Here is a 144,179-nt window from a genome sequence, read left to right as displayed (position 1 = left end):
TTTTTTTTTTTACTACTAATGGCGGCGATCAGCGATTTTTTTCATGTCTGCGACATTATGGCAGACACGTCGGACAATTTTGACACATTTTTGGGACCATTGTCATTTTCACAGCAAAAAAAGCATTTAAATTGCATTGTTTACTGTGAAAAGGACAATTGCAGTTTTGGAGTTAACCACAAGGGGGCGCTGAAGGGGTTATGTGTGACCTCATTTGTGTTTCTAACTGTAGGGGTGTGTGGCTGTAGGTGTGACGTCATTGATTGTGTTTCCCTTTAAAAGGGAACACGTGATCAATGACGGCGCCACAGTGAAGAACAGGGAAGCTGTGTTTACAGCGGCGATCAGGTCCTGTGGTCACGGAGCTTCGGACCGGGTCGCGGGCGCACGCCGCGACCCACGGCTGGGCACTTAAAGAGGACGTACAGGTACGTGCTTGTGCCCAGCCGTGCCATTCTGCCGACGTATATGTGCAGGAGGCGGTCCTTAAGTTGTTAACAGTGGCGGCCTAGGGGCGCCGCCCCCCTAATCCATGCGACGGCCCCTAATAACATGCACCACGTGGATTCCTTTTTATAGAAGCACATGATTAGACCCGGAGGCTCTAATTGGCTTAAAAACGGGTGGGCTTGTGTGACAATAGCGAATTGATATTCTTTCTGATTCTCCTGGCCAATCCTGGCTCAGGAAGCAGGTCCTGAGACCCGATTTGGCTGAGATGAGAAGCGATTCTATTGGCTGCCGAGGAGGAGGAGGAGGAAGGCGATGCAGGGGAATTCCGCGGCGCTGTGAAGCCAAGGAAGGAGGGGATGCAGGGTGAAACCACCGCCCGGGGGAAAGCCTGTGTTTGAGCTATAAACAAAAAATTTGGAAAAGAAAACAATATTTCTTCATCAGTTTAAGCCAATATGTAATCTTCTACATATTTTTGGTAAAACAAAAAAAAATCGCAATAGGCGTATATTGATTGGTTTGTGCAAAGTTATAGTGTCAAAATAGGGGTTAGATTTCTGGCATTTTTGTTAATAATTTTTTTTTGATCAGAAATTTCTAGCGACATTGCGGCGGACAGATCGGACACTTTTGATACTTTTTTGGGACTAGTGACATTTATACACTGAACAGAGCTTAAAGCGGGAGTTCACCCGAAAAAAATAATTTTAACATTAGATTGAGGCTAATTTTACTAAGCAGAATCGGGTGTTTTTTTTTTTTTAAATGAATGCAGTACTTACCGTTTTAGAGATCGATGTTCTCCGTGGCTTCCGGGTATGATCTTCGGGACTGGGCTATTCGTTCCTATTTGATTGACAGCCTTCCGACGGTCGCATACAGCGCGTACCAATGTTAAGTATGGACGTCGTTCCCACGTCGAATTTTTAAAATTTTATGTCGTTTGCGTAAGTCGTTTGCGAATAGGGCTGGGCGTCATTTACATTCACGTCGAAAGCATTGGCTTCTTGCGGGTTAATTTGGAGCATGCGCACTGGGATACTTTCACGGACGGCGCATGCGCCGTTCGTAAAAAGCGTCATTTACGTGGGGTCACATAAAATTTACATAACACACGCCCACATCTACCACATTTGAATTAGGCGGGCTTACGCCGGCCTATTTAGGCTACGCCCCCGAAACGTTACGCCCGCACAAAGATACGCCATTCTACGTGAATCCGGGCCATTATGGGGAATTATTTGTGACAGATGTGTAAATGGCGAGACAATCGCACAGCCTTTTTTTTTTTTTTTTTTTTTTATAAACAAACCCCCAAAATAAGTCGCACTGTTTAAAAATAGAACACGAAGATTATGGGGCAGATCCACAGAGCGAGTACGCCGGCGTATCTACTGATACACCGGCGTATACTTTCATATTTCCTGCGTCGTATCTTTAGTTTGAATCCTCAAACCAAGATACGACGGCATCTGGGTTAGATCCGACAGGCGTATGGCTTCGTACGCCGTCGGATCTTAGATGCAATACTTCGTCGTCCGCTGGGTGGAGTTCTCGTCGTTTTACGTGTCGAGTATGCAAATTAGCTATTTCCGATGATCCACGAACGTACGTGCAGCCGTCGCATTCTCTTACGTCGTCTCTAGTCGGCTTTTTCCGGCGTATAGTTAAAGCTGCTGTTTTGCGGCGTATAGTTAGACTTGCCATGTTAAGTATGGCCGTCGTTGCCGCGTTTATTTTGAAATTCTTTTTTTTTTTTGCGTAAGTCGTCTGTGAATCGGGATGGACGTAATTCACGTCTATGTTAAAAAATATGACGTCCTTGCGACGTCATTTAGCGCAATGCACGGCGGGAAATTTAGGGACGGCGCATGCGCAGTTCATTTGGGCGGGGACGCGCTTCATTTAAATGAAACACACCCCCTAATCACAGATTTGAATTCCGCGCCGTTACGCCGCTTGAGATACACTACGCCGCCGTAACTTACGGCGCGAATTCTTTATGGATTCGATTTAAAGCCAGGTAAGGTACGGCGGCGTAGCGTATCTCGGATACGACCCCCGGGGCAGATCTTTGTGGATCTGCCCCTTAATATTTTGTGCAGTTTCTACAAAAGAAAAAAAGCTGGGATGTGATAGGCTGCTGTAGACCGCGCACCTTGCTGTCTTTTTTTTTCGATGTTCAGCCTCCTGTAACAACTGTCAACCTTTCTATAAAGCGGCAGCAGAAGCGTGGATTGTAAGCGGCTCTCATTTTCAGAGATTATAGACGGGCGATGCCGAGAAGCACCTCCGTATGCACAGTTATCACACTTTGTCATTAATACTTGTAACGTATATTTTAATTTTCACCTTGCCACGGTTTCTGTTTGCTAAGCTGCTAGAAATTAAATAGGAGAATTTAATTAATGATATCCGGTTTGCAAGGAGACTTAAGTCGCTAGTAAGATGCCCCAAAGCAGACACGTCGCCTTATTCGGCTGCGGAATCTTCCAGGTTGGAAAACGAGAAAGGAAATGAAGGGGGTTTTATCACTCGGTTTATGTACTTTCATCGTTTAATGTGCTCTGTGCAGAAATATAGGAAAAAGAGGCTGTATTGAGTCTGCGGCCTCCACTGGACTCGAGGTCTTGCTTGGTGACCGTGGAAGGTGTTATGACCTGAGTCTAAGTACCAGGCCATGAAATTGCAGCCTGTATCTTCTAGACGCCCATAAACTGGCTGACTGCTCTATTATTATACGAGTTCCTCCTGTACATGGACATGTGGAAACCTTCTGGTCTACATACAGTTAGAATTACAGCAAATCTTAACTCGTATTTAGAGTAGGGTTTCCGGGGAGGTCCCCGGGTTGTCCCCGGATTGCAGTGGCACGGGAAGGGCATCTGGTACTCTCGCCCCGGGTGCAACATTTGGGGGGGGGGCGCAAAATAATTACGGTGCCTCCCCCAAGTGTGCACCCCCCCGGGTCCTGCCTGTCCCCCATGATCCCTCTGGTGCGGGTGGCCCATGTGTGTGTGAGAACAGCAGAGGTGAGGGGTGGTGCTAGGGTGCCCACGTGTCCCGGATTGCCCGGGACTGTCCCGCAATTGACATGTCTGTCCCTGGTCCCGGGCACCTTCATTCTGGGACAATACAATGTCCCGGAATGAAAAAGAGGACACAGCCACCCCCTACTAACTAATAACTACAATTCTGGAACTGGTTGCTAGGTCCAGCGCTGCCTGGCATCTTGCAACCAGTAACAATTAACTCTCAGACAGTGAGACCGAGAGCGAGGCCTGCGCCTAGGGCAGCACTGCTGTCCCCATCCGCCTCGGCACCTCCTCTTCTCCGGCACCCAGCGGCAAGCAGCAGGGACTGGTGTGATCGTCACTCTCCAAATAGTGACGCCACTCTTTTCTTTCTACGCACGTGGCTCATGCAGAGGGAGTGACAGCAGCACTGTATCTCGTGGCAGGCTATGGGTGGCAAGCGGCACTGCATTTGGTGGCAAGGGGCACATTCACCTGACAAATAACCCTGCCGCCAAATTCCCCATCAACCCCGAGACTACATTTCCACCCGTCCCCCTCCCTCATCTTTTTTGGGGAAGGTGAGAGAGGGCGTGTGTCCCTGAATGGCAGTTTGAAAATGTGGTCACCCTAGGCGGTGCAGAGTGGCTACTGGAGAAGCTCTTGGCAGGGGATACCGAGGAGCAGCTGGGTGTCGGGAACAGTACCTGGTGCTGGGGTGCCCTGCCCCGATGGATTATCTTGGAGGCCATTAAAATCAACCGATCTACACTGTACATATAGGGGGGAGGGGGGTGTGAGTAGTGCAGGAATCAGGTAGGTCAGTGTAGGAATCAGGTAGGTTAGTGTAGTGGTCAGTGTAGGAATCAGGCAGGTCAGTGTAGGAATCAGGTAGGTCAGTGTAGTGGTCAGTGTAGGAATCAGGTAGGTCAGTGTAGTGGTCAGTGTAGGAATCAGGTAGGTCAGTGTAGTGGTCAGTGTAGGAATCAGGTAGGTCAGTGTAGTGGTCAGTGTAGGAATCAGGTAGGTCAGTGTAGGAATCAGGTAGGTCAGTTTAGTGGTCAGTGTAGGAATCCGGTAGGTCAGTGTAGGAATCAGGTAGATCAGTGTAGTGGTCAGTGTAGGAATCAGGTAGGTCAGTGTATTGGTCAGTGTAGGAATGAGGTAGGTCAGTGTAGTGGTCAGTGTAGGAATAAGGTAGGTCAGTGTAGTGGTCAGTGTAAGAATCAGGTAGGTCAGTGTAGTGGTCAGTGTAGGAATCAGGTAGGTCAGTGTAGGAATCAGGTAGTTTAGTGTAGTGGTCAGTGTAGGAATCAGATTGTTTAGTGTAGTGGTCAGTGTAGGAATCAGGTAGGTCAGTGTAGGAATCAGGTAGTTTAGTGCAGTGGTCAGTGTAGGAATCAGGTAGGTCAGTGTAGGAATCAGGTAGGTCAGTGTAGTGGTCTGCGTAGGAATCAGGTAGGTCAGTGTAGTGGTCAGCGTAGGAATCAGGTAGGTCAGTGTAGGAATCAGGTAGGTCAGTGTAGTGGTCAGTGTAGGAATAAGGTAGGTCAGTGTAGGAATCAGGTAGGTCAGTGTAGTGGTCAGTGTAGGAATCAGGTAGGTCAGTGTAGTGGTCAGCGTAGGAATCAGGTAGGTCAGTGTAGGAATCAGGTAGGTCAGTGTAGTGGTCAGTGAAGTTGTCAGGTAGGTTAGTGTAGGAATCTGGTAGGTCAGTGTAGTGGTCAGCGTAGGAAGCAGGTAGGTCAGTGTAGTGGTCAGCGTAGGAATCAGGTAGGTCAGTGTAGGAATCATGTTTTACCCCATATTAGGAGATTGGTCAAATTCAGGATAGGCGTGGGGTTCATCATGCATTTCAATTTAATTTCTATGTCAGGGGACCCCCAACTTGAAGTGACCGCCCCCCCCCCCCCCCCCCCCCCATGGTCCAAATCCCAGCACTGGGAGCATTAGGAGGGCGCTGTTTAGTGGAGGAGGCAGTTTTGTGTACAGAACACCTCCAGGTAGCCATTTTTTGGTTTCATTAATTAAAAAATAACAAAACAGTAAAGTTAGCCCAATCTTTTTGTATAATGTGAAAGATGATGTTACGCCGAGTAAGTAGATACCCAACATGTCACACTTTAAAATTGTGCACACTCATGAAATGGCGGGAGTCTTTTGTTAATTGTAGGAATCTACTATTGAGGGAGAGGTCTATTGTTGCTGTATTCTGGAGGGCCTATTGATGCTGGCTGCTGGAAGATTTGTTGTTGCTGCTGGGGGTTCTAATATTGCTGGGGTGAATCTTTTGTTGCTGGGGTGGTATTTTGTTGTGGGTGGTCCAATGTTGCTATGTGTGTCTATTATTGTGTGGGGGAACTATTGTTGGGGTGGGGTCTATTATTGCTGGGGTGGGGTCTATTGTTGCTTGAGGGGCCTATTGTTGCTGGGGTGGGGTCTATTGTTGCTGAAGGAGTCTATTGTTGTGTAAGGGATCTATTGTTGTTGGGGTGAGGTCATAGGCGTGTGCACACAAATACCCTAATCACCCTGTATGGTGCCAATTCCCCCTGCTTCCTTGCACCCCCTATCACCCCCTGCAGTGCTGCCAGCTTACCTCCTCTCCTCTCCCACCCGCTGCAGCGGGGGATGATTCAGGATGGATGAATGAATGAACACAGTAGGTGATCTCTACCAGTTGATCCTGTGTTCATTCTAAATTGAAGCATAGTAAACTATGTTCACTATGCTTTAGTTTGTGAGTGAACAGGAAGCCGCTAAGCACAGAGCACTTCCCATTCACTCACTGCCCAGTGCAGCTGAGGCCAAAGCACCCCAACAAGGCTCCTAACATTTTTTAAAAAAAAAATAAAATATTAAATTGTAAAAAATTATTAAAAAATAATAAAAATAAAAACTACTGACACCGTCCACTGCCCTACTGACACCAATCTCTGCTCTACTGACACCGTCCACTGCTCTGCTGATATACACACATGTGTTATTGTGCTCTGGGGTTCACACCCTAATACAATAGGCTATGAACACCAGTGGGTGAGGTCTATTGTTGCTGGGGTGGGGTCTATTGTTGCTGGGGTGGGGTCTAATGTTGCTGGGATGTGGTCTAATATTGCTGGGGGGGCCTATTGTTGCTATGGGACCTATTGTTGCTGGGGTGGGGCCCATTGTTGCTGGGGAAGTGTATTGTGTGCCGGATCTATTGTTTCTGGGGTGGGGGTCTATTGTTGCTGGGGGGGGTCTATTTTACTGCTTTTCTTGTTATTAGACAAGAATAAATTACATACAAATTATTTAGCACCACAAAATGATACTTGAGGCAGTACTGGGAGGTGGGTAGGGATGGAACCTAGGGATGGTGCTCAAAGATGGGTAGGGGGTAGAACCAAGGGACAGTGCTCAGAGGTGGGTAGGGGGTGAAACCAAGGGACGGTGCTCAGAGGTGGGTAGGGGGTAGAACCAAGGGACGGTGCTCAGAGGTGGGTAGGGGGTTAAACCAAGGGACGTTGCTCAGTGGTGGGTACGGGGTTGAATGAAGGGACGTGCTCAGAGGTGGGTAGGGGGTTGAGCCAAGGGACGGTGCTCAGAGGTGGGTAGGGGTGGAACCAAGGGATGGTGCTCAGAGGTGGATAGGGAGAGGAACCAAGGGATGTGCTCACAGGTGGATAGGGGGAGGAACCAAGAGACGGTGCTCAGAGGTGGGTAGGGAGTGGAACCAAAGGACGTGCTCAGAGGTGGGCAGGGGGTGGAACCAAGGGATGTGCTCAGAGGTGGATAGGGGGAGGAACCAAGAGACGGTGCTCAGAGGTGGGTAGGAGGTTGAACCAAGGGACGGTGCTCAGAGGTGGGCAGGGGGTGGAACCAAGGGACGTGCTCAGAGGTGGGCAGGGGGTGGAACCAAGGGACGGTGCTCAGAGGTGGGCAGGGGGTGGAACCAAGGGACGGTACTCAGAGGTGGGTAGGGAGTGGAACCAAGGGACAGTGTTCAGAGGTTGGTAGGGGGTTGAACCAAGGAACGGTGCTCAGAGGTGGATAGAGGGAGGAACCAAGGGATGTGCTCAGAGGTGGATAGGGGGAGGAACCAAGGAACGGTGCTCAGAGGTGGGTAGGGGGTTGACCCATGGGACGGTGCTCAGAGGTGGGTAGGGGGTTGAACCAAAGGATGGTGCTCAGAGGTGGGTAGGGGGTTGAACCAAGGGACGGTGCTCAGAGATGGGTAGGGAGTGGAACCAAGGGATGGTGCTCAGAGGTGGGTAGGGGGTTGAACCAAGGGACGGTGCTCAGAGGTGGGTACGGTGTAAAACCAAGGGACGGTGCTCAGAGGTGGGTAGGGGGTTGAACCAAGGGATGGTGCTCAGAGGTGGGTAGGGGGTTGAACCAAGGGACGAAGAGGTGGGTAGGACGCAGAGAGAAGGAGTGACTCAGAAGGGGGGAGTTCCTGCTCCTATTCTCTGAGAAAAAAAACCTGTGTATAATAATAATACTGTTGCTAGGACTTTGCTAAGTGAGGCCTAGTCATTACTGCTCACCTCCACCATTACAGGAGGGAGCCTTTCCTCTGATTCACCCCCCTCACATGCTCTTTCTCTCCCCAGATGCAGTAGCTCTCCTGTGATGGTGGAGGTGAACAATGACGACTAGGCCTCACTTAGCAACCTCGTGGGAGTATTCCAGTCAGGCCTCATGAGTCACGTAAATGGCCTACAACTATGGCAAGGGCATTATTCAACTTTAGTCAGAGCTGCACAGCTTGTTTTCACCCCTTACCTGCATTGACAGTTTTTTTTGGTAAAGGTGAACTAACCCTTCAGATACAAAAGCAAAAAATATCAATATTAATCCTCTTCAAACAAAAAAATAAATAATCCCAAGTTGTCACCTCTGCCACTTATGACATAACCCGGGAATCCTGCGGATCAGCTAAACGCCTTTTATCCGGAGACGCTTCCTGCGCTCGCCAGGATTATCTGCCGACGATTTGACACAATGCGCTCACATTTCATCACAGGGCGAGCACAGACCATTCCTGTGTGATCACATAGACCGCTTTCCCTCACATCACTCCTGCCATTGCTAAGGAAACCACAATGCTATTGTGAGGCGGGGGGAATCGGGAAGGGTGGTCGTCATGGCGACGCTTGCAGCCTTTTTAAGCCTGACTTCCTGAGAAGAAAGGGCAGCTTATAAGATAAGTCTGTCTGTGACCAGGGACACCGATTAAACCGGCAGGATACAGGACCGCGTGTTCCATGAGGCGTCCTCCCAGCTCCCCGATTGAAGGTCCGGAGCAGCAGCAACGCATCACCCCGTGCTTGTACCACCAAACACGGGGCTCTAAGGACTAACCTGCTCTGTTACAAAGAGCTAATCAGGTTCAGTTCCGGAATCAGGGGAGATCATAAGGGCCCGTTGACACCAGCGCGCCAAGCTGAACGCACTCCGTGACGCAGCGCACATTGCATATTTCCACAGAACTTTATTGAAATGTCAGGAGTGATATTTCATAATGGTTCTAAGCACCAAGGCAACGCTGTCGAGTGTAGAAATAAAGGTAAAAAACAGTGAGGGGCCAAAAAGTCCCTCCGTAGTGGAAAAATACACTTTAAATAATGCCGCCTCTAGCGGTCAAATCTCCAACTCACCAGTATGGTGGGGTACCTCAACAACTGGACATGTATCGTGAAAAAAACGGAGAGTCGTGAAGCGACCACCCAACAAGTAGTTGTAAAGAAGAACCAACCGCGGTATCGTTGATTAGAAAAAACTTTATTAAAATACAATATGTAGCAAAAAAGTTGGCCAAACACCAATATTAAAATCAAAGTGGACACTGTTGTCAAATCAATCTCTATAAAACACACAATAGGGTCCAGACTCATTCACATGCATACCAGCAATGGCTCACTCAGCAAATTGCCTCTTCCCAGTGCCCCAAGTCTCATGAGAGCCCTCAGCCTTCACTGTGTCCCCCAACTTCCCACAGTGTCACCTAGCTCCCATAGTGTTCCTGAACCTCCAATAGCGATCCACAGTGCCCCAAGTCCAATGAGAGCCCTTACCCTCTATAGTGTCTCCCAACCTCCCATAGTGTCCCGCAGTGCCCCCCCCCCCCATTCTCCCACAGTCCCCCAAGTCTCATGAGAGCCCTCAGCCTTCACTGTGTCCCCCAACTTCCCACAGTGTCACCCAGCCCCCATAGTGTCCCTGAACCTCCAATAGTGATCCACAGTGCCCCAAGTCCCATGAAAGCCCTCCACAGTGTCTCCCAACCTCCCATAGTGTCCCACAGTGCCCCCCCCCCATTCTTCCATAGTGCCCCAAGTCTCCTGAGAGCCCTCAGCCTTCACTGTGTCCCCCAACTTCCCTCAGTGCATACCTCCCAACCGACCCGGATTTCGCGGGACAGTCCCGCGATTCGCGTTAAATCCCGCGGTCCCGCGATCAGTGCTAGAGTCCCGCGATTGGCGATAAACCCCCCGCTCAACAACTCCGATCCCCGGAAACCTCCCCCCCCCGCTCAACACCTATGATCCACGGAACCCCCCCCGCTCAACAACTCTGATTGATCCGCGCCCCCCCCCCCGCTCAACAACTCCGATCCACGGAATTCCCCCCCCCCCCACTCAACAACTTAGTTGGGAGGTATGCTCATTTGTCCCTCATTCTGAAGTTGAAAAGTTGGGAGGTATGACAGTGTCACCCATCTCCCATAGTGTCCCTGAACCTCCAATAGTGATCCACAGTGCCCTAAGTCCCATGAGAGCCCTCAGCCTCCACAGTGTCTCCCAACCTCTCATAGTGTCCCGCAGTGCCCCCCCCCCATTCTCCCATAGTGCCCCAAGTCTCATGAGAGCCCTCAGCCTTCACTGTGTCCCCCAACTTCCCACAGTGTCACCCAGCTCCCATAGTGTCCCTGAACCTCCAATAGTTATCCTTTGTTCCCCAAGTCCCATGAAAACCCTCACCCTCCACAGTGTCTCCCAACCTCCCATAGTGTCCCGCAGTACCCCCCATTCTCCCACAGTGCCCCCCAGCCCCCTCAAAATCCTTATTCCCGACAGGGTCATCATGTCTGTTGCAGAGTCCCCCAAACTCCTTCAGAACCTCATCCCCCCTACAGTGACACCCAACCCAATTCAGAGCCTTTCAGCATTTTAGTACATGTTTTGTATTCTCGTAGTTTTTTTGTGTGTATTTACATTTTATTTTCAACTGTTGGCGTATGGAAGGTTTTGGAAGAATTTAACATGCCCTGACCTCTATAAGATTGAGAACCCCTGGATTAGAACACTTGTCAGGTTTTTATTGCTGTCTGTGCTCTCGTAAAAGTGAAAGAAAATACCATATTTTGGGTTGTCACCAGAACAAAGGGGAAGTCTTCCAATGGGGACACTAGTTCTGGTAACAACCAGGAATTTCCTCACTTTGGAGGGATTAAACACGATTGTCCGATGAAAAAGTGAAAAAGTTTGTCCGATGGAGTGTACACACGGTTGGATTGTCTGCAAAAACAGGTCCGTTCAAGGTTTGTTGTCAAAAAGTCTGATCGTGTGTATGGGCCTTAAGTGTCACCCATGTCAGCCATTGGTTTACTCCTCCCTTGACTATAGGCCCGTACACAAGATCGGCGTTTGGACAACAAACCTCCGACGGACCTGTTTTTGCAGACAATCCGACCACTAGACAAATGTTCGCTGTGAGAACAGACAAACTTTCCGGCAACAAATGCCCTACGTCGCCTAATCCGATCATGTGTACACAAGTCCATCGGACTAAAGTCCAAAGTACAAACACGCATGCTCAGAACCAATGCTAAAGATCAGACAACAGCAGAAGTTGCCCAAAGGGTGGCGGTAAAGAGCAGAAAAACCACGTAGTATGTCTATTACGTCACTACGTTCCTGTTTGTTGGCTGCCGTGTGTATGCATACCAAGTTCACGGACAACGCTCTTCAGAGAAAAATCCACAGAAAAGTCTGTTGGAAGTCCGATCGTGTGTATGAGGCTTAGTGCATCAAGATCAGTAGCACAACCATCAGTCCCTCCCCTCATACCAGGGTGTTGTAGTCATTCTTGACTAGGACCTCTCCTTGGGGTCCCAAATCCAATCACTGATCAGATCACATTCTCATCCATGACATTTCCAAAACGTGTCCCTTCTTAACCAAAGACATCATCAAGCTACTCATTCATTCCCTTATTAATTCTCACCTCAAAAATTGCAAAGCCCTCTTCGTTGGCCTACCTCTACACAGACTATCCCACTCTTCAGTCCATCATGAATGCTACCGCCATACCAACTGCTGCCAAGACCTCCTGCTCTCCAGCCCTCTCATCACCTCCTCCTATCCTCAGGACTTCTCTAGAGCCTCTCCCATCGTCTGGAACCCCCTACCCCAATCTGTCCAGCTATCTCTTACCACCTTTAGTAGATCCCTAAAAACTCATCTCTACGGGGGAAGCCTATCTTGGCACCACCAAAAAAATGAACTTTTATCTTCTCTATCAACTCATCCCCACACCTTTTGTACCACTTGACCTTCCATTTAGATTGTAAGCTCTCACAAGCATAGTCCTCCTAACTCTCTTGTATTGGATTGTGTTGTAACTGTCTCTCCTTAGGCTTCATTTCCATGGACGTTTTTACAGCCACTTTTTTTAGCCTTTTTTACAGCTTAAAAACGCCTGTCCATGTTTATTTATTTAATTTATTTATTTATTTATTTATTTTGAGCTGGAGCTCAAAAACGCAGCGGTAGCGTTTTTTGCGCGTTTTTGAGCGTTTTTTGGCGTTTTTGAGCGTTTTTACAGCTCTAACGTTGGAGCTTCAGAACGCACTGGTCCTGGTTTGTTTTTTGCAGCTTAAAAACGGCTCAGCCATCTACAGCTCAAAAACGTCATGGTGGGCGTGAGGCCATAGACTAACATGTAGAGCCGTTTTTTAAGCTGCAAAAAACGCTCAAAAAAGTGGCTGTAAAAACGTCCATGGAAATGAAGCCTTATATTGTAAACCACTGCGCAAACTGTTGGCACTTTATCAATACTGAATAATAATAATAATAATAATAATAAAAATAATAACACAGATGCAGCCTAAAAATATAAATATATAATTATTACATTTGTATACAGCTATTAGTGTATGTTCCTCCAAAAACACTCTAATTGCTGACTCAGTCGTGTGTATGCCTGTGTCCCTATGACTGGGGCATTAGATTGTAAGCTTCTGAGAGGCAGAAAATTATTTGAATTATTTTTTTTATGCATTCTGTACAGTGCTGCTGAATAAATTAAAGGACAATGTGAAAACATTAGGTGCCTCTAATTAATAGGTTTTAAAAGACTTAGTTTATTATGGAGCTAAACACTATACCTAAGAAATCATTGTTTGCGCCTGTCTCTGTAGGTCAATCTGGAACTGACCTCTCTGCTTGATGGGGAAGATAAAAAATCTAAAAACAAGCGTGGAGTTCTCCCGAAACATGCAACCAACATCATGCGTTCATGGCTCTTCCAACACCTGATGGTAAGAAAGAGAGGACCTGTCTTATCTTGACTGTAACATCCTATTGGGCACACACTGTATATTTTTTCCTATCATGTCAGGGTGGTCACTGGGACTGAATGTTTAGCTCCAGGTTATTAACCAGCAGGGGGGTACAGGCATTACACCTGTAAGGGGCCCCCTCCCCCCTTTTTTTTGCATTACACCTGTAAGGGGCACAATGGTCCCCAGGGCCCCTTACAGGCCCGGCTGGCCCCCCTCCCGTTTTTTTATTTTATTTATTTATTTATATTTTGCATTACACCTGTAAGGGGCACGATGGTCCCCAGGGCCCCTTACAGGCTCGGCTGGCCCCCCTCCCATTTTTTTAAATTTTTAATTCATTTATTTATGTTTTGCATTACACCTGTATGGGGCCGATGGTCCCCAGGGCCCCTTACAGGCCCGGCTGGCCCCCCTCCCATTTTTTTTTTATTATTTATTTATTTATGTTTTGCATTACACCTGTATGGGGCCGATGGTCCCCAGAGCCCCTTACAGGCCTGGCTGGCCCCCCTCCCTTTTTTTTATTTATTTATGTTTTGCATTACACCTGTATGGGACCGATGGTCCCCAGGGCCCCTTACAGGCCTGGCTGGCCCCCCTCCCATTTTTTTTTTTTTTATTATTTATTTATTTATGTTTTGCATTACACCTGTATGGGGCCGATGGTCCCCAGGGCCCCTTGCAGGCCCGGCTGGCCCCCCTCACGTTTAAAAAATATATATATCGTTTTTACCTTTTGCATTACACCTGTAAGGGGCCGATGTCCGCCGGTGTCTGCGATCATATCACAGAGCTGAAGAACGGGGAGATGTCAACACCATATCTCCCCGTTCTTCCTAGTGACATGTCACTGATCGTCTCCTCCCTGTCATCAGGAGCAGCGATCAGGGACGTGTCACTCTTAACCACGCCCCCTAACAGTTAGAATCACTCCCTAGGACACACTTAACCCCTTCCTAGTTCCCTAGTGGTTAACCCCTTCACTGCCAGTCACATTTACACCGTAATCAGTGCATTTTTATAGCACTGATCGCTGTATTGATGTGAATGGTCCCAAAATAGCGCCAAAAGTGTCCAATGTGTACGCCATAATGTCGCAGTCACGATAAACATTGCTGATCACTGCCATTACTCGTAAAAAAAAAAAAATATTAATAAAAATGCCATAAAACTATCCCCTATTTTGTAGATGCTATGAGCCAGATTCTCGTAGACTGGCGTATATTCGCAGCGGCGTAACGTATCTGATTTACGTTACGCCGCCGCAACTTACATGGGCAAGTGCTGTATTCTCAAAGCACTTGCTCCGTAAGCTGCAGCGGCGTAGCGTAAATCGGCCGGCATAAGCCCGCCTAATTCAAATGTGGAAGGGGGGGCGTGTTTTATGTTAATCAACTGTGACCCGACGTGATTGACGTTTTTCACGAACGGCGCATGCGCCGTCCGTGGAAATCTCCCAGTGTGCATTGCTCCTAATACGCCGCAAGGACGTATTGGTTTTGACGTGGACGTAAATGACATCCAGCCCCATTCACGGATGACTTACGCAAACAACGTAATTTTTTTAATTTTCGATACGGGAATGACGGCCATACTTAACATTGGCTGCGCCTCATAAACCCAGGGGCAACTTTACGCCGGGAAAAGCCTAATGTAAACGTCGTAACTTTACTGCGTCGGCTGCGCGTACGTTCGGGAATTCGCGTATCTAGCTAATTTGCATACTTGACGGGGAAATCGACGGAAGCGCCACCTAGCGGGCAAAAAAAAAATTGCAGTTAAGATCCGACGGCGTAAGAGACTTACGCCTGTCGGATCTACTGAATATCTATGCGTAACTCATTCTATCAAAAATATGTAAAAGAATACGTATCGGCCTAAACTGATGAATTTTTTTTTTTATATTTTTGGGGATATGTATTATAGCAAAAAGTAAAAAAAATATATATATATTTTTTTTAAATTGTCGCTCTATTTTAGTTTATAGCCCAAAAAATAAAAACCACAGAGGTGATCAAATGCCACCAAAAGAAAGCTCTATTTGTGGGAAAAAAAGAACGTCAATTTTGTTTGGGAGCCACGTCGCACGACCGCGCAAATTGTCAGTTAAAGCGACGCAGTGCCGAATCGCAAAAAGTGCTCTGGTCTTTGACCACCCAAATGGTCCGGGGGGCTGAAGTGGTTAAAGGTTCCACAGTGTTGAAAAGGTTGAGTTAAATAGTCCACTTTCCAATCTACCTGCAAGGTTGAGGTTTTCATGATGACAATCACTGTAAACCTACCTCTCACTAGTGGAGAATTTCGGGCCTGGGACATGGAATGAGGAGATATCCTGACTTCCTGAGTATCTTTTAACATTTACAGTATCTCTGATGTGTCACAGACCATAAGTATATTACTAAGGCTGGCTATACATTATACTTTTATACTGGCTATACATTATACATTTTTCTTGTACAATTTTCCTTTAGATTTACCAAAACCATATAATATAAGGTCAAACCTAAACATTTTCAATTTGTGTGCAATCAGGCAGGCTCTTGCACTACATACCATGTTTCCCCCCGAAAATAATCCCGGGTCTTATATTAACTTTGGCAACAAAAGCCAAAGTAGGGCTTATTTTCGGGGTAGGTCTTACCATGTAATGTGCTGTCTTCTCTCCCCCTCTCCCTCCCTTCCAGACAAGAATCCCCAGTGTGAACTGAGTTAAAATGCTTGTAAAATCCTATAATCCACTCTATTACAGTATTATATAATGTACAATGTGTGTGTTTCTGTAATATAATTGTGCCAAATACCTTCATTATAGCGCCGCTCTGTGCTACTGTGCCCCGCAGGAGCTCTCTTCCCCGCAATTATATTACAGAAACACACACATTGTACATTATATACTCCTGTAATAGAGTGGATTATAGGATTTAACAAGCTTTTAAAACTAGGGGTTATTTTCGGGGTAGGGCTTATATTGCAGCCCTCCTGGAAAATAATGCTAGGTCTTATTTTCAGGGTAGGTCTTATTTTCTGGGAAACACGGTACATAGTTCTGTGGGCCAACACCAGTTGGCGGTGCCAGCTGTATTACAACAATGACTTTCTTTTTTTACTGTAATGGGCATTCCTTTCATTGGCAACCAATGCAAGGAGCATTCTTCCCACTGACCACCAATATAATGAGCATTCTTCCCACTGATTACCAATGTAAGGGACATTCTTCCCACTGATCACCAATATAATGAGCATTCTTCCCACTGATCACCAATGTAAGGGACATTCTTCCCACTGATCACCAATGTAAGGGACATTCTTCTCACTGATCACCAATGTAAGGAACATTCTTCCCACTGATCACCAATGTAAGGTACATTCTTCCCACTGATCACCAATGTAAGGGACATTCTTCCCACTGATTACCAATGTAAGGGACATTCTTCCCACTGATCACCAATATAATGAGCATTCTTCCCACTGATCACCAATGTAAGGGACATTCTTCCCACTGATCACCAATGTAAGGGACATTCTTCTCACTGATCACCAATGTAAGGAACATTCTTCCCACTGATCACCAATGTAAGGTACATTCTTCCCACTGATCACCAATGTAAGGGACATTCTTCCCACTGATCACCAATGTAAGGAACATTCTTCCCACTGATCACCAATGTAAGGAACTTTCTTCCCACTTATCACCAATATAAGAAGCATTCTATCCAGTGACCACCAATGTAAGGAGCATTCTTCCCTCTGACCACCAATTAAAGAAGGTTTTTTTCCCACTGATAATTAACGCAAGGAGCATTCTTCCCACTAACCACCAATGTAAGGAGCATTTTTCCACCTGACCATTCATGTAAGGCTGCATTCTTCCCACTGACCACCAATGTAAGGGGCATTTTTCCACCTGACCATTCATGTAAGGCTGCATTCTTCCCACTGACCACCAATGTAAGGAGCATTGTTGCCACTGGCTACCAATATAAGGGGCATTCTTTCCAGTGATCACCAATATAATGAGCATTCTTCCCACTGACCACCAATGTAATAGGCAGTCTTCCCAGTAACCACCAATGTAAGGCGCATTCTTCCCTCTGACCACCAATTAAAGAAGCATTCTTTGTACTAGCCGCTAATGTAAGAGGCATTTTTCCCACTGGCCACCCATGTAAGGGTCACTTGTCCTGGTTTTAACAGGGATTTCCTGACACCTGACCATTATTTCAAGGGTTCCTTGGGGGGTAAAAAGTCTCCGAAAGGCTGAATTAGACTGGAATAAGAAACCTCGGCCTCTGAGCCCACTCTCCAGCCGCTTGAATCCCTCCTGAAATAAAAGCGGTAGTTGCGGCTGGGCCCTTGTCTGAGCCCAGTGATAAGGATCCGTCTTTTATTTACTCAGCATCCTGACTACAGAGTTCTACAACACAGCCACATGAAGAGCATTATGCCAGAACATTAAAGTCAGCCATTAAAAGTCATCAGGAAGAGGAGCCTTTAACGAAGGCATAAATTCCCTGCTAAATTAAACTGTCGCAGACTAAAGGGAAATGAAGTCTGAGAATAGACTGGTACAAACGAGCCAACAAATTAACTCTTTTACTCCTAAGTCTGCTGTAGATGGATGCTGAGTGTTTCACCACTGAGCCCGAGTTTATCAGATCAAAGGCTCAGTAATGAAAAATAGACGTCGTAATGAGTGTAAAGTGATATATAGTGAGAACGGGGAGTCTCCCCATTGCTGCCACCACCAGAGAAGCGAAGGAAACCTCATAGACCAATGCAATGTATTGCACGGAATTAGAGGTTTTCTGTTGTGTTACATGGGCCCAGGGCTGGTGCTAGACTACTTTGTGCCCTAGGCTAGATCAGCTACGTGCACCCCCCTGCCCCACCTAGTCAGCAATGTGTTATATTTGTGAAAAGAAATAGGAGGTGAAAAAAAATTAGAATTGGTGTGCAAACGAAATGCAGACCCTGAATGAGAACAAGGCTGTGCCACGCTCACAGAGACTCACATGACTCCTTAAGTAGCAGCATATACAGTACCTTGAAAAAGTATTTATTTTCATCTGTTAAATATCACACAATACAATTGTTAAAAGATATTGCATTACAGAAGTAGTGTCCACAGGAACATACCGACGTGTTTCGACAGTCGTAGTCTTCTTCAGGGAATTTTGTTCTCTAAATAGACATATCAAAAGATACCAATATGTTTAATGCACTGCAGGGGACCAGGAGAGCATGGGGAGGGGGGCAGCAGAAGGAAGGGTACTGCAGGGGGAAAATACAGGGGATTGGTTCCAGTAAATACTGCCCCTTCTTTCCAGGTTCCCCTTCCTTCTGCTTGTCAGCTGGCCCAGGCCGGGTACTACCAGCAGTACCTTCTTATTAGCAGCCCTGCATATGTAGTAAATGTAGCCCTATGTTTAGTTTAGCCATAAGGAGTGACAACAGGAAAGCAAAAGGCCTGTGGCCCCCCCTCCCATCACCAAAATAAATCATTTAAATTGTAAAGAATGGTACCACTTCCCACATTGCTTTGCCACTGATGTAGGCAAGATCACGTACTGATTATTCTCTTGTCCCCCAAGACCACCTGACAGCCCTCAGCCCCCAAAATACTGCTCAACCTCCCATACTGCCCCAGCCCCCTGCAGTGCCTGCCCCCTAGCATACTGCAGAGCCTCCAGCCCCCCCCCCCCATAATGCCCCCAACCTCCAACAGTGCCCTTTCCCCAGTCCCCGCAGTCCACTCTGGCCTAACACCGTGCCCCTGGAAACCCCCAACTTCTTAGAGAGACGCAAAGCTCCCTCTAGAGCCCCCAAACTCCCCAAGGTGACACCCAGCCCCACCCAGGGTCTCCCAGCATTTCAATACATATTTTATATCCCCATACTTATATTGTGTATTATGCCGCGTACACACGATCGGAAAATCCGTCAAGAAAACCGTGGATTCTTTTCTGACGGAATCTTGGCTCAAACTTGTGTTGCATACACACGGTCACACCAAATTCCGACCATCAAGAACGTGGTGACGTGCAACACTACAACGAGCAGAGAAAAATGAAGTTCAATGATCCCCAGCATGCGTCAAATCGATTCAGGGCATGCATGTTTTTTTGCGCGACGGAATTGCATACAGGCGATCGGAATTTCCTCCAAGAACTTTTCTTGTCGGAAAGTTTGAGAACCAGCTCTCAAATTTTTATTCCGACAGAAAAATCCCGATGTGGGCTCACATCGGACTTTTCTTGTCGAAATTTCCGATCGCGTGTACGCGGCATAACTTGATTTTGTTTTACTGTTGGGGTATGGAAGGATTTACTGGGTCCTGGTCTCAATAGACTTTTACATAAAAGTGCATAGACATGCATTTTTCAAGCATTTTTTAGGCACTCCTATAGGGTAAAAAAAAACACTTGCTTTTTGCCCTATGTACTTTATTGTGCCTCACGTGACAAGTAGTACTCAGGGGCAGACTGACAACTCATGGGGCCCCGGGCAATAGATTATGGGGCCACACAGTATACACACACACATACACACACACACACACACATACATATACACACACACACATACATATACACACACACACATACATACACACATACATACATACATACATACATACACATACACACACATACACACACAAACACACACACACATACACACAAATACACACACTTACACACAAATACACACGCATACACACAAATAAACACACACATACATACATACATACATACATACATACACATACACACACACACATACACACAAATACATACACACACACATACACACAAATACATACACACACATACACACATACATACACACGCATACACACACATACATACATACACACACACGCATACACATACATACACACGCATACACACACACATACATACATACATACACACATACATACATACACACATACACACGAATACACACGCATACACACACATACACACATACATACACACACATATACACACACATACACACACACACACACATACACACATACGCATACACACACACACACGCATACACACTCACATAAACACACATACACATACATACTGTACATACACACATACATACACACACATATATACATACACACACACGCATACACACACATACACACATACATACACACACATATACACACACATACACATACACACACACACACATACACACACACACACACACATATGTACATACGCATACACACTCACATACACACACACACACATAAACACACATACACATACATACTGTACGTACATACACACATACATACACACACACACATACATACACACACACACAGACAGAATACACACACACACACTGAAAAGGTACTGGAGAAGCTGATTTTACTGAGGCTGGCAAACCTGATGGAGCCCCCCAGTGGCATGGGGCCCGAGTGCCCGAATTGTCAGTTCGCCCCTGGTAGTACTGCACTCATTGAGAATAATAAGATCCTTCATCTTGAGTGCCACCATACTTCGGGAATCATGTGACTAAACGCTCAGGTTTGAATGGTAAATTAAATGAATTCATGAATATGTGATGGATATGATGATAAAAAAAAGGCGATAAGAAGGCAGTAATCCCAGAGTTGGGCTTTCATCGACGTAGTCCTACGTGTTTCTGAACTTTTGTTTTATGGTAAAAGTTTCCGGTAAAATTTCACACAGTGGAGCCGCTGGGCCGTGGAAGGACAGGTTTATGTGAAGGTCAGAGTAATGAAATCTTAAATGTCACCGAACCTTTAATATTCATTATCCCAGTGGTGACCCAGTGGCTCTGTGCGGTTCAGCATTTCCTGTCTTGTCAAACTTCTTTTATGGAGGTAACTTTCTTTATATCTGCTCTGCCTAGAGACATCGAAGGGCGGAAAGTGCTGTCGGTAATATTATCCGAAATATGAAAAAAATGAACCTCTTGCCTCTCTCTTGGTGATTAGGGATGAGCTTCGTATTCGAGTCGAACTCATGTTCGACTCGAACATCCTATGTTGGATCGTTCGTCGAAATACGAACAAAGCGGGTCGTTCGCGCCAAATTCGAGTTACGTTTCACAGACCATAATTCACTGCGGCATCGCTGGCTGATGATTGGCCAAGCATGCACTATGACCCGCATGCTTGGCCAATCACAGCTTGCAAAAAACGGAGAGCCATAATTGGCCAAAGCCAGGGTGGCTTTGGCCAATTATGGCTCAGGGGGTTTAGTACACGCCCCACACTATAAAAGTCCGCCTGCAGGTCGGCCTTGTGTAGTGTGTTGCGGTGGTTGAGAGGACAGAGAGAGACAGAGAGAGTGTCATTTTTTACAGGTAGATAGAGCAGGCAGGCTAGTCAGTTAATGTTAGTGTGTAGAGGATATATATACATCCCAGGTGTTGTACATATATTTATACACTGTATAGTTTAGCTAGATCAGTTACATAGTTAGTCAGGTTGAAAAAAGACACAAGTCCATCCAGTTCAACCACAAAAAACAAAATAAAAAAACACAGTAAAATCCTATACACCCAACTCCATACCCACAGTTGATCCAGAGGAAGGCAAAAAACCCCAGCGGAGCATGATCCAATTTGCTACAGCAGGGGAAAAAAATCCTTCCTGATCCCCCGAGAGGCAATCAGATTTACCCTGGATCAACTTTACCTACAAATCTTAGTACTCAGTTATATTCTGTACATTTAGGAAATAATCCAGACCTTTCTTAAAGCAATCTACTGAGCTGGCCAGAACCACCTCTGGAGGGAGTCTGTTCCACATTTTCACAGCTCTTACTGTGAAAAAACCTTTCCGTATTTGGAGGTGAAATCTCTTTTCCTCTAGACGTAAAGAGTGCCCCCTTGTCCTCAGTGATGACCGTAAAGTGAATAACTCAACACCAAGTTCACTGTATGGACCCCTTATATATTTGTACATGTTGATCATATCCCCCCTTATTCTCCTCTTCTCAAGAGTGAATAAATTTAGTTCCTCTAATCTTTCCTCATAGCTGAGCTCCTCCATGCCTCTTGTTCTTCCTAATTTACTGGCAGGCAGGTGATTGTGCTAGCTGCAGTATTCTTACGTGGTTCATTACCTGTGTCCTCTGTAGTTTACACCTAAAGCTACTTGGTGTGTCCTGGCCGTGTGCTCTGTAGTTTGCACCTAAAGATTCAGGAGTCCTGAAAAAACCGACCGTTTTTAAAACTTTTTTTCCATTGATACATGTTCCCTCGGGCAAGACCCGGGTTTTCAAAGACATTTTCACAGGCATACTATAGACACCCAGCAGGTACAATATTTAAAGGAATGTTTAATTTATTTTTAATTTTTTTATTTAAGCATCATTAAAATCACTGCTCCTGAAAAAACTACCGTTTTTAAAACTTTTTTTCCATTGATACATGTTCCCTGGGGCAAGACCCGGGTTCTCAAAGACGTTTTATACGACAATAACTTGCATATTAGGCTTTAAGATGAGCACTTTTGAATTCTGAACGTTCAAGTCCCATAGACGTCAATGGGGTTCTAAATGTTTGCGCGAACGTTCGGTCCGTTCGAAGGTTCTGGTGCGAACCGAACGGGGGGGGGGGGGGTGTTCGGCTCATCCCTATTGGTGATCCACAAATAACCCGTAGAATAGGTTGATTCTGGCACGGTATCTGGAGTGGGCCACTCATCACCGGTCAAGTACCCAACATGTTGAACTCATGTTGTGTTTCCTTCATCCCACATTAGTCCTTTGCCTGCACTTCCAACCAATAGCCAGCTTTGTGTGCACATTTCATTTTTTTGGGTGTCAGTAAATTGACAATTGTGTTAACTGCCATAGTGAGTGAGTGAAAAACATGTATAGCGCAACACATGTGAACTGAATCGCCTCTGGGCGCTGTAAGCATTCCGTGGGTGAAACCCTTTGACCTCAGAAAAGAAGGGTTTTAATCCTTCTCCTGAAGGCCAGGTGGTCCACCTCCAGACGGATGGCGGTTGGTAGAGCGTTCCACAGTCGTGGTCCCTGGACAGCAAACCTTCGATTTCCCTAAAACATCCACAGCAACAACCAGTGGGAGAGGGGGAATGCTGGCAGTGCTGTGAGGGGAGCCAGGTCAGTAGGGGGAAACTGTTCTGCACAGGGCGCACACCCTGTGCGCACGCCTATGGCCCAATCGTTGGTGTCATTGTTGGTGTCATTGGGAGGAATAATACCCTGTCATTGGTGTCAATGGGAATAATAGTGCCCCATTGTTGGTATTAGTGGGAGAAATAGCGTCTTGTATCAGTGGAACGAAAAGTGCCCCAAGGGCCGGTTAAAGACGAGCAAAGGGCCGCGTATGGCCCCCGGGCCACAATTTGGAAACCACTTGTTTAGACTATCGTTTGTACTGATGATCATAGAGTTAGTGACCATGGGTGCCCCACCTGTGGCCCTCCAGCTGCTGCGGATTACAAGTCCAATCATGCCTCGGCCTTTGGAAGTCAGGCTTGTAACTGTTGGCACCTTGCAATGCCTCATGGGACTTGTAGTTCCACAACAGCTGGAGGGCCTCAGGTTGAGCACCTGTGCTAGTCAGTGCAATTGTAGCAATGCTGGAAGTCATTCTGTTTGTGGAAAGGTTGGTGATCCAACTTCTATAGTAAAAGCCGGGAAAGTGATAGCGGACGCATGGCTTTGCTTCAACAATGGGGAGATGATTTCCTTTGCCTGTGACGCCATCTAGAGGTCATCCTAAAAATTAGCTTTTTCATATCTATCTATGACTGCCCCCTATTGCTCTGGTGTGTAACACTGTAGCTCATTTAAAAGTAAATAAAAAAAAATAAAAAAAAGATTAAACAGTTTAATTAGCTGTTTGTATTCCTTGATTCAGCACTCTTCAATTCTGGCATATTTTTTTAAAGCTGAACTCCAGGAAATCACCCAAATACACCAATGAAATACATATAAGGGAGCTGCTTTACCTGCCAACGAATTTGTGTTTCTATACATGCGATCATCCGGTTCTTCCCACTCCACTGGCATCCTTAGCTACCGACTATCCCGGATTTCGAGGGACTGTCCCGGATTTCGAGGGACTGTCCCGCATTTCGAGGGACTGTCCATGGATTTGGAACAGTGTCCCTCTTTCCCCCTCATGTATCTGTCATTTGAGTCTGATCCATATAGATGTATATAAAATGCATTATTTAACTATCACAGAGTGTTTTACAATACTAAACTTTTCATCCAATTTCTAGATTGCTGCATTTGTAAATTCCAAAAGCCAATATAAAAAGAATAGTAGTGGTAAAAAAAAAAAGCACTTGTGGGCTTAAACAATCATTTTTTTTCTGTACAATTCTCCTTTAATAGGGGTGTGGCAAGGGGGTGTGTCCTATTAACATACGTCCAGTGGCGGTGCATCCATGAGGGGCGCACAGGCGCCGCCCCCTCTCTCCAGCCACCTCCTCTATCACCAATAGATAGATTCATGCATTGCATGAATCTATCTATGGCCGCTGCTGACACCCCCTATTCAGGCCCCCGACACCTTTTTGGGCGCCAGGTACCTGAATTTAAAGGCCCAGATTCTCGTAGATCGGCGTAAAACTTGGCGGGCGTAACGTATCTCATTTACATTACGCCGCCACAAGGTTTACAGGCAAGTGCTTTATTTCACAAAGCACTTGGGTGTAAAGTTGCGGCGGCGTAGCGTAAATCACCCGGCGCAAGCCCACCTAATTCAAATTTGGCGGGTAGGGGGCGTGTAGTATTTAAATTAAGCGCGTTCCCGCGCCGAACCTACTGCGCATGCGCCGTCCGAAAAATATCCCAGGGTGCATTGCTCCAAATGACGTCGCAAGGACGTCATTGGTTTCGACGTTAACGTAAATGTCGTCCAGCCCCATTCACGGACGACTTACGCAAACGACGTAAATTTATAAATTTCGAAGCGGGAACGACGGCCATACTTAACATTGGTTGCCCCTCATATAGCAGGGGCAACTTTCCCCCGGAAAAACCTAACGTAAACGTTGTAAATTCACTGCGTCGGCCGCGCGTACGTTCGTGAATTCGCGTATCTAGCTAATTTGCATACTCGATGGGGAAAACGACGGAGGCGACACCTAGCGAAAAAAAAATTGCAAATAAGATCCGACGGTGTAAGAGCCTTACGCCTGTCAGATCTAATGGATATCTATGCGTAACTGATTCTAAGAATCAGTCGCATAGATACGACGGTCCAGATTAGGACTTACGACAGCGTACATGGCGTTGCGCCGTCGTAAGCCCTTTGAGAATCTGGGCCAAAGTTTTTAAAGCACCTGGTAAGAGCCATAGGCTCTAATAGGCATCAAAGAAGGTAAACAGCGAGCGCCAATTTTGGCGCTCGCAGTTCACCCAGCTGTCTTAGAAAAGCGAATGAATATTCGCTTTCCTAACACTGAACCGCCTCTCCGCCAATCAGGTGCTGGGGTCTGTTACCCATCACCTGATTGGCTGAAACAACAGGTGCTCTGATTGGACGCCTATTAGGCGTCCAATGATAGGAAAGGATGGGAGGAGTGGGCGGGAGAAGTTGCCTGACTGTCATGCCGATCCAATGGCTTCCCAAGAATTCATTAGCTTTAGTACTTTGTGAGTCACTGACCTGGAATGAGTATGGCGGTCAGAAGTCGTGATCTGGGGGGGGGGGGCAGAGAGCCGGAGTATTGTTTGTATAAGGCAGCAGTGTAATCCGGGGGAGGGGGCAGAGAGCCGGAGCATTGTGTGTATAAGGCAGCAGTGTGACCCAGGGGGAGGGAGGCAGAGAGCCGGAGCAGTGTGTGTATAAGGCAGCAGTGTGATCCAGGGGGAGGGGGCAGAGAGCCGGAGCATTGTGTGTATAAGGCAGCAGTGTGATCCAGGGGGAGGGGGCAGAGAGCCGGAGCATTGTGTGTATAAGGCAGCAGTGTGATCCAGGGAGAGGGGGCTGAGAGCCGGAGCATTGTGTGTATAAGGCAGCAGTGTAATCCAGGAGGAGGGGGGCAGAGAGCCAGAGCATTGTGTGTATAAGGCAGCAGTGTGATCCAGGAGGAGGGGGGCATAGAGCCAGAGCATTGTGTGTATAAGGCAGCAGTGTGATCCAGGGGGAGGGGGGCAGAGAGCCGGAGTATTGTTTGTATAAGGCAGCAGTGTGATCCAGGGGGGGCAGAGAGCCGGAGCATTGTGTGTATAAGGCAGCAGTGTGATCCAGGGGAAGGGGGCAGAGAGCCGGAGCAATGTGTGTATAAGGCAGCAGTGTGATCCAGGAGGAGGGGGCAGTGAGCCGGAGCATTGTGTGTATAAGGCATGTTATTGGTCCACGGAATCAAAAATTGCGAGCTTAGTGGTCTGTGAGGTCCGAAAGGTTGGCGACCACTGCTCCAGACAACCAATATTTTCAGAAATGGTGGTGCCCATATATATCTCTCTGCTTTCCTTTCATTTATTGCCCAGATTTATTTTTATAATTGCTTCTCTTTTCCAGCACCCATACCCAACGGAGGATGAGAAGCGGCAGATCGCTGCACAGACAAACCTCACCTTATTGCAAGTCAACAACTGGTGAGTGCCCCGGGGTGATGACTGCACCTCCACCATTAAATTCTTCATGTACCTTCATCAGGATGTGCCATTGCTACCAATGAATGCCCCGCAACTTCCCATAAAGCTGTACACGCAGCGGTCACATGACGTGGGCTAAGATTTTGGGCCCTTATTTATTAGAATTGTAACAAGGTCCCATTTTTACTGCATTTACCCACAATGCAAGGGGAACACGGAACAGTTGGAAGACTTTCCTTTATTCTCTAGGTCTGGCTTTCTCTGCTTTAAGAGTATGATACCCCAACACTTCATATTCCTGATCTGTGACTGCTGTACCATGTATTTGTATGGGAAAGTCTCCTGTTCTCTTTATATTGCTTTGTTTGTGTGGAATCCCTGGTGTTCCTGTCAGTCCCTCTCCTTTCCTATTAAAAAAACTGACCACACTAGGCAGAGGAGCACACTGTGGCTGGGCTTGGGGCCGGTTTTCTGGCTATGCTGGGAACTGCTGTGTGCTCTCCTCCAATGATCAGACTTGTGGTGACACCCCCACCTCTCTAAGCCCCCTTATCAAGCTGAGAATAGAGGTTGTTAGATCACATATAAAAAAAAAAAAAAAAAATTAAGAGGTATTTATAATGTTTGTTATATTTACATGTACAGTATCTCACAAAACCCTCACATTTTTGTAAATATTTTATTGATGTGGCAACACTGAAGAAATGACACTTTGCTACAATGTTGTGTAGTGAGTGTACAGCTTGTATAACAGTGTACATGCTTGCTTGCTGTCCCCTCAAAAAAGTGAGTACACCCCTAAGTAAAAATGTCCAAATTGGGCCCAAAGCCTCAATATTTTATGTGGCCACCATTATTTTCCAGCGCTGCCTTAACCCTCTTGGGCATGGAGGTCACCAGAGCTTCACAGGTTGTCACTGGAGTCCTCTTCCGCTCCTCCATGATGACATCACAGAGCTGGTGGATGTTGGAGACCTTGCGCTCCTCCATATTCTGTTTGAGGATGCCCCACAGATACCCAATAGGGTTTAGGTCTGGAGACATGCTTGGCCAGTCCATCACCTTTACCCTCAGCTTCTTTGGCAAGGCAGTGGTCCTCTTGGAGGTGTGTTTGGGGGTCGTTATCATGTTGGAATACTGCCCTGCGGCCCAGTCTCTAAAGGGAGGGGAACATGCTCTGCTTCAGTACATGTTGGCATTCATGGTTCCCTCAATGATCTGTAGCTCCCCAGTGCCGGCAGCACTCATGCAGCCCCAGACCATGACACTCCCACCACCATGCTTGACTGTAGGCAAGACACACTTGTCTTTGTCCTCCTCACCTGGTTGCCGCCACACACGCCTGACACCATCTGACACCAAATACGTTTATCTCGGTCTCATCAGACCATAGGACAGGTTCCAGTAATCCATGTCCTTACTCCGCTTGTCTTCAGCAAACTGTTTGCAGACTTTCTTGTGCATCATCTTTAGAAGAGGCTTCCTTCTGGGATGACAGCCATGCAGACCAATTTGATGCAGTGTGCAGCGTATGGTCTGAGCACTGACAGGCTGACCCTCCCCCACCCCTCCAACCTCTGCAGCAATGCTGGCAGCACTCATACGTCTATTTCCCAAAGACAACCTCTGGATATGATGCTGAGCACGTGACCTCACCTTCTTTGGAGGACCATGGCGAGGCCTGTTTTGAGGGGAACCCGTCCTGTTATACCGCTGTATGGTCTTGCCCACTGTGTTGCGGCTCAGTTTCAGGGTCTTGGCAATCTTCTTATAGCCTAGGCCATCTTTATGTAAAGCAACAATTATTTTTTTCAGATCCTCAGAGAGTTCTTTGCCATGAGGTGCCATGTTGTACTTCCAGTGACCAGTAAGAGAGTGAGAGTGATAACACCAAAATTTACCACACCTGCTCCCCATTCACACCTGAGACCTTGTACACTTACGAGTCACATGACACCGGGGAGGGAAAATGGTTAATTGGGCCCAATTTGGATATTTTCACTTAGGGGTGTGTACACTTTTGTTGCCAGCGGTTTAGACATTAATGGCTGTGTGTTGAGTTATTTTGAGGGGACAGCAAATGTACACTGTTATACAAGCTGTACACTCACTACACAACATTGTAGCAAAGTGTCATTTCTTCAGTGTTGTCACATAAGATAGAAGAAAATGTTTACAACAACGTGAGGGGTGTACTTACTTATATATATATACTGTATATGGGTTTTTTTGGGGGAGGGGGGGGTTCTGTTTAAGCAAAGTTTAGTGTCACTCTTCTCTTCAAGGTCCAGTAAACCTAAAACAGAGATATGAAAGATGAAAAGGGTCTACTGATAATAATCCATATCCCGGCACAATTACTGACATATATAATAAAGCAGCGCAGTCATTTCAGACACTTTTTTTCTTTTTTTTTTTTAAACAGACAGGCCCAGATTCAAGAAGCAATTGCGCCTGTGTAACCATAGGTTACACAGCGCAATTGCTTATTTGCACCGGCGTTACGAATGCTCCTGATTCAGGAACATCGTAACACCGACTGCAGCCTCAAATCTGCGTGTCATAAGGCTCTTATGCCACGCATATTTTAGGCTGCATTCTTGCGATGACCGCTAGGGGGCGCTCCCATTGTGCTCAGCGTATAGTATGCAAATTGCATACTAACACCGATTCACAATGTTGCGCGAGCCCTGCGTACGCAAGTTACGTTGTTTCCGTACGGCGTGTTTAGCGTAAGGCTGCCCCTTCTAATAGTAGGGGCAGCCAATGCTAAAGTATACCCGTCGTTCCCGTGTCACGAAATTTGAATTTCACGTCGTTTGCGTAAGTGATTCGTGAATGGCGCTGGACGCCATTCACGTTCACTTGGAAGCAAATGACGTCCTTGCGACGTCATTTGCCGCAATGCACGTCGGGAAAGTTTCCCGACGGAGCATGCACTCTACACTCGGCGCGGGAGCGCGCCTAATTTAAATGATTCCCGCCCCCTACGGGATCATTTAAATTGCGTGCTCTAGCGCCGGGCAATTTTGCCGGCGCGCCCGCGCAATTCACGGAGCTTCTGCTCCGTGAATCGAGGGCAGCAGAGCAAATTTGCGGGGGCGCAGGGCAAAATCTTTGCCCTGCGCCTCCGTAAATAATGCGCAGATCTCTTTGAATCCGGGCCACAGTTGTCAGTATTGCATGGAATACCCCCCCCGGTATTCATCCAGTTGGGATAATGTCTGGATTGGTGTAGGAATGTTATGGAATTTTATGTCATTTTATTTTAGCATCTGCTTGGCTTTGTATACACTCATCCTTTATATGAACCAGAGGCAAGGGATATGTAAACTGCACAGCATACAGTGACAGCACAACTGCGTGTCTAATCTAGAAAAAATATACAAAGTAGAATAAAGACCTTGTTGGATATTTTCTATTACAAGAGATGAGAAAAGATAACTTTGTTCAGTAAAAGTTGCAGAACAGAAACTGTTATTTCTGGGACGTTTGCGCCCCCTAGTGGATGTGACAGCAATGAGCACCTGATGTTCTGCTGCGTCCTTCTCCTGTGTAATGCATGTGGCTTTTTGTGCAAATGACTAAACAATTATCTAACATTACATCCAGCATACTAACGACATGTACAGTATGCTGGTATTTTTTTTTTCGCCGTACATACCGTTATATTGTTATTTTCCACCCGGCTTCCGGGTTCTGATTCCCGCGGGACTGGGCGTTCCTATCCCTGGGTTAGATGATTGACGTCTGGTGAAAAACTTCCCATGGCGCACAAGGCGCGTCACCAGTTTTCTGTAAATAGCCGACCTGCGATTCGGCGCTATGCGGCGCCTGCGCCCGCCGTGTAGAGCTGACCGCGCAGGCGCCATATAGAGCCGACTCGCAGGTCGGCTATTTACAGAAAACTGGTGACGCGCCCTGTGCGCCATGGGAAGTTTTTCACCAGACGTCAATCATCTAAGCTCTCTATAGGAACGCCCAGTCCCACGGGAATCAGAACCTGGAAGCCGGGGGGAAAATAACAATATAACGGTATGTACGGCGGGAAAAAAAATACCAGCGTACTGTACATGTCGTTAGTATGCTGGATGTAATGTTATATAATTGTTTTAGGGTGAACCTCCACTTTACTAAGATGCAGGGCAGCCATCACAAATTTTGGCGCCCCTTACACAGCTTTAGGCAGGGCCCCCCAGGAGCAGAACCAGGGGGGGGGGGGTGCTGACGAGAAAAAAACAAGTGTAATCTATTCTCTCCTGATGCAAGATAATAAGCAAAGCAGGGGGGGGGGGGGGGCCCTGAGGACCATCGGGCCCCTTACAGGTGTAATGCAAAGAAAATTAAAAAAAAACAGGAGGGGGGCCGGGCGCCCTGGGGACCATTGAGCCCCTTACAGGTGTAATGGGAAAAAAATGGGAGGGGGGCCCGCTGGGCCCCTGGGGACCATCGGGGCCCCTTACAGGTGTAATGCCTGTACCCCCCCCCCCTGATGGCAGTTCTGCTTAGATGGTTCAACAATTGTAATATTTTACACTATGTATTTACCATTTTGGTATTTCACTTGGTTAACCACTGTAATACCCCTTCATTTCCAGGCCATTTTTTCAGTTTTCGACACTGTGATAGTTTGGCTGACAATTAACCCGTCATGCAACATTGTACCCGAATGAGCTTTATATCATATTTTTTGAGACAGACAATTCTTTCTTTTGGTGGTATTTAATAACCCCTGGGGTTTTTTTTTTTTACTATAAAATGAAAAATTACCTAAAATATTTAAATTAAAAAAATAACGTTTTCCTTACTTTCTGTTAAAAAATGACAGAATAGTAGGAAAAGCCCTGAAATTGCCTTTTTATTTTAGAAAGTAGACCTCAAGGTGATCCAATTTTTTTTTGCTACAATTTTTGGAAATGAAGAAACATTCTGGTATTGGTCACATACAGTGGCAAGAATAGAGAGGGCAGTAGGGTGACCACATTTCCAAACTACCATTCAGGGACACTCCCCCTTCCCAAAAATCAGCTTGTGGTGTAACGAATCACAGCACAGTGATTGGACACAAGAGGCGGGATTTATGATTTCTCCAATCACAAGCAGGGGGGCGGGGATTGTGCTCCTCCAGGCATTCCCGGCCAGGACAAGTACTGTCAGTGAGGAAAGCAGTGATGTGGCTGCCTTTTTTGGGGGCATCAGATTGGCCCGGGGGGGGGGGGGGGGGGTGTCTGTGTCAGTTTCATTCCGGGACACTGTATTGTCCTGGAATGAAGGTACCCGGGACAGACCTGCAAAATGCGGGACACGTGGTCACCCTAGACGGCAGAGGCATAACTAGAATCTTCAGGACCCCAGTGTAAGAAACCATGACTCCCAATCAGGGCCCTTCCCACTGAAGAGCGGTTGGTATTTCAGTCTCTCTTCATAGAGCATTTGCCCGGCTGTGAGGAGGTATGTGGCTTATTCACCACCTGAGCTCTGTTGGTATTGTGTTGCGTTAGGTGGTCTTACCTCACACCTGTTGCTGCAATATCCCTATATACCCTGTTTCCCCAAAAATAAGACCTACCCTGAAAATAAGACCTAGCGTTATTTTCCAGGAGGGTTGCAATATAAGCCCTACCCTGAAAATAAGCCCTAGTTAAAAATGCTTGTAAAATCCTCTAATCCACTATATTACAGTAGTATATAATGTACAATGTGTGTGTTTCTGTAATATAATTGCGGGGAAAAGAGCTCCAGCGGGTAACAGAAGTGCAGAGCGGCGCTATAACAAATATATTTGGCACAATTATATTACAGAAACACACACATTGTACATTATATAATACTGTAATGGAGTGGATTATAGGATTGTACAAGCATTTTAACTCAGTTCACACTTGGGATTCCTGACAGGCAGGGAGGGGGAGAGAAGATAGCACATTACATGGTAAGACCTACCCCGAAAATAAGCCCTACTGTGTCTTTTGTTGGCATAATTAATATAAGACCAGGGCTTATTTTCCGGGAAACACGGTAGTAGTTTACGTGACCGTTGTCCCCTTGGTGTGTTCTAGGTTCATCAATGCTCGGCGGCGTATCCTCCAGCCGATGTTAGATGCCAGCAATCCAGATCCAGCACCAAAAGCCAAGAAGATAAAATCCCAGCACCGGCCAACGCAGAGGTTCTGGCCCAACTCCATCGCAGCTGGAGTCCTACAGCAACAAGGAGGGTTACCTGGGACCAATTCTGATGGTGAGTGTGGAACATGGGGGCATAGAGAAAAGTTTTAAGCTAGGCTACTGAAAAATCAAAAATAGCACCACATCCCTAGACACATAATAGCATATTAAGAAAGATTTTATGGGACTTTTAAGGTGCAAGAAATACAAAAATATAGTAAAAATGTATTTTCAATGAATACATAGAATACTTTCAACAGTTGATCTTAGTAAACAAACAGAAAGCGCAGGCTGATTATGTCTCGACGTGTTTCGCCATTTCAATGGCTTCTTCAGGAGAACTTTGATATCAGGCACTGTATTTAAGATCACTATAATAAAGGATAAGAATTTTGTGTTTATATTGTTCTAAAAAATCCTTATTCTTTATTATAGTGATCTTATATACAGTGCCTGATCTCAAAGTTCTCCTGAAGAAGCCATTGAAATGGCAAAACGTGTCAAGACATAATCAGCCTGCTCTTTCTGTTTGTTTACTAAGATCAACTGTTCAAAGTATTCTATGTATTCATTGAAAATTATTTTTTACTATATTTTTGTATTTCTTGCACCTTAAAAGTCCCATAAAAACCTTGCCCTGGCATTCTGCCACCATGGAGGGACTCCAAGACAGCATGAAGGGGGCCTGCTGTGGGACCGTAATTATTATTATTATTATTATTATTATTATACAGGATTTATATAGCGCCAACAAATAAAGGGTTTCACAATAAGAGTAAGGGGCCCTGGGATCAGACCCCTGATATTTCACCAAAGCCCCCCAATGGGGGTCCTAAAAACATTTAAAAAAAATTGAATTGTATAATGAATAAATAAAATAAAATGGTAAGAAAAAAATAACAAAAATAGAAAACTAGTGACACCAGTGGCAAAACTAACAGGGTCGCAAAGGTCACACTTATGACCAGGCCCTGGCATTCCGCCACCATGGAGGGACTCCAAGACAGCATGAAGGGGGCCTGCTGTGGGACCGTATTCAAGGGTTTAACAATGAGAGTAAGGGGCCTTGGGATCAGACCCCTGATATTTCACCAAAGCCCCCCAATGGGGGCCCTAAAAACATTAAAAAAAAATAGAGTTGTATAATAAATAAATAAAATAAAATGGTAATAAAAAAAAAAAAAAACTACTGACACCAGTGACAAAACTAACAGGGTCGCAAGGTCACACTTATGACCAGGCCCTGGCATTCCGCCACCATGCAATTGTAGAAAGAAATGTTTGGACAGCCACACTCTGGAAAAATCTTCTTGGTTGCCTTTTATTGATAAAAGTGTTCTAACACCACACATCACAGCAAAGACAGGGGCATACAGCTGACGTTTCGCACTACAATCAGTGCTTACTCATTCCGCCACCATGGAGGGACTCCAAGACAGCAGGAAGGGGGCCTGCTGTGGGACCGTAATCAAGGGTTTTACAATAAGAGTAAGGGGCCCTGGGATCAGACCTCTGATTTTTCACCAAAGCCCCCCAATGGGGGTCCTAAAAACATTTAAAAAAAATAGAGTTGTATAATAAATAAATAAAATAAAATGGTAATAATAAAAAAAAAATAACAGGGTCGCAAAGGTCACACTTATGACCAGGCCCTGGCATTCCGCCACCATGAAGGGACTCCAAGACAGCAGGAAGGGGGCCTGCTATAGGACCGTAATAAAGGTTTCACAATGGGAGTAAAGGGCCCCGAGATCAGTGGGAAGGGCACCAGCCAGGGGCTAGGGGGGTCCTTTATGGTTTCTTGCACCAGGGCCCTGAAGGTTCTAGTTATGCCTCTGCCACTTGGTCTTTTTTCTTGCCACCATTCTTCTATATTTTGAAGCCCCCACTGATACTAATACACGCTTGTCTTGTTCCTTTCCTCCAGGTTCTGTGAACCTAGACAACCTGCAGTCTTTGTCCGCAGACACCTTGTCCATGCAACAAGCCATGATGGCCGCACACGACGACTCCTTGGACGGCACAGAAGAGGAGGATGACGAGGAAGAGATGGAAGAGGATGACCTTGAGGAGGACAGCGAAGACCTTCAAACAACTAATGTCAGTGACCTGGGCTTAGAACAGAGCGACTCCCTGGAGTAGCGGACTGTCCAAGCGACGCCCACACACGCGCAATAGAACTTATAACAAGTTTAGCCTTGGGACATCATTTCTAAAACTTTCATCCTCTTGACTTTTACTGGAGCCCACAGCCTGCACGGGAAGGGCGAGAGAGGCCTGTCCTTCCTCCGCACAAAATGGTAGAAAACAAACTGCCGATAAAAAGGACAAGAGCCCTCCCTCTCCTGCCAGAACCGCAAGGAACCCCCCCTCCCCTCCCCCCCATCCCCAAGATGGAACTCCGCTTGTGTAAAATGCAACTTCCTGTGCCGCTCTTCAGACAGAAGAACGCAAACGCCCCATTACCCGCCACGGGCGCCCGTGTCACCCGTCCCTGGATGTTATTTAAGTGAAGGACACATGTTTACAGAGCCATATGTTGTGGCTGTTTTTGTTTTATTTTATTTTTTGTTTTTTTTTAAAGAACCTGTTTTTAGGTCGAGCTTTTTTCTGTATTATTATGACTGAATGCTATTGAAGTGTTAGGGTTTTGAGAGCACTCCGTAGGGTGGATGTATGTATAGATATACAGTATATTATACAAATGTATATCTATAGGTACATTTTCTATACTTCTCATCTATTATCAACAAGTTTTTCACAGAAACATTTGTGTGTGAAACTCTGAAAACGCACCGACGCCCCCCTCCCCCCCTCAATCTTTCAAATGATGTAATATTTACCAGACTCATCTATTTTGGCAAGTAAACTGTTTTATGAAATTTCCATATAAACAGAGTATGACGGTTATAAAACTACTGGCGTGCTCCCGTGTTTCTTGTGTCGGGCAAAACCAAAGTCACCAAAACCTATGTAACTGGAACCATTTTACCAACAGGAGGGAAGGGTGAGATTCTGCCTTTCCCAGCCTTTGTAATCCCAGAGGAACCCATGAAATCCTTTTTCTCTGTATCGTTCCAATTTTAGTATATGTCCTGCCAAAGGTCTAGGGGGAACCCCTACTAACACCAATTGGGCCTTGGTGGAGGGTCAATGCAAAGTGTACCCCTTACAGTGAAAAAGTTGGATGGGGAAGCTTGTGCAAACAAAACGGGGAGGCACAATCCCCTAAGGCAGTGGTTCTCAACCTTTCTAGTACCCCTTGATAACATTTCCCAAGTTGTGGGACCCTAAACAGTAAAATTGGGGATCAGTGGCAGTGCTGGCGGGGAGTTGGAATGAGTGGCAGTGCTGGCGGGGAGTTGGGATCAGTGGCAGTGCTGACGGGGAGTTGGGATCAGTGGCAGTGCTGGCGGGGAGTTGGGATGAGTGGCAGTGCTGGTGGGGAGTTGGGATCAGTGGCAGTGCTGGCGGGGAGTTGGGATCAGTGGCAGTCCTGGCGGGGAGTTGGGATCAGTGGCAGTACTGGCAGGGAGTTGGGATCAGTGGCAGTGCTGCTGGGGAGTTGGGATCAGTGGCAGTGCTGGTGGGGAGTTGGGATCAGTGGCAGTGCTGGCGGGGAGTTGGGATCAGTGGCAGTGCTGGTGGGGAGTTGGGATCAGTGGCAGTGCTGGTGGGGAGTTGGGATCAGTGGCAGTGCTGGTGGGGAGTTGGGATCAGTGGCAGTGCTGGCGGGGAGTTGGGATCAGTGGCAGTGCTGGCGGGGAGTTGGGATGAGTGGCAGTGCTGGCGGGGAAGTTGTGATCAGTGGCAGTGCTGGTGGGGAGTTGGGATCAGTGGCAGTGCTGGTGGGGAGTTGGAATGAGTGGCAGTGCTGGCGGGGAAGTTGTGATCAGTGGCAGTGCTGGCGGGGAGTTGGGATCAGTGGCAGTGCTGGTGGGGAGTTGGAATGAGTGGCAGTGCTGGCGGGGAGTTGGGATGAGTGGCAGTGCTGGCAGGGAGTTGGGATCAGTGGCAGTGCTGACGGGGAGTTGGGATCAGTGGCAGTGCTGACGGGGAGTTGGGATCAGTGGCAGTGCTGGTGGGGAGTTGGAATGAGTGGCAGTGCTGGCGGGGAGTTGGGATCAGTGGCAGTGCTGACGGGGGGTTGGGATGAGTGGCAGTGCTGGTGGGGAGTTGGGATCAGTGGCAGTGCTGGCGGGGAGTTGGGATCAGTGGCAGTGCTGACGGGGGGTTGGGATGAGTGGCAGTGCTGGTGGGGAGTTGGGATCAGTGGCAGTGCTGGCGGGGAGTTGGGATCAGTGGCAGTCCTGGCGGGGAGTTGGGATCAGTGGCAGTGCTGGCGGGGAGTTGGGATCAGTGGCAGTGCTGGCAGGGAGTTGGGATCAGTGGCAGTGCTGACGGGGAGTTGGGATCAGTGGCAGTGCTGACGGGGAGTTGGGATCAGTGGCAGTGCTGGCGGGGAGTTGGAATGAGTGGCAGTGCTGGCGGGGAGTTGGGATCAGTGGCAGTGCTGACGGGGGGTTGGGATGAGTGGCAGTGCTGGTGGGGAGTTGGGATCAGTGGCAGTGCTGGCGGGGAGTTGGGATCAGTGGCAGTCCTGGCGGGGAGTTGGGATCAGTGGCAGTACTGGCAGGGAGTTGGGATCAGTGGCAGTGCTGGCGGGGAGTTGGGATCAGTGGCAGTGCTGGCGGGGAGTTGGGATGAGTGGCAGTGCTGGCGGGGAGTTGGGATGAGTGGCAGTGCTGGCGGGGAAGTTGTGATCAGTGGCAGTGCTGGTGGGGAGTTGGGATCAGTGGCAGTGCTGGCGGGGAGTTGGGATGAGTGGCAGTGCTGGCGGGGAAGTTGTGATCAGTGGCAGTGCTGGTGGGGAGTTGGGATCAGTGGCAGTGCTGGTGGGGAGTTGGGATCAGTGGCAGTGCTGACGGGGGGTTGGGATGAGTGGCAGTGCTGGTGGGGAGTTGGGATCAGTGGCAGTGCTGGCGGGGAGTTGGGATCAGTGGCAGTGCTGACGGGGGGGTTGGGATGAGTGGCAGTGCTGGTGGGGAGTTGGGATCAGTGGCAGTGCTGGCGGGGAGTTGGGATCAGTGGCAGTCCTGGCGGGGAGTTGGGATCAGTGGCAGTGCTGGCGGGGAGTTGGGATCAGTGGCAGTGCTGGCAGGGAGTTGGGATCAGTGGCAGTGCTGACGGGGAGTTGGGATCAGTGGCAGTGCTGACGGGGAGTTGGGATCAGTGGCAGTGCTGGCGGGGAGTTGGAATGAGTGGCAGTGCTGGCGGGGAGTTGGGATCAGTGGCAGTGCTGACGGGGGGTTGGGATGAGTGGCAGTGCTGGTGGGGAGTTGGGATCAGTGGCAGTGCTGGCGGGGAGTTGGGATCAGTGGCAGTCCTGGCGGGGAGTTGGGATCAGTGGCAGTACTGGCAGGGAGTTGGGATCAGTGGCAGTGCTGGCGGGGAGTTGGGATCAGTGGCAGTGCTGGCGGGGAGTTGGGATGAGTGGCAGTGCTGGCGGGGAGTTGGGATGAGTGGCAGTGCTGGCGGGGAAGTTGTGATCAGTGGCAGTGCTGGTGGGGAGTTGGGATCAGTGGCAGTGCTGGCGGGGAGTTGGGATGAGTGGCAGTGCTGGCGGGGAAGTTGTGATCAGTGGCAGTGCTGGTGGGGAGTTGGGATCAGTGGCAGTGCTGGTGGGGAGTTGGGATCAGTGGCAGTGCTGGTGGGGAGTTGGGATCAGTGGCAGTGCTGGTGGGGAGTTGGGATCAGTGGCAGTGCTGGTGGGGAGTTGGGATTAGTGGCAGTGCTGGCGGGGAGTTGGGATCAGTGGCAGTGCTGGCGGGGAGTTGGGATGAGTGGCAGTGCTGGCGGGGAAGTTGTGATCAGTGGCAGTGCTGGTGGGGAGTTGGGATCAGTGGCAGTGCTGGTGGGGAGTTGGAATGAGTGGCAGTGCTGGCGGGGAAGTTGTGATCAGTGGCAGTGCTGGCGGGGAGTTGGGATCAGTGGCAGTGCTGGTGGGGAGTTGGAATGAGTGGCAGTGCTGGCGGGGAGTTGGGATGAGTGGCAGTGCTGGCAGGGAGTTGGGATCAGTGGCAGTGCTGACGGGGAGTTGGGATCAGTGGCAGTGCTGACGGGGAGTTGGGATCAGTGGCAGTGCTGACGGGGAGTTGGGATCAGTGGCAGTGCTGACGGGGAGTTGGGATCAGTGGCAGTGCTGGTGGGGAGTTGGGATCAGTGGCAGTGCTGGTGGGGAGTTGGAATGAGTGGCAGTGCTGGCGGGGAAGTTGTGATCAGTGGCAGTGCTGGCGGGGAGTTGGGATCAGTGGCAGTGCTGGTGGGGAGTTGGAATGAGTGGCAGTGCTGGCGGGGAGTTGGGATGAGTGGCAGTGCTGGCAGGGAGTTGGGATCAGTGGCAGTGCTGACGGGGAGTTGGGATCAGTGGCAGTGCTGACGGGGAGTTGGGATCAGTGGCAGTGCTGACGGGGAGTTGGGATCAGTGGCAGTGCTGGTGGGGAGTTGGAATGAGTGGCAGTGCTGGCGGGGAGTTGGGATCAGTGGCAGTGCTGACGGGGGGTTGGGATCAGTGGCAGTGCTGGTGGGGAGTTGGAATGAGTGGCAGTGCTGGCGGGGAGTTGGGATGAGTGGCAGTCCTGGCGGGGAGTTGGGATCAGTGGCAGTGCTGGCGGGGAGTTGGGATCAGTGGCAGTGCTGGCAGGGAGTTGGGATCAGTGGCAGTGCTGACGGGGAGTTGGGATCAGTGGCAGTGCTGACGGGGAGTTGGGATCAGTGGCAGTGCTGGTGGGGAGTTGGAATGAGTGGCAGTGCTGGCGGGGAGTTGGGATCAGTGGCAGTGCTGGCGGGGAGTTGGGATCAGTGGCAGTCCTGGCGGGGAGTTGGGATCAGTGGCAGTACTGGCGGGGAGTTGGGATCAGTGGCAGTGCTGGCGGGGAGTTGGGATCAGTGGCAGTGCTGGCGGGGAGTTGGGATCAGTGGCAGTGCTGGCGGGGAGTTGGGATCAGTGGCAGTGCTGGCGGGGAGTTGGGATCAGTGGCAGTGCTGGCAGGGAGTTGGGATCAGTGGCAGTGTTGGCGGGGAGTTGGGATCAGTGGCAGTGCTGGCGGGGAGTTGGGATTAGTGGCAGTGCTGGGAGGAGTGGCAATGCCGGGGGGGAGTTCTGATCAGCCAACTTAGGTGCTCTTGATCAAGGTCATCTGCTGATCTGAGAACTGCAGTGGGGACTTTTAATGGCAACTCTAATCACAGGTAGTGTTACTCACTGTGTCTATGAAAACAAACAGGCCTAGCAACCAGCCAGGCTTGCCTAAATTTACCTACACTGCCAGAGAAAAACCTCACTCTAGCACCTTACTGACAAGAGGATGCTACACATAAAAAAAAGTGTAAGAAAACATTCTAAAAACATGTATACAGTTCTGCCAAATTTGCCATGCAAACAAAAGAACCCAGGATTGTGGTGGGATTTTGGGCGAAACGCGTCGATCCCACCACCATCCTGGGTTCTTTTGTTTTTTGGATGTCTTCTTACACTTTTTCTATGGATTAATACGTTTCGTTTTTTAAACATATCTTTATCTTGTGTACTATTGGTTGTGACACATTTTAAAAATCCCCCTATACTCCTGTGCCTCCCCTTGTGGAAAACTCAGGGACACCCTATGCTCTTTAAATTAAAAAATGTAATTAAAAATTTTCCCTAAATATCTTCCTTTACCTTAGTGCAGTCCTCCTTCACTTACCTCATCCTTCCATTTTGCTTTTAAATGTCCTTATTTCTTCTGAGAAATCCTCACTTCCTGTTCTTCTGTCTGTAACTCCACACCGTAATGCAAGGCTTTCTCCCTGGTGTGGAGAAAGCCTCTTGAGGGGGGAGGGGGCGAGCAGGAGTGTCAGGACACTCTCTACTTTGCAGATAGAGAAAGGAGGTGTGTGTTAGTGGGCGTCCTGACACTCCTGCTCGCCCCCTCAAGAGGCTTTCTCCACACCAGGGAGAAAGCCTCGCATTACGGTGTGGAGTTACAGACAGAAGAACAGGAAGTGAGGATTTCTCAGAAGAAATAAGGACATTTAACAGCAAAATGGAAGGATGAGGTAAGTGAAGGAGGACGGCACTAAGGGAAAGGAAGCTATTTAGGAAAAAAACGTTTTTTATTGTTTTTAAGAGAAAGTGTACAACACATTGCGGGTTTAGTGCAAAAATATGTTTCCCTTTGTGCATTATATAAAGAAAGGATTAGAGGGGGTGTGAAGCATGTTTTCCCATCTTTGGTTATGTGATGGTAATATATAAGTCAACCTAAATACCAGAAACAATTAGAACAGATCTAATCAAGATCAGTATGACAACAAAGAAACTGTTAATACAGTATCTCGCAAAAGTAAGTACACCCCTCCCATTTTTGTAGCTATTTTTATCCTATCTTTTCATGTGACAACACTGAAGAAATGACACTTTGCTACAATGTTGTGTAGTGAGTGTACAGCTTGTATAACAGTGTACATTTGCTGTCCCCCCCCCCCCCCAAAATAACTCAACACACAGCCATTAATGTCTAAACTGCTGGCAACAAAAGTGAGTACACCCCTAAGTGAAAATGTCCAAATTGGGCCCAAAGTGTCAATATTTTGTGTGGCCACCATTATTTTCCAGCACTGCCTTTACCCTCTTAGGCATGGAGGTCACCAGAGCTTCACAGGTTGCCACTGGAGTCCTCTTCCCCTCCTCCATGATGACATCACAGTGCTGGTGGATGTTGGAGACCTTGCGCTCCTCCACCTTCCATTAGAGGATGTCCCACAGATGCTCAATAGGGTTTAGGTCTGGAGACATGCTTGGCCAGTCCATCATCTTTACCCTCAGCTTCTTTAGCAAGGCATTGGTCATCTTGGAGGTGTGTTTGGGGTCGTTATGTTGGAATACTGCCCTGCGGCCCAGTCTCCGAAGGGAGGGGATCATGCTCTGCTTCAGTACATGTTGGCATTCATGGTCCCTCAATGATCTATAGCTCCCCAGTGCCGGCAGCACTCATGCAGCCAGGGCCGATCCTAGGGTCACAGATGCCTGGGTGCAGAAATATTTCTGGCACCCCCACATGGGCGTGGTCATCTTACTAACGCCTCCCCTTTACACATGTTTCTATGGCTACGACTCAAATACAGAGATGCTCCCCTAAGAAGTCTTCATTAGTGGCCCCCATCAGAGCCCCCCCAGCAGTTGCCCCCCATCAGAGCCCCCCACATCAGGTGTCCCCTGTCCCCATAGATCAGTACTTGTCCAATAGATCCATGTAGCTCAGGCGCGCTGGGAGCAGAAGCACATTACAGGGGGCGGGGCATCTTTGGTTACTTGGAGGGTGGCACTCGGAGAGCATTTCTGGGAGTGATTGGCAGCAGCTCCGGCCAACCCAGAAGCCTCTCAACACACCGCCTATGGGAGAAGAGCCGACACACGCAGAGGGGGCGGGGCAGACAGTAGACTGCTCCATGCACACCGGACAGAATTAATTAGTGGAGCCTAGTGCCGGAACGTGTTCCAGTACTAGGCTCCGCTGTGGTACCCAACCCGGATTCCGGGGACATCGGGAGGTATGCGCTCTTGTCAGTTGCCAGCGTAGAGAGCAAGCGGGATGGGGAACTGCAGCACCCGCTACACGCGCTCTGCCTCTGGACACAGACAAGGAGGAGGGAGGGGAGCACTTTGGCGCCCCCACCTCTGCGGCGCCTGGGTGACACTTCCACCATCATGCCTGACTGTAGGCAAGACACACTTGTCTTTGTACTTCTCACCTGGTTGACACCATCTGACACCAAATACATTTATCTTGGTCTCATCAGACCACAAGACACGGTTCCAGTAATCCATGTCCTTAGTCTGCTTGTCTTCAGCAAACTGTTGGTGGGCTTTGTTGTGCATCATCTTTAGAAGAGGCATCCTTCTGGGACGACAGCCATGCAAACCAATTTGATGCAGTGTGCGACGTATGGTCTGAGCACTGACAGGCAGGCTGACCCCCCCCCCCCCCCCCACCCCTTCAACCTCTGCAGCAATGCTGGAAGCACTCCAACGTCTATTTCCCAAAGACAACCTCTGGATATGACGCTGAGCACGTGACCTCAACTTCTTTGGTCTGCCATGGCAAGGCCTGTTCTGAGTGGAACCTGTCCAGTTAAACCGCTGTATGGTCTTGGCCAATCTTAGGTCTTAGCTCAGTTTCAGGGTCTTGCCAATCTTTTTGTAGCCTAGGGCAGTGATGGCGAACCTTGGCACCCCAGATGTTTTGGAACTACATTTCCCATGATGCTCAACTACACTGCAGAGTGCAAGAGCATAATGGGAAATGCAGTTCCAAAACATCTGGGGTGCCAACGTTCGCCATCATTTGCCCTAGGCCATCTTTATGTAGAGCAACATTTCTTTTTATCAGATCCTCAGAGACTTCTTTGCCATGAGATGCCATGTTAAACTTCCAGTGACCAGTATGAGAGAGTGAGAGCGATAACACCAAATTTAACACACCTGCTCCCCATTCACACCTGAGAACGAGGAGGGAAAATGGTTAATTAGGCCCAATTTGGACATTTTCACTTTTGTTGCCATCGGTTTAGACATTAATGCCTGTGTGTTGAGTTATTTTGAGGGGACAGCAAATTTACACTGTTATACAAGCTGTACACTCACTACACAACATTGTAGCAAAGTGTAATTTCTTCAGGGTTGTCACATAAAAAGAAAGAAGAAAATATTTACAAAAACGTGAGGGGTGTACTGACTTTTGTGAGCTACTGTAGATGGGACCTTTCTTTCCCCTATAAAGTTATCTTTGTTTCAGTGTATCTATTTGAAATATATCAAACATTACTGTTATGCTGTGGGGGGGGGGGGGGTTCTCTCAGCTGCCATGTCCTGCCTTGAAAATTGACACCCCACTGGACACCCCACTGGAGAGGGAGACTCGAGTGGTGGGCCCGAGGGCCCATCTGGGCGGTCGCAAAAAGGCTGGGAGGGAGCTGCGGGCTTCAGGAACAGCCCAGGGGTGAGAACCACTGGTTTAGACCAAAGTGGTTGCTTGAACTACCCCAACCTGATTGTAGGTGCCAACCCTTCTTGGGCTACCACTGTGCAGACCACTTAAACTCTGTGATAATCAGATCAAAGCAGATAGGAAGTAGTCACTTTACTGCACTGAACAATGCAAGGTACGATACGGTGAGTGTGGAAATAAGAATGTGTACATTTATGTGATACCTCGCTCGTTTATCAAGTTAAAAAATGTATAAAAAGATTTTGATCATCTTGTAAAACACACACAAACCAAGTTACTTGCAATCCAAGGTTTTACCTCGGATTACGAGCATAAGGAGAATGCTTGTAATCCAAAGCACTCAAGTTTCCCCATAGAAGTCAATGGAAACAAAGATAATTCATTCCACATTGACTCCTATGGCATGCAATACCAGATGTGGCCAGAGGTTTGAGGGGGGGGGCGCCGGAGAGACTGGAAAATACTTGGAGATTGTTTGGCTGCCCTCGGAAACCCCCGTAAAGGTTTGGAAACTGGGTATTTGAGTGTTTCAGAGTATTTCCGAATGGCTCCGGCGCCCCCGCATCGCTCTGGCCAAAAGCAGTACTGCACACCACAGAGGCTTGAATCCTGCTCGTTTTGCGAGACACGCTCTCAGGAGGTCGGCAACTTTTTTTTATTTGACCAACAATTATATAACAACGGTCGATTGATTCACTCACAGCTCGGTCAGGGTCGTCTTTAATGTTGATTGGACCCTGGGCAAAAAAAAATTGTTGCCCCCCCCCCCCCCCCCATGCAATTTTGCTTTCCACCTGCTCTGAGACATACAATAAATATCAGCTAGACTTTAAATCAGTTTACTGTATCAGATCAGGCAGTGATTGCGATTGGTTGCCAGAGGTTACAGCATATCATTACCACTCACTGACTGGTTGCTAGAGGTTACAGCACACATTACGCCTCTTTGATTAGTTGCTAGAGGTTACAGCACATGATTTCTTCTTGTTGATTGGTTGCCAGAGATTACTGTACAGTAATACTGCTCACTGATTGGTTGCTAGAGGTTACAGCACATCATCTCTTCACTGTAGAGGGGAATGATATACATATGAATGTCGCCTTTATTTACATATGAGCAGGGCCGCCATCAGGAATTATGGGGCCCCTTACAAAGCTTCAGGCATGGGCCCCTGAAGCAGAGAACCGGGGGTGCTGCCATGAATTGAGACACGTGGGGGTGCCACGAATTGGGGGGCTTGCCCTGGGGACCACTGGGCCCCTTACAAATAAAAAAATGATAAAAAAAAAGGGGGTAGCCATCCGGGGCCCTGGGGATCTCTGGCCCTTTAATAAAAAGAAAAAAAATATATATTTAAAATGGGGGCCCTGGGGACCTCTGGGTCCTTTAATAAAAACAAAAAAATAAAATAAAAAATATATAAAAAAATAAAATAAACATAAAATAAACATTTTTAAAAAAAGGGGGGTTGCCATCCGGGGCACTGGGGACCTCCGGGCCTTTAATAAAAAAAATAAAAATAAAAGAAAGAAAAAAATATATATATTAAAAAAAAAAAAAAAAAAAAAATACAAAATATATAAAAAAATATATATATTTTTTATAAAAACATTTAAAAAAAAGGGGGTAGCCATCCTGGGGACCTCTGGCCCTTTAATAAAAAAAAATATATATATATATATATATATATATATATATATATATATATATATATATATAAACATTTAAAATTATTTATTTATTTATTTTAAAAGGGGGGGGTTGCCATCCGGGGCCCTGGGGACCTCTGGGTCCTTTAATAAAAACAAAAAAATAAAATAAAAAATATATAAAAAAATAAAATATATATTTTTTTTTTTATAAAAACATTTTAAAAGAAAGGGTGGTTGCCACCGGGGCCCTGGGTACCTCCGGGCCCCTTACAAAAAAAAGGGGGGGTTGCCACCTGGGGACCTCCGGGCCCCTTACAGGTGTACTGCCTTACCCCCCTGATGGCGGCCCTGCATATGAGTGCCGCCGCTATTTACATATTAATGCTGTCGTTATTTATATATGAATGACGGTTATTTACATGTAAACACAGGGTCTGCAGGTGAGTCATCTGTACAGAACAATAAGGCAGAGCTGGGCAGCATTAGTAGCAGCACTTCACACTGAGATATCAGGACACAGCACAGGACTAAATCTTCAAGGGACAAGGGAATTTAAACTGGGATAGTTGACAAGTATGAGGCAGCTGCTTTGGGCCCCACAACAATGACAAGGCCCAGGGCAGCTTCCCTTTTGCCCCGCCTTAAAGACGGCCCTGAGCTCAGGACTGATCCTTAAATGAAACGTTGACTGATCAGAGGTGACCAGTTGGCTCAGCTGACAGGTAATAAAACAGAACACACAACAACGTCACTACATGAGATTTATTTTACTATCATGTAATTATAATCGCAAAGATACATTCTAACACACTACAATGTACAGAGACCTTCCTTTGTGGCGGAGCCGCCACCTCGCCCGTCTGTCCGTCTTGAGGTACCGTATTGCTGCATAAATGATAAATTAGAGTGTGATGGGGGAGGGGGCGGGGCGGGGGCGGGGCGGATGATAATACTTCCGGTGATACTCAGAGGTAAGGAAACGCTTTCCATTAAAGCTACTTGTTTGGCAAAGCGCGACACACGTGACATACAATCCGGTATCTTCTCCCGACACGTCCACAAAATAACTGGATACAAGGAAAAGATCGACACCAAGGTACAAGAGACTGAACTTCGCCCCAAAAAAAAAAAAAAAATGGCGAACCAACTGGAATTTGGATTCCGTAAACATGAACCCGGTACAGATAACCTGGAGCCGAAGGGACGAATAGGAACAGGCCGCCATGGTCAATGCAATGGCTGGTTGGGCTCAGGAAGGACTGTATAGGATTGTATTATCTGGCGCTCCGTTCCTCTTCCTCCAGGAATGAAGGGAATGATAACACTTTGTCTTCATTCAAAGCACTTTACATAGTTAGGGACGGCTTGCCTGCAAATGACACAAAATTGTCCCAAAAGATCATTTTTACCTTGGTTATGACAACAAGAAGGAAGGAGCCTGCTATAAACACACCTGTACTACTACCTGTGGCCAGCAGAGGGCAGACGTGCTGCTAGAAGATTCAGAGGTCAAGTCAACATAAAAATCTAAATGGGGGGGAAGGAGGTAAAATTCCGGGGTTTCTCTGAGCAGGTTAAATCGATGAGAAAGCAATAGGTAATAATACCGGCGTGTCGTTTTGGATTAATTCGATGCAAATTTAAATGTTATGTCATGCAGTCCTGGTGTAACACATACGTTCTCCCTGATTGGTGCTGGTGACAGGACGCGTTAGGTTGGGCACAGCACTAGAGAGAAAACAACAGATTATTTTCAGTTGGAAGAACCGGCAAGAAGTATCATTTTCTACGCAATGGGGGGGGGGGGGTGCGAAAGCCAGAGGGGTCAGCCTCAACAGCCAGGCATGTGACATTTTCAGAAGCAGCTCATTCAAATACAAAGAAGGTTCAGAACTTAGGGCCAGATTAACGTAGAACTGCGGCGGCGTAACGTATCGTAGATACGTTACACCGCCGCAGTTCTACGTGAACGTATCGTACCGTGTTTCCCCGAAAATAAGACCTACCCCGAAAATAAGACCTAGCGTTATTTTCCAGGAGGGCTGCAATATAAGCCCTACCCCGAAAATAAGCCCTAGTTTAAAATGCTTGTAAAATCCTATAATCCACTCTATTACAGGAGTATATAATGTACAAGGTGTGTGTTTCTGTAATATAATTGCGGGGAAGAGACCTCCGGCGAGTCACAGAAGCGCAGAGCGGCGCTATAACGAAGGTATTTGACACAATTATATTACAGATACACACACATTGTACATTATATAATACTGTAATACAGTGGATTATAGGATTTTACAAGCATTTTATCTCGGTTCACACTGGGGATTCCTGACAGGCAGGGAGGGAGAGGGGGAGAGAAGACAGCACATTACATGGTAAGACCTACCCCGAAAATAAGCCCTACTGTGTCTTTTGTAGCCAAAATTAATATAAGACCCGGGCTTATTTTCGGGGAAACACGGTAGATATGTTACACCGCCGCAAGTTTTCATCGCAAGTGCCTGATTCACAAAGCACTTGCAATGAAAACCTACGTCGGCGTAATTCAAAGGGGGCGTGTGCCATTTAAATTAGGCGCGCTCCCGCGCCGGACCTACTGCGCATGCTCCCTTTTGAATTACCCGCCGCGCTTTGCGCGAAGTGACGTCGTTTTTTCGAAACGGCGACGCACGTAGCGTATTTTCGTATCCCCGGACGTCTTACGCAAACGACGTGAATTTTTACATTTCGACGCGGGAACGACGGGCATACTTTATACAGCACATACGTGTGCTGTGTAAAGTTAAGGCACCAAAAACGACGACTAACTTTGCGACGGGGTAAACTAGACTAGCGGCGACGTAGCGAACGCGAAAAACCGTCGTGGATCGCCGTAACTCCTAATTGGCATACCCGACGCTGGTTTACGACGCGAACTCCCCCCAGTGGCGGCCACGGTACTGCATCCTAAGATCCGACGGTGTAAAACTATTACACCTGTCGGATCTTAGGGCTATCTATGCGTAACTGATTCTATGAATCAGCCGCATAGGGCCTTAACCTCTTGGCGCCGGTGACTTGTCGTTAAGGTTTCCCTATCGAGATGGTTCCTTTCAGGACTGCGCAGGCGCAATCCTTGCCGACGGAAATCTCCGAACCTCGGCCGGCATCCAGGCTCATTCTTTAACATCCCCGTGGATTGGAGGATGTTAAAAAAAGAGCCAGGAGGCCGAGCGAGCGAAGCAAGGACGTGAGGCCGACTGGCCACTTACCTCGAAATCCACGTCGCCCTGGATGCCGGCCGCGGTTCGGAGATTTCTGGTCGGCAAGGATTGCGCCTGCGCAGTCCTGAAAGGAACTTTCCCGTTAGCCGGAACCATCTCAGCACATCAGATTGCGCCTGCGCTGGAACTTCCACGATAGCTGGAACCAGCTCGGCAGATCACCGGCGTCCCCCAGGCCCTGTAAGGGGTTTTAATGACGCGGAGGGAGGCGGGTCACGGCTTAAGATCACGTGACCGCCATTGATTGGCTGTCATGTGGTCAGAGAAAACCCTCACGATCACAAGGAGCGATCGGGAGCTTTCGGTTAACTGTGACGGGAGCGTGCAGCACAGGTGTATTGGGGGCAGATCACACAAATATGCGGCCCCCTCGGCGCTAAGAACCAGGCGCAGAGAGGCCACATATTTGTGCACAGCCGGCGCCAAGGGGTTAAAAAAAAGTGGGCAGTGAGCCCCCCCCCCCATGCCATCCCAACAAGGGTTAAATGCTCATGAATTTTAGGGGTAGGTAGAGGCACAGTGCCAGGACAAGGTCACCCAATGCCCAGGGCAAAGATGCCAAACTGCACCTACCCCCCCCCCCGCTTATATTAGTGTTAGCAGTGATATCACTACTCCTATCAGCCCTGTAACAGGAGCAGTTGGCACAGGGAGCACCCTGCAACAAACCATTGCGCCCAGGGCAGCTGTCCCTCCTGCCCACCCCTTGTCCCGGCCCTGGGTAGAGGAACCAGCTGAAATATTTACCATTGCGCCCAGGGCAGCTGTCCCTCCTGCCCCACCCCCTTGTCCCGGCGCTGGGTAGAGGAATCAGCTGTAATATTTACCATTGCGCCCAGGGCAGCTGTCCCTCTTGCCCCCCGCCCTGTCCTGGCCCTGGGTAGAGGAACCAGCTGTAATATTTACCATTGCGCCCTGGGCAGCTGTCCCTCCTGCCCACCCCTTGTCCTGGCCCTTTGTAGAGGAATCAGCTGTAATATTTACCATTGCGCCCAGGGCAGCTGTTCCTCTTGCCCACCCCTTGTCCCGGCCCTGGGTAGAGGAATCAGCTGTAATATTTACCATTGCGCCCAAGGCAGCGGTTCCTCCTGCCCACCCCTTGTCCCGGCCCTGGGTAGAGGAATCAGCTGTAAAATGTACCATTGCGCCCAGGGCAGCGGTTCCTCCTGCCCACCCCATTGTCCCGGCCCTGGGTAGAGGAATCAGCTGTAATATTTATCATTGCGCCCAAGGCAGCTTTCCCTCCTGCCCACCCCTTGTCCCGGCCCTGGGTAGAGAAATCAGCTGTAATATTTACCATTGCACCCAGGGCAGCGGTTCCTCTTGCCCACCCCTTGTCCTGGCCCTGGGTAGAGGAATCGGCTGTAATATTTACCATTGCGCCCAGGGCAGCTGTCCCTCTTGCCCCCAGTCCCCTTGTCCCGGCCCTGGGTAGAGGAATCAGCTGTAATATTTATCATTGCGCCCAAGGCAGCTTTCCCTCCTGCCCACCCCTTGTCCCGGCCCTGGGTAGAGAAATCAGCTGTAATATTTACCATTGCACCCAGGGCAGCGGTTCCTCTTGCCCACCCCTTGTCCTGGCCCTGGGTAGAGGAATCGGCTGTAATATTTACCATTGCGCCCAGGGCAGCTGTCCCTCTTGCCCCCAGTCCCCTTGTCCCGGCCCTGGGTAGAGGAATCAGCTGTAAAATTTCCCATATTCCTCACCAGCAGGCTCCCACCATCTATGCCACTGGTGCCGAGAAATCTCTTCTCTGAAGTGCATCGGTTGTATCAAGTACAATGCAGGACCAATATTCCCGCTTGTATGTGAGGATGCCGAGGGCCCACCAAATCCTATCATAAGAAAGTCAGTAAATGGGCTGTTGTGTGGGTGGTAACTCTTCATAGCTATGCACTGGTCCTGTGGGGGGAAGTAGGCGGGGCTACTATCACATGTATGCCGCCACGGAGGCACCAGGAAAAAGTTTTGAGTTCTACTTTAGGTCTAGGCCTGCAGGGATCTCAAAAACTACGGCCCTCCAGCTGTTGAGGAACTACACGTCCCATGAGGCATTGTAAAAACTCTGACATTCACAGACATGACTAGGCATGATGGGAATTGTAGTTCTTGAACATCTCTGGAGGACCATAGTTTGGAGACCCCTCTGGAGGACCATAGTTTGGAAAGGACTGTAATGATTGACTTAGTCCTTGCTGTGCCGGTGTTCTTTTCTCCATTGCCATACCCCAGGTTGTTGGTGGGCCCTCTGCGTCCTCACATACAAAGCAGGATTATTGGTGGGCCTGCAAACTACGGCCCTCCAGCTGTGGCAGAACTACACGTCCCATGAGGTATTGTAAAACTCTGACACTCACACAAGTGACTAGGCATGATGGGAATTGTAGTTCTTGAACATCTCTGGAGGACCGTAGTTTGGAGACCCCTAGGGGTAGAGGAAAGGATTGTAATGATCAACTTAGTCCCTGCTGTGCCGGTGCTCTTTTCCCCATTGCGATACCCCAGGCCCTCGGCATCCTCCCAGGGGCGGACTGACAACTCATGGGGCCCCCTGGCAATAGGAGATTATGGGGCCCCCGGGCAATAGGAGATTATGGGGCCCCCAGGCAATAGGAGATTATGGGGCCCCCGGGCAATAGGAGATTATGGGGCCCCCGGGCAATAGGAGATTATGGGGCCCCCGGGCAATAGATTATGGGGCCACACAGTATACACACACACACACACATACAGTATACATACACAGTATACACACAATATACATACACAGTATACACACAATATACATACACATGCACACATACAGTATACATACACAGTATACACACACACACATACAATATACATACACAGTATACACACACAGTATACACACAATATACACACACGCACACAGTATACATACACACACACACAGTATACACACACACAGTATACATACACAGTATACACACACACATACAGTATACATACACAGTACACACACGCAGTATACACACACACATACAGTATACATACACAGTACACACACACAGTATACACACAATATACACACACGCACACAGTATACATACACACACATACAGTATACATACACAGTATACATATACAGTATACATACACAGTATACACACAATATACACGCACACAGTATACATACAGGGCCAGATTCTCGTAGACTGGCGTAAAACAGCGGCGGAGTAACGTATGTCATTTACGTTACGCGGCCGCAAGTTTTACGGGCAAGTGCTTGATTCACAAAGCACTTGCCTGTAAAGTTGCGGCGGCGTAACGTAAATTCTCCGGCGCAAGCCCGCCTAATTCAAATGATCCAGGTAGGGGGCGTGGATAATTTAAATTAGGCGCGTTCCCGCACCGATCGTACTGCGCATGCGCCGTCCCTAAAATTTCCCGACCTGCATTGTGCTAAATGACGTCGCATGGTTTCGACGTTAACGTAAATGGCGTCCAGCGCCATTCACGGACGACTTACGCAGACAACGTACTTTTTTAAATTTCGACGCGGGAACGACGGCCATACTTAACGTTGGTTGCCCCTCATATAGCAGGGGCAACTTTACGCGTCGCAAAAGCTACGGAAACGTCGTAAATTCTCTGCGTCAACCGCGCATACGTTCGGGAATCTCGCGTAAATACCTAATTTGCATAGATGACGGGGAAAACGACGATGCGACACCTAGCGGTGGGAAAAAAAATTGCATTTAAGATCTGACAGCGTAAGAGCCTTATGCCTGTCAGATCTAATGGATACCTATGCGTAACTGATTCTAAGAATCAGTCGCATAGATACGCCGGGCCAGATTAGGACTTACGACGGCGCAAATGGCGTTGCGCCGTCGTAAGTCCTTTGAGAATCTGGCCCACACAGTATACACACACACACATACAGTATACATACACAGTATACACACAATAGACACACACACAGTATACATACACAGTATACACACATACAGTATACATACACAGTATACACACATACAGTATACATACACAGTATACACACACATACAGTATACATACACAGTATACACACACATACAGTATACATACACAGTATACACACAATAGACACACACACGCACGCACACAGTATACATACACACAGAATACACATACACACACTGAGAAGGTACTGGAGAGCCGGGGCAGATATAATCTTGGGATTTTTAGACCAACAGGATGTCAGTAAGGGACATTTCAGGGACAGATGTAAAAAAAGGTATCAGTATCCCCCCCCCCCCCCCACCCTTCTCTTTACCTGAGTCCTCATTTGATCCAGCGCTGTTCCTGTCTGCCGCTCTTCTCTCTCCTCACTTCCGGGTCTCACAGGCTTTGCTGGGACAGCAGGAGCCATTGGCTCCCACCGCTGTCAATCAAAGACAAGGGAGGGAGGGGCCGAGCCCTGCTGTCTATGTCTATAGACACAGACAGCGAGGCTCGGGAATGAGCCTGCACAAGCTGCTATCTATGGGGACACTCGCTGGAGGGGAAAAAACAGAAGCACCGGTGGGGGACCAAGAAGAAGAGGTTCAGGGCTGCATTTTTTTGTTTATAGCGCAAAAAATAAAAACCGCAGAGGCTAAAGCAACGCAGTGCAGAATCGCAAAAAATGGCCCGGTCATTGACCAGCAAACTGGTCCGGGGCTTAAAGGGGTTGTAAAGGTAAATCTTTTTCCTAAATTGCTTCCTTTACCTTAGCGCAGTCCTCCTTCACTTACCTCATCCTTCCATTTTGTTTTTAAATGCCCTTATTTCTTCTGAGAAATCCTCACTTCCTGTTCTTCTGTCTGTAACTCCACACAGTAATGCAAGGCTTTCTCCCTGGTGTGAAGAAAGCCTCTTGAGGGGGCGAGCAGGAGTGTCAGGACACCCACTAACACACAGCTCCTTTCTCTATCTGCAAAGTAGAGAGTGTCCTGACACTCCTGCTCGCCCCCTCAAGAGGCTTTCTCCACACCAGGGAGAAAGCCTTGCATTGCGGTGTGGAGTTACAGACAGAAGAACAGGAAGTGAGGATTTCTCAGAAGAAATAAAGACATTTAAAAGCAAAATGGAAGGATGAGGTAAGTGAAGGAGGACTGCACTAAGGTAAAGGAAGCTATTTAGAGAACAATTTTTCTTACCTTTACAACCCCTTTAACCACTTAAGGACCGCCTCCTGCACATATACGTCGGCAGAATGGCACAGCTGAGCACAAGCATGTACCTGTACGTTCTTTTTAAGTGCCCAGCCGTGGGTCGCGGGCGCGCGCCCGCTACACGGTCCAAAGCTCTGTGACCGGAGTCCCGCGATCGGTCCCCGGAGCTGAAGAACGAAGAGAGCTGTGTGTAAACACACCTTCCCCGTGCTTCACTGTGGCGCCGTCATTGATCTTCTGTTCCCTGATATAGGGAAACACGATCAATGATGTCACACGTCCAGCCCCGCCCCCCCTACAGTTAGAAACACATATGAGGTCACACTTAACCACTTCAGCGCCCCCTAGTGGTTAACTCCCAAACTGCAATTGTCATTTTCACAGTAAACATTGCATTTTTATAGCATTTTTTGCTGTGAAAATGACAATTGTCCCAAAAATGTGTCAAAATTGTCCGAAGTGTCCGCCATAATGTTGCGGTCACGAAAAAAATCGCTGATCGCCGCCATTAGTAGTAAAAAAAAAATTATTAAAAAAAATGCAATAAAACTATCCCCTATTTTTGTAAACACTATACGTTTTTCGCAAACAAATCGATAAACGCTTATTGCGATTTTTTTTTACCAAAAATAGGTAGAAGAATACGTATCGGCCTAAACTGAGGAAAAAAAAAAAGTTTTTTTTATATATTTTTGTGGGATATCAGGCCAAATGAGGTACTGCAGGCCAATGTTTGGTTTTTCTCGGCTCCTGCGCCCCCCGAACCTCAGGCCAAATGAGGTACTGCAGGCCAATGTTTGGTTTTTCTTGGCTCCTGCGCCCCCGTACCTCAGGCCAAATTAGGTACTGCAGGCCAATGTTTGGTTTTTCTCGGCTCCTGCGCCCCCGTACCTCAGGCCAAATGAGGTACTGCAGGCCAATGTTTGGTTTTTCTCGGCTCCTGCGCCCCCCGAACCTCAGGCCAAATGAGGTACTGCAGGCCAATGTTTGGTTTTTCTTGGCTCCTGCGCCCCCGTACCTCAGGCCAAATTAGGTACTGCAGGCCAATGTTTGGTTTTTCTCGGCTCCTGCGCCCCCGTACCTCAGGCCAAATGAGGTGCTGCAGGCCAATGTTTGGTTTTTCTCGGCTCCTGCGCCCCCCGAACCTCAGGCCAAATGAGGTACTGCAGGCCAATGTTTGGTTTTTCTCGGCTCCTGCGCCCCCCGTACCTCAGGCCAAATTAGGTACTGCAGGCCAATGTTTGGTTTTTCTCGGCTCCTGCGCCCCCGTACCTCAGGCCAAATTAGGTACTGCAGGCCAATGTTTGTTTTTTCTCGGCTTCTGCGCCCCCGTACCTCAGGCCAAATTAGGTACTGCAGGCCTATTTAGCTTGAAGTTTGCTCGTCTTGCGAGGTTAAAATTTAAAAAAAAAATTGGTTCGCAAATCAAAATGCTCTCAAACCAAGTTACTCTTAAACCGAGGTTCCACTGTATATGGAATTTTAAAAAAAACTGCCTCTGACCACATTTCTTCTTTCATTAAAAAAAAAAAAATTCTAAAGGACAATACAGTCCGTTTTTAAATTCAGACGCTTTGGTAAATACGGCTCAATAGGTGTGAGGTGAGTGATGATATAAGGGGGGGGGGTAAGTCATGCACATCAAGCCAAGCTATTCAGAATGAGGATTAGACAGAAGTGATTTACCCTTTAAAATGTAGTCCGTTAATAACATGGGAACCTTTTCACTGTCTTCTTTCATTGCAAACAATACTGCAGAGAAAACACACACACTGTTATTATTGCATAATCATTATAAAAAAAATCTGAAGATCAGGCAAACAGATGAAGAACATACAGTATATTGCCAAAAGTATTGGGACACCCCATTGGATTCAGATGTTCCAATCACCTCCATGGCCACAAGTGTATAAAATCGCACACCTAGGCATGGAGACGGCTGCTACCAACATTTGTGAACGAACAAGTCGCTCTCAGGAGCTCAGTGGATTCAACCCTGGTTCTGTGAAATTTCCTTGCTGCAAAAAATTCTACAGTCAACTGTAAGGCCTCGTACACACGACGGGACCTGTCCGATGAAAACAGTTCCCGGACCGTTTTTATCGGACATGTCCGCTGGGAAAGCCCTCGCATGCGTCAAAGTGATTCGACGCATGCGTGGAAGCATTGACCTGCCACAGCGCGGCCACGTCACCGCGTATCCTGTCCACAGGGAATTTGGTCTGATGGTGTGTACAGCCATCAGACCAAATTCCCCACGGACAGGATACGCGGTGACGTGGCCGCGCTGTGGCAGGTCAATGCTTTCACGCATGCGTCGAATCACTTTGACGCATGCGAGGGCTTTCGGCCGAGCGGACATGTCCGGTGAGTCGTACAGACGACCGAACATGTCCGACAGACAGGCTTCCAGCGGACATGTTTCTTAGCATGCTAAGAAACATTTGTCCGCTGGAAACCTGTCCGCTCGGCCAGGAATCCGGTCCGGTCGGCCGTACAGACCACCGAAAATGTCCGCGGAAACTGGTCCGCGGACCAGTTTCAGCAAACATGTTCGGTCGTGTGTACGAGGCCTCAGTGGTGTTAGAACAATGTGGAAACAACTGGGAACGTCAGCCACCAAGTGGTGGGCCCTGTAAAATGACAGAGTGGGGTCAGCGCATTGCTGAAGCTCACAGTGCGCAGAAGTCGCCAACTGTCTGCAGAGTCAATAGCTACTAGGGTGACCACGTGTCCCGGATTGCCGGGACAGTCCCGCATTTTGCAGGTCTGTTCCCGGGCACATTCATTCCAGGCAGGGCAGGACTTAGGGTGGTGGGGGCCCCTGGGCTTGAGTGTTGATTGAGGGGCCCCCTGGAGCCGAGAAGCGGGTGGCGGGGTCAAAGTTGTTGAGCGGGGGGGGGATTGGGGGTGGTGCCGAGATCTAAGCTGATCGAAGTTGTTGAGCGCGGGGGGTGCCACCGAGATCGAAACTGATCGAAGTTGTTGAGCGGGGTGGGGGGGGGAGCCGAGATCTATGCTGATCGAATTTGTTGAGAGGGGGGGCTACCAACGATCCGAGCGGGGGGTGTTGTTGAGCGGGGGGGGTGAGGGTGAAGGGGTCTTCTTATACCTCTTCATCAGCAGCGGCATGGCTCTTCCTGCTTCCTCCTCCCGGGGCCCCCTATTGGGCAGGGGCCCATGGGCTTTAGCCCAGTCAAGCCCAATGGTAAGTCCGGCAATACAGTGTCCTGGAATGAAACTGACACAGCCACCCCCCCCCCGGGCCAATCTGATGCCCCCAAAAAAGGCCGCCACATCACCGCTTTACTCACTGACAGAACTTGTCTGGGCCGGGAATGCCTGGGGGAGCACAGTCCCCGCCCCCTACTTGTGATTGGAGAAATCATAAATCCCGCCTCGTGTGTCCAATCACTGTGCTGTGATTCGCAAGCAGATTTTTGGGAAGGGAGGGGTGTCCCTGAATGGTAGTTTGGAAATGTGGTCACCCTAATAGCTACAGACCTCCAAACTTTGTGTGGTCTTCAGATTAGCAAAACAACGGTGCGTAGAGAGCTTTGTGGAATGGGTTCCCATGGCCAAGCGGACTTGAGGTCACAGAGCTGCAGAACAAGGAGATGCCTATGTAAACAAGGCATCTCCCTGTTCTGCCTAGTGACAGGACACTGATCTACTGCTCCCTGTCATCAGGAGCAGTAATCAATATCATGTCAGTGGTAGCCCATCCCCCCCACAGTTAGAATCACTCCCTAGGACACACTTAAAGGGGTTGTAAAGGTTCGTCTTTTATTTTCTAAATAGGTTCCTTTAAGCTTGTGCATTGTTGGTTCACTTACCTTTTCCTTCCATTTCCCTTCTAAATGTTTTTTTTTTCTTTGTTTGAATTTCTCACTTCCTGTTTCTCCTCAGTAAGCTTTCCACCATCATCCGAGTGGTGGAAAGTCATTTAGAACAGCTTACTGAGGAGGAACAGGAAGTGAGAAATTCAGACAAAGAAAACAAAGAAAAACAACATTTAGAAGGGAAATCAAAGGAAAAGGTAAGTGAACCAACAATGCACTCGCTTACAATAACCTATTTAGAAAAAAAAAACACAAACCTCTACAACCCCTTTAACCCCCTTTTCTCGCCCCCGTTTGTTTAACCCCCTCCCTGCCAGTGTCATTTACACAGTAATCAGTGCATTTTTATAGCACCGATCGCTGTATAAGTGACAATGGGCCAGATTCACAGTGGAGATACTCCGTCGTATCTCTGTTTCTATCTATGCGGCTGATTCATAGAATCAGTTACGCATAGATAGCCCTAAGATCCGACAGGTGTAATTGTTTTACACTGTCGGATCTTAAGATGCAATACCGCGGCCACCGCTGGGGGGAGTTTGCGTCGTAAACCAGCGTCGGGTATGCAAATAAGTAGTTACGGCGATCCACGACGGTTTTTCGTGTTCGCTACGTCGCTGCTAGTCTAGTTTCCCGTTGCAAAGTTAGTCGTCGTTTTAGGTGCCCTAACTTTACACAGCACACGTATGTGCTGTTTAAAGTTTGCCCGTCGTTCCCGCGTCGAAATGTAAAAAAAAGTTTGTCTTGCGTAAAACGTCCAGGAATACGAAAGTACGCTACCCACGTCGCACGTCGTCGCCGTTCGAAAAAATGACGTCACTTCGCGCAAAGCACGGCGGGAATTTCGAAACGGAGCATGCGCAGTAGGTCCGGCGCGGGAGCGCGCCTAATTTAAATGGCACACGCCCCTTTGAATTACGCGGGCTTACGCCGGAGGCTCCCAGCGTAGGTTTTCACGCAAGTGCTTGGTGAATCAGGCACTTGCGATGAAAACTTGCGGCGGTGTAACGTATCTACGATACGTTACGCCGCCGCGATTTTACGTGAATCTGGCCCAATGGTCCCAAAATAGTGTCAACAGTGTCCGATGTGTCCGCCATAATGTCGCAGTCCCGATTAAAATTGCCACCATTACTAATAAAAAAAATATATATATAATAAAAATGGCATAAAACTATCCCCTATTTTGTAAACGCTATAACTTTTGAGCAAACGATCAATAAACGCTTATTGCGATTTTTTTTACCAAAAATATAAGGAAGAATACATATCGGAACTAAACTGAGGAAAAAATTTGTTATTTTATATTTTGAGGGATATTTATTATGGCAAAAAGTAAAACGTTTTTTAATTTTTTTTTTTTTAATTGTCGCTCTATTTTTGTTTATAGCTCAAAAAATAAAAACCGCAGAGGTGATCAAATACCACCAAAAGAAAGCTCTATTTGTGGGGAAAAAAGGGCGTCAATTTTGTTTGGGAGCCACGTTGCACGACCGCGCAATTGTCAGTTAAAGCGACGCAGCGCCGAACCGCAAAAAAATGCTCTGGTCAGGGAGGGGGTAAATTCTTCCGGGGCTGAAGTGGTTAAAGTACAGTAGAATAAGACGCACCACCCCGTGTCCTTTGATCTCGTGCTTTCATAGTGGGTCAGGTATCGTTTTATTAGATTTCACGTAATGCAATCCACTGAAAGCAAAATTCAGGGACCAAACAACGAGAATACTGCTGTGCGGTCACATGGGGGCAGTATTGTTCCACGCAAACGTCAGCTAAAACCTGTAAACTGTTGGCTAAAAAAAAAAATAAAAAAAAATGATATAAGAAAAATATAGTCCCAGAACAATTGTCCAATTTTTTAACCCCATGCATGCCAAGGTAGCAGTCTTACTGTTTGTCAGCATCTCCAAGTCTTCCACAGATGGGGGCGTGGCTTTCTTCTCGTATGGGATGACGGTGTTCAAATACTGCGTGAAAATAGGAGGAGGAAATATTAGACCTGGAAGAGATCTGAGTACTTTCCTGTCACCAAACAAGAGATTAAATTAATGGATTATCTGCTATTATATATATATATATATATATATATATATATATGTGTGTGCATTAGGTAGATTCAGTAAGAGTTAGGCCGGCTTATCAGTAGATAAGCCGACCTAACTCAGAATCTACGCCGACGTATGTTTAAGTGTATGCTCAAACAGAGATACGCTTACACATATCTAAGATACGACGGCTTGCGCCGTCCTATCTTAGATTGCAATATTTCGGATGGCCGCTAGGTGGCGCTTCCATTGCGGTCGGCGTAGAATATGTAAATGAGGAGATACGCCGATTCACGAACGTACGCCCGGCCGCCGCAGTACTTTTACGCCGTTAAGGTAAGAGATAGGCCGCGTAAAGTTAGAGCTAGGCCCTATTGGAATTGTAATGTCAAGTATGGCCGCCGTTCCCGGGTCGAAATTCGAATCGGGATTTACGTCGTTTACGTCCACGTCGAAATCAATAGGCCCGTGGGGCGTACTTAGCCGCAATGCACACTGGGAAGTGTAGGCGCCCGGCGCATGCGCAGTTCGCAAAAAACTTGAGGTCAAGCGCCATTAACATAAAACACGCCCCCCTCAAACACATTTGAATTAGGCGCCCTTACGCCCGCCGATTCAGGCTACGCCGACGTAACTTAGCAGGCAAGTACATTGTGAATCATGTACTTGCCTCGCTAACTTACGGCGGCGTAGCTTAAATTCCTTAAGCATCGCCGCCGCAAAGTTACGCGAACGTACCTGAATCTACCTATATGTGTGTATATATATATGTATGTGTGATTTATGACACCAATAACAAAGTAATACATGCCCAATTGCCCATCGAGCCCGTTGGGGTACCATGTTTACATTTACCGCTACAGGCTTGAAAGGAAACATAAAATCGAATTTGCATAGACTACCCTGTATTGTAGGAATGGTGGCCCTGCTGTTAACCACCGGAAACCCTGGAGGGTGTGCTTAGCTGAGAAAGCCCCTCCTCCACTCTGAACAGAGGCGGCTCTAGGCTTTGTGAGGCCTTAGGCAAAACTTGACATGGGGCCCCACTCACACCCATGATGGGAAAAATAATTAAAGAACAAGAGCCTCTTCCCCACAACCCTGGCCGGTAGTTGTGGGGGGTCTGCGGGCAGGGGGGCTTATCGGAATCTGAAAGCCCCCCTTAACAAGGCGGCCCCCAGATCCTGCTCTTTAATAACTAAGGGGCGGGGGCTACCCGGTGACGTCACCTGGTGAACCCGCCGCTTGTGACGACATTGATCAAGGGCATACTGGGTCATTGATGTCACACGGGGTGTTGTCACCGATATTCACTGGTTGTCGCTGGTAGCCCCACAACTGAGTCGGGGCTCATAATACTGCCTGAGCACAGCAGCGTTAAGGTCCTCTGTCCCTCGAAACTGGGGTAATGCATTGGGCAAGTTAGGCGGCCGCGAGGCCCCTGTGAGTGCGAGGCCTTAGGCGACCGCCTAATTTGCCTAATTAAAGAGTCTCCTCTGACTCTGAAGACTCCTGGGGTGTATGACATTATGGCCCAGATTCACAGAAGAGATACGACGGCGTATCTCTGATACGCCGTCGTATCTCTCAGAGTATCTATGCGACTGATTCATAGAATCAGGTTACGCATAGATAGCCCTTAGATCCGACAGGTGTAATTGACTTACACCGTCGGATCTTAGGATGCAGTACCTCGGCCGCCGCTGGGTGGAGTTTGCGTCGTTTTCCTGCGTCGGGTATGCTAATGAGCATTTGCGGCGATCCACGACGGTTTTCGCGTTCGTTACGTCGTCGCTAGTAATTTTTTCCCGACGCAAATTTACACCTGCTTTAACATGGCTTAACTTTAGTCGAGCCATGTTAAAGTATGGCTGTCGTTCCCAGGTCGAATTTCAATTTTTTTTTTGTTTTGGCGTAAGACGTCCGGGAATACGAATGGACGCTACGCACGTCGCCGTTCTAAAAAATGACGTCACATCGCGCAAAGCACGGCGGGAATTTCCAAACTGAGCATGCGCAGTACGTCCGGCGCGGGAGCGCGCCTAATTTAAATGGTACACGCCCCATTTGAATTGGGCGGGCTTGCGCCAGACGTGTTTACGATACACCGCCGCAAGTTTACAGGTAAGTGCTTTGTGGATCAGGCACTTACACTGAAAACTCGCGGCGGTGTAACGTAAACGGGTTACGTTGCGCCGCCGCAAAGGTACGAGAATCTGGCCCTATTTGCCTAGGCCTGCAAACCAGGAAGCAGGGTTGCCAACCACCAGTAAATTTACTGACAGTTTGTAAAAATCTGTGATTTTTTTTTTTTTTACAACTGTCAGTAAATATCAGGGGCTGATCATTTAATGATGTGTTGACTTTTTAAGTATAATCAGGCAAATTACTTTGTTATAGGTATTGTCAGTGTTTTCATATCATGTTTATACTGTTCAAATATTCACTGTGCTCGTTTCCAATAGAAGTTCTGTAATTTTTTAGGTTGGCAGTAAAAAAATGTGCTCCGTCAGTAAATTTTTCATGTTTTGTCAGTAATTAATGCTGCCACTGCCAGGAAGTAACTGAAGAAATGTAAAAAAATAAAGTTTACAACAAGTAAATATAATATACCTTCCTATCTATTTACTAATGCTAGCAGCATAAGGATTACAAATAATAAAAGGAGAAATAGTGATAATTTTTGCATTAGAAGAACACGCTTTCCTATCATAGTGTCCTCTGCAAACTCACCTGCTTCTCGTTCCCGGAATTCCCAAACGTTTGCCTGATTCCCGTCTGCAGGATGTTTGAGAGTCCCTCCATGCTGAAACGCTGCAGAAAAAAACAGGACAGGTCAGGATGGACACAGTAAGGTGCGACCAGGGCTTTTTTTTCTGGGGGAACGCGGGGGAACGCAGTTCCGGCACCTCCTGCACTGAATGTATTTAATGGCAAATGGGGGCTGGGGTGTGCTGGAGGGTCCATTGTCACTGGTCGGGATCTTTTTTTGCGTGAGGATTGTTGCTGGTAGAGGAACTATTTTTGCTGGGAGGGACATGCTTGGGGTGGGTATGGGGGTGGAACCAAGGGACATGCTTGGGGGTGGGTAGGGGAGTGGAACCAAGGGACATTCTTGGGGGTGGGTGGGGAGTGGAAACAAGGGACATGCTTGAGGGTGGGTAGGTGAGTGAAAGCAAGGGACATGCTTGGGGGTGGGTAGGGGGGAGGAACGAGGGGACATGCTTGGGGTGGGTAGGGGAGTGGAACCAAGGGACATGCTTGGGGGTGGGTAGGGGAGTGGAACCAAGGTACATTCTTGGGGGTGGGTAGGGGAGTGGAACCAAGGGACATTCTTGGGGGTGGGTAGGGGAGCGGAAACAAGGGACATGCTTGGGGGTGGGTAGGGGAGTGGAACCAAGGGACATGCTTGGGGGTGGGTAGGGGAGTGGAACCAATGGACATTCTTGGGGGTGGGTAGGGGAGTGGAAACAAGGGACATGCTTGGGGGGTGGGTGGGGAGTGGAACCAAGGGACATGCTTGGGGGTGGGTAGGGGAGTGGAACCAAGGGACATTCTTGGGGGTGGGTAGTGGAGTGGAACCAAGGGACATGATTGGGGGTGGGTAGGGGGGTGGGACCAAGGGACATGCTTGGGGGTGGGTAGGGGAGTGGAACCAAGGGACATGATTGGGGGTGGGTAGGGGGTGGGACCAAGGGACATGCTTGGGGGTGGGTAGGGGAGTGGAACCAAGGGACATGCTTGGGGGGTGGGTGGGGAGTGGAACCAAGGGACATGCTTGGGGGGTGGGTGGGGAGTGGAACCAAGGGATATTCTTGGGGGTGGGTAGTGGAGTGGAACCAAGGGACATGATTGAGGGTGGGTAGGGGGGTGGAACCAAGGGACATGCTTGGGGGTGGGTAGGGGAGTGGAAGCAAGGGACATGCTTGGGGGTGGGTAGTGGAGTGGAACCAAGGGACATGCTTGGGGGTGGGTAGGAGAGTGGAACCAAGGGACCTTCTTGGGGGTGGGTAGGGGAGTGAAACCAAGGGACATGCTTGGGGTGGGTAGGGGGTGGAATCAAGGGACATGCTTGGGGGAGGAACCAAGGGACATGCTTGGGGGTGGGTAGGGGTGAGGAACCAAGGGAAATGCTTGGGGGTGGGTAGGGGGTGGAACCAAGGGACATGCTTGAGGGTGGGTAGGGGGTGGAACCAAGGGACATGCTTGGGGGTGGAAACAAGGGACATGCTTGGGGGTGGAACCAAGGGACATGCTTGGGGGTGGAACCAAGGGACATGCTTGGGGGTGGGTAGGCGGTGGAGATAAAGAGTGGCCCAGAAGGGAGAAGGGTAGAGTTCCTGCACCTACTTTCTGAGAAAAAAAAGCCCTGGGTGCGACACACTGAAATACCTGGAGTATGGAGCAAGTCCTTCACCTACCTTCATGGGCATCTGGCCGTGTCTCTCAGGGCGGTTGCTCTGAAGGCTCAGCCCTTTCTCTTTCCTTCTTTTCTTCACCAGCTCTCTGTGTTCCTTCTGCCTGTTTTGGACCTCCAGGAGAGCGGTGATGAAGGAATTCTTCACCTCCTTCTCAAACTCCAACTCGTCCCGTCTAGCCAGCTGCTGCACCAGATCCTCCGAGTAGTCGCAGATGGCGCTCTCCACGCGGTCCAGCAGTTGGGTCAGCTCCTCTCTGCTCATGTGTTGAAGTCCTGCTGAAGATGAAGGAGATCACTTTCTGTTATACATCACAGAGGTTAACTAAGAAAATGACAGTATATGGCCCTCCAGTTACCACAGGCAAACCCCAAGACCCGTGGACCGATCGCCGCCGGAGTCCCGCGATAGGTCCCTGGAGCTGAAGAACGGGGAGAGGTGTGTGTAAACACAGCTTCCCCGTTCTTCACAGTGGCAGCTTCATTGATCGTGTGTTCCCTAATATAGGGAAGCACGATCGATGACGTCACACGTCCAACCCCGCCCCCCTACAGTTAGAAAAACATATGAGGTCACACATAACCCCTTCAGCGCCCCCTTGTGGTTAACTCCCTAACTGCAATTGTCATTTTCACAGAAAACAATGCATTTTTATAGGATTTTTTTGCTGTGAAAATGACAATTGTCCCAAAAATGTGTCAAAATTGTCCGATGTGTCCGCCATAATGTCGCAGTCACAAAAACAATCGCTGATCGCCGCCATTAGTAGTAAAAAAAAAAAAAAATTAATAAAAATGCAATAAAACTATCTCCTATTTTGTAAACGCTATAAATTTTGCGCAAACCAATCAATAAACGCTTATTGCGATTTTTTTTACGAAAAATATGTAGAATACGTATTGGACTAAGCTGAGGGAAAAAAAAGTTTTTTTTATATATTTTTGGGGGATATTTATTATAGCAAAAAGTGAAAAATATTAATTTTTTTCAAAATTGTGGCTCTAATTTTGTTTATAGCGCAAAAAATAAAAACCGCAGAGGTGATCAAATACCACCAAAAGAAAGCTCTATTTGTGGGAAAAAAAGGACGCCAATTTTGTTTGGGAGCCACGTCGCACGACCGCGCAAATGTCAGTTAAAGCGACGCAGTGCCGGAAGCTGAAATTTCACCTGGGCAGGAGGGGGGATATATGTGCCCAGTAAGCACGTGGTTAATAGGTGAGACGTGAACTCCATTACTCAACAACCAAAATGTAGGCTTTTTTTTTTATCAGGAATAACAATCAGCCTTATTGATATGATTCACATATAAATGTAAAGAAGATCGGATGAGTGATGTCACAAAGGAAGGCAGTGCTATGTGTGTGAGCTTTGTTGTGCTTTGTCTGAAAGGCACCCAGTCCTTATGACTCACCTCCACCAGGTGGCGCTCTGAGTACATGCTGCAGCTCTTGCAAATGCGTAACAATAGAAATTGGTTGTTGCATTCATACCGTCTCATAATGGGATTAAAAGGAGTGTCTCCAGTACCAGGAAGGCTCTCTATAATATGCAGTTTTTCTTGTTTTGCCTGTCATTTTTGTACTTTAATTGCAATGAGAGCTTATTGTTGTAGTGGGTGCCTGCATTTCATTGCGCACCCCTTTTTAGCGATATATGGGTGCATCTTCCTTACTTGCCTTTGTATTCCTTTTTCTGTTAACCACTTCAGCCCCAAGCCTGTTTTTCAGACTCGGTGTTTACAAGTTAAAAACACGTAACATTATATATTGTTTTGTTTTTTTCTAACACCCGAGAGAATAAAATGGCGGTCATTGCAATACTTTTTGTCACACCGTATTTGCGAAATCACTTTTTTGAATTAAAAAATAAGACACCAGTAAAGTTAGCCCAATTTTTTTTTTTATATTGTGAAAGATAATAGTACACAGAGTAAATTGATACCCAACATGTCACGCTTCAAAATTGCGCCTGCTTGTGGAATGGCGACAAACTTTTACCCTTAAAAATCTCAGTTTAAAAAATTCTATAGGTTGCATGTTTTGAGTTAGACCCCTTTCACACTGAGGAGTTTTTCAGGCAGTACAGAGCTAAAAATAGCGCTGCTATACCGTCTGAAAAACTCCTTCACTGCCTACTCAATGTGAAAGCCGGAGGCGAGAGAGAAAAAAAATCTCCTGTCAGCAGCATCTTTGGAGCGGTGAGAGGAGCGGCATGTATACCGCTCCTTCACCGCTCCTTCCCATTTAAAACAATGGGAAACCGCGGCAATACCAACCGCAATGCGCCTCTGCAGAGGTGCATTGCTGGCGGTATTAACCCTTTATCGGCCGCTAGCGGGGGGGTAATACCGCACCGCTAGCGGCCGAATCCCGCGGCAATCCCGGCGGTATAGCGCTGCTATTTTTAGCGGCACTATACCGCCACTGCGGCTACCGCTCCAATGTGAAAGGGGCCTTACAGAGGACGTCTAGGGCTAGAATTATTTCTCTCGCGATACCTCGCATGTGTGGTTTGAACACCGTTTTCATATGCAGGTGCTGCTAACGTATGATTCTGCACGCGAGTTCGACGGGACAGGGCGCGTTTACATTTTTTTTTCTTATTTATTTTACCTTTTAGTTTTATTATTTACACTGTTCTTTAAAAAAAAAATAGTGTCACTTTTATTCCTATTACAAAGAATGTAAACATCCCCTGTAATAGACAATAAGCATGACAGGTCCTCTTAAATATGAGATCTGGGGGTCAAAAAGACTTCAAATCTCACATTTACACCAAAATGCAATAAAAAATACCCAGCCTGCAAGAGGACCCGATCGTCTGCTGATGGCTCTGGTAAGCGGCGGAGGGCACGGGTGAGCGGCGGGAGGAGGGGGGCCACTCTCCCGCCGCCGACAAAGGTGATCTTGCGGCAAATCCACCGCAGAGACCACCATTATCGGAAACCGGACTGAAGAGGAGGATACAGCTAGCTGCTGCCATAACAGAAACCTCCCACTTCAAACAGTCGACATATATCGGCGTGCGGCGGTACGGAAATTAAAAACCGATTTCAGAACCAAAACGAATTGCACACGTCTACAAACATGGTCCTAATTCTTTATTTGGGCTCATATTGTTCTATATATTAAATGGAATAGCCGCCTATACTGTAGTATAGAGTGACAGGAAGTGATTGGAGGACCAGCCTTACCCTCAGCGGTCCAGTTATTGTTGAAGGTCTTGCTCAAGGCCTGCATCTCCTGTAAGAGAATGGAGTCAGAGTGGGTGGAAATCTCTTCCAGATCATTGTCATCTTCATCGAGTTCTTCCTCCGGGTCTGGCGTGTTTTGCATCATCTCCTCGATCTCTTCTATCACCTTCAAATCACACAATACAATTCACAGGTGAATAAAGTGGAAGGAAATTGGACAAAAAAAGTGAAGCTGGCCTGCCCTGTCTTTATTTACATGCAGAGAATCAAAGCAAAGTATTACATCACATAAAAGTATTACATCACATAAAAGTATTACATCACATGAAAGAATTACATCACATAAAAGTATTACATCACATGAAAGTATTACATTACATATCACAATGCCTATTTACCAAGCAGACAGCACTGTCCATTCACATGAGGACTACAAGATGCAGGTCGGCAATAATAATCTTCACCTTATCAACAGGTGGGTGTTTTATTATTACATACTGAAGGTAGAACTTTAAGGGTCACCGAAATGGTCACCGGGCACAGGGCCGCTGATGAGGCAGTACAGCCAGCCCTCCTGTACTGGGCCCAGCCCCATCTGTTCAAAAGGGGGGGTAGGGTTACCACATTTCCAAACTACCATTCAGGGACACTCTCCCTTCCCAAAAATCAGCTTGTGCTGTAACGAATCACAGCACAGTGATTGGACACAAGAGGCAGGATTTATGATTTCTCCAATCACAAGCAGGGGGCGGGGATTGTGCTCCTCCAGGCATTAAGGGACTCCATTGCCCCCCCCCAGGCCCTTAGAACTAGTGTCCCCACTTTAAGTTTTCAGGGCGGGTCTTAAACAGCAAGGGGTGTGGCCTTGACAGGAAGGGGTGGGTCATATTTAAATTAGGGAGTGCACGCGTTTAGTCCTAGGGCAGCACAAAACCTAAATACACTACTGCTTTCTGTATTGGATTGTCTGTAGTTTCTTACTGCTGTCTATGTCCTCATTGGGGAGATTTCTCTTTATTTCCTGTCCCACACATAATAGAAAGAAAAACTCTCCCCAAATTGCAGAGAGTTACATTTTTGGCTGTTGTCACTGAAACGGGCACCCCATTGGAAGGTTTCCCCTCTACTCCTATTACAATGACAATATGGACAATATGGTTTTGGTTACCCTCACTTTTAGTAACAACAATTTTATAAATCCATCCAGCACTAGACCCATGTTTCCTTCTTTCCTCGAAAGTGCAAAGGCCCACGGTGACACTGTCAACACAGCAAATACAATCACATACAGTGCCTTGAAAAACTATTCATACCCTTTGACATTTTCCACATTTTGTCATGTTACAACCAAAAACGTAAATGTATTTTATTGGAATTTTATGTGATAGACCAACACAAAGTGGCACGTAATTGTGAAGTGGAAGGAAAATGATAAATGATTCAATTTTTTTTACAAATAAATATGTGAAAAGTGTGGGGGGTACAATTGTATTCAGTCCCCTTTACTCTGATACCCCCAACTAAAATCGAGTGGAACCAATTACCTTCAGTAGTCACCTAATTAGTAAATACCTGTAATTTAATCTCAGTATAAATACAGCTGTTCTGTGAAACCCTCAGAGGTTTGTTAGAGAACCTTAGTGAACAAACAGCATCGTGAAGGCCAAGGAACACACCAGACAGGTCAGGGATAAAGTTGTGGAGAAGTATAAAGCAGGGTTAGGTTAAAAAAAAATATCCCAAGCTTTTAACATCTCATGGAGCTCTGTTCAATCCATCACCCGACAATGGAAAGAGTATGGCACAACTGCAAACCTACAAAGACATGGCCGTCCACCTAAACTGACCGGGCCGGGCAAGGAGAGCATTCATCAGAGAAGCAGCCAAGAGGCCCATGGTAACTCTGGAGGAGCTGCAGAGATCCACAGCTCAGGTGGGAGAATCTGTCCACAGGACAACTATTAGTGGTCTCTCCACAAATCTGCCTTTTATGGAAGAGTGACAAGAAGAAAGTCCTTGTTGAAAGAAAGTCATAAGAAGTCCTGTTTGCAGTTTGTGAGAAGCCATGTGGGGGAGGGGACACAGCAAACATGTGGAATAAGGTGCTCTGGTCAGATGAGACAAAAATTGAATTTTTTGGTCTAAAAGCAAAACACAATGGGCTAGATTCAGGTAGGGGGACGTAAGTTTTTGCGGGCGTATCGTATGTTATTTACGCTACGCCGCCACAATTTAGAGAGGCAAGTGCAGTATTCACAAAGCACTTGCTCCGTAAGTTGCGGCGGCGTAGCGTAAATCTGCCGGCGTAATCGCGCCGAATTCAAATTGTCAAGGGGTGGGTGTGTTTTATGTAAATAAAACATGACCCCACGTAAATGACGTTTCTCACGAACGGCGCATGCGCCGGCCGTGAACGTATCCCAGTGCGCATGCTCCTAATCACGTCGCAAATAGTCAATGCTTTCGACGTGAACGTAATTTACGCAAAGCCCTATTCGCGAACGACTTACGCAAAGTAAAATTCGACGCGGGAACGACGTCCATACTTAACATTGGCTATGCCTCATATAGCAGGAGTAACGTTCTGCCGGAAAAAGCCTTACGCAAACGACGTAAAAAAATCCGCCGGGCGCACGTACGTTTCTGAATCGGCGTATCCAGCTCATTTGCATATTCTACGCTCAAATCGACGGATGCGCCACCTAGCGGCCAGCGTAAATATGCAACTAAGATACGACGGCGTAAGAGACTTACCCCAGTCGGATCTTAGCCTAATTTCGGCGTATCTTGCTTTCTGAATACAGAAAGAAGATACGCTGGCGCAGCTTTGAATTTACGCGGCGTATCAATAGATACGCCGTCGTAAATTCTTGCTGAATCTAGCCCAATGTGTAGCAGAAAACCAACAACTCCAATAAGGTGTTTCTAACGCGTTGTGATGCCCTCATCACAATAAAAATGTGTGTTAGTGCTAGCAATATTAACCTAAAAGAGGGTCTGACACTTTCACACTCTACAACAATAGTACAGATAAAAAAGCTCTGGCTGAAGTTACACTTAAAATCTACTGTGTCCCGAAAAGGTTAATCAATCCCTGCAGAGAGTGATTGTAAAGGAAAATTACCTTCATATGGAGAAGCACTAAAGAGCTGAGTGGCCATTTATTCTGCTGATGCAGTCTCTTTCCATCTACTGTTTTAGACAGCATTACATTACGTTGAATGCACATAGCTTTACACTGCAATAATGCGATATGGTATGATTTGTGTAGCCAGTGCCTGGGACAAGGTAAGCTAGAATCCAAGGCAAACATACCAAACTGCACTCCACCCCCACCCCAATCCGGGTATGCGTTGTTCTCTGAAAAACGCAGAATAAGGGTTCATACCAGCGGTAATGCAGGAGCTTTTGAATTGTCATGGTCAGGGAGAGCGTCCATGTTTGAAAGTCATGCGGCTTCCTTTGTTTAGCTTCCAGGTACAGGGGACAGGAAAAACATACACGCTATCCCTGCCCACACACGCCCATAAGACTCCCCTAGCCATTCTTCCTTGGTTGTTTATAAAAACTTATCCTGTGAGGTCATTTCCTGTGTGGAGGTTGATTCCTTTGTGGAGGTCATTTCCTGTGTGGAGGTAATGTCCTGTGATGTCATTTCCCACGAAGGAAGTGATTGGCTGTTGGGGCCATGGCTTCCTGTTTGACATTGCTTTTGTTGTCTATGAATAAAAAGCCAAGTGCAGTGCTGGGTAGAGTCCAGAAGAGCATGGTACGGAGGATGTAAGCACGTAAGTTGTGGTCATGTCTGTTTAATTGGGGATATGCTGGAAATAGATTGATAGGCAAGATGCATTACCGTATTTATCGGCGTATACCGTGCACTTTTTTGCCCTGAAAATCAGGGCAAAATCGTGGGTGCGCGATATACGCCGATACCCGCTTTCCCGCGCCGAGTTTGAATACTGCGCCGGCATATACCGAGCGCAGTACACTCGTGTATAGTCGGGCAGTCTCGGCTCCTCCCGCGCTCACGTCCTGGACGTACAGGACGTGAGCGTGACAGTAGCCGAGCCTGCCCGAGTGTACTGCGCTCGGTATATGCCGGCGCAGTATTCAAACTCAGCGCGGGAAACGAGCGAGGAGGACGCCGCAGAAGGACGCCGGACCCGACGAAGAGGACACCCGAAGCCGCAGACGGATGCCAGACCCGACGAGGCCGCCGATGGACGCCGCGCAAGACACCAAAACTGTAAGTACAAAATCCTTTTTTCCACAGGAATTTCTGGCCAACTTTAGGGGTGCGCGCTATACGCGGGAGCGCGCTATACCCCAATAAATACGGTATATCATTAGACTGATAGGAGAGATGCTTTACGCACAGTGTAAAAGCCAAATTTCCATGTCACCTTTTACCTCTTCTAGCACAACCCCCCACCCAAATACCCTCTCCTAGCACAAATCCTGTTTACCTCATTCCCCCTCCCAACACAAATCCCCCCACCAAAAAAAAAATAGCAGGCACTAATCTGCATGCTTACCCCCTAAACATAAATTACCCCTCCTCCCAGTACAAATCTGCATCCCTGCTGAAATCCCCACTGCCTGTGTTCTGCCGATGAGTATCCCCCCTCCCTTCACTTGCTCGGCCTCCTGGCTCTTTTTTTTACATCCTCCATGTCCACGGGGATGGTAAGGAATGAGCCCGGATGTCAAAAGTGTGCGCAGGCGCCGTCTAGAGCTGACTCTCAGGTCTACATGTTCGGCAGTTTTTCGGAGGCAAGCGCCTCGCCTGCGCAGTACAGAGGTGGCATAATCAACCGGGGGACGTTTTTCGGCAAGACACCGGCACAAATCCTTGCCCCCCCCATCCCCCGCCAAGCTAAAAATCCTCTCTCTCACTTAATCCCCCCAACACAAATCCTCCCATCAAAAAAATTGTAAAAAAAAATCACCCCTCCTAACCCAAATTCTCTACCCCTCACATTTATCCTCCAAGCACAAATCCTCTCCCCCACTTCCATTCCCGCTCCTAGCACAAATCCCCCCTCCCAACTTCCCCTCCTAGCACAAATGTTTCCCCTCCTAGCACAAATTCCCTCTACCATATCACCTCTTCTAGCACAAACCCCCTCCCTCCAAATCTCCCTAGCACAAATCCTCTTTCCCCCATTCCCCCTCCCAACACAAATCCCCCCAAATCACCATTCCTAGCACCCCTCCTAATTTCCCCTCCTAGAACAATTCCTATCCTCTGCCACCCTCCAACTTCCCCCTCCCAACACAACCCCCCCTCCCATCTCTTTGTGGCACCTCCCCAAATCACAGGATACCACAGTGCCCAGGGCAGCCGTCCCTTCTGCCCACCCTTTGTCCCGGGCCCTGTGTGTAGCTCAAGAACATTTTGAAGCCCCTTAAGCTGCTGAGGCATGACAGATCCCAGCACGCGCGTGTCGCTACCTCTGCAGGCCTTGTTCTTTTTATGTTTTCAGTAGATATTTTACTACGTAATAGTGGGTTTTTTTTCTGGGTTTACATGGAGGGACAACCTGGTGGTGACCATCCCACGCGTCCCGAAGATACATCCTTTTTTTTAGAGCCCTCATGGCAGCACAGAGATCCGTAGGATTTGTAGAGAATGAGACCTCCTGCACTGTCAGCGTGAGACAAAAAACAAATACCAAGCTTGCGGCTGACGGGTAAACACAGGCTTGATGTGATATATGTCTTGAGACTCTTACGGATTGGTTACCATAGCAACAACCATCTCGAGAACCGCGCACACTGAGATGCATTGACGCACATTGTCACCTGACCGTGCGGGCAGCCCTGAACCCCCGGCATCTCTGTCTTTATCAGCATACTGGAGCACCGGCTCGTTACTATAAGACCGCCGGGGTAAGTGACAACCTCAACAATGGCTTCATAGTGGTGATGTTAAGGAGGTCACACATATCAGACAACTCAAAAAGCGGAGGATGTTACTGAATGATGTGGTAAATGAAAATCAACAAAGAATGCCCGGATATTCCATAACACCTTCTCGATATTATACAGTTTAACCTTTTCGCTGCCAGAGCCTCTTTTGCAGGTTTTTTTCACAAATGTTTAAAAAAATAATTTTAGCCCTGAAGATTATGCAAAACTCCAAACGTTATATATTTTCTAAAAGCAGACACCATAGAGAATAACATAATGGTAGTTCCAATTTGTTACGTTACACATGTAGCACCCTCTACTTAGGTAGGTGCTAGAAGTTAGGATTTTTGTAGTACAGGCAAATTTAGGCAGGCCTAGCTGGGAGCTAGGCCTGTTTGTTTTGATCTGTGTGGGCTGGGAGTGGCTCAGTGTAGAAGCTGTGACTCACAGACAGCTTCACTCCACTGTTACCTCCCTCTTTCTTCTAGAGAATTCTAGAAGAAGAGAAGGGAAAGAGGGGTGGAGATGTCTGGGGTGTCTCAGGGAGCCGTGACCAATCACCAACTAGAATTGGCAGGAGACAGGCCTCCTTGAAATACCCGGGGTCTGCCCAGCTGGGGAGTTTTTGGGTGGAAGAACTGAGGATGGAGAACTAGGCTGTCGGGTACCTTTGCATACCTCCCTCCAAATTTTGGAGATGAGGGACGCCTATCTGCAAACGTATGCAAGCATAGGACACACCCCTGACCACGCCCCCTTAAAGGAGAATTGTACAAAAAAACAAGATTGGTTAAACCCACGAGTGCTTTTTTTTACCACTACTATTCCTTTATATTGGCTTTCAGAATTTACAAATGCAGCAATTTAGAAATCAGATGAAAGGTTTGGCACTGGGAAACACTTTTTGATAGATAAAAGGTGCATTTTATATACAACTATATAGATCAGACCAAAATGAGGGACAAATGAGGAGAATGAGGGACAGAGGGACATTTCTCCAAATCAGGGACAGTCCCTCGAAATCAGGGACAGTTGGGAGCTATGCATGTAGCACCCTCTACTTAGGTAGGTGCTAGAAGTTAGGATTTTTGTAGTACAGGCAAATTTAGGCAGACCTAGCTGGGAGCTAGGCCTCTTTGTTTTAATCTCTTTATACTGGCTTTTGGAATTTACAAACGCAGACATTTAGAAATCAGATGAAAGGTTTAGGGCTGGAAAACTCTTTTTGATAGGTAAAAAGTGGATTTTATATACATCTATATAGATCAGACCAAAATGAGGGACAAATGAGGAGGAATGAGGGACAGAGGGAGATTGCTCCAAATCAGGGACAGTTGGGAGCTATGCCTTTGAGGGAGCTCCCCAGTCCGAGGTGGGGGTAGGGTTGCCACCTGTCCAGGAATCACCCGGACAGTTCGGGTTTGGGATCAGGCAGACTGAAACCCGGACACATTATTTAGACTGGGCTGTGGCTCCCCAAGTAACTGAGGTAGTCACACAAAAATCTGTTGCCATTCGGGAGATGCGGGCCGCTGTCTGGGGGCAGGTTTGGCATCACTGAGGGGGAGCCATGATGTCAGCAAGAGCAGTTTGGCCGCAGCGCACTGCATTACCACTCATCTTGAGGCACCCAAAGGTTCCCCAGGTCTTTTATAATCCTATTGTGTATACTACGAAAAAAATGTGCCCTGTGCCGCTAAAGTGTTCGGGTTTGGCTTGAAGAAAAGGTGGCAACTCTAGGTGGGGGTGGGGTGTGATCTTGGGCCTGGGACCTGGGTGCAGGATGATGTCCTTCAAGAACTCATGAAGGATCCGAACAGGAAGCACAGGAGGAGTCAGAGAGGACAGCGGGAGTTAGTACTGCTGGGCAAGTCTTCAGAAGGGCACCACTGGTTGCAGCCAGGAGGGCTGGTGAATGACATGGGCAGACAGGAGGACTGGAAAGGCATGCCAGAGAGAACTGAGAGGAAAGAGTCAGAGCTGGGTGTGAAGCCAGTAGAGAGCATTACAATGTCACGGGCAGGGAAGTTGGGCAGCTGCAGCCAGGAGGGCTGGCCCGGCCTGAAGAGGACTGGCTGGGAGGAGTAGTCCACCAGAAGGACAGCTAGCACTAACAAGACTCTCCATATTTTCTGCTACACTATAGGGGCCTGTGGTCCCTGCCTACAAAGGGCAAGTTACTTAGGCCTGGCTGAGCCAGTGTCAGGACTAACCACCATGTGCTAGCGGATCCTGGAACCACTAAATAGGAAGCGACATCCAGGAGGAATGGAGCGAACCACTAAATAGGAAGCGACATCCAGGAGGAATGGAGCGAACCACTAAATAGGAAGCGACATCCAGGAGGAATGGAGCGAACCACTAAATAGGAAGCGACATCCAGGAGGAATGGAGAGAACCACTAAATAGGAAGCGACATCCAGGAGGAATGGAGCGAACCACTAGATAGGAAGTGAAGAGTTGTGCTGGAGGAGTCTGGAGAAGTGTACAAAGAGTGTACATAGTTGTCCTTAGCAACTTTGCTATTATTTCACTGGGCATCCCACAATTCCCATACCCCATCCAAGTTGAATTTTCCCCAATAAAACAACAAAAACAAAGCCAAACGGACTGTTCATTGTCTTGGAGTGTCTAGAAAGTGAATGCCGGGCCAGTCAGGGTGACAGTTGGGCCACATCACTTAGGCCCCGTACACACGACCGGATCTGTCCGCTGGGATTTATCCGCGGATCAGTTCCAGCAGACAAATCCGGTCGTGTGTACGGCCTGGCGGACATTTTTCGGCGGACATTTGTCCAGCCGACCGGTTTTCAAGCGGATAAAAATTTCTTAGCATGCTAAGAAATCTATCCACTGGAATCCTGTCCATCGGACATGTTCGGTCGTCTGTACAGACTGACCGGACACGTCCGACCGACCGCCATCCCTTGCATGCGTCGTACTGATTCGATGCATGCGTGGAAGCTTTGAACTTCCAGGGCCGCCCACGTCGCCGTGTCATCGTCGTGGCGACAGCGCGGCCACGCCGCGCGTTATGTTTACGCGCGGATTTCTGTCTGATGGTGTGTACAACCATCAGACAGAAATCTCCGGGCGGACATGTCCGCTGAAAACGGCCCGGTGGACCGTTTTCAGCGGATTATCCGCCCGTGTGTACAGGGCCTTAGAAGCTCTTACGGGGCTACGGCTACACACAATATTACCGCAAAGGTCTAGAAAACACCAAAATTAACCTCTCTATCCCTGTAAAGAAAGAATGAGTATAAATGCCTTTTTGGAAGCCGATCTGACCAGATCTCCAGTGGTGGAAGCTCTGCAGAGAACACGGCCAACAATGGCTGTGAACTTAATGGGAAGTGACGTCTCCCATAGACTATATGACTATAGACTATATCGGCTGTATGTAGCGCCCCCTTGCTTTCAGTATGGGCACTACGCTAAAGTTAGTGGGGAATGAGAGAGTTATTTTGCTCTCATTCGCAAATTGCTAAATTATGGGCTGCTGTCATTCCTGAACTGTATTGTAGGTCAGTCTGTGCTCCAGGGGTGTTGGTACCACCCCTGGGCGACAGTTGGCGCTAGAGGGGTTCTGGCAGAGCCGCTTTTCCCCAGCAGCCAATTAGAGGAGTTTTCCCTCGCGGGGCATGCTGGGGGAGAGTATATCTGTGGCAGACGCCATTTTCTTTGGTTCTTCTTCTTCGCGGGTTCCAGGTGCGGCACCCACCTTCAGGGTGTGCGCATCCAATGGACCCCGGCGATGGCCTTCCATGCCGGGGTCGCATGCTACGCGGGGCTCCATGTTCCATCCTGATAGGGGCCCCAGTGACTTACTGGGTTCCCAACTCCACTGAGGAGATCCCAGGCTGTATGCCGCTCGATTGAGGGATCGGCTTGAGGAGAACCCAGAGGCAGGTTGTCCAACAGGGCTTGAACGAACCATCGGGGATCTGGTGACCGGAATGTTGACAGGTACGCTATTGCTGTCATCAGGTGACCTATGCTTAATCTACTGGGAGGATTCGCTCAATTTCCATCCGTTTGTTTAGCTCATTCAAGTAATTGGCCTGTGGCAGAGGCCCTAGAGCCAGGTCTGTGGCAGAGGCCTGTTCCTCCCAGCAATCTAAAGTGACACTTCGGCTGCCAGGCTTGTGGCAGAAGTCTGTCCGGAGGCACTTCACCCACTCTGGCTAGAGTGGCGACAAACTGTATCTACTACCATCAGGCCCGTTGCTACAGGACAGGCAAAACAAACAATTGCTTGGGGCCCCGAGCTGGCCTGGGCCCCCCCAACTTCCCCTTCCCAGGCTGTAGCATGGCCAAGCTCCTCTTCCTTCCTTCCTGGAGTCCTGTCAGTCCGGCCGGGTACCGCGCATTGTACAAGAGATTCAGTTTCCTGTTCCCATCCGGACTGACAGGAAGTGCACACTGAGTGCTCACTTCCTTTCAGTCTGGCCGGGAACACAGGAAACTGAATCTCCTGTACCGCACGGTACCCAGCCCGGCCCAGGCACTATCTGATAGGGGACTGGGGACCCATAATGATAGAACACCGGACTGACAGGAGGAAGAGGAGCTAGGCCACGCTACAGCGGCAGCCTACAGGGAAAAAGGGGAGGTGAGAATAGAAAAACATAGGGACTACTGAGGGGGGAGGAGTAAGAACATGGGTGTAAAAAATTAGTGTAGCGTTAACGTAGGCTTTGCATGCCTGGGGGTGCTTGGGGGCTCCCCATTTTGCTTGGAGCCCCCAAATTCCTTCAAACGGCCCTGACTACCATTGTACTATTGTATTACTAAGAGCAGGATTGCTCTTCCTCATATCCAGGCCTGATACTGCAAGGTTCTCTCTTTCTTCATCAACCTTCTTGCTCTACTTTATGTTGATGTTGGCTATGTTGGGCCTGGAAATAAAGCATTTGAAAAAAAAATTTCATTGACTGGACATTCGCTCGCTACTCTGCTCAAATACACCCCTAGACAACAAAAAGGTAACTTAATACGCCGATCCCAACATCAACCAGCGGCTCCTGAGGGGGAAGCGCTAGATGTACATAATTGAAAGTCATTTTAGCAGGTAAAACAGCAAACATGCTGTATATGAATTTAAACTGCCATAGCCGGTTCCTTTTGAACCCGGAAAGAGTAAAGAACCCCTTTGATGTATGATTTGTTTGGGGCATTTACTTTTCTATACAATAAAGTCTCAGTCGCACAATGCAGATCCCCGTGTTGGCGTACATATACCAAGACATCACACAAATTGGGAAAAGCGTACCAATTTGCTAAATCGTTCCACAAGTGTTGGTCCCTTGCAGCAGAACTCGGTTTAGTCATAACGGCTAATAGGAAGCCAAATGTTCTTCACAAAGCATGACAATGAAAACAATGAACAATCTGTCTCTATTCATCGTTGTACAATACATTTATCAAACATGTCTGAATGCTGAGCAATAGAAGAGGAACAAAAATCTCTTGGCGAGAGAACTTATCGTTATATAGAGGAATGCATGTAATGCCCATTTAAAATAACACTCTGATGCCCCGTACACACGATCGGTTTTCCCGGCCGCGAAAAAAAAGCTGGGAAAACCAAGGGGAAAGCCGAGAACCTGCTCGGTAGCTTTTTCCCGCTACACACGGCCGGTCTTCCTGGTAGGAAAACTGCCATGAGAGCTTTGGGAAACCCGGCCGTGTGTATGCTCCACCGCAGGCTTTCCCCATAGTTTTTGATGGGGCACAGTAGCGGCAATTGATGGGCACAATGGCAGCATCTGATGGGGCACAGTAGCGGCAATTGATGGGCACACTGGCAGCATCTGATGGGGCACACTGGTGGTAATTGATGGGCACACTGGCAGCATTTGATGGGGCACAGTAGCGGCAATTGATGGACACACTGATAGCATTTAATGGGGCACAGTAGCAGCAATTGATGGGCACACTGGCAGCATCTGATGGGGCACAGTAGCGGCAATTGATGGGCACACTGGCAGCATTTGATGGGGCACAGTAGCGGCAATTGATGGGCACAATGGCAGCATCTGATGGGGCACAGTAGCGGCAATTGATGGTGCACACTGGCAGCATCTGATGGGGCACAGTAGCGGCAATTGATGGGCACACTGGCAGCATCTGATGGGGCACACTGGTGGCAATTGATGGGGCACACTAGCAGCATTTGATGGGGCACAGTAGCGGCAATTGATGGGCACACTGACAGTATTTGATGGGGCACAGTAGCGGCAATTGATGGGCACACTGGCAGCATCTGATGGGGCACAGTAGCGGCAATTGATGGGCACACTGACAGCATTTGATGGGGCACAGTAGCGGCAATTGATGGGCACACTGGCAGCATCTGATGGGGCACAGTAGCGGCAATTGATGGTGCACACTGGCAGCATCTGATGGGGCACAGTAGCGGCAATTGATGGGCACACTGGCAGCATCTGATGGGGCACACTGGTGGCAATTGATGGGGCACACTAGCAGCATTTGATGGGGCAACAGTAGCGGCAATTGATGGGCACACTGACAGTATTTGATGGGGCACAGTAGCGGCAATTGATGGGCACACTGGCAGCATCTGATGGGGCACAGTAGCGGCAATTGATGGGCACACTGACAGCATTTGATGGGGCGCAGTAGCGGCAATTGATGGGCACACTGGCAGCATCTGATGGGGCACAGTAGCGGCAATTGATGGGCACACTGGTAGCATCTGATGGGGCACAGTGGCGGCATTTGATGGGCACACCGGCAGCATCTGATGGGGCACAGTAGCGGCAATTGATGGGAACACTGGCAGCATCTGATGGGGCACAGTAGCGGCAATTGATAGGCACAATGGCAGCATTTGATGGGGCACAGTAGCGGCAATTGATGGGCACACTGACAGCATTTGATGGGGCACAGTAGCGGCAATTGATGGGCACACTGGCAGCATCTGATGGGGCACAGTAGCGGCAATTGATGGGCACACTGGCGGCATCTGATGGGGCACAGTAGCAGCAATTGATGGGCACAATGGCAGCATTTAATGGGGCACACTGGCGGCAATTGATGGGCACACTGGCAGCATCTGATGGGGCACAGTAGCGGCAATTGATGGGCACAATGGCAGCATTTGATGGGGCACACTGGCGGCAATTGATGGGCACAGTGTCAGCAATTGATGGGTACAGTGGCTGCGTTTGATGGCACAGTGGTGGCAATTTATGGGTACAGTCACTGCGTTTGATGGCGCAGTAGTGGCAATTTATGGGTACAGTTACTGTGTTTGATGGCACAGTGGTGGCAATTTATGGGTACATTTACTGCGTTTGATGGCACAGTGGTGACAATGGGTACAGTGGCTGTGTTTGGCACAGTAGCTGCGTTTGATGGGCACAGTGACTGCAATTGATGGGTTTTTTATTCAGTTTGTTTGCGCCCCCCAAAAAATTTTGAGCACCAGCGGCCACTGATAGACACACTCCTAAACCTTGTGGACGGCCTTCCCAGAAGAGTTGAAGCTGTTAGGCCCCGTACACACGACAGAGGAACTCGACGTGCTTGGCACGTCGAGTTCCTTGTCGAGTTTTGGGATGAAGCCGCCGAGGAGCTCGGCGGGCCGCCTTCTCCCATAGAACAACGAGAACAACGAGAAAATAGAGAACATGTTCTCTATTTTCTCGTCGAGTTCCTCGGCGGCTCCATCGAGCCAAAACTGTACAGACGACAGAGTTTCTCGGCAGAATCCGGGTTTTGACCGAGTTTCTCGGTGAATTCTGCCGAGAAACTCTGTCGTGTGTACGAGGCCTTATAGATGCAAAGGGCGGGACCAACTCAATATTGAACCCTACGGACTAAGACTGGGATGTCATTAAAGGTCATGTGCGTGTAAATGCAGGCGTCCCAATACTTTTGGTAATAATGTGTATGTATACAGTATGTATATAGATATATATATATTTATGAATACAATGCGGCCTCAGTTTGAAGTGCACAGAACGTATCTGGCTTGTCCACGTCAACTGGCTTCCATTTTGCCAGGCAAGTCAGACAATGAGAACTGATCAATAATTGTCGGGTTACGACATCTAATAATCTTCCTTTCCCACCACTGACCGATCAGCTCGGTAAATTTCTGCGATTAAACACAAACGTAATTCTTTCACAAAGCCGAAAATGAAAGTGACAACTCATTACCTGGTCTGCCGTTACCAATGGCTCCTCGTTAATCCCCGAATCATTTTCACTCTTTTCATTCAGCTCCTCCTCCTCCTTCTCATGGAACTGGAATGAGATGAGGGAACCGTTTTGTTCAGTGGCTCCAGGAAGAGCTCATCGCACAACAATCCTCAGCACAACAGAGCTATTGTCTACACCCCCGAGAAACCATCATTTACAGAAAAACAAGATTTCACGCACATTTCCTTATCTTCCTTGTATGTTATGTTTACATATAAAACAAAGTCATAGGTCAGAGCACAGTCTGATACAGTGCCTTGAAAAAGTATTCATACCCCTTGACATTTCCCACATTTTGTCATGTTACAACCAAAAACTTAAATATATTTTATTGGAAATGTGATAGACCAACACAAAGGGCCAGATTCACGAACAATTACGGCGGCGTAACGTATGTCCTTTACGTTACTCCGCCGCAAGTTTTCATCATAAGTGCTTGATTCACAAAGCACTTGCGTGTAAACTTGCGGCGGCGTAGCGTAAATCCGTCCGGCGCAAGCCCGCCTAATTCAAATGGGGCGGGGACCATTTAAATTAGGCGCGTTCCCGTGCCGAACGTACTGCGCATGCTCCGTTTTGAAATTTCTCGCCGTGCTTTGTGCGAAATGACGTCGCCCCGACGTAATGTTTTGAACGGCGACGTGCGTTACGTACTTTCGTATTCCCGGACGACTTACGCAAAAAAAAAATTTGAAATTCGACGCGGGAACGACGGCCATACTTTAACATGAGCTGTCTATTGTTACACCACCTAAATAGCAGCCGTAACTTTGCTAGTTAGCATACCCGACGCGGAAAACGACGCGATCTCCACCCAGCGGCCGCCAAAGTATTGCATCCTAAGATCCGAAGGCGTACAAAGCCATACGCCTGCCGGATCTTAGCCAAATGCCGTCGCATCTTTGTTTGTGAATTACAAATAAAGATACGACGCGGCAAATTTGAAAGTACGCCGGAGTATCAGCAGATACTCCGGCGTACTTTTTCTGTGAATCTGGCCCAAAGTGTCACATAATTGTGAAGTGGAAGGAAAATGATAAATGGTTTTCAATTTTTTTTTTACTAACAAATAAATCTGTGAAAAGTGTGGGGGGTACATTTGTATGGCGCCCCCCGGAGTCAATACTTTGTAGAACCCCCTTTCTCTGCAATTACAGCTGCGAGTCTTTTTGGGGATGTGTCTACCAGCTTTGCCCATCTAGAGAGGGACATTTCTGCCCATTCTTCTTTGCAAAATATCTCAAGCTCTGTCAGATTGGATGGAGAGCTTCTGTGATCAGCAATTTTCATGTCTTGTCACAGATTCTCAATGTGATTTAGGTCTGGACTGTGACTGGGCCATTCTAACACATGAAAAGGCTTTGATGTAAACCATTCCATTGTAGCTCTGGCTGTATGTTTAGGGTCGTTGTCCTGCTGGAAGGTGAACCTCCCCCCAGTCTCAAGTCTTCTGCAGACTCTAAGGCCGTGTACACACCAGCAAACATGTACGATGAAACCGGTCCGCCGGACTGTTTTCACCGTACATGTCTGCCTGGGGCTTTCTGTACGATGGCTGTACACACCATCGTACAGAAAGCCGCGCATAAACAATACGCGGGGCGTGTGTCCGCGGTGTCGCCGTGTCGATGACGTGGTGTCGCCGCGACAATGACGCGGCGACGTGGGCGGGCCTGCCAGTTCAATGCTTCCACGCATGCGTCAAAGTCATTAGACGCATGCGAGGGATGGCGGGCGCTCGGACATGTACGGTAGGTCTGTACAGACGACCGAACATGTCCGAGCGGGCAGGATTCCAGCAGACTGTTTTAAATCAAGTCCAGGAATATTTGTCCGCTGGGAAAAGGCCCGGCGGGCAAATGTTTGCTGGAATCCTGCACGCTCGGGCCTACACACGACCGAACATGTCTGCTGAAACTGGCCCGCAGACCAGTTTCAGCAGACATGTTTGGTCGTCTGTACGGGGCCTAACAGGTTTTCTTCTAAGATTGTCCTGTATTTGGCTCCATCCATCTTCCCATCAACTCTGACCAGCTTCCCTGTCCCTGCTGAAGAAAAGCATGCCCACCACATGATGCTGCCACCGCCATGTTTCACGGTGGGGATCAGGGATGGTCTGGGACAAAAATTAGGCCCTGGACTTCATCCAGACTGGCCCACTTTAAAAGGTCTCTCCCATGGCGGCCGGACAACTCCTGCACCCCACCCCTCTCCCCCTTCACTAGCCACTAGCCATTCTACTTTATTAGAGTAGAATGGCTGGTACTGGTACTCTTATAGGCAGTACCAGTGGGGAAGTTAGACATTATTTCATCCAGGGCAAAGAATCAGTTTGGTGCCCCCCCCTTATGGGACAAGATTAGGCAGAAGTGAGAAACTCCCAGGCCATAGCTGTTGAGTCAGCTGTCTGTCCCCTCCCCCCATGCTCCCCCCTTCTTCTTTGTTCCCCCCAGGTGAGCGCTGCGGGGAGAGAGAGACAGAGGAGTGGAGGGGGGCAGCAGTCCGCTGTCACTGAAGCCGGCCCACTGAGCCATCGGCCCACCGGGAAACTCCCTGTGGTCCCAATGGCCAGTCCATCCCTGGTGGGGATGGTGTGTTCAGGGTGATGTGCAGTGTTCGTTTTCTACCACACAGGGTTTTGCTTTTAGGCCAAAATGGTTCAATTTTGGTGTCATCTGACCAGAGCACCTTCTTCCACATGTTTGCTGTGTCCCCTCCCCCACATGGCTTCTCACAAACTGCAAACAGGACTTCTTATGACTTCCTTTCTCCAATGTATTTCTTCTTGTCACTCTTCCGTAAAGGGCAGATTTGTGGAGAGACCACTAATAGTTGTCCTGTGGACAGATTCTCCCCCCTGAGCTGTGGATCTCTGCAGCTCCTCCAGAGTTACCATGGGCCTCTTGGCTGCTTCTCTGATGAATGCTCTCCTTGCCCCGGCCCGGTCAGTTTAGGTGGACGGCCATGTCTTGGTAGGTTTGCAGTTGTGTCATACTCTTTCCATTGTCGGGTGATGGATTGAACAGAGCTCCGTTAAATGTCCAAAGCTTGGAATATTGTTTTATAACCTAACCCTGCTTTATACTTCTCCACAACTTTATCCCTGACTTGTCTGGTGCGTTCCTTGGCCTTCATGATACTGTTTGTTCATTACGTTTGTTAACTAAGGTTCTCTAAGAAACCTCTGAGGGCTTCACAGAACAGCTGTATTTATACTGAGATTAAATTACACACAGGTGGACTCTTTTTTTACTAATTAGGTGACTTCTGAAGGCAATTGGTTCCACTATATTTTAGTTAGGGGTATCTGAGTAAAGAGGGCTGAATATAAAAGGCTTGCTGCACTTTTCACATATTTATTTGTACAAAAAATTGAAAACCATTTATCATTTTTCCTTCCACTTCACAATTATGTGACACTTTGTGTTGGTCCATCACATAAAATCCCAATAAAATACATTTACATTTTTGGTTGTAACATGACAAAATGTGGAATATTTCAAGGGGTATGAATACTTTTTCAAGGCACTGTACATTGTAACATTATAAGGAAGCATTATATCTGATATAGTAGAAAATACACTGAAAGCTAGATTATTATATAGACTCATGCCACTCGTGGTTTATTCCTGGCAACAATGTGAAACCTGTGTTCCTTCAACTGCCAAAAACTACAGGGCCCAGCATGCCATGAAAGGCAATGATGAGATGAGAATTGTATTATAAGAATAAGAGTGCACCCCTATACCAGGGCTATTGAATTAAGAATCACATAGGTCCAATCAGTAAAATTTCACAGTAATGTCCTCAGCCCCCCTTCCAAAACCCCTCCCCTTCACATCACACACCCCCTTCAACCACACTTCAGATCAACCCCCCCCAGCCATGTCCTCTGCCCTCCTTGACATCACCCCTCACAGTAGTGTCCCCCTCTGCACCCTTCACATCATATCACATATTAGTGTCCTCTGCCCCCCTTCATATTGCATCCCCCCCAGCAGCAGTGTTCTCTGCCCCCTTCAATTCCCCCCTCAGCAATGCTCCATAGCACTGTCCCCCTTCCCACCCACAGCACTGCCCTCTTCACATCAACCCCCTACATTAGTGCTCTCTGCCCTCCTCACATCAACCCCCCCCACCCCCACCACACACACACACACACACACACACACAGTAGTGCTCCTCGCCCCTTCACATCAACCACCACAGTAGTGCTCTCTGCCCCCCTTGTATCATCCCCCCTTTTCCCCCACAGTAGTGTCCTCTACCCCTTCACATCAACCCCCCCCCCCCCAACAACACACAGTAGTGCTCCTCACCCCTTCACATCAACCACCAAAGTAGTGCTCTCTGCCCCCCTTGCATCACCCCCCTTTTTCCCCACAGCAGTGTCCTCTACCCCTTCACATCAACCCCCCCCCCCCACCACACACACACAGTAGTGCTCCTCATACCTTTACATCAACCACAACAGTAGTGTCCTCTGCCACCCTTCAAATCTCCCCTCCCTCCCCCACAGTAGTGTCATCTGCCCCCCTTTTATATCACCCCACACAGTAGTGTCCCCTGCCCCCCCATTCACATCACTCCCCCCCAACAGTAGTGTTCTCTGCCCCCTTTACACTACCCCCCACAGCACTGCTCCCCTTCACATCTCCCCCCCTCGCAGTAGTTACCTCTGCCCCCAATAATCACCCCCCACAGTAGTGTCCTCTGCCACCCTTCACACACCCCCCCCCCCACAGTAGTGTCCTCTTCCCCCCGTTTATCACCCCCCACAGAAGTGTCCTCTGCCCCCCTTTTACATCACCCCTCACAGTAGTGTCCCCTGCCCCCATTCACATCACTCCCCCACAACAGTAGTGTTCTCTGCCCCCTTTACACTACCCCCCACAGCACTGCTCCCCTTCACATCTCCCTTCCCCCCCACAGTAGTGACCTCTTCCCCCAATAATCACCCCCCACAGTAGTGTCCTCTGCCACCCTTCACATCCCCCCCCCACAGTAGTGTCCTCTTCCCCCCGTTTATCACCCCCCACAGAAGTGTCCTCTGCCCCCCTTTTACATCATCCCACACAGTAGTGTCCCCTGCCCCCATTCACATCACTCCCCCCCAACAGTAGTGTTCTCTGCCCCCTTTACACTACCCCCCACAGCACTGCTCCCCTTCACATCTCCCTTCCCCCCCACAGTAGTGACCTCTGCCCCCAATAATCACCCCCCACAGTAGTGTCCTCTGCCACCCTTCACATCTCCCCCCCACAGTAGTGACCTATGCCCCCAATAATCACCCCCCACAGTAGTGTCCTCTGCCATCCTTCACATCTCCCCCCCACAGTAGTGTCCCCTGCCCCCCATTAATCACCCCCCACAGAAGTGTCCTCTGCCCCCCTTTTACATCACCCCACACAGTAGTGTCCCCTGCCCCCCATTAATCACCCCTCACAGAAGTGTCCTCTGCCCCCTTTTCCTACATCACCCCACACAGTAGTGTTTCCTGCCCCCATTCACATCACCCCCCCCCCCCCCCCCCGAACAGTATTGTTCTCTGCCCCCTTTACACTACTCCCACAGCACTGCTCCCTTTCAACCCTTGCTGGTTTCAATAAAAACATAAAAGGAAAAAATATGCAGCACTAAAAAAACAAATGAAACATAAAATTTCAACAAAAGTGTCCCCGGACCCTCGTATGTAAACACCACAGAAAATCCACATATTTTAGGAGTCACCCAAGGTGTATAATCAAACAGACTGAGGTGAGTAGTATTATGTCCTCCACCGAACACCAACACACCGGGCCTCTTACCCCAAAGTATGGACCACTAGGCTATAGGTCAGGGGTCTCCATACTGCGGCCCGAGGCCCAGATGTGGCCCTTTGCTAGCCTTTATCCTGCCCTTGGGGCACTATTCCTCCCATTGACACCAGCAATGGGGCACAATGTCTTCCACGGATACCAATTATGGAATACTCCTCTTCCCAATACCAATAATGGGGCACTACTCCTCCTACGAATACAAATAATGGGGGAATACCCCTCCTGCTGACCACCAACCCTAAGGCCATATTTACTCTCTATAATGCTGGGCCTGTGACATTTTCTACCCTCACTGGCCACAATCCAGCCCTCCTAAAGCCTGTATAACAGTAGACTGGCCCTTTGATTGAAACGTTTGGAGACCCCTGCTATAGCTGGTCAAACAGGCACAATGTTAATCCACGGGCTGGTCTCCTCTCCTCTCAGGTAACGTACAAATGGATCCTGTATCTCCCTCAAGGATAGTAAATCCACAGGTCTCATGCATCAAAATAAGAGCAGACATCTCCTCATGAGGCAGTATATCAAACCATTATAAAATAATTTCAACCACAAGATGGCAGCGGTCCATGCGTTTAGCGACATGACACCAGATCCCAGGCTCCATCCTATGCGTTTCGTCCAATAAGGAACGTCATCAGGGGCCACCATGAGGAGTTGTCTGCTCTTATGTTGATGCATGAGACCTGTGAAATTACCATCCTTGAGGGATATACAGGATCCACTTGCACGTTACCTGAGAGGAGAGGAGACCAGCCCGTGGATTAACATTGTGGCTGTTTGACCACCTATAACCTATTGGTCCATATTTTGGTGTTTTCAGTGGAGGACATACTACTACTCACCTCATGCCGCGTACACACGATCGGAATTTCCGACAACAAATGTTCACTCTTGGTCGGATATTCCAACCGTGTGTAGGCTCCGTCGGACATTTGCTGTCGGAATTTCCGATGCTTGAGAGCCGATTCTCAATTTTTCCGACAACAAAAGTTCTTGTCGGAAATTCCGACCGTGTGTCCAATTCCGACGCACAAAAATCCTACGCATGCTCGGAATAATTTCGACGCATGCTCGGGATCATTGAACTTCATTTTTCTCAGCTCGTTGTAGTGTTGTACGTCACCACGTTCTTGGCGATCGGAATTTCCGACAACATTTGTGTGACCGTGTGTATGCAAGACAAGTTTGAGCGAAAATCCGTCAGGAAAAAAAATCCACGGTTTTGTTGTCGAAATGTCCGATGTTCGCGGCATAAGTCTGTTTGATTATACACCTTGGGTGACTCCTAATGCCCCATACACACGATCAGAAATTCCGACAAGAAAAACTTGGATTTTTTTCTGACGGAATGTTGGCTCAAACTTGTTTTGCATACACACGGTCACACAAATCTTAACGCAAATTCCGACCGTTAAGAACGCGGTGATATACAAGACGTACGACGGGCCGAGATCAATGAAGTTCAATAGGCAGTTCGGCTCTTCTGCTTGATTCTGAGCATGCATGTTTTTTTGTGCGCCGGAATTGCATACAGATGAGCAGATTTTCCGATAGGAACTATTTCCGTCGGAAAAACAAAGAACCTGCTCTCAATCTTTTGTTGGCGGAAATTCCGACAGAAAAAGTCAGACGCAGCCTACACACGGTTGGAACTTCCGACAAAAATCTCACATCGGACTTTTCTTGTTTGGAATTTCCGATCGTGTGTACACGGCATAAGATGTATGAACTTTTTTGCGTTATTTACATACACAGGGCCGATCCTAGGGTCACAGGCGCCTGGGTGCAGAAATATTTCTAAAAAACTAGCGGCGCTTTACCGCCGACGCCCCCACACTGTCAGTGTGAAAGGGCTCTTGGTACATCTCATTATACATCGTGGGCTAGATTCAGTAAGAAGTTACGTTGGCGTATCTGTTGATACGCCGCGTAGCTTCTAGGATGAGCCGGCGTATCTTTTTTCTGTATTCAGAAAGCAAGATACGCCGGAATTTTGCTAAGATACGACCGACGTTAGTCTCTTACGCCGTCGTATCTTAGGGTGTATATTTACGCTGGCCGCTAGGTGGCGCTTACGTTGATTTCGGCGTAGAATATGCAAATGAGCAAGATACACCGATTCAGAAACGTACGTGCGCCCGGCGGATTTTTTTACGTCGTTTACGTAAGGCTTTTTCCGGCGTAAGGTTACTCCTGCTATATGAGGAGTATCCAATGTTAAGTATGGACGTCGGGACAGCCTCGAATTTTGCGTCGTTTACGTCGTTTGCGTAAGTCGTTCGCGAATAGGGCTTTGCGTAAATTACGTTCACGTTGAAAGCATTGACTATTTGCGACGTGATTAGGAACATGCGCACTGGGATACGTTCACGGACGGCGCATGCGCCGTTCATTAGAGACATCATTTACGTGGGGTCATGTTTTATTTGCATAAAACACGCCCACCTCTTCACAACTTGAATTTGGCGCGCTTACGCTGGCAGATTTACGCTACGCCGCCGTAACTTAGGGCGCAGGTTCTTTGTGAATCCAGCCCCAGCCTCACTAAGTTACGGCGGCGTAGCGTATCTGAGATACGCTACGCCCGCACAAACTTACGGCGGGCTAACTGAATCTAGCCCCACATCTGTAGATGGACTACTGAGGCGCAGGAATGGGCAGGGGCTGTGTATCTTATGCAATCTATCATGCCATAAAACATCTAGAGCAGGGGCAGCCCAGAGCACGTGTAAAGGGATGCTGGGGATGCCATCCCCCAGCACACTGAACACGGTGACTTACCTCAGTTCTCTCTCTGTGCAGTCCGAGATAGAGATGGGAGTGGGAGGCATTCCAATTGGAGTTGGTGGAGACAGTGCGGGATCCAAGACTCCCAGTGTGAGGAATTCATTCCTGCACATCAGCACTCAGCAGCCACTGAAAACTAGAACCCTCGTGTCAGGAAGAGGAGCGGCCCCTCCCCTGAGCACTGCCAGGCTGGACGGACTGCCCTATGCTCACATATCAGTTCTGGATGGACACACACCTATGCTCAGAACACTAGTTCTGGACGGACACAAACAAGGAGAGAAGGAGGGAGGGGAGAAATCTGTCACTTCGGCACCCCCACCTCTGCAGGCGCCTGGGTGCAATGCACCCTGTGCGCCCTGCCTAGGATCGACCCTGTACATACAAGGGTCCGAGGACACTTTTGAACTTCTATGTTTCATTTGTTTTTTCCTTTTCCATTGTAACAAGATAATCAATGTCATTTACTTTACCTGTCAGTGGCCAGAATGTTCTAGCTGATCGTTGTATGTTTATCACATTTTAAGAATGAATGAATGTAAAGTATCCCCTTTTTTAACTCTGCTCAGCATTAACTCGATTTCATGATCCCATTCAGCGTCTTCCAGTAAAAGGTTTTTGTTTGCAAGGTCAGCGCGCAAGAAAACATCCGGCTCTTACACGAGAAACTCTGCTCATTACATCCCATTTGTAGAATTCCCCTTAGAACTGTGAGAGTGCCTGAGAGAGCAATCCAAAGAGAGCCGGCAATAAACAACATCTACATTATGCAAAAATGACTGCTAATACACCTGAGCAATGGACTGATGTCTTATGAGGACACATTTAAAAAGTTGGATCTTTTCTCTTTAAAGGGGTAGTAAAGGTACAATTTCAGATCGGAATTTCCTATCGTGTGTACAAATTCCGACGCACTAAATTCCGACGCATGCTAGGAAACAAATCCACGAAAGGTCTGGAGCATAGAACTTAATTTTCTCGGCTCGACGTAGTCTTTTACGTCACTGCGTTCTTAGCAGTCAAAAGTTCACCTTTGTGTGACCGTGTGTATGCAAGCCAGGCTTGAGCAGAATTCCGTCTGAAAAATTCTGCTCGTGTGTACGGGGCATTAGGGAACTCAGTTAAGTAATTGCCAGACCATTTTTCCTAATTTTTACTGACAGTCTACTGCAGGGGTGTCAAACTCAATTTCATTGTGGGTCGCATCAGCATTATGATTGCCCTCAAAAGGGCCGGTTGTATTTGTAAGATTAGATGTCCAGCGCATGCCCTCCCCTTACATTAGATGTCAAGAGCCACCCCACCATCAGAAGTTGCGTCCCCCACTCTCCCTTACATCACAGTGCACTCCCCTTACCTTATGCTGCTGCTGGGAAGAAGCTATATGCATTGCTTGAAAGCAGAAAGTAAGAGCCTGGAGGAGGACCAGAGGAGGGCTGGAGCTCTCCTGCAGGTGCAGGAGAGATGCGAGGGCCACATGAAATAGCCTGGAGGGCCTGATTCGGCCCGTGGGCCTTGTGTTTGACACCTGTGGTCTACTGACTGGAATAGTACCAGCTGATTGGAGAAAAGCCAATGTAGCACCAATATTTAAAAAGGGCCCAAAATACATCCCTGGGCATTACAGACCAGTCAGCCTAACATCAATAGTATGTAAGCTCTTGGAGGGGATGATAAGGGACTATATACAAGATTTTAGTAATGAGAACGGTATCATTAGCAGTAATCAGCATGGATTTATGAAGAATCATTCTTGCCAAACCTATGAGGAGGTTGAGTTGCCATCTAGATAAAGGAAAGCCCGTAGACGTGGTGTATCTGGATTTTGCAAAAGCATTTGAGAAATACCGTACTGGTGACCCGCAATAGGAATACAACTTTTTTGCGGAAGGGAGTTTAACAAGACACGTGGCCACTCATTAAAATTTGAAGAAAATAGGTTTAACCTTAAACTACTTAGAGGGTTTTTTACTGTAAGAGCGGTAAGGATGTGGAATTCCCTTCCACAGGCGGTGGTCTCAGCGGGGGAGCATCAATGGTTTTAAGAAACTATTAGATAAGCACCTGAACGACCACAACATACAGGGATATACAATGTAATACTGACATATAATCACACACATAGGTTGGACTTGATGGACTTGTGTCTTTTTTCAACCTCTTCTACTTGTAACACAGTGAGCGATCGGTAACCAATTACTCATGTGTCATTTATCACTAAAGCCTAGTACAGAGTACTTCCTATCCATTCATTTGTGCAGCTGTGGCTGTAAAGAAGTAGAGAAAGGCACTGATAAATCTATGTCCTCAGTCACTTTCGGCCCCGGTAACCTGTCAGGTAGGCTGTATTGATTTTGAGATTTCTAACAGCAGCCCCGGCCAGCAGCATTAAATTAGCCGTAAACTTAATTTCATACATTTCGCTTTAGCCAAAAGTCTCTGAAAAGACAGTTGCAGCTACAGTATAAAATAAATAACACACTTATAGTGCTGATGCCATGGTTGGGTTCCTGGGAAATCACGCTGATTCCATGGTTGGGTTCCTGGGAAATCATGCTGATGACATGGTTGGGTTCCTGGGAAATCATGCTGATGCCATGGTTGGGTTCCTGGGAAATCATGCTGATTCCATGGTTGGGTTCCTGGGAAATCATGCTGATTCCATGGTTGGGTTCCTGGGAAATCATGCTGATTCCATGGTTGGGTTCCTAGGAAATCATGCTGATGCCATGGTTGGGTTCCTGGGAAATCATGCTGATTCCATGGTTGATTCCATGGTTGGGTTCCTGGGAAATCATGCTGATTCCATGGTTGGGTTCCTGGGAAATCATGCTGATTCCATAGTTGGGATCCTGGGAAATCATGCTAATGCCATGGTTGGCTTCCTGGGAAATCATGCTGATGCCATGGTTGGCTTCCTGGGAAATCATGCTGATTCCATAGTTGGGTTCCTGGGAAATCATGCTGATTCCATGGTTGGGTTCCTGGGAAATCATGCTGATGCCATGGTTTGGTTCCTGGGAAATCCTGCTGATGCCATGGTTGGGTTCCTGGGAAATCATGCTGATTCCATGGTTGGGTTCCTGGGAAATCATGCCGATTCCATGGTTGGGTTCCTGGGAAATCATGCTGATTCCATGGTTGGGTTCCTGGGAAATCATGCTGATGCCATAGTTTGGTTCCTGGGAAATCATGCTGATGTCATGGTTGGGTTCCTGGGAAATCATGCTGATTCCATGGTTGGGTTCCTGGGAAATCACGCTGATTCCATGGTTGGGTTCCTGGGAAATCATGCTGATTCTATGGTTGGGTTCCTGGGAAATCATGCTGATTCCATGGTTGGGTTCCTGGGAAATCATGCTGATTCCATGGTTGGGTTCCTGGGAAATCATGCTGATGCCATGGTTGGCTTCCTGGGAAATCTTAGTTCAGCCTTCTACCTACCTAGGTAAGATTTTTTTAAGCCCCCTCCCCTCTGTGCAAAGAACTTACAGACATCAGCTTTGACACCCATTGTCAACCAGGGTTCCAGGGAACTTCCAGAGGTTGCCAGGGGTTTCTTGAGCAGTGGCTGATTGACCTCCTATTTGATGATGTCTGCATAGGTAGGTCCAGGGCCATCACCAACCGGTAAAGCCTGCAGCATGACACCAATGATCTTTTTAGCTGTCTGTAAGGGTGGCACCCTGTCCACCACTGTAGGACATTCTTCCCAATGACCCCTGATTAATTGGTTTTAATAAGAGCTCCCCAAGACATTATTTTAGGGGTTCCTCTATGGTAAAAAGGTGGAGAAAGGCTGGTCTAGACCTTCACTAATGCAGGGAACCTCTTTGCAAGACTTGCGGCAATGACTGAAACTAAATGTGAATGCGTGGGTGGATAATATACACACAGCTTTTGGCAATGACTTGATGACAGGCCACACCGCTCTAGTGCCCAATTCCAATTATAATCCTGACATTGTGTGGGTTATATTTATCCAGTTAATGACAGCCCTATGAAATGTTTAGTCTCTCAAACCGGAAGGCGGTGGCAAACTGTTTAGCACACTTATCACTCTTTGATAACAGTCTTGCATGCCATGTTGGCGTTTTAGGAGGTTCGCTAGTAAGGGTAGGGTGGTGGTTGTTTGTCACATCCTCCATGTTTTCCTCTTCGTCGGGCACCAAGGAAGGGTCACATGAGAGGCCTGATGGAGGGGGGGGGGGGGGGTTCTTCTGGGCTACATTAGCGACTTTGTTACAGGATCACTTTACCACACACACGGGGTACCTTTGTGCTGTGTCATCTTCATCAATGCCCTGGAACAAGGGCAACCTTAGGGCGGACCTCTCCTGTTAAAAATGAATGTACGCCATGTACACTGTCACCATAACTGTTCTCCAGTTCATTCTCAGTTCCCAGTGACAATGTACACCTTCTTTGTAATCTGTATTTTGGAGGGACTTGCTGAGCCAATGTCCACATCCACCTGACAAGTGTTTTCCCCTACTAATTCCTAGTAGCGGAGTGGGACCCACCGTGCACTCAACTTAAAGCGGGGGTTCACCCGTACATAACACTTTTTCCCCTTAGATGGATGCTTGTTTTGTCTAGGGGAATCGGCTAGTTGTTTTAAAATATGAGCTGTACTTACCGTTTACGAGATGCATCTTCTCTATCGCTTCTGGGTATGGGCTGCGGGACTGGGCGTTCCCATTTTGATTGACAGTCTTCCGAGAGGCTTCCGACGGTCGCATCCATCGCGTCACGATTTTCCGAAAGAAGCCGAACGTCGGTGCGCAGGCGCAGTATAGAGCCGCACCGACGTTCGGCTTCTTTCGGCTACGAGTGACGCGATGGATGCGACCGTCGGAAGCCTCTCTGAAGACTGTCAATCAAGAAGGAACGCCCGCTCCCGAAGACCCATACCCGGAAGCGACGGAGAAGATGCATCTCGAAAACGGTAAGTACAGATCATATTTTAAAACAACTAGCCGATTCCCCTAGACAAAACGAGCATCCATCTAGCATCCATCTAAGGGGAAAAATTGTTTTATGGGTGAACTCCCGCTTTAACTCTTAAACCTCTGTACAGAATAGGAACCTCTGTGGTGCAATCTGCTCCGGCAGTGCCTATCCTGACCTCCCTGGGGCCCTAAGCAAAATGACATGTCACATTAAAGTTGAGAAGCGGGGGGGGGGGGTGTGCTGTTGTCGGAAGGGAGATGACATCTTACATTAAAGTGAGAAGTGGGGGTGTTGACTTCTTACCTCTTCTTCCATGCAGCCAGTGAGTTGAGAAGCGGGGTGAGGGACAGAAAATTACTTCTCACCAGGCGGGGCCTCTAGTAAATTGGTGGGCCCCCCGAAACTTTGCGGGGTCCTAAGCGGCTTGCACAGTGAGCCTATAGGGCGGATCGGCCCTGCGCTCTGGTTGCTCTGGAAGATGGAGTATTTCACTGGGGACAGGCCATCCCGGGACAGCTTAGTAAAAAACGTGACTGTCACGGCAAATCCAGGATAGTTGGCAAGCATGATGTAATGCAAGATGATCATCGGGCCCCTATACACCTGGGGCCCCTGGGCACTGCATTGGGTACCCATGCATTAAGACGGCCCTGATGCCAAATTAATTATACACGTGAATTTAGCAATAGTTGTGCATAAGACAGAAATTTCTCAATATGCATCAGTAGATTATAAGCCATTGACAGAGGTTCACTATGAAGTATTGATTTCAGGGATGAATATCACGCAAAGCAATTTACTGTTACATACAAACACTTTATGGATTACAGCAGACCTGGATGGCGTAAGTGCCGATCGATCGGCGAGTCAGCGAGCCCGGCGACCAAGGGGGAGGTTGGTGTGGGGTGGCGGGCTGGAGCGACCGGGGGGGGGGGTTAATTTCTCAGGTTTGGTTGCCACCCCCCCAGAGGGATGAGGCATCAGCCGCCACTGCATATAACACCTTAAAGTTGACGTGGTTATATAAACTATTAACAGGTTAAATTCTGCTATGGCAGGCCAACAAATCCTGACTACCAGCTGCACCTAAAATAGCTAGCCCTCTACTTTGCTTCACACCCCCCCCCCCCCCCCCCCCCTTCTAGTCACAACCAACCTATTAGGTCAGATAATTTAAAAAGGATATATAGTAAAACCTACTAAAAAGAAATTCTGACATATACATCGCTGACATGTTCTGCACTGCCCTACAGGAGACATTGAAGGCACTTCGTTCTGCACTCCTGTGACCTGTATTTAGCCAACAGCGGGCTAAAGTCCGCTGTCAGATTACGTAACTCTGACTCTTATGCCGCGTACACACGGTCGTTTTATGTGATGAAAAAAAATGACGTTTTTAAAAACGTCACTTTAATTGACCGTGTGTGGGGGAAAACGTCGTTTTATGTCTTCTAAAAAACGACCAAAAAAAATTGAAGCATGCTTCAATTTTATGTGTCGTTTTTCAAAACGTCAACTTTACTTCACAGAAATTGACCGTGTGTAGCAAAAACGTCGTTTAAAACGACGTTTTTTCATCCGCGCATGCCCAGAAGCTACTTATTAAGCAAGCTTCAATGGAAAAACGTGGTGGAACGTAATCTCGCTTTGCTAGAACATTGTGAGAAAAACGATGGTGTGTAGGCAACTTCGTCTTTGAAAATTTAAGTTTCAAAAACGTCGTTTTTTACTTCACAGAAAATGTCGTTTTTTTTTCATCACATAAAGTGATGGTGTGTATGCGGCATTAAGCGTGCCTGACTTTAATGTGGGGATCTACCCAGATTCTTGGACTGGCAGCTGGCTCAGCCTCTCAGCATGCCACTTAGAGCCTGAACCAGCAGCGCCCTCTCCCCTGCACAGTCCGGCACTCCAGTGAGCACTGGGGGGGGCAGAGAAGAAAGCTGATGACTGACAGTCACCAGATCTCTGCTCACTGAAGACTGAGAACTGAGCGATCAGGGGGTCTTTGATCTCTCAGTTCTTGGTCTTAGAGGCGACGGTGGCGGACAGATGAAGCATTGGGCCGATGCTGCATCCACCTGAGTATGTGCATGAATTTTTATTTTTTTAATCACTCCCATAACCTAATCTTATGCCTCCCCTATGGCCTTACACAGAGGCGGCCCATTCATTACGGGTGCCGCCCCCCCGGTCCATCGCCACCTCCCCTATACATGCTTTCCGTGCCTTGGATTCCAATGCGGAGGGGCTGTTTTTTTTTTTTTTTTTTGAAGCACTGATTAGAGCCAGAAGCTCTAATAGGCTTTAACCACTTTGTTACCGGGCCTATTTTGGCACTTTTCTCCTTTATGTAAAAATCACAATTGTTTTGCTAGAAAATTAATCAGAACCCCCAAACATTATATATATTTTTTTAGCAGACACCCTAGGGAATAAAATGTCAGTCATTGCAACTTTTTTTCTCGCACGGTATTTGCGCAATAATTTTTCAAACGCCTTTTTTTAGGGAAAAAAACTGTTTCACGAGTTAAAAAATAACAAAACAGTAAAGTTAGCCCAATTTTTTTGTATAATGTGAAAGACGATGTTACGCCGAGTAAATAGATACCTAACATGTCACGCTTTAAAATTGCACACACTCATGGAATGGCGCCAAACTTCGGTACTTAAAAATCTCCATAGGCGACGCTTTAATTTTTTTTACAGGTTACTATTTTTGAGTTACAGAGGAGGTCTAGTGCTAGAATTGTTGCACACGCTCTAACGCACGCAATAATACCTCACATGTGGGGTTTAAACGGTGTTTACATATGTGGGCGGGACTTGCATGCGCGTTCGCTTCTGCACGTCAATAAGACCCCACATCTCTCCTACAGGCTTACAAGCATGAAATCGGTGAAAAAAAAATCACTGATTACATGCCAACAGCCGCGATAGCGGCTTTGTTTACTTTCGGGTACCGGGCGTGACGTCATAATGTCGCGCCCGGTCCTCCGACGGTCATAGAGATGACTGTGACCGTCTGGTCACCAGTCATCTCTATGCTTCACCAACGAGCGCCGGCCGATTCGCTCTCCGGGCCCCCGATGGCACGGGAGAGCCCGGAGAAGCACCGGATGGCGGCGGGAGGGGGGGACATCCCCTCCCGCTGCCTAGAAGAACGATCGAGCGGCGGAAGCGCCACTTTGATCGTTCTTCTGGTGCACAGAATCGCCGGCTGAAGGCATCATTCAGATATCACCGCACAAAGCCGAGGACGTCCTGGGACGTCCTCTGGGTCTCAAGTGGTTAATATAGGGTGCACTCAGGTCACAGAGAGTGCGCTCAGAGCTCACCCACGTGTGTTACAACAGCGAATCAATATTCGCTGTTGTAACACTGATCCTCCTCCCAGCCAATCAGGAAGCAGGTTTTGACACCGGTCACCCGATTGGCTGAAAAGACAAGGAGGAGGATGGGGAGGAGCTGGAAGCTGCCATGGAGGAGAGGACTTGGAGCCGAGCACCACGCTGCCTGCCACCCGCCACAGAGGGGTAAGTGCCAGACCAACCTTTAAACAGGGCGGGGGGAGTAGTTGTTTGCCGCCCCCATCCAAAAAAAATCACCAGCCCCCACTGGCCTTACACAATATACACACAATGGAGCAACTTTGGATAGAAGATGCTGCAAGAGCCACAGTGCCAACTACTAATCTGAGAGGGCATTGTGGCTGGATAATAAACAATAGGAAACTCGGCAAGAAACCAGAGGACTGATAAAGACAAATCATTTTTTTTTCCCTGCAAATTTCTAACCTCCAAATAAATATCAATTAACAGCAAAGGCAGGTGTATTATTTTCCAGCAATGTACAGAACGCAAAAAATAAAATTAAAAAAATGGAAATACCTCGGAATCAGACATGTTCCCATTCAGTAGCTCTTCATTGTGTTCTCTCCATTTGTCACCAGTTATGGGGATGTAGTTATCCGTGAGGGCGTCCCAGACCCTGGGAATAAAAGACACTTGTCAGTGCATGGCGGAAGAGCCTGCCTTACCCTGGAGGCAATATAATGATGTCAGTGTAGAGATATCCCGAGCAGCAAAACCATTTTTTGTGGGAGATGAACATCCAGCGAAGAGAACAAACAGAACGTCCACTTCTATCAGTTATAAGACTAATGGGGTGCATTTACTAAAGGCCAATAGACTGTGCACTTTGCAGTTGCTCCACACATGCAGGAAAAAAAAAAGTTTAGTAAATCCAGTCCAATGTGTATAATAGGCATCAGTGTATGCAGTATTGTATGTGGCCAGAGGTGCGGGGGCGCTGGTGTATGTAGTACTGTATGTGGTCAGAGGTGCAGGGACGCTGGTGTATGCAGTACTGTATGTGGTCAGAGGTGCAGGGACGCTGGTGTATGCAGTACTGTATGTGGCCACAGGTGCGGAGGCGCCGGTGTATGAAGTACTGTATGTGGTCAGAGGTGCAGGGGCGCTGGTGTATGCAGTACTGTATGTGGCCAGAGCAACCACCATTTATTTCCTGCAAGTTTTTTCGGTCCATACAGAGTATGTCAGCATCAGAATCATCTAAACCACAGGTGTCAAACACAAGGCCCGCGGGCACAATCCGGCCCCCCATCCCTTTTTCAAGCCATTTTTCTTGTTCTCTCTCTTATTCTTTCTCGCCCCCTTTTCTTTGAGCCTCCCCCTCTTATCCTCTCCCTTGCATGTATTCTCTATTTTCATTCCTTCTCTTACTCCTTGGTGGGGGGGGGGTTGGGATGAGTGGCAGTGCTGGCAGGGAGTTGGGATGAGTGGCAGTGCTGGTGGGGGGTGTTCTGATCGGCCAACTTAGGTGCTCTTGATCAAGGTCATCTGCTGATCTGAGAACTGTAGTGGGGACTTTTAATGGCAACTATAATCACAGCTAGTGTTACTCACGTTGTCTCCAGTTTCACTGTCTCCTACTTTGTGGTGTCTCGTAGCAGTGACACCTATGCCGAAATCAGGAGATAGGGTCTCCTCCAGCCCCTCCCACTTCACATTCCTCACCAGTCAGCTGACCTCTAGTCTCTGCCCTCCAGCCATGCAGTGAACTGAATGGGCGGCTGCCAAGAGGCTGAGTGGGCAGCCACGGGCTCCAGGAACAGCCCAGCTGGGCGGCCATGGGCTCCAGGAACAGCCCAGCTGGGCGGCCATGGGCTCCAGGAACAGCCCTGCTGGGCGGCCGTGAAAAGGCTGAAAGAGCAGCATGGGCTTCAGGAAAAGCTCAGGATTCGGTGACCCCTGGCAAATCGTCATTCAACCCTCGAGGGGGTCCCGACCCTCAGGTTGAGAACCACTGAACTATGGGGCTAAGGGTTGGAAGTGGAGAATGGGGGAGAGGTGGATTGGTTGGATGACAGGATGGGGAGGGTTTGTGGTACTTAGTTAAGGGATAGCTGGGGTCTCCTCGACAGCAGAGAAGAGACAAGTGACAAGCAGGCAGTTTGACACCCACCCGCCCTCCCTGTGTTTTGTTTGGTTGGTTTGCTTTATCTATTTGCAGGTGCAATATGAGCAAAGGACGTCATGGCAGCTGATCGTGTGGCGGTGGTTGGTATTTTGATCGTGGAAGAATATACGGTTGAGATGGAAGTGTGGTGGGGCTCATCGGCGGTATGGTGTATTCCAGTTACTAAGGTTAGCTGGAATACAGTAATAGTTGCACTGCGTATGTGGGGTGTGTCACGGCTGGAGGCCTGGTATGGTAAAAGGTCCCACAGTGTTACAAGTGGAACAAGTTGTAATTCTGGGTGCCGTCATAAGACGAACAGGCTGATAAGTTGTTTTTGTTAATAAAAGGGCTGCTATGGTCATTTGTACTCCAATTCATGTGTGGTCTCATAAATTTAGTTAGTGAGTCGTAATGATGCAATGGTAGATGTGGGCACGGGCAGGCCCGGATTTACTCCCTTTGCCGCCCCAAGGCCAGGTCCTTCAATGCCGCCCCCGCCTGCGCAGTACAGGGGGGACATTATTTGCCGGGTGACTTTTTCAGCAGGACACTGAGAAGCGGGGGGGGTGTTGCTGCCAAAAATGACATTGAGCATTGGGGGGTGCTGCTGCCGAAAATGACAAAATGACATTGAAAACCGGGAGGGGGGTTGCTGCTGCCAAGAACTATCTCACCTCCTCTTTTTTCTCCTCTCACCATCCGCATGACAGGGGGGAACTCCCGATATGAAAGTAAAAGTGTCCTCTCCTCTCAGCCGCAGTGCCGCCCCTGCACCCACTGCCGCCCGAGGCCTGGCCTTGTCTGGAATCCGGCCCTGGGCACGGGTCGCCAAGAATTGTGGATGTCTGCTTTGAGAAAAATCTGCTAATTTATCTAACACAAGAATGCCCAAGGATAAGAAACGACTCCAGTGAATGATTATATTTAGAAATGTATATAGTCCTACCATTATAGACTACTGAGACCTTATAAAGACTTTAAATGCCTATCATCCCTATAGCTGGTCTCTCTGTAGCGCTGGCAGCCTAAGCAGAACCCTGCCAAGAAAAACACAATCTAACAGCTGCATCCACCACACGCGGTTTGGAGACCAGGGCCTGACCTAGTAATTTTACAGCTACATAAAAGTCAGCCCGACAAGAGTGGCTGAGCAACGGTTTCCATGGAAATATCAATGGTGCAGAAGGGAAGCTGGCTGGTGGGCATACATCCAGCGTCATTGATCCTCAAGCACTGTAGTAAGAACCACAGGCCAGAATGCTGTGCACAGATGAGCATCTGTCCTGGCATGAAGCAGTCTGTGAACTCCCACCACGGCGGTGGCCTCGAACCAGAACCTGGCACTGCCCACTCTTAGAACCATTTTGCTTCAAGAGGCTCAGGAGAGACAATTAAAAGTGGTGATGTGATGGTTGCATTCATTTTGTTTAATGCTTTCTTTAATTTATCTATACAGCAGGGTTTGCCAGTGCAAATTAATATCAGCTGGTTCAGTCTCACCTGGTGGTCTATAAAAAGGTGTCTCATTACCAAGGTGTTACACAGGAAACACCTCATGGTGGGTAAAAGCAAAGAGCTCTCTCAAGACCTTTGCAACCTAATTGTTGCAAACTATGATGATGGCATTGGTTACAGAAGGATTTTTAAACTTCGGAATGTTCCAGTGAGCACTGTTGGGTGTCAGGTCACCTGTGGCCAGGTGACAAGTGCACCCCGTTGGGGTCAGGGATGCACCACAGGGTAGTGAAACCTATGACCGACTGCTGCGATAAGAGAGGAAGTGTGAACCCAAGATCGCCCAGGGCGCGGAGTCTAAGACCCAGCTTTGTGTTCACCAGAGCCTCTAGTGGTGAGGATGGCCTTCGCCGCAGCTGGATCCAGGTCGCGACCCCTGGGATCCCCTAGGTCACGCTCTGCAGGGAGAGAGGGGAAGCAGCAAGCAGACAAGCGGTAGTGATGGGTAAGCCGAGGTCGGGGCAACAGGCAGACAGGGGTAACCGAGGGACAGGCAAAAGGTCAACATCACAGGCAAACAGGAGAAGTCAGGGACGAGCCAAAAACGGTACACAGGAAGATAATCGTAGCACACTGCAGACAGGAACATTTGGTGTGTTCGCAAGTTCTGGTGTGAACCATACAGGGGGGTGTTCGGCTCATCCCTATTAGTGACTAACAGTCACACAAGTATGATTTTTGTTTTCCGTAAATAGCTTCCTTTACCATAGTGCAATCCTCCTTCACTTACCTCATCCTTCCATTTTGCTTTTAAATGTCCTTATTTCTTCTGAGAAATCCTCACTTCCTGTTCTTCTGTCTGTAACTCCACACAGTAATGCGAGGCTTTCTCCCTTGTGTGGAGTGTCGTGCTCGCCCCCTCCCTTGGACTACAGGAGAGTCAGGATGCCTACTAACACACAGCTCCTTTCTCTATCTGCAACCTAGAGAGCGTCCTGACTCTCCCGTAGTCCAAGGGAGGGGGCGAGCAGGACACTCCACACCAGGGAGAGAGCCTTGCATTACTGTGTGGAGTTAAAGACAGAAGAACAGGAAGTGAGGATTTCTCAGAAGAAATAAGGACATTTAAAAGAGAAATGGAAGGATGAGGTAAGTGAAGGAGGACTGCACTAAGGTAAAGGAAGATATTTAGGGGGAAAAAATTGTACCTTTACAACCCCTTTAAGAACCATGACTCAGGAGTGGGGCCGCCAGCGTCCCTAACAACCAGTCATGCTACACTGTACCCAAACTAAATTTTTATCATTTTGTACCCACAAATAGATCTTTCTTTTGGTGGTATTTGATCACCTCTGAGATTTTTATTTTCTGCAAAAAAAATGACTGAAAATTTAGAAAAAAAAGTTATTTTTTTGTTTCTGTTATAAAACATTGTAAATAAGTAAGTTTTCTCCTTCACTGATGGGCACTGATGGTACTGCACTGACGGGCACTGATAAGGCGGCACTGATGGGCACCGATGAGGTGGCACTGATGTGGTGGCATTGATGGGCACTCATATGCGGCATGGATGGGCACTGATAGGCGGCACGGAGGGGCACGGATAGGCGGCACAGATGGGCACGGATAGGCGGCACAGATGGGCACGGATAGGCGGCACAGATGGGCACGGATAGGCGGCATGGATGGGCACTGATAGGTGGCACGGATGGGCATAGATGGGCACTGATGGGCGGCATGTATGTGTTGTACTAATGGATGCCAATCAGTGCCAAACAATGCCTGCCAATCATTTATGCCCATGGTGGGCACTGATTGGCATTCATTGCGGGCACTGATTGGCATCCATTATTTGTGTCATCCCTGGTGGTCTAGGGTGGCATACCTTTGTTTTACATCCCTGGTGGTCTAGTGGAATCCTCGGGTGGCATACCTTTGTTTTACATCCCTAGTGGTCCAGTGGGCATCCCTAGTGGTCCAGTGGGCATCCCTGGTGGTCCAGTGGGCATCCTCGGGGGGGCTGTGCTGATAATCGATCAGCACAAACCCCCCCCTGTCAGCGGAGCAGCCGATCGGCTCTCCTCTACTCGCGTCTGACATCGTGATCAGCCGTGATTGGACACGGCTGATCACGTGGTAAAGAGTCTCCGTGCGAGACTCTTTACCTAGATTGGTGTTGCGAGGTGTCAGACTGACACCCTGCAACAACGATCGCCGCGATGCGCGCCCCCGGGGTTTGCAGAAAAACATGGCTGCCTGCTTCTGCAACTTCCAAGTGTGCAAATATTATACTTTTCTTATGCGAGAAACAGGCTAACCGGTGGCCAATGGTCAATACAGCTCTCACCGTAGCAAATACGCAGGCATATGCTCTTGTTGTTGTCGTCGATTCCCCATCCATTATACATAATAATTAGAAAAGCATGGCAGATGTTTGTGCCACAGACACAGTGCACTGCCAGCAGATTAGATACGAAACAGCTTACTCTGCCAGGACAAAGGCCCTGGGCACAGGCAAAGACACAATTTGGAAAATACTTCAAAGACAACTTGTATATAACCACAGTTGCAAAAAAAAATAGAAGTCCCAGCGTGCAAGTTACACATCTAACCATGGATTCCGAACTCAACACAACGGCCAATGCTCTGAACTAATAGCTTTGTTCACCACATCCTGTTTTCTAACTACAGTAGTGCTTGTCAACTCTTGAGCCTCCAATACGGCCCCTGACATCACCAAAGGGCCGCACATACGGGTTGATTTACTAAAGGCAAATAGACTGTGCAGTTTCTCCAGGGATTAGTAAATGAGGTAAAGCTTCACTTTGTAAAGAGTACCCAATCACGTGAAAGAAAAATATTTTAAAAAAGACAGCATTTTTGCTTGCATAAGATTGGATGATGAAAGTCAGCATCCTGTGGGTCCTACTGGTTACTGACCTGTAGGTCCTGCTGGCTGCTGGCCTATAGGTTCTGCTGGAAGCTGGCAATGACCTGTGGGTCCTGCTGGGAGCTGACCATGGCCTGTGGGTCCTGCTGGGAGCTGACCATGGCCTGTGGGTCCTGCTGGGAGCTGACCATGGCCTGTGGGTCCTGCTGGGAACTGGCCATGGCCTGTGGATCCTGCTGGGAGCTGACCATGGCCTGTGGGTCCTGCTGGGAACTGGCCATGGCCTGTGGGTCCTGCTGGGAGCTGACCATGGCCCGTGGGTCCTGTTGGGGACCGGCCTTGGCCTGTGGGTCTTGCTGGGAACTGGCCATGGCCTGTGGGTCCTGCTGGGAACTGGCCATTGCCTGTGGGTCCTGCTGGGAGCTGGATATTGTCTGTGGGTTACAGGCCATGGCTAGTTCTCAGCAGGACCTACAGGCCAGCGGCCAGCAGGAACCACAGTGTTGAGGGTTATCTTGAGGTTACTGGGTGAGCAATAGGGCAGGGTAAATTGGGTGTATGGAGGGGAGATAGATGGGATGTGGGGGTCCTGGGGACGTCTTCTTCAATCTTGGGAGGTGATGCTCCTGTCCTGGGGTCATGTAAAGTTGCAGCCCAAGCCAGTCACATGGGTCCCGACTCCCTGGCACGCCCTGCCTCTGCCTGCATCCAAGATCCGGGAGTTGTAGTTTCCTGGTTGTGTTGCTTCTCTACCCAATGGGAACTTGAGCGCGTGCGGACTAGAACTTCCAGAATGCAACAGTGTACGTCAGCTAGTCGGTGGCTGGCCGCTGCGACCTTGCCCCCGGCCTACTTTCTCCAAGAAAAAATAATAATTAGTCAGCGGACAGCGGGAGGCCGCTGGCCGTTTTACATATTAGTTAGGATCGTTCCTTGCTCCAGGGTGGCATTTGTCCCCCCTTGCAGACGCCCATGACGGTAGATGGCGTCCAAAGAGACTCACAGAAGGATGGGTTAGCCCAGAAGCTGCCTGAGCCGAGTCTCAGCGTGCATCGGCTACTGGTCCAGCCGGCACCATGCTTGATGTCGAACCTCCGCAAAACACCAGGAACCAGACTTCCAGGCAGGAACGCGCATAATGGTTGCCAAGACAACGCGTTTCGGAGGCCTAGCCTTCTTTATCAGGTCCCCTTTTATGACACATTCCTATTTTTTTACGCCATCATGTAAGTGCATTGCGTTATGTCAAATTTTTATGGGGATTTCACTAGGGCGGATTGCGCTCTCTCTTCTTTGTGTCATTTCAAGATCCTCCATCCATCCAGTGGGTGTCATGGAGAGCAGCAGCACCACTATCTTGTGTTATTACATTGTTAATGACTTTGCATCCATGAACAAAGGGGTCACGTGAAGATCTGAACATTGATTAGGTTGTTTGTATGGACTTGGCTTAAAGTGGAGGTTCACCCGAAAAGTTAATTTTTAACATTAGATTGAGGCTCATTTTGTGAAGGGGAATCGGGTGTTTTTTTAAAATCAAAGCAGTACTTACCGTTTTAGAGAGCGATCTTCTCCGCCGCTTCCGGGTATGGGCTGCGGAACTGGGCGTTCCTACTTGATTGACAGACTTCCAACGGTCGCATACATCGCGTCACGATTTTCCGAAAGTAGCCGAACGTCGGTGCGCAGGCGCCGTATAGAGCCGCACTGACGTTCGGCTTCTTTCGGCTACTCGTGACGCGATGTATGCGACCGTCGGAAGGCTGTCGGAAGCCTGTCAATCAAATAGGAACGCCCAGTCCCGAAGACCATACCCAGAAGCGGCGGAGAAGATCGCTCTCGAAAACGGTAAGTACTGCTTCGATTTTAAAAAAACTACCCGATTCCCCTTGACAAAATGAGCATCAATCTAATGTTAAAAAAAAAAAATCGGGTGAACTCCCGCTTTAAATCTGAGGGTAATACAATCTGATCCTACTTTTGCTATGTTAGTAAAAGAGGTTGTCAGCTATGTCACTAGCCATCAGGTTTATCAAAATGACAACAGTGAAAACTGATATTACTTACTCTTCGTCCCGAAGCCGTTCCTCCTCTTCTTGGATCTGCAGATGATTCTTTACTGGGGCCAAGTTTTCAGTTTTGGCATTGTAATTTCGAAAGCAAACATTTAGCTTTTCATCAAACTCATTGACGAGGTCTTCCATGGATTTGAAGCTGATTATTTCAGAGCTGAAGTTCTCTAGCTCGGAGAGGGAGGCATCCTCCAGATGTCGAGAGGGTGACAAGTAGATACTCCTTGACTTCTCTTCCCTGTCCTCGGAGTAGGACCTCACATCTTCAAACTCCTCATCCAGGCACACCAAGGGGGCCTCCATCTCTGAGTACCTCAGGGGTGGAGGCTGGGAGGAGACTGGCCCTTTCAGTTTGCCTGTTTGGACACAATATAGACATAAGTCAGTCAACAACTATATAACTAAGCAAGGAATCATAATGTACTGTATGTGAGATGAGGAAAGACATAATTTATACAGTGTTTCCCCGAAAGTAAGACCTACCCCGAAAATAAGACCTAGCGCTATTTTCCAGGAGGGCTGCAATATAAGCCCTACCCCGAAAATAAGCCCTAGTTTGAAATGCCTGTAAAATCCTATAATCCACTCTATTACAGTATTATATAATGTACAATGTGTGTGTTTCTGTAATATAATTGTGGGGAAGAGAGCTCTGGCGGGTCACAGAAGCACAGAGCGGCCATATAACGAAGGTATTTGGCAATTTTTTTTTACAGAAACACACACATTGTACATTATGTAATACTGTAATAGAGTGGATTATAGGATTTTACAAGCATGTTAACTCAGTTCACACTGGGGATTCCTGACAGGCAGGGAGGGAGAGGGGGAGAGAAGACAGCACATTACATGGTAAGACCTACCCCGAAAATAAGCCCTACCGTGTCTTTTGTTTATAAGACCCAGGCTTATTTTCGGGGAAACACGGTAATAGGGGTCTCCAAACTTTTCAAACAAAGGGCCACTTTATTGTCCTTCAGACTTTAGGGGGGTCGGATTGTGGCCAGCAGGGGCAGAAAATGTCACAGGCCTAGCATCAGTGAGAATACATATGGCCTCAGGGTTGGTGGTCAATAGGAGGAGTATTCCCCCTATTAGTAGGAGGAAGCGTATCCCATCATTGGTAGCGGTAAAAGATATAGTGCCCCATTGTTGGTGTCAGTGGGAAAAATAGTTCCTCATATCAGTGGAAGGAAATTGTGCCAAATAAAAGCTAGCAAAGGGCCACATCTGGCCCTCGGGCCACAGTTTGGAGACCCCTGATTTATAACCTCAAAAAACATCTATTTTTAAAGGTAAACACAAAAGCAACCATGCAAAGGGGGTTCATTTACTAAAACTTGAGAGTGCAAAATCTGGTGCAGCTCTGCATAGAAACCAATCAGCTTCCAGTTTTTTTCTCAAACCTAAAGGGGTTGTAAAGCTTTGTGTTTAGGATGCATTAAGGTGAAAAAACACTTTGCAGTCTCCGGCCCCACGAGCCCCCATTTTACTTACCTAAGCCCAAAATTTCAGAGGGCGCGATCCCGCGTCATTCTCCCCATGGCTGCTCGGCTCTTCATTGGATATATTGATAGCAGCGCAGCCATTGGCTCCCGCTGCTGTCACTCAAATCCAATGACGTGGCCACCGAGGGGGCGAGGCCGAGTCATACAATCGGTAGCTATAGACGCCGATTGTATGACACGGGAGCACGCCCGCAAGGTAGCCCTCTCGGGAGAGAGCTATACCGCCTGAAAAAATCGTGCCTTGTAGTCTTCAATGTGAAAGCCCGAATGCTTTCACACTGAAGCGGGACCGCTCCAAAAGTCCTGCTAGCCGCATCATTGGAGCGGTATAGGAACGGGGTGTTTACCGCTCCTATACTGCTCCTTCCTATTGAAATCAATGGGAAACCGCTGTAATACCGCCGGCAATGCGCTTCTGCAGAGGCGCATTGCCGGCGGTATTAATCCTTTTTCGGCCAATAGCGGGGGTTAAAACCGCACCGCTATCTGCGAATATCACGGTAAATATAACGGTATAGAGGTGCTAAAAATCGCAACGCTATACCACCACTGCACCTCCACTGCCCCGTGTGAAAGGGGCCTAAGTGTCACTTTAATTAACAAGCTGAAGGTAGAATTGATTGGCTACCATGCACAGCTGCACCAGATTTTGCACTCTCCAATTTTAGTAAATCAACCCCAATGCATATTGAAATCAGGGGGGGGGGGGGGACATAGTAAACATGTCCTTCAAAAATGTTCCAGAACACTACACTTGTTTCAGAATGTAGTAGCATATCTTTTTTTCCCGTATGAGTGCCATGCTGTGTACCAGGCTATCAAGTAACACATGCTGGACGATGGAGTCATACTTACACAATTTATAAAATGTCATTTTATATCTATTTTTATTGTACAGCTGTAGCCAAAAGTTTTGAGAATGACACCATTTTCTCAAAGTCTGCTGCCTCAGTGTTTTTAGAATTTTTGTCAGATGTTACTCTGGTGTACCGACGTAATATTACAAGCATTTCATAAGTGTCAAAGGCTTTTATTGACAATTACCGTATTTATCGGCGTATAACGCGCACCTTTTTCCCCTTAAAATCAGGGGGAAATCGTGGGTGCGGGTTATACACCGATCCCAGCTGTCTCTGAGTGCCGTAGCCTAGAGCCGAGCGTACTGCGCACTCGGCTAGGCTCGGCCCCGCCCGCATCCACGCGAGAGGATCCGAGAGAAGCCGAGCCGAGTGTACTGCGCACTCGGCTAGGCTCAGCCACGCTCGGCTCCGCCCGCAGCCACGCGAGAGGAGCCTAGAGAAGCCGAGCCGAGTGTACTGCGCACTCGGCTCGGCTAGGCTCGGCCATGCTCGGCTCCGCCCGCAGCCACGCGAGAGGAGCCGAGAGGACCCGAGAGAAGCCGAGAGGAGCCGAACACACAGGAAGTCTGGCTCCTCTAGGCTCTGCGCCAAATCCAAAAACAAACACCGCTGCAACCCCAGGCAAGGTGCGGATGGACTCGCAGACGGACACCGGACCCCATGCAAGGCCGCAGACGGACACCTCCAAAGCCGCAGACAAACACCCACAAGGCTGGACGGACCCCGCGCAAGGAAGCCGCAGACGGAGACCCACAAGGCTGGACGGACCCCGGCCGCAGACGGACGCCAGACAAGGCCGCCGATGGACGCAGGGCAAAAATTTACATTTTTTTTTTTCTCCTTAAACTACCTTTCTAAACACGATGCGCGTTATACGTAGAAAAATACGGCACATGACGTTTATGTAAAGAGTCAATATTTGCAGTGTTGACCCTTTTTTCTCAAGACCTCTGTAATTCCACCCTGGCACGCTGTCATCAACTTCTGGGCCACAACCTGGCCTATGACAGCCCCCCATTCTTGCTGAATCAATGCTTGGAGTTTGTCAGAATTTGTGAGATTTGTTTGTTAACTCGCCTCTTGAGGATTGACCACAAGTTCCCAATGGGATTAAAGTGGTTGTAAACCCATTACAACCACTTTTTGCTACAGGTACGCCTATAATAAAGCTTACCTGTAGCTACCCAGCATATCTCCTAAACCTGCACGGTTTAGAAGATATGCATCTGCATGTGCCGATGACACAGGTGCTCCCCCCCCCCCCCCCCCAGCAACAGCACGTACGTTTTGTTGCTTCAGTGAGTGCGCCGTTACCGGCGACTACCGCGTGCACGCATGGGAGTGACGTCATCGTGGTTCCGGGCCAATCACAGCCCCGGAGCCTACGATACCCGGAAGTAACTCTGGGAGCAATGTCGCCGGCCGGAGCGAGGTACGAGGACCGCTGCGGGGGCTTCGACCTAAGGCAAGTAATTCATAATGCGCTAGTATGCTATGCAGATATTTTAGTTCTGAGTGGGCCACCAGTTGGATTAAATCCTGGATTCTTATATCCTTATGTGTCTCTAATGACATTTCCTGTCATCACTTAGGGTGGCGTGACATTGTTATTTGGAATGATAGCAGTGACATTTTCTCACCTGACTAATGTAAAATATCAAATAAACCGCCAGCAACTGTGAGAATCTATAATACTAGCAGTGAGATGGGTTAGAATTGAAGAAACGCAATTGCTAATCCGATTCCGCCCCTTGACCCAATATCCTGTCATTTGTATTACTTTGGCACTTTGCAAGAAATAAATATATCCTACGCAACTGACATTACATGAGCTAATTGCAGTGCCCATTTACTGAAGGAAAAGATTTGCTAAATGGGGTTATGAATGCACCCCCAGCAGTGTCAGACAATTACTGAAACGCGTAGGGAGAAAGTTAATGAGCTTTTACTATCAAATCTGAGCTTTTCATGCGGCGCTTGGTAATTGGCCTCTTACCTTACATGACTTCTATAGAAAACCTACTATTGGCCCCTTACCTTACATGACTTCTATAGAAAACATACTATTGGCCCCTTACCTTACAATACTTCTATAGAATACATACTATTGGCCCCTTACCTTACATGACTTCTATAGAATACATACTATTGGCCCCTTACCTTACAATACTTCTATAGAATACATACTATTGGCCCCTTACCTTACATGACTTCTATAGAATACATACTATTGGCCCCTTACCTTACATGACTTCTATAGAAAACATACTATGGGCCCCTTACCTTACATGACTTCTATAGAATACATACTATTGGCCCCTTACCTTACAAGACTTCTATAGAATACATACTATTTGCCCCTTACCTTACATGACTTCTAAAGAAAACATACTATTAGCCCCTTACCTTACAAGACTTCTATAGAAAACATACTATTGGCCCCTTTCCTTACATGACTTCTATAGAATACATACTATTAGCCCAGGGGCGGACTGACCATTGAGGCACTCGGGCACTGCCCAAGGGCCCCATGCCACCAGGGGGCCCCATCAGGGTTGCCAGGCTCAGTAAAACCAGGGACAGTATGTAAAAATCTGTGTTTTTTTTACATCTGTCCCTGATATGTCCAAAACCGACATGCTTTTGATGTGAAAATCCCAAGATTTTAGCTGCCCCGCCTCTGTACTGCCTCCTGGCTTGGTGGCCATCTGTAAGCCTGGGGGCCCCATGAGTTGTCAGTCCCCCCCTGTATTGGCCCCTTACCTTACATGACTTCTATAGAAAACATACTATCTGAAGGTAAGAAATGGCATCATTCTTTTCGTTTTATTGTATTTAATTTATGTGATTTGATTTAAATCACCAGTAAAAAGACTTGATTTAAATCATATTTTTTCTTTTACAAAGGGTTTTATTGATAATCAATGTGAATTTACAGCTTAACACTGAGAAGAATACATCTTGAATAAACAGGACAGGAAAAAAAAAAAGAAAGAACAATACAGCATTTCAAAAAGAATAAACAAAACAAAAATAAAAATGCCAATAAGTAAGACCCGTAAAGATGAACAAAAATGCTCAGGACCCAGGAATGCCCATAGGGCATAGCCTACTATTTAGGAAGCATATAGAAGGTCCATCCCAACAGGAACCCAACTGTAAACAGCCCGCGGCTCCCAGCCATGCAACCAACACTTCCAGGGACAGGGCCAGGGTCGCCGGAATGCCGAATTATAAGCTGAGACTGAAAAATAATAGCACTAAGTTTAAATCATAATGTTTAACCACTTCAGCACCGGAAGATTTGGCATCCTTTTCCCCCCCACAAATAGAGCTTTATTTCGGTGGTATTTGATAACCTCTGCGGTTTTTATTTTTTGCGCTATAAACAAAAAAAAAGTGACAATTTTGAAAAAAAAGCAAGCACACAGGGGGACACTGTGGGGGGGAGAAGAGCACACAGGGGGACACTGTGGGGAGGGAGAGCACACAGGGGGACACTGTGGGGGGGGAGAGCACACAGGGGGACACTGTGGGGGGGAGAAGAGCACACAGGGGGACACTGTGGGGGGGGAGAGCACACAGGGGGGCACTGTGGGGGGGGAGAGCACACTGGGGGACACTGTGGGGGGGAAAAGAGCACACATGGGGACACTGTGGGGGGCAGCACACAGGGAGACACTGTGGGGGGGGGGAGCACACAGGAGGACACTGTGGGGGGGGGGGAGAGCACACAGGGGGACACTGTGGGGGGGGAGAGCACACAGGGGGGCACTGTGGGGGGGGAGAGCACACAGGGGGACACTGTGGGGGGGGGGGGAGAGCACACAGGGGGACACTGTGGGGGGGGAGAGCACACAGGGGGGCACTGTGGGGGGGGAGAGCACACAGGGGGACACTGTGGGGGGGGGGGAGAGCACACAGGAGGACACTGTGGGGGGGGGGGGAGAGCACACAGGGGGACACTGTGGGGGGAAAAGAGCACACATGGGGACACTGTGGGGGGCAGCACACAGGGAGACACTGTGGGGGGGAGCACACAGGGGGACACTGTGGGGGGGAGCACACAGCGGGACACTGTGGGGGGGAGCACACAGCGGGACACTGTGGGGGGAAAAGAGCACACAGGGGGACACTGTGGGGGAGAGCACACAGAGGGACACTGTGGGGGGGAGCACACAGGGGGACACTGTGGGGGGGAGCACACAGGGGGACACTGTGGGGGGGAGCACACAGGGGGACACTGTGGGGGGGAGCACACAGGGGGACACTGTGGGGGGGGAGAAGAGCACACAGGGGGACACTGTGGGGGAGAGCACACAGAGGGACACTGTGGGGGGGAGCACACAGGGGGACACTGTGGGGGGGAGCACACAGGGGGACACTGTGGGGGGGAGCACACAGGGGGACACTGTGGGGGGGAGCACACAGGGGGACACTGTGGGGGGGGAGAAGAGCACACAGGGGGACACTGTGGGGGAGAGCACACAGAGGGACACTGTGGGGGGGAGCACACAGGGGGACACTGTGGGGGGGAGCACACAGGGGGACACTGTGGGGGGGGAGCACACAGGGGGACACTGTGGGGGGGGGGAGAAGAGCACACAGGGGGACACTGTGGGGGGAGGGAGAGAACACAGGGGGACACTGTGGGGGGGAGAAGAGCACACGGGGGACACTGTGGGGGGGGAGAGCACACAGGAGGACACTGTGGGGGGGGGGAGAGCACACAGGGGGACACTGTGGGGGGGGGGGAGAGCACACAGGGGGACACTGTGGGGGGGAGCACACAGGGGGACACTGTGGGGGGGGAGAAGAGCACACAGGGGGACACTGTGGGGGGAGGGAGAGAACACAGGGGGACACTGTGGGGGGGGGGAAGAGCACACAGGGGGACACTGTGGGGGGAGGGAGAGAACACAGGGGGACACTGTGGGGGGGAGAAGAGCACACGGGGGGACACTCACCCGATGCCTGTAATAATACCGCTAGCGGTGCGCTGCTCCCCGCCGGCCCCTCCTCTCTTTTCGTCCATCCCAGGTGATGCCGCGTACAGTACAAGCACCTGCGGTGGATGGGAGGGAAGGAGGGGCTGGCGGGGAGCAGCGCGCCATTAGCGGTATTATTATTCCAGCCGCTTCAAGTGGCCTCTCATGGGGCCCGAGAGCCCGATGGGTCAGTCCGCCCCTGCTTGCTGCAATTGTGCAACACACTTACTTGTGAAGCCCGGCAAGTCTAGCAATAGCTCAGCAAGTCATTTTCAAACTTGCAGCACAATTGTTTGCTATCTGGGAAACAAGCAATGGCTCCCAAGAAATGGAAATATACAAGGCAACATGACTGCATGAGTCAGACAACATAATACACTTATAGAAATACAAAGTGCTAGACACATACTCAATCACATCCCCCGATCCTCTTCTGAGCTCCTATTCATCATTAATCAGCTCTGTATTATCTCTGAAATACTGCACAGGATCATTTTCTGTATAAATTTGAACAAAAGCAATGTGCAGCATATCTGTCAGTCTATTCAGGCGCTGGATGATATACTAAAGGCTAAAGCACTCAAAAAAACATAATGTTACTGTATAAGCCGATTACAAGTGATTATTAATTGCAAACCTTTCCAAAAAACTGTTGGGTCCCGCTCCCTATGCTACTTGTTTTAAAAATATTTCAATTTATTAGACAAAAAAAAGTAAGTGATACACATGAATGACATTCAGTTCCCGGGTCACCCAGTTGGGTTCATGTTTTGTCTTGTTTTTTGTTATAGAACAGTGGTCTCCAAACTGCGGCCCGGGGGCCAGATGCGGCCCTTTGCTTGCATTTATCTGGCCTTTGGCACTATTTTAAAGTCTGAAGGACAATAAAGTGGCCCTTTGTTTAAAAATTTTGGAGACCCCTGATCTAGAAGGATGCCAAGGAAGACTCTGAGGCGTGTGGGAACAACGATCCAGGCTACCAGCATCAGGTCCTTGAGGAAGAACACTGCAGACCCCCCCTGGAGATGTGGATCATGGGCTGAAGAGGCCCGCAGGACCACTAGCTTTTCATTTAAGATCTGACATATTGCACTTCAATAGAAAACGTAAATAAACACACCAAGAGGGCCCTTGGGGACTCACAAATCAGCTGCTGAATACGGCTGGAGGTAGCTAAACCACTGTAAGCAGCAAGAAGGACAAAACTGAGGTAAAACCATGTGACCCATGCAAGTAGTGCAGTGACTGTAAACTACAGTATTTATCGCGGTATAGCGCGCTCCCGCGTATACCGCGCACCCCTAAAGTTGCCCCGAATCCTGTGGAAAAAAAGTTTTTTGTACTTACAGTTTTGGTGTCTTGCGCAGCGTCCATCGGCGGCCTCGTCGGGTCCGGCGTCCTTCTGCGGCTTCGGGTGCCCTCTTCGTCGGGTCCGGCGTCCTCGCGTCCTCCCCGCTCGTTTCCCGCGCCGAGTTTGAATACTGCGCCGACATATACAGAGCGCAGTACACTCGTGTATTGTCGGCAATGCTCGGCTACTGTCGCGCTGACGTCCTGTACGTCCAGGACGTCAGCGCGGGAGGAGCCGAGACTGCCCGACAATACACGAGTGTACTGCGCTCGGTTTATGTCGGCGCAGTATTCAAACTCTGCGCGGGAAAGCGGGTATCGACGTATACACCCACGATTTTGCCCAGATTTTCAGGGCAAAAAAGTGCACGGTATACGCCGATAAATACGTTACTTCATATTGAAAAAGGCGAAAAGAGTTCCCTTTCTGTGAGCAATAGGGAAAAACAACGACGTGCGAAAATTTATAGCGTGCCATGCTCATGAAGGGAAAAGTCCAAGAGACCTACCATAGTCATAGGACTGCAGAACATTCTGCAGCAAACAAGCAATGTACAGTGGAACCTCGGATTACGCGCATAATCCGTTCCAGGAGAATTCTCGTAATCCAAAGCACTTGCATATCAAAGCGAGTTTCCCCATAGAAGTCAATGGAAACGAAAATAATTTGTTCTGCATTGACTTCAATGGCATGCAATACCGCATGTGGCCAGAGGTGGGGGGTGCCGGAGAGCCTCAGAAACACTCGGAAAGGGCCAGAGGACAGCTCGGCTGACCTTGGAAAACCTTTAGAAAGGCTCGGAAACACCCGGGTAACGGAGTGTTTTAATTTGCACTTAAAACTGTAATTTTGTAACTTTTGGAAATGCCAGTAAAAGCTTGGCTGTGCCAGTAAATCTTGGGTGTTGTGTCAGTAAATTTCAATCTGGTAGGTTGGCAACACTGCTGCCTCGGGCTGCTAGGCCGAAAGCCTGAGGCCTATCCCAGGGACACCTGGCTGCTAGGCTGTCTGAGGCCAATCCCAGGGACACCTGGCTGCTAGGCTGTCTGAGGCCTATCCAAAAGCAGGAGATCAGCGTAGGGTTGGGACTGCTGACCCGCAGTCCAACCAGAAGTAACGGATCACCTGGAGGGGGAACCAGCTGTGGTCAGAGGTAGAAAGGGGAAGCTGTCGCCACTAGGGGTCCATCCACCTTGTTACTGGAGACTACTGTGAGTAAGCCGAGGCCAGCACCAGACCAATCAAATCCAAAAATGCGGGTCCCGGGGGGCCGAGCACAAATGCTGGACTCCGGGGAGTGCGCGCAAGGTAACCCCCTGGGAGAGCGCTTCTCCCAGGGGGTTAACCGATGCGTGGAGGAGCCGTGAGCGCCGCCTGGGGACCCCAGAAGACGATTATCGGGGTCACTCTGTGCAAAACTAACTGCACAGTGGAGGTAAGTATGACTCAGTAAGGCTCAAGGTTTTTTACCTTCATGCATTCTAGAGGATGCATGAAGGTAAAAAAAAACTTCCGTGTGCAGCAGACCCCCCAAGCCCCCTCTCAATCCAGCGATGTGTATGAGAGCCTAGGCTCTCCGAGGACTCTCCCACCTCATTGGCTGAGACAGCAGTCAATCACAGCCAGTCAGCCAACCAAAAGAGAGAGGGGGCAAGGCTGAACTGCAGCTCTGTGTCTGAATGGCCAGCTATGCAGTGGTTCTGGAGTGAGCCTGCTCGGGTGCCCCCCACACAGCAGGCTGTTTGCTCTGCGGGCACTTGGCAGGAGGGGGGGCCAAGAGCGCCAGTGGGGAACCCAAGAAGAGGAGGATCGGGGCTGCTCTGTACAAAACCATTGCACAGAGCAGGGAAGTATGACATGTTTATTTTAAAAACAACTAAACAAATCGCCCCCCATTAATATTTCAGGTGCCGCCTGACCAGACTTTTGTGGCGCTCTTGTGGAGTAAAAACTGTTAGATCAGCACTAGGCCTCAAAGCAGTCATATAGGCTACTATAGCACGATGTGGATGATTTACTAAAAGACAGTGCACTTTGCCACCAATCAGTGCCCATCACTGCCAGCTATCAGTGCCACTTCTCAGTGCCCCCCAGTGCCACCTATCAATGCTCTTCAGTGCCACCTCTCAGTGCACACCAGTCCACCAGTGCCGCTTATCAGTGCCCACCAGTGCCACCTTATTGGCGCCCATCAATGCAGTCCATCAATGCCCATCAATGCAGTCCATCAATGCCCATCAGTGCAGCCCATCGATGCCTATCAGTGCAGCCCATCGATGCCCATCAGTGTAGCCCATCGATGCCCATCAGTGCAGCCCATCGATGCCCATCAGTGCCGCCCATCGATGCCCATCAGTGCAGCCTCATCGGCGTACATCAACGAAGGAGAAAAATTTCCTGTTTGCAAAATGTTATAAAAAAATTTAAAACATTTTTAACAAAAATTTAAAACCGCTGAGGTGATCAAATACCACCAAAAGAAAGCTCTATTTGTGGGAAAAAAATTATAAAAATTTCATTTGGGTACAGTGTTGTATGACCGCGCAATTGTCATTCAAAGTGCGACAGCGCTGAAGGCTGAAAATTGGTCTGGGCAGGAGGGGGGTTTAAATGCCCGGTAAGCAAGTGGTTAATGACAGCAAATCATTTCTGTAATTACTTTGTACATTACATCAGTGCGGTGAAAACCCCCCTCCAGGGAAAAGACAAATACGACTGTACACAAACCCGACAATCCCGTATCCTCTACAGCAGTGTTTCTCAACCTTTTTTTAGACAAGTCAGCATTTAAAAATGATGGACGGTCTCGAGGCACCCTTTAAAAATGATGGACGGTCTCGAGGCACCCTTTAAAAATGATGGACGGTCTCAAGGCACCCTTTAAAAATGATGGACAGTCTCGAGGCACCCTTTATAAATTATGGATGGTCTCGAGGTACCCTTTAAAAAAGATGGACGGTCTTGAGGCACCCTTTATAAATTATGGATGGTCTCGAGGCACCCTTTATAAATGATGGACGGTCTTGAGGCACCCTTTATAAATGATGGACGGTCTCGAGGCACCCTTTATAAATTATGGATGGTCTCGAGGCACCCTTTATTAATTATGGATGGTCTCGAGGCACCCTTTAAAAATGATGGACGGTCTCGAGGCACCCTTTAAAAATGATGGACGGTCTCAAGGCACCCTTTAAAAATGATGGACAGTCTCGAGGCACCCTTTAAAAATGATGGACGGTCTCGAGGCACCCTTTAAAAATGATGGACGGTCTCGAGGCACCCTTTATAAATGATAGACGGTCTCGAGGCACCCTTTATAAATGATGGACGGTCTCGAGGCACCCTTTATAAATTATGGATGGTCTCGAGGCACCCTTTAAAAATGATGGATGGTCTCGAGGCACCCTTTATAAATTATGGATGGTCTCGAGGCACCCTTTAAAAATGATGGATGGTCTCGAGGCACCCTTTAAAAATGATGGATGGTCTCGAGGCACCCTTTAGAAATTATGGACGGTCTTAAGGCACCCTTAAAAAATTAATGGACGGTCTTAAGGCACCCTATAAAAATTAATGGACGGTCATGAGGCACCCTATAAAAATTAATGGACGGTCTCGAGGCACCCTTAAAAAATTATGGACAGTCTTGAGCAGGGCTTTTTTTCAGGGGGAACGCAGTTCTGGCACCTCCTGCACTGAATGTATGTAATGGCAAATGGGTGCTGGGGTGTGCTGGAGGGTCTATTGTCACTGATAGGGATCTATTTTTGCATGACGATCTATTGTTGCTGGTAGAGGAACTATTTTTGCTGGGAGGGTCATGCTTGGGGTGGGTGGGGAGTGGAACCAAGGGACATGCTTGGGGGTGGAACCAAGGGACATGCTTGGGGGTGGGTAGGGGGGAGCTACCAAGGGATATGCTTGGGGGTGGGTAGGGGGGAGGAACCGAGGGACATGCTTGACAGTGGGTAGATGAGTGCAAGCAAGGGACATGCTTGGGGTGGGTAGGGGGGAGGAACCAAGGGACATGCTTGGGGGTGGGTAGGGGAGTGGAAGCAAGGAACATGCTTGGGGGTGGGTAGGGGAGTGGAACCAAGGGACATTCTTGGGGGTGGGCAGGGGAGTGGAACCAAGGGACATTCTTGGGGGTGGGTAGGGGAGTGGAACCAAGGGACATTCTTGGGGGTGGGTAGGGGGGGGAGTGGAACCAAGGGACATTCTTGGGGGTGGGTAGGGGAGTGGAACCAAGGGACATTCTTGGGGGTGGGTAGGGGAGTGGAACCAAGGGACACGCTTGGGGGTAAGTAGGGGAGTGGAACCAAGGGACATGCTTGGGGTGGGTAGGGGAGTGGAACCAAGGGACATGCTTGGGGGTGGGTAGGGGGGAAGGAACCAAGGGACATGCTTGGGGATGGAACCAAGGGACATGCTTGGGGGTGGGTAGGGGGTGGAACCAAGGGGCATGCTTGGGGGTGGGTAGGGGGTGGAACCAAGGGACATGCTTGGGGGTGGAACCAAGGGACATGCTTGGGGGTGGAACCAAGGGACATGCTTGGGGGTGGAACCAAGGGGCATGCTTGGGGGTGGGACCAAGGGCATGCTTGGCAGTGGGTAGGCGGTGGAGATGAAGAGTGACCCAGAAGGGAGAAGGGTAGAGTTCCTGCACCTACTTTCTGAGAAAAAAAGCCCCCGCAGCATCCGGGGGGAGAGAGGAGGGAAGCCAGCAGCACTGTGGGGCAGTAGGGGGAAACGGTGGTTAGGGTAGCCCTGGCACACCCCCTGCGCACACCTATGAGAACACCCAACATAAGAGGTTGTTTATTCTTCCAAAGCAAATACACTTTTTCAAACTGGTACCGACTAGTCCAATGTTTCTCTTCTCCTGGTACAGACTAGTACACCAATGTTTCTCTTCTCCGGGTACAGACTAGTACTCCAATGTTTCTCTTCTCCTGGTACAGACTAGTACTCCAATGTTTCTCTTCTCCTGGTAAGACTAGTACACCAATGTTTCTCTTCTCCGGGTACAGACTAGTACTCCAATGTTTCTCTTCTCCTGGTACAGACTAGTACTCCAATGTTTCTCTTCTCCTGGTATAGACTAGTACTCCAATGTTTCTCTTCTCCTGGTACAGACTAGTACTCCAATGTTTCTCTTCTCCTGGTACAGACTAGTACTCCAATGTTTCTCTTCCCTGGTACAGACTAGTACTCCAATGTTTCTCTTCTCCTGGTACAGACTAGTACTCCAATGTTTCTCTTCTCCGGGTACAGACTAGTACTCCAATGTTTCTCTTCCCCTGGTACAGACTAGTACTCCAATGTTTCTCTTCTCCGGGTACAGACTAGTACTCCAATGTTTCTCTTCTCCTGGTACAGACTAGTACTCCAATGTTTCTCTTCTCCTGGTACAGACTAGTACCCCAATGTTTCTCTTCTCCTGGTACAGACTAGTACACCAATGTTTCTCTTCTCCTGGTACAGACTAGTACCCCAATGTTTCTCTTCTCCTGGTACAGACTAGTACCCCAATGTTTCTCTTCTCCTGGTACAGACTAGTACTCCAATGTTTCTCTTCTCTGGGTACAGACTAGTACTCCAATGTTTCTCTTCTCCGGGTACAGACTAGTACTCCAATGTTTCTCTTCTCCTGGTACAGACTAGTACTCCAATGTTTCTCTTCTCCTGGTACAGACTAGTACTCCAATGTTTCTCTTCTCCGGGTACAGACTAGTACTCCAATGTTTCTCTTCTCCTGGTACAGACTAATACTCCAATGTTTCTCTTCTCCGGGTACAGACTAGTACTCCAATGTTTCTCTTCTCCTGGTACAGACTAGTACTCCAATGTTTCTCTTCTCCTGGTACAGACTAGTACTCCAATGTTTCTCTTCTCCTGGTACAAACTAGTACTCCAATGTTTCTCTTCTCCTGGTACAGACTAGTACTCCAATGTTTCTCTTCTCCTGGTACAGACTAGTACTCCAATGTTTCTCTTCTCCTGGTACCGACTAGTACTCCAATGTTTCTCTTCTCCTGGTACAGACTAGTACTCCAATGTTTCTCTTCTCCGGGTACAGACTAGTACTCCAATGTTTCTCTTCTCCGGGTATAGACTAGTACTCCAATGTTTCTCTTCTCCGGGTACAGACTAGTACACCAATGTTTCTCTTCTCCTGGTACAGACTAGTACTCCAATGTTTCTCTTCTCCTGGTACAGACTAGTACTCCAATGTTTCTCTTCTCCTGGTACAGACTAGTACTCCAATGTTTCTCTTCTCCTGGTACAGACTAGTACTCCAATGTTTCTCTTCTCCTGGTACAGACTAGTACTCCAATGTTTCTCTTCTCCTGGTACAGACTAGTACACCAATGTTTCTCTTCTCCTGGTACAGACTAGTACTCCAATGTTTCTCTTCTCCGGGTACAGACTAGTACTCCAATGTTTCTCTTCTCCTGGTACAGACTAGTACCCCAATGTTTCCCTTCTCCTAGTACAGACTAGTACTCCAATGTTTCTCTTCTCCGGGTACAGACTAGTACTCCAATGTTTCTCTTCTCCTGGTACAGACTAGTACTCCAATGTTTCTCTTCTCCGGGTACAGACTAGTACACCAATGTTTCTCTTCTCCTGGTACAGACTAGTACTCCAATGTTTCTCTTCTCCTGGTACAGACTAGTACTCCAATGTTTCTCTTCTCCTGGTACAGACTAGTACTCCAATGTTTCTCTTCTCCTGGTACAGACTAGTACTCCAATGTTTCTCTTCTCCTGGTACAGACTAGTACTCCAATGTTTCTCTTCTCCTGGTACAGACTAGTACTCCAATGTTTCTCTTCTCCTGGTACAGACTAGTACTCCAATGTTTCTCTTCTCCAGGTACAGACTAGTACTCAATGTTTCTCTTCTCCTGGTACAGACTAGTACTCCAATGTTTCTCTTCTCCTGGTACAGACTAGTACTCCAATGTTTCTCTTCTCCTGGTACAGACTAGTACTCCAATGTTTCTCTTCTTCTGGTACAGATTAGTACTCCAATGTTCCCCCCCCCCCCCCCTCCTGTAGTCACAAAAAAAAACGGGCCCTTTAAGATTTTTGTTTTCTTAAAATGCGCCGCCCCCTCTGGCTCTCGCAAATAACATACATTGATGCATTGCATGAATGTATGTTATTGTTGCCAGCTGCCGCTGGTCTATTCAGATGGACGGAACTTGAGCGCCGGCCACCTGAATAACGGCAGCTGGTTGGCTGTGCGGAAGTGCCTATCAGAGCCAGCGGATAGGCTTTCCGAGTACAGCCCTCGGCTCCTGGATGTCTTATCCTCGGAAAGGAAGGGGGCTGCGTCCCTTGGATAAGACTGACGTCCGTCTCAGCCATTCAGGTTCCCCGATTCTGGTTATCGGTAACCTGATTGGCTGAAGCGTCACCAAGGCGGGAGAGGACATCGAGGGACGTGGAAGGAGTAAGGTAAGTGCATTTTACAGGGCACAGCGGCGACAATGGGCACAGAGGCGACAAAGGGCGCAGTGGCATCAATGTGTACAGTGGTGACAAAGGGCACAGTGGTGACAATGGGCACTGTGGCAACAATTAAAGGGCACAGTGACATGCACAGTGACAAAAATGGGCACAGTGGTGACAATGGGCACAGTGGCAACAATTAAAGGGCACAGTGGCATCAATGGGCACAGTGGAGACAAGGGCACAGTGGAGACAATTGGCACAGTGGCGACAATTGAGGGGCACAGTGGCTGCGTTTGATGGCATGGAACAGTGGTGACAATTGATGGCACAGTTTCTGTGTTTGATGGCATGGCACAGTGACTGCATTTGATGGCATGGCACAGTGGTGACAATTGATGGCACAGTGGCTGCGTTTGATGGCATGGCACAGTGGTGACAATTGATGGCACAGTGGCTACATTTGATGGGCACAGTGAGGCTGCAATTTTTTTTTCCTTTGCCCCCCCCCCCCAAAAAAAAATTGAGCACCGGCCGCCACTGGTGCACAATGAAAACCTGTGGCTTTGTGTAACCAAAAGGCAGCCGCTGGCTTGTATACAATTTTTGGGCAATTATTAGGCATTTTGCTAAGGCACCCCTGAAGAAACCTCAAGGCACCTCTGGGCACCCTGGTTAAACAAGGCTGCACTAGAGCTTAAGGCCTACAGGAGTCCCCGTGTCTATTATTGTTTAATTTCCAGAAAAATTCACTGCTACGTCTACAGCCGCAGCCTTTTTTGGCTTGGGAAAAAGCCTATCAATTTTTTTTTTTTTTTGCAGGCCTGAATCCTTGGCAAGAGGAATGCACTGCAAACATGGCAGTATACTACAATCATCTCTCCTCCATCATTACTCATAATGCCACCCGCTACCCCCCCCCCCCCCGGCCCCCAGAATTCACACGCAGTTTTCACTGAAAGAGACAAGTAATTGTTTTTTTTAACCCTGATGCCGTTCCTGTAGTATATGCAGAAGGGTTGCCTCCTCATCCCTTTAAACCTGAACACATATTAATTAAACAGGTTCTGAGGCTGATTTAACCACTCAAGGACCCCTTCACGCCGATATAGGTCGGCAGAATGGCACGGCTGGGCACAATCACGTACCTGTACGTGGCCCTTTAAACCCAGCCGTGGGGTCGCGAGCGCCGCCAGTTCGAAGCTCCGCGACCGTGGCCGCGGGACCCGCGGACCTGATCGCCGCCGGTGTTCTGCGATCGGTCACAGGAGCTGAAGAACGGGGAGAGGTGAGTGTAAACACACCTTCCCCTATCTTCACAGTGGCAGTGTCATTGATCGTCTGTTCCCTGATATAGGGAAAGGCGATCAGTGACGTCACACGTCCAGCTCCGCCCCCCTACAGTTAGAAACACATATGAGGTCACACATAACCCCTACAGCGCCCCCTGGTGGTTAACTCCTAAACTGCAATTGTCATTTTCACAGTAAGGCCCCTATACCGCCGGGATTGCGGTGCGGTATTAACCCCCGCTCGCGGCCGATAAAGGGCTAATACCGCCCGCAATGCGCCTCTGCAGAGGCGCATTGCGGGCGGTATTGCCGCGGTTTACCATTGTTTTAAATGGGAAGGAGCAGTATACACGCCGCTCCTCTCACCGCTCCAAAGATGCTGCTGACAGGAGATTTTTTTCTCTCCCGCCAGCGCATCGCCTCAGTGTGAAAGCCCTCGGGCTTTCACATTGAGTATGCAGTTTTTCAGGCGGTATAGCAGCGCTATTTTTAGCTATTTTTAGCGCTGTACCACCTGAAAAACTCCTCAGTGTGAAAGGGGTCTTATAAGTGCATTTTTAATGCTTTTTTTGCTGTGAAAATGACAATGGTCCCAAAAATGTGTCAAAATTTTTCGATGTGTCCGCCATAATGTCGCAGTCATAAAAAAAAAAAACGCTGATCTCCGCCATTAGTAGTAAAAAAAAAAAATATTAATAAAAATGCAATAAAACTATCCCCTATTTTGTAAACGCTATAAATTTTGCGCAAACAAATCGATAAACGCTTATTGCCATTTTTTTTACCAAAAATAGGTAGAAGAATACGTATCGGCCTAAACTGAGGGAAAAAAAAGTTTTTTTATATATTTTTGGGGGATATTTATTATAGCAAAAAGTAAAAAATATTGCATTTTTTTTCAAAATTGTCGCTCTATTTTTGTTTATAGCGCACAAAATAAAAACCGCAGAGGCGATCAAATACCACCAAAAGAAAGCTCTATTTGTGGGAAAATAAGGACGCCAATTTAGTTTAGGAGCCACGTCGCACGACTGCGCAATTGTTAGTTAAAGCGACGCAGTGCCGAATCGCAAAAAGGGGAAAGGTCCTTAACCTGCATAAAGGCCCGGGTCTTAAGTGGTTAATGCAGATAAGGCACCAAGTGAGTAATTATTATGTGTTCGGGTTTTAAAAGGAATGGAGGAGACAACCCTAGATGAAGGGTTAATGAAGAATAAAAAAAAAATGGTGATGAGCAAGAAACACGTAAGTGATCGCGGCTTTGCATGTCTACCTGTCTGGTCCTGCCTGATGCAGCTAACCTGGAGCACATTAAATATGACATACAGCCTTCCACGTCTACCCCGCATCTATCACGTTACAACACGCAGGTCACATTACATTTGCCGTGTTGTGTATCACACACCTGATACCAACAATTTTTGTTGCACAGCAGCGGCAAGATGGTCAATAGTAGGTAAGGGAGCCGGTGACTGCAGGATGATGCTGACCCCCTACTATAGCATCCAAGGACCACACGCCGGTTCCACCAGCATCTAAGAACCTTCAAGAACTTGCAAAGCCACAGGCCCTCTTGAGAGTATGACCTGTACACAGAAAATATGACCTGATACCAGGGCCGCTGTTAGGAATCATGGGGCCCCATACAGCCTACCTGACGAGAGGGGGAGAAACCTGGGTGAGAGACATGGAGGGAATTGTTCTTCATCGATCCTCCTGCTGTCCGGGCCCCTCTGTGTGCTGGGGCCCCCTACAGGAGGGCTGGTGGTCCCCCCCCCTATCAGCAGCCCTGCCTGATACCAACAATTTTGCTGCACAAAAGGTGGTCACTAGAAGGTAAGGGAGCCGGTGACAGCAGGAGGATGCTGACCCCCTACTATCTCATACAAGGACCACACATTGCCACAGGTTCTCTTTAGAGTATGACCTGTACACAGACAATATGACCTGGCTGATACCAACAAGTTTGCTGCACAAAAGGTGGTCACTAGAGGGTAAGAGAGGCAGGTAACTGCAGGAGGATGCTGACCCCCCACTATAGCATCGAAAGACCACACACCGGTTCCACCAGCATCTACCAACCTTCAAGACCTTCAAGGCCCTCTTGAGAGTATGACCTGTACACAGACAATATAAACCTGATACCATCAATTTTGCTGCACAGCAGCGGCAAGACGGTCACTAGATGGTAAGGGAGCCGGTGACTGCAGGAGGATGTTGACCCCCCACTATAGCATCCAAGGACCACACGCCGGTTCCACCAGCATTCAAGAACCTTCAAGGCCCTCTTGAGAGTATGACCTGTAGATAGTAAATATGATCTGATACCAACAATTTTGCTGCACAGCAGCGGCAAGACGGTCACTAGATGGTAAGGGAGCCGGTGACTGCAAGAGGATGTTGACCCCCCACTATAGCATTCAAGGACCACACACCGGTTCCACCAGCATCTAAGAACCTTCAAGACCTTGCAAAGCCACAGGCCCTCTTGAGAGTATGACCTGTACACAGAAAATATGACTTGATACCAACAATTTTGCTGCACAGCAGCGGCAAGACGGTTACTACTAGATGGTAAGGGAGCCGGTGACTGCAGGATGATGCTGACCCCCCCACTACAGCATCCAAGGACCACATGCCGGTTCCAGAGAACCGTCAAGACCTTCAAGGCCCTCGAGAGTATGACCTGTACAGACAAGGCAAATGCAAACTGCAAAGAAAAGAATCAATTTGACATTGAGAGGGGGGGGGGGGGGGGGATTTGAAGCAGTATAATGACGGTACAGCACCTGCAAGATAGCAAAAGATCCAGTCACAATCTTCTCCGCATCAGAATAAAGCTCGCGGTAAACAATCGGCGTTCTTGCTTAGACGAGCATCCTATTCCATGTATTTTCTCCTGCCGTCTTCTAGTAAATTCCCTGCAACAGAAAAGAGAAGCAGATAGAGAGCGTACAATGGTGATGATGGCTCAGTCAGTCTTTGCTGCCTGGGAGAAGCAATCCAGAGGCACAGCCCTGCCTCAGCTGCTCATGAATATTTATCACTTCCACCACACTGTTGACAAGAGTGTAGTCACCTCCCAGAGCAAGCAAGAGATAGGCAGGAGCATGAATAGCAGCAGATAGAAGCAGTGAGATGTGTCTAATTCACTGCAATCACAGCCTCAATTGTCCTCAATGAGAGAAGAGGGGGGGGGGGGGGGCATCAATCTTATCCCAATACACCAATGGAATCGGGGAGACGGGGGGCTAAATTTACTGGATGGGTGATGGAATTTCAGGACCTTCACGCTGCCGGCCGTACTTAAAATAATTTGCACCGTCTAATCCAACAAAAATGCCTCTCTAAAGGGCCAGATCCAGAGAGAATTGGATCCGCGCAGCGTATCAGAGATACGCTACGCCGCCGTACCTTACCTGGCGGAATTTCGAATCCTCAGCGATTTTGCGCCGTAAGTTACGGCGGCGTAGTGTATTTCTGGCGGCGGAATTCAAATCGGCGATCAGGGGGGCGGGTTTCATTTAAATGAAGCGCGTCCCCGCGCCGAATGAACTGCGCATGCGTCGTCCAGAAATTTCCCGCCGTGCTTTGCGCGAAATGACGTCGCAACAACGTCATTTTTTTAACTTAGACGTGAGTTACGTCCATCCCTTTTTTACGGACGACTTACGCAAAAAAAATAATAATAATTTCGACGCGGGAACGACGGCCATACTTAACATGGCAAGTCTATCTATACGCCGCAAAATACCAGCTTTAACTATACGCCGGAAAAAGCCGACTACAGACGACGTTAGAAAATGCGACGGCCGCGCGTACGTTTGTGGATCGTCGTAAATCGCTAATTTGCATACCCGACGCGGAAAACAACGCAAACTCCACCCAGCGGGCGCCGAAGTATTGCATCTAAGATCCGACGACGGCGTATCAGTAGATACGCCGGCGTACTCTCACTGTGAATCTGGCCCTAAGGCTCCATTCACACTAATGCATTTTTTGATGCATTTTGCAGAAATGCAGGGACATTTTTTAACATGGTTTCCAATGGAACACGTTCACGTCAATGCTTTTTTGTGCCTCTGCGTTTTTTTTCCGCAAAAAGCAGCGTTTTGCATGTAATAGAATTCAATGGATCTGCATCCAAAACGCAAGTACCGCGATTTTGCCGCAATTTGAGGTTTGCGTTTTTTTTTTAACCTGTTTATAGCTGGTTGTTAAAGGAAATGTAAAAAAAAAAAATAGAAAAAAAAACGCAAATCGCGGTAAAAACACCTGTCGAAGAATGCAGCAAGCACCGCAAAAAGCACTGCAAAAACACTCAAAAGCAACATGCATAGGTGTGAATCGAGCCTAATGCCCGGTACACACAGTGGCCCAGATTCACGTAGGGAGCGCCTATTTACGCTACGCCTCCACAACTTTGACAGGCATGTGCAGTATTCACAAAGCAAAGTTGCGGCGGCGTAGCGTAAATAGGCCGGCGTAAGCCCGCCTAATTCAAATATGGAACATGTGGGCGTGTTTTATGTTAATCTATTGTGACCCCACGTAAATGACGCTTTTTACGAACGGCGCATGCGCCGTCCGTGAAAGTATCCCAGAGCGCATGATCCAAATTAACCCGCAAAAAGCCAATGCTTTTGACGTGAACGTAAATGACGCACACCCCTATTCGCAAACGAAGGGGTAACTTTACGCCGGAAAAAGCCTAACGTAAATGGCGTATCTGTACTGCGACGGCCGGGCGTACGTTCATGAATAGGCGTATCTCCTACGTGAATCTGGGCCAATGAGATTATCGGACGAATAATCGCCCGTTTTTTTTTTTGCATGCTAAATCTCAGATCTAATCTGATGAGTTTCCTAAAGTCACTAAAAATTCCTGTGCGACAGAATACAAATTTCGGAAGTGATGTCATGTGTTGTAATGTATTCGTATTGCATTTTCACACGATAGCTGTACCGATTAAACGAAAATCGTACGATCTGCCATTGTCAAAAAAAAAAAATTGTGCATGTCCGATAGCATAATAACGGATGAACTGTGATGATCGGCTCTGTATTGACAATCTTATTTATTATTATTATTATTATTATTATTATTATTATTATTATTGTTATTATTATAATACGAATAATAATAAATAAATGTAAAATAAATACACAGATAAAGATCATAAATTAAAAAAATGTATTCAATAAATGAATACTAAGTAACAATAAATAAAAAATAACCCTTAACTTTAACCCCTTACCCCTTAAAAAATAAAATAATAATAACTAAACACCCTAACACAAAATAAATAATTATTATTATTATTACTATTATTAATAATAATGTATTTTTTTTGTTTGAGTCTGGGTATTTATTGTTATATAATAAATAATAAATAATATACGAATAATAATAAATGAATAAATAAATGTAAAATAAATATACAAATAAATATCACAAATTAAAAAAAATAATATTTAATAAATGAATACGAAGTAATAATAAATAAATAATTAATCCTTAACTTTAACCCCTTTCCCCTTAAAAAATAAATTACAAATAAATAACTAAACACCCTAACACAAAATAACGTATTATTATTATTATTAATAATGTATTTTTTGTTCGAATCTGGGTGTTTATTGTTATCTTAAAAATAATAATAATAAGATAACAATAAACACCCAGAGTCGAACAAAAAATACATTACTAATAATTTATGATATTTATCTGTGTATTTATTTTACATTTATTTATTATTATTCGTATTATAATAATTATAATAATAAATAAATAAAATAACTATATAAAATGTATTATTATTTTTAATAATAATATTATTATTAATAATAATAATAATAATAATATTAATACATTTAAAATGTTTATATAGTAATTTTATTTATTATTATTATTATTATTATTATTATTATTATTATACAAATAATAATAAATAAATGTAAAATAAATACACAAATAGAAATCATAAATAAAATAAATAAATTCAATAGATGAATACTAAGTAACAATAAATAAATAATTAGCCCTTAGCTTCAACCCCTTACACTAAATTACGTAACACTCTAACCCTAACACAAAATAAATTATTATTAGTATTATCATTAGTAATGTATTTTTTTGTTCGAGTCTGGGTGTTTATTGTTAGATTAATAATAATAATAATAATAATAATAATAATAATAAGATAACAATAAACACCCAAAGTCAAACAAAAAATACATTATTATTAATTTATGATATTTATCTGTGTATTTATTTTACATTTATTTATTATTATTCGTATATTCATAATAATAATAATAATAATAATAATAATAATAATAATAATAAATAAATAAAATAACTATATAAAAATATAAAATAAATTATTATTATTAATAATAATAATAATAATAATAATAATACTATATCAAAATGTATTATTATTATTATTATTATTATTATTATTATACAAATAATAATAAATAAATGTAAAATAAATACACAAATATAAATCATAAATAAAATAAATAAATTCAATAAATGAATACTAAGTAACAATAAATAAATAATTAGCCCTTAGCTTTAACCCCTTACCCCTAAAAAAATTAATAATAATAAATTACGTAGCAGTCTAACCCTAACACAAAATAAATTATTATTAGTATTATCATTAGTAATGTATTTTTTTGTTCGAGTCTGGGTGATTATTGTTATATTATTATTATTATTATTATTATTATTATTAATAATAATAATAATAATAATAATAATAATAATAATAATATTAATGTATTTAATATGTTGTAAGGTTAATTATTATTTATTAATGTATTATTACATAATATTCATTTATTTTACTTATTTATGATGATTTTTAGTTATTTGTGTATTTATTTTACATTTATTAATTTATATAAATTATTACTATTTTATTTTGAATTTTTTTTTATTTGAGCAGAAAATCGCGCATAAACACGCAAATTTGCGTTTCCAATTTATTTCTATGGGAATACAAACTCCCCAAAAACTGTCAAATCCCGCCGATTCGAGCGACAAAAAAAAAGCTCCAGAACTTGTTTGTCTTCAGGCGATGATGTGGAGTGGAGATGTGAACCGTCTCCATAAAGAATCGTTGATTTTTTTTTTTGCGAGATTCAGACTTCCAGCTACAAAACGCTGAGGTGTGAATGAGGCATAAACGGGCAGAGCCGCCATTTGTGAGCGTTGGGCGATCACTTTCGTGGTTCGCATGCAGAGATGAATATCTAGGCCTGTCTGAGGTTCCAAGGTGGTTACCCCCGGGGACATAAATCCTCAACGCTCCAACAACAATGTCTTCCCTTTCCTCCGGAGATGTCATTATAGGCATTTCTTTTTTAGACTTTCTTTCTTCTATTTTCACCTGGTGATCCAGCCAGCAAGTCTGTTTGTTTTTTCAAAAGTACAAGCTCTCCAGCAGAATGGATGAGAAAAAACATTTAAAGTGTTACGAAACCCAGGATCCTGCAGTACACAGTACTGTACACAGCGCAGTACCTATATCTCCCACAGTACACAGAACATGGAAATGCAATTATTTCGTAAATATAAACCGCTAAATAAACTATATTACCAAAAGTATTGGGACACCTGCCTTTACACGCACATGGGGCCAGATTCACAGAAAAAGTACGCCGGAGTATCTGCTGATACTCCGGCGTACTTTCAAATTAGCCGCGTCGTATCTTTATTTGTAATTCACAAACAAAGATACGACGGCTTTTGGCTAAGATCCGACAGGCGTACGCCTTCGGATCTTAGGATGCAATACTTCGGCGACCGCTGGGTGGAGTTTGCGTTGTTTTCCGGGTCGGGTATGCAAATTAGCTGTTTACGGCAATCCACGAAGGTAACGGCGTTCGTCGCATTCTCTTACGTCGTCACTAGTCGGTTTTTCCCGTCGCAAACTTAAGCCTGATATTTCATGGCTTAGATTTAGACCAGCCATGTTAAAGTATGGCCGTCGTTCCCGCGTCGAATTTCAATTATTTTTTTTTTTTTGCGTAAGACGTCCGGGAATACGAAAGGACGTAACGCACGTCGCCGTTCAAAAAACACGTCGGGGCGCCGTAATTTCGCGCAAAGCACGGCGGGAAATTTCCTAACGGAGCATGCGCAGAACGTTCGGCGCGGGAGCGCGCCTAAATGGTACACGCCCCATTTGAATTAGGCGGGCTTGCGCCGGACGTCTTTACGTTACTCCGCCGCAAGTTTTTACTCAAGTGCTTTGTGAATCAGGCACTTACGAGGAAAACTTGCGGCGGTGTAACGTAAAGACGATACGTTACGCCTCCGCATTTGTACCTGAATGTGGCCCATGAACTTTAATGGCATCCCAGTCTTAGCCCATAGAGTTCAATATTAAGTTGCCCCCCCCCTCTTTACAGCTATAACAGCTTCAACTCTTCTGGGAAGGCCGTCCACAAGGTTTAGGAGTGTGTCTATGGGAATGTTTGACCATTCTTGCAGAAGAGCATTTGTGAGGTCAGGCACTGATGTTGGCCGAGAAGGTCTGGCTCGCAGTCTCCGCTGTAATTCATCCCAAAGGTATTCTATCGGGTTGAGGTCAGGACTCTGTGCAGGCCAGTCAAGTCCCTTCACCCCAAACTCGCTCATCCATGTCTTTATGCACCTTGCTTTGTGCGCAGTCATGTTGGAACAGGAAGGGGCCGTCCCCAAACTGTTCCCATAAATTTGGGAACATGAATTTGTCCAAAATGTCTTGGTATTCTGACGCCTTAAGAGTTCCCTTCACTGGAACTAAGGGGCCAAGCCCAACCCCTGAAAAACAAGGCAGGCAGTCAAGTTCCTCCACCCTAAACTCTTCCAGACCCTAGAGAATTAAATGGTGGGTGTTGCAATTTCACACGGCATTTGCACAGCGATTATGGGATTTATCTCTTTGAAGAGAGATGACAAAATACTGCAGATATATGTGCCCAGCTCACATTTCATGAAGTTTATATCCACTTTAACTGCTTGCCGACCAGCCGCCGCAGTTATACGGCGGCAGGTCGGCTCTGCTGGGCGAGAGCACATAGCTATAGGTCACCTCTCCCAGCAGACAATAGGGGAAAGCGTGCGCCCTCCGCTCGCCCCTGGCGCCAACGCGTGTGCCCGGTGGGCGCAATTGCCGCCGGGCACCCGCGATCGCTCGTTACAGAGCGGGGACCGGGAGCTGTGTGTGTAAACACACAGCTCCCGGTCCTGTCAGGGAGAGAAATGTATGAACAGCGAACAGTCATTTCCCCTAGTGAGTCCCACCCCCCCCCCTACAGTTAGAACACACCCAGGGAACATACTTAACCCCTTCCCCGCCCCCTAGTGTTAACCCCTTCCCTGCCAGCGGCATTTTTATAGTAATCCAATGCATTTTTATAGCACTGATCGCTATAAAAATGCCAATGGTCCCAAAAATGTGTCAAAAGTGTCCGCCATAATGTCGCAGTACCGAAAAAAAATCGCTGATTGACGCCATTACTAGTAAAAAAAATATATTAATAAAAATGCCATAAAACTACCCCCTATTTTGTAAACGCTATAACTTTTGCGCAAACCAATCAATAAACGCTTATTGCGATTTTTTTTTTAGGAAAAATAGGTAAAAGAATACGTATCGGCCTAAACTGAGGAAAAATCTTTTTTTATATATATATATTTTTGGGGGATATTTATTATGGTAAAAAGTAAAAAATATTCTTTTTTTTCAAAATTGTCGCTGTATTTTTGTTTATAGCGCAAAAACTAAAAACCGCAGATCAAATACCACCAAAAGAAATCTCTATTTGTGGGGAAAAAAAGGACGCCAATTTTGTTTGGGAGCCACGTCGCACGACCGCGCAATTGTCAGTTAAAGCGACGCAGTGCCGAATCACAAAAAGTGGCCTGGTCTTTGACCAGCAATATGGTATGGGGGTTAAATGGTTAAAGCGGAGGTCCGCCATTTTTTTTATTTTTTTTTTTAAGTCAGCAGCTACAAATACTGCAGCTGCTGACTTTTAAAATAAGGACACTTACCTGTCCAGGGCACCCGCGATGTCGGCACCTAAAGCCGATCTGTCCCTCGACTCTCGGGTGCTGCCGCCGCTATCTTCGGTAAGGAAATCAGGAATTGAAGCCTTGCGGCTTCACTTCCTGGTTCCCCACTGCGCATGCGCAACTCGTGCTGTGCGATCCCACTGGTCCCTGCTGTCTTCTGGGACCTGCGTGTCTCCCAGAAGACAGCAGGGGGGGAAGGAGGAAGTGGCGTAGGTGGCTCGGGTATCTATGCCCGGAAGTGGGAGCAAAATACCTGTATTAGACAGGTATCTGCTCCCCCCTGAAAGGTGCCAAATGTGACACCGGAGGGGGGGGAGGATTCCGAAAAGCGGAAGTTCTATGTTTGGGTGGAACTCCACTTTAAGGTTTTTATTTCAGCCTTGTGACCAGTGGCGGCTGGTGCTCAGAATTTTTGGGGGGGGCGCAAACGAAAAAAAAAATTGCAGCCTCACTGTGCCCATCAAATGCAGCCACTGTGCCATCAATTGTCACCACTGTGCCATGCCATCAAACGCAGCCACTGTGCCATCAATTGTTGCCACTGTGCCCATCAATTGTCGCCACTGTGCCATTACTTGTCACCACTGTGCCAGGCCATCAAACGCAGCCACTGTGCCATCAATTCACACCACTGTGCCATGCCATTAAACGCAGCCACTGTGCCATCAATTGTCACCACTGTGCCGTGCCATCAAACGCAGCCACTGTGCCATCAATTCACACCACTGTGCCATGCCATTAAACGCAGCCACTGTGCCATGCCATCAAACGCAGCCACTGTGCCATCAATTGTCACCACTGTGCCATGCCATCAAATGCAGCCACTGTGCCATGCCATCAAACACAGCCACTGTGCCATCAATTGTCACCACTGTGCCCTTTAATTGTCACCACTGTGCCCTTTAATTGTCACTGCTGTGCCCTTTAATTGTCGCGGCTGTGCCCTTTAATTGTCCCCACTGTGCCCATTGTCCCCACTGTGCCTATTGTCGCCACTGTGCCCATTGATGTCGCCGCTGTGCCCTGTAAAGTTTTTTTTTTTTTCAGTATCAGAGGCTGTTGCTTTATGCAATACTCTTATTTTCATTTCACAGTACAGCCAGTGCTTAAACTTACAGTTATGGCTTGAATGCCCATAGCACAGTGGTTCGTTTGCCAAGCAGATCATACATTCTAAAAACATCTTCCATTATTTTCAATATATGCAAGACATTCTGTGATGGGAGATGGTGTGGATGAACATCAATCTCCATTTTTCCCCAATCATTGCCGATACATTTAAATGAAGCCTTCCTTGACCTTTTAGTCACAAATAGGTTAAACACAATGCAGAATTCCACTCTTCGTTTTGCATAAACGAATCACTTTCAAGGCAGGCTTGGATCTGCTGTGCCCTGTAAAGTGCCCCTTACACCCCCCCCCCCCCCGCCCGGCACTTACCTTTACTGGAGTCAGCCATCCACGTCCCTTGATGTCTTCTACCGCCCTCGATGACTGACAGGCGTCTCAGCCAATCAGGTTACCGGTAGCCAGATAAGGCCAACCTGATTGGCTGAGACGCCTGTCAGTCTTATCCAAGGAGCGCATCCCTAGTGCGCTCCTTGTATAAGCTTCCGGGACCCGAGGGCTGTACTCGGAAAAGCCTATCAGAGTCGTTGGCTCTAATAGGCACTTCCGTACAGCCAACCAGCTGCCGTTATTCAGATGGCCGAACATGAGCGCCGACCATCTGAATAGAACAGCGGCGATAATAACATAGATTCGTGCAATGCATGAATCTATGTTATTAGACTCAGTGGCGGTGAGCGCCCTCTATGGACGAACCGCCACTGCTGGGGCCCCTTGGCAGCACAGGTTGCTCCGGGCCATGAGGGCCCAGAGTCAGGAACTCCGCGTATCCTGGTAGGCCATATCGCCGGGGCCCGTGATGTGTGCACACCCTGAAGGTGGGTGCCGCACCTGGAACCAGGAACCCGCGAAAAAAAAAAAAAGATATGGCGTCTGTCACAGAAATACCCTCTCCCAGCATGCCCCGCGAGGGAAAAACTCCTCCAATTGGCTGCTGGGGAAAGGCGGCTCTTCCCGGACCCCTCTGGCGCCACCTGCCATCCAGAGATGGAACTACATCTCTGGAGCACAGAATGACCCACAGGACAATCCAGAACCGACAGAAACCCAATTTAGTAAAACAACACGGATGAGAGCAAGGTAACTCTCTCATTCCCCCACTAAATTTATCATAGCACCTGTACTGAAAAGTACACAGGCGCTACACACATTTTCTCTGATATCAAAAGGAAAATGAAAGCACGCTCTTATATACAGCCGTTCTGTAAGGTATGGGGGTGCTCCTGATTGTAAGTTGCACTGAAAGTGGAACGGATGTGATTTTAAAAACAGTAATTTGCCGGCATTGTACAGCTTTGTAATAAAAGCTGATCATTTTATACTGCTCACATTAATAATGGTCTACTGAATAATGTTCCTTGCAAGGTGTCTTGAAGCTGCCGTGTAATTTTCAGTGGAGCAATGTTCACATTTGCATTCAGCACTGCAGTCTCAGTAACCAGGCCCCTGGCCTCAGTTACCATGGAGACGAAAATCCCTGAAGGTGTTCAAGCCAAACAGGGCCCACCGGAGTCACACTGGGAAACGCAAACTACACACAAGCCCCCCTTGTATTGTTTGAGTCTCCCATTACATCACCAGCTTTCACCTCAAAGGGCCCGAAACACAAAAAAAAATAAAAAAAAATGGGATTGCCTGTATAACAGCCATTCTATGCACACTCGATAAAAGTTCAAAGGACTTAAATACTGAAAATAAATAACTGAGTCACCCCAACGGAAACAAAACGTACTAAATTCATCAAGATTATGAATAATGGAAAGAGCAATATGCAGCAACTCACAGAAACCCAATGTCATATTTCACTGATCTGACTGCGGTAGGGTCTTTCTGATGCAGGCTAGTCTTGCTTGCACTGTAGGGTCTTGCTAATGTAGGGTAGGGTCTTGCCTGCAGACTGCAGTGTAGGGTCTTGCTAATGTAGGATAGGGTCTTGCTTGCAGTGTAGGGACTTGCTAATGTAGGGTAGGGTCTTGCTTGCAGTGTAGGGACTTGCTAATGTAGGGTAGGGTCTTGCTTGCAGTGTAGGGTCTTGCTAATGTAGGGTAGGGTCTTGCTTGCAGTGTAGGGACTTGCTAATGTAGGGTAGGGTCTTGCTTGCAGTGTAGGGACTTGCTAATGTAGGAAAGGGTCTTGCTTGAAGTGTAGGGTCTTGCTAATGTAGGGTAGGGTCTTGCCTGCAGTGTAGGGTCTTGCTAATGTAGGATAGGGTCTTGCCTGCAGTGTAGGGTCTTGCTAATGTAGGAAAGGGTCTTGCTTGAAGTGTAGGGTCTTGCTAATGTAGGGTAGGGTCTTGCCTGCAGTGTAGGGTCTTGCTAATGTAGGGTAGGGTCTTGCCTGCAGTGTAGGGTCTTGCTAATGTAGGGTAGGGTCTTGCTAATGCAGGGTAGCATTCTGTTTGCACTGCAGGGTCTTGCTTTTGCAAGGTAGGGTCTTGCTTGCACTGTAGGGTCTTGTTAATGCAGGGTAGCATATTGTTTGCACTGCAGGGTCTTGCTACTGTAGGGTCTTACTAATGTAGGGTGAGGTCTTGCTTGCACTGTAGGGTCTTGCTAATACTTACAGGGTAGAGTTTTGTTTGCACTGTAGGAATTTGCTGATGCAGAGTAGGGTCTTGCTTTTACTGCAGGGTCTTTCTATTGCAGGGTAGAGTCTTGCTTGCACTGCAGGGTCTTGCAAATGTAGAGTAGGGTCTTTTTTTTTTTTTTCACCGAGTAGGGTCTTGCTTTCACTCTAGGGTCTTACTAATGTAGGGTAGGGTGTTGTTTTCACTGTAGGGTCTTGCTAATGTAGGGTAGGGTGTTGTTTTCACTGTAGGGTCTTGCTAATGCAGGGTAAAGTCTTTCATGCACTGTAGGGTCTTGCTAATGTAGGGTAGGGTCTTGCTTGCACTCTAGGGTTTTGCTAATGCAGGGTAAAGTGTTCCTTGCACTGTAGGGTCTTGCTAATGGAGCGTAGGGTGTTGTTTGCACTCTAGGGTCTTGCTAATGCAGGGTAAAGTCTTTCTCTCACTGTAGGGTCTAGCTAATGGAGGGTAGGGTCTTGTTTGCACTTTAGGGTCTTGCTAATGGAGGCTGGCTGAAGAAGGAACCAATGAGCTGTTCTGAAAGGCATCCCGCCTCTATGACACACTTCCTGTCCTCTTCCTGTTTGTGTTCCATGCTGGTTTTTGTCTCGCATCCTCTGACATCATCCCCAGGCTCCAGCACAATTGTGTCCCCTGAACATTTACAGCACAAGTCGGCTGTTATCTTGTGGACTTCCCTGGAAGCTTTACCATCACAGACTGGGACTGCCCTGCCACTGGAACATCTTCTGGATGCACTTACCTGCTACATGCCTGTTTCATCCACCATCTTGTAAGTGTTTTTAACCCCTTTAGGGGATATTAAAAGTTTTATACTTCTGCACTTAGAGGCGCCTTGTTTGTTTTTCTCTTGCTAATGGAGGGAAGGGTCGTGTTTTCACTGTAAGGTCTTGCTAATGCTGGGTAGGATCTTGCTTCCACTTCAGGGTGGGGTTTTGTTTACACTGTAGGGTCTTGCTAATGTAGAGTAGGGTCTTGTTTACACTGTAGGGTCTTGGTTATCACAGGACCAGCTCTGTGATGTCACCTGACAGCAGACTTCAGCCCGTTGTCTGCTGAGAACGAACTACACTCCTGTGATCCAAGCTTTGGCTGTACTTCTCCTTTAAATCACAAACAAAGAATATTTATTGGTGAATCATGATAGGATTGTATCTGAAAATCTGTCACCGGCAGTTCTACTCGGGGGAAGAAGAGATGCGGATTGATTTCCTACATTGAAACGCAACAATACAACACTGTTCCTGGAAAGCAGTGATGGGTGCTGGTCACCATAAGATCTATACAATTCTCTCTCTGTATAGTTATTCATCAGCAGAAAAGAAACACACATACAGGACTTGTTGAGTTTACGCTCATGGGGCCAGATTCTCAAAGAGTTACGCCGGCGTATCAGCAGATACGCCGACGTAACTCCGAATCTAAGCCCGTCGTATGTCTAAATGTATTCTCAAACTGAGATACACTTAAACATGCCTAAGATACGACGGCCTGCGCCGTTGTATCTTAGGGTGCAATATTTACGCTGGCCGCTAGGTGGCGCTTCCATTGCAGTCGGCGTAGAATATGCAAATGAGTCATTACGCCGATTCACGAACGTACGCTTGCCCGTCGCAGTAAATTTACGCCGTTTTCGTAAGAGTTACGCGGCGTAAAGATAAACATGCCCCTAGGTGGCGTACTCAATGTTAAGTATGGCCGTCGTTCCAGCGTCAAAATTTGGAAATTTTTCTGTCGTTTGCGTAACTCGTCCGTGAATGGGGCTGGACGCCATTTCCGTTCACGTCGAAACCAATGACGTCCTTGCGACGTCATTTAGCGCAATGCACGTCGGGAAAATTTAGGGACGGCGCATGCGCAGTACGTTCGGTGCGGGAAGGCGCCTAATTTAAATGATCCACGCCCCCTACCCGGATCATTTGAATTAGGCGGGCTTGCGCCGGGGGATTTACGCTACGCCGCCGCAACTTTACAGGCAAGTGCTTTGTGAATCAAGCACTTGCCCGTAAAACTTGCGGCGGCGTAATGTAAATGCGATACGTTACGCCGCCGCAGATCTACGGGAATCTGGCCCTTCTTCTCTATATATACATCTCTATATATCTGGGTATTCTTACACAAGCACTGGATGAGATTTTGTATGGATTCTAATACGATTTGACACAAATAGTAACAATAGAAAAATGTTTTCCATGACAAACAATAATTTTTGCAAGCAGTGGAAACGAGAGATGTCTATCCAGAGCTTTTTTTCTCAGAAAATAGGTGCAGGAACCCAACCACGCCCCCGGTCAGATTTCACAAACAGTAGGAGGGTCTTAAAGTGTGCAGCATTCAGGGGTTTACACACAGAGTGCAGAGCTGTCACTTGTAAACACAAAAACCTGACTTCTGTGTTTACAAGTGATTGTGGTGAGCAGGCACCAAAGGGTCTGAGCCAGAGGTGGTGGAACTGAGTTCCCCCTGAAAAAAAGCCCTGTGTCTATCAATATTATTTTACTAAAGGCAAATCAACTTTGCACTACAAGTCCAAAGTGCCCTTGGAAGTGCAGTCGCTGTAGATCCGATCTGTCCACCATAAAGTTGCAGCCCCGATAAAAAATCGCAGATCGCCGCCATTACTAGTAAAAAAAAATATTATGATAAAAAAGCCATACATTTTTCCCCTATTTTGTAGATGCTATAACTTTTGCGCAAACCAATCAATATACGCTTATTGCGATTTTTATTACCCAAAATATGTAGAAGAAAACATATTGGCCTAAACTGATAAAGAAATTCGCTTTAAAAAAAAAAATGGGGGACATTTATTATAGTAAAAAGTACAAAATAAGTGTTTTTTTTCAAAATTGACACTAATTTTTTTTTTTAATAGCGCAAAAAAATAAATAACCACAGAGGTGATCAAATACCACCAAAAGAAAGCTCTATTTGTGGAAAAAAAAGGACGTCAATTTTGTTTGGGAGCCACGTCGCACGACCGCGCAATTGTCAGTTAAAGCGACGCAGTGCCGAATCGCAAAAAATTACCTGGTCATTGAGCAGCCAAATCTTCCGGGGCTGAAGTGGTTAAAGCGAAACTGTACCCATAATAACTTGATAAAAAATAATGTTCTTTAGGAAAGTACATACATTCCGCATTAAGAATTATGCTACCAAAATTTGTGTGTGCTGTCAATTGCCTCCAGCATTTCTCCTGTTTCTTCTTGCGGGAGGCGACCATTTTGTTGAAACCCCTGAAGAGCAGTAGATCATAAAGCAGAACTAAGCACAACGATTTAAGTTTATAAAAAAAAAGTTACATTCCTGTCAAACTTTTTAAATGGCTGGTGTCATAACTGATCACCCCGTCATTATCAGATCAAACAGAAGCAGCTTCCTTGGCTGTAAAGGATAGGAGGATTTAATTTAGGGTTCACACATATGTGCGGCGTGGGTTTGTGCCTCGGGTCCTGTGTGTCCCTGTTCACTGGTTCAGGTGTAAATCAGATCAGAATTTTTGCCTGAATTCGCACCTGAATCGGACCAGAAGACGCACAGGACCCTTTTTTATTATTATTATTATTATTATTATTATTATTAATAAAAGAAAATATCCAGCAGTCTGCCAAGTTCTTAACAGGAAACATTGGGCCAGATTCACATAGAAGAGCGGAGGCGTAACGTATCGTAGATACGTTACACCGCCGCAATTTTTCATCACAAGTGCCTGATTCACCAAGCACTTGCGATGAAAACCTACGCCGGCGGCCTCCGGCGCAAGGCGGGCCAATTTAAATGGGCGTGTGCCATTTAAATTAGGCGCGCTCCCGCGCCGGACCTGCCGCGCATGCTCCGTTTCCGAACTCCCGTCGTGCATTGCGCGCCGTGACGTCATTTTTTCGAACGGCGACGCGCGTAGCGTAATTCCGTTTTCCCGGACGGCTTACGCAAACGACGTTGATTTTTAAATTTTGACGCGGGAACGACGGCCATACTTTATACAGCACATACGCTTGCTGACTAAAGTTAGGGCACCTAAAACGACGACTAACTTTGCGACGGGAAACTAGACTAGCGGCGACGTAGCGAACGCGAAAATCCGTCGTGAATCGCCATAACTCCTAATTAGCATACCCGACGCTGGTTTACGACGCAAACTCCCCCCAACGGCGGCCGCGGTACTGCATCCTAAGATCCGACAGTGTAAAACAATTACACCTGTCGGATCTTCTGGCTATCTATGCGTAACCGATTCTATGAATCAGTCGCATAGATAGAAACAGAGATACGACGGCGTATCAGGAGAAACACCGTCGTATCTGCTCTGTGAATCTGGCCCTCTGTAACTAATGCTTCCTTCTTAGATCAAAGGGATAAACTTCTGTGTGTGTAAAGAAAAAAAATCTGGGCAGTCTGCCAAGTTTTTAACAACATGAAACATTGTAACTAACTTCCTTCTTAGATCAAACTTCTGTGTGTAAATGCAGGAAGTTTAACCACTTAAAGTCTAAATCTATTTCCGACACTTGTTCCTTAAAGCGGAGTTCCACCCAAAGATAAAACTTCCGCTTTTCGGAACCCTCCTTCCCATCTGGTGTCACATTTGGCAGCTTTCAGGGGGAGGGGGGTGCAGATACCTGTCTGCTAAGAAACACACTGGTCCCAGGAGAGGCTGTCTCTGGTCCTCCCCGCAAGAACTCACTACAGTCATGCGAGAGAGCTCGCATGGGGATGAGTCCTTGCGGGCGCGATCCCGTGATACAGCGAGCGGCCATAGCCTCTGGGGGGCGCGCAGCGGGGTAAACACTGTAACGGCGCATCGCTGGGAAGCCGATGCGTGTACCTGGCGGCCGCGATGTCCGCCGGGTACACGCGATCGTCGGGAACACAGCAGGGACGTGGAGCTCTGTGTGTAGAGATGAGGTGTAAACACAGAGCTCCACGTGCTGTCAGAGGAGAGGAGACCGATCTGTGTCCCTTGTACATAGGGACACAGCATCGGTCACCTCCCCCATTCACCCCCCTCCCCCCACACAGTTAGAACACACCTAGGATACACATTTAACCTCTTCCTCACCCCCTAGTGTTAACCCCTTCCCTGCCAGTCACATTTATACAGTAATTAGTGCATTTTTATAGCACTGATCGCTGTATAAATGTGAATGGCGCCAAATTTGTGTCAAAAGTGTCCGATACGCCCGCCGCAATATCGCAGTCCCAATAAAAATCGCAGATCGCCGCCATTACTAGTAAAAAAAAAATAATAAAAAAAAAATCATAATTCTGTCCCCTATTTTGTAGGCGATATAACTTTTGCGCAAACCAGTCGCTTATTGCGATTTTTTTTTTTTTTTTTTTTTACAAAAATACGTCGGAAAAATACGTATCGGCCTTAACTGAGAAAAAAAATAGTTTTTATTTTTAAAAAATTGGGATATTTATTATAGCAACACGTAAAAAATATATATTTTTTTTTAAAATTGTCGCACTTTTTTTGTTTATAGCGCAAAAAATAAAAACCGCAGAGGTGATCAAATACCACCAAAATAAAGCTCTATTTGTGGGGAAAAAAAGACGCCAATTTTGTTTGGGAGCCACGTCGCACGACCGCGCAAATGTCAGTTAAAGCGACGCAGTGCCGTAAGCTGAAATTTCGCCTGGGAACGAAGGGGGTTTATGTGCCCAGTAAGCAAGTGGTTAAGTTAAAAAATATTTTATTACACTGCATTTGATTGACAGCAGCTGCCCAAGTCCCCGTGTGAAGAGGAATAGATGGAACCGTGCACAGCACTGGATCGCTTCTCCCCTCTCTTCCTCTTCACACAGAGAAGGGGGGGGGGGGCAGGAAGCTATAAAAAGTTTTTTTTGCATTAGCGCAGGGAAGATTCTTGTAGACATGATTTAATGCCGCCCAATCACTTTAAACGGCT

At 47.7% G+C, this 144,179-nt stretch overlaps 2 protein-coding genes across 7 annotated transcripts in view; one reads left to right on the top strand and one right to left on the bottom strand.

Annotated features, from left to right (window-relative positions):
- PKNOX2 (PBX/knotted 1 homeobox 2) overlaps positions 1 to 35,698 on the top strand; it is a 524,525-nt gene extending 488,827 nt beyond the window's left edge. For 2 of the 3 annotated variants that reach the window (XM_040326438.1, XM_040326437.1), the window contains 4 exons: positions 12,874 to 12,993; positions 26,539 to 26,615; positions 32,675 to 32,853; positions 34,708 to 35,698. In XM_040326438.1, coding sequence (XP_040182372.1) covers positions 12,874 to 12,993; positions 26,539 to 26,615; positions 32,675 to 32,853; positions 34,708 to 34,922 — 591 coding nt within the window. In that variant the 3' untranslated portion in view covers positions 34,923 to 35,698. The remainder of the gene's footprint in view (positions 1 to 12,873; positions 12,994 to 26,538; positions 26,616 to 32,674; positions 32,854 to 34,707) is intronic. The other variant, XM_040326439.1, reaches the window with a different exon arrangement.
- A 10,531-nt stretch (positions 35,699 to 46,229) lies between these two features.
- FEZ1 (fasciculation and elongation protein zeta 1) lies at positions 46,230 to 127,515 on the bottom strand. 4 transcript variants are annotated; one of them, XM_040326433.1, is made up of 10 exons: positions 127,264 to 127,515; positions 107,012 to 107,372; positions 99,006 to 99,105; positions 81,512 to 81,598; positions 67,406 to 67,571; positions 64,213 to 64,487; positions 62,525 to 62,605; positions 59,638 to 59,713; positions 55,594 to 55,659; positions 46,230 to 46,850 (listed from the first exon to the last, which is right to left on the bottom strand). In XM_040326433.1, the coding sequence occupies exons 2-10, from the start codon at positions 107,317 to 107,319 to the stop codon at positions 46,828 to 46,830; spliced, it is 1,182 nt and encodes a 393-aa protein (XP_040182367.1). In that variant the 5' UTR covers positions 107,320 to 107,372; positions 127,264 to 127,515; the 3' UTR covers positions 46,230 to 46,827. The 4 variants fall into 4 exon arrangements, with proteins under 4 accessions (XP_040182367.1, XP_040182368.1, XP_040182369.1 ...); XM_040326434.1 differs by having other exon boundaries at positions 64,213 to 64,484; XM_040326435.1 differs by having other exon boundaries at positions 46,230 to 47,209; positions 127,264 to 127,514.
- Positions 127,516 to 144,179: the final 16,664 nt, after the last annotated feature.

Source organism: Rana temporaria, chromosome 10 (assembly GCF_905171775.1).
Source record: "Rana temporaria chromosome 10, aRanTem1.1, whole genome shotgun sequence".
Taxonomy (NCBI): domain Eukaryota; kingdom Metazoa; phylum Chordata; class Amphibia; order Anura; family Ranidae; genus Rana; species Rana temporaria.
Note: the sequence above shows the minus strand (reverse complement) of the source record. Positions and strands in the feature narration are given on the sequence as shown.

Bases quoted from the DNA above. Each gene is read 5' to 3' on its own strand.
- FEZ1 (XM_040326433.1), bottom strand. From the start codon at position 107,319: ATGGAGGCCCCCTTGGTGTGCCTGGATGAGGAGTTTGAAGATGTGAGG. The intron at 59,714-62,524 runs GTGAGTTTGCAG...ATTTTCACGCAG, and splicing joins ATTCCGGGAACGAGAAGCAG to TATTTGAACACCGTCATCCC. The intron at 55,660-59,637 runs GTAAGACTGCTA...TTTTCTCTGCAG, and splicing joins CTTGGAGATGCTGACAAACA to TATTGTTTGCAATGAAAGAA.